Source organism: Mya arenaria, chromosome 7, assembly GCF_026914265.1.
Source record: "Mya arenaria isolate MELC-2E11 chromosome 7, ASM2691426v1".
In the NCBI taxonomy this organism is placed as follows: Eukaryota; Metazoa; Mollusca; class Bivalvia; order Myida; family Myidae; genus Mya; species Mya arenaria.
Window position 1 is genome coordinate 5,803,067 of NC_069128.1, and position 122,242 is coordinate 5,925,308.

Here is a 122,242-nt window from a genome sequence, read left to right on the forward strand (position 1 = left end):
CCATGGTCCCGATGTTCCCGAACATGTAACAATGGAACAATGACGAGAAACAGAACATGCCATACTCCAGCTTCTCTCACCGCTACTTGCCAAGAAAATATAACTGAGAGTCAGACATGCCTAACGTCATTGGAATGTCCAGGTAGCCTTTACTGTTTATATTGCATCTTGTCTGTAAATATTATCGGCAATGAAATAATTATTTAAATGAATATATATTTCATATGGAACTAAATAAAGTAAAAGGCTACAGATAGTAAAGTTAAAGCAAAAAGGTCTACAGGAATATGAAATGAAGTTTACGCACACAGACATTGGTTCTCTGATAAATATGATAAAGAGAAAAAACACCGATAAGAACCGACCCCGTAACACCGGATGAGATCGCAATTGTTACAGTTATGGTCCGTGTCGGTTCGACTGTGTAATAGGACGGGATAGTTACCGTAACAGTTAAGTAACGCCCCGGATCGTCTGTGTAACTGGTCGGGATCGTTTGCCCTGTGTCATCTGTATTACTGGACAAAGTCTTTACCGTTAAAGTTAAGGTCTGACCCGTGTCCTCTGTGTTACTGGACGACATCGTTACCGTTTAAGTTAAGGGCCGCCCGCGTCGAGCGTATAACTGGACGAGGTCGTTACAGTTAGAGTTAAGGTCCGTCCCTATTCATCTGTGTTACTGTACGAGTTCGTTACTGTTAGAGTTAAGGTCCGTCCCTGGTTCTCTGTGCTACTGGACAAGGTCGTTTCTGTTAATCTAAATTCCCGTTCTCTGCGTGTATGTTTGCTCTGTATCTTAAAAGTTACCCACCCCCCACCCCCGTGTACATTTAAACAGTTGTTGTATGTATTATGTAGACAGAAAAGAATGCATTGCTGCCATGACATTGTTTCTCGATTGAAAATGGTATTAGTTGGATTCTCTTGGGTATGCGTGATCAGGAATGTCACACAAAAATCTTGCCAATGTCTCCCGAATGAGATATGTATTTACCAAGACTATCAAATCATAAAAGCATTATTTTAGATGGAAATTGAAAGGAAGGGCTGAAATGAATATATAAATGCTGAAATGTTTATTTCATGTTCAGTTTTGACAATTAAGTATTTTTATTGCCTGAATCGGAATATGTCGGTAGTTTTAGATTTCTTCTCTGACGAACATTTTTACGCCATATCTAAATGGTAATTACTACAAACGAATGACTAGTGTAAAGATTAACTATTATTAAAAAAAATTCTGGGTTTAAAAAGATAAATAGTTAATACTAGATTCAATGTAAATTATGATGTGTATAAAGACACTTTAAAGAGTGGACTCCGGGAAAACTAATGGCTAGCAAATAAAGTTATAGAAGGTTATAATATAAATATCGACGAATGAAATTGTAGATTAAATACGATATAACCTTTTTTTAACACTTTCCCATTTAATACATATGCAAACACGAACGCACGCAAGAACGCACGCAGGCCCGCACACATGCACATACATACATTAAATTAAAAAGGACACAAGTCAACATCAAAATATAATTATACATTAGGTGACGCTATTTTATGATTGTCCTTTCAAACTAACATAACTTTAATGTTCTCTGTTGATGACTAATGGGTTCTATGAGCAACACCTAGCACCTGCCATGTCTTTTGCGGTAAAGCAGTATACAAAAGCTCCCGAGCATGCTCCACCATCCGTCCAAATAATGGCAGAAATATTTTCTTGTAAAATGCAATATTATGTTATAACCACCAGTGGATGGTCAATGGGCTTTGTGGTCGACATGGAGCAACTGTTCCGTGTTCTGTGGTGACGGCGTGGTGACCCGAAACCGGTCATGTTCCAATCCAAGTCCACTTAATGGAGGGAGAGTGTGCCTGGGACAAGACATTTTAACAAAACCATGCAACTGGCGGCCTTGTATCAAATGTAAGTATCATTGGTTAATACAAATGTAACTCGTGAGTTATTTCATTTTAGTTTCATTTCATTGTAATCTTCAACGATTTTGATACCAAAGCTTTTTGCAATTAATGAAATGTATATATTAATTTCAATGCAAAACATGTGCTTTGAAATATATATGCCAAGACTCGATCTTATGTTCTTATTTGCGGCATTATCGCAGTACATAATTTAATGAAGACACTTTTGGAATCATGTACTCACCAGATGACTGCAGCGATGTGTTAAAACTGGGCTTGTCACGTGGTTCGGGTGTGTACAGAATCACGCTCTGGAACACGGACACGGAAGTGGATGTTTACTGCGATATGGATACAGATGGTGGTGGGTGGACGGTTAGTATGATGGTGTTTATATAAATGCTGCGATAATCTGATAAATTGAATGACCAATACATAGTAATGATTATTGCTGTTTAATCTATTCAAAAGATACATGAAAAGCGTTTCTCTTGTTTATGGCATTTGGCAAACATTTGTACATACTTATGCCTTTTTAAGGTATTCGACTCAATCAAAGTAAATATTAAAGTTGTTTAAAAATTGCAACCCATACATAGTAAGAAACGATGTTGTGGAATATAACATAACTGTTAAGGAATACTGTTGTTAAAGGTATTTGAGGCATAAATAGAAAAAAAAGCTAATATTGTGTAATGCACTCGAACTTTGCAAAATCAAGCTGTTTGACACATAAACGGTATGAATGGTAATGTTTAAAGCCCATGCCTAGCAAAAAATAATCATACTCTTTCAGAAATTATATACATATATATTAACTAGTAATTACGTTGAATGTACACGGGGATTTTTCCCTGAAAATATGAAATATATTTGACACTTATATATGGAGAGATTAAGCTATATACTGTATTTCACCCATTATGAAGTGTAAATATTATTTAAAATGATTATTAGAATATATGTGTAGGAAATGTTCCCACAACGACCTGTCAATTTTGATTCAGCCTTACATAGGTGAACAGTGTTTTAAATGTCAACTAACCCCAGGAAATGAGTCATGTGGATCAATGTATTTCGTGACCACTTCAATACAGTCTTGCTGGATTTTATAGCCAATACAATGTCCGGAATTTCTCGTATATTTACCAAATGTAATTCAATAGATTTTAAACATTGACTATTTTCTATAGGTGTTTCAAAGACGCTTGGATGGGTCTGTTGACTTCAACAGGAGATTTGTGGAGTACGAGCAGGGTTTTGGCTCACTGGATGGTGAATTTTGGATGGGTAAGTTCTTACGATATCGGAACCTTCTCCATAGATAAAGGCAAATTTAGTGCTGGTCTTCGTTTTAAATAAACTACACTTCTGCATATCAAAAAAGGCGACAAATTCTTAAGCATCCCAACAGCTTGACGGAAGTTAAATGTGTTTACTTTCACACAAGTATTTTGAAATGTGCGTTTATATATCTAATTATATGTTATCTTGCGTGATAATGTGCAAATATACCTAAATCGAGAGTTCAGTTTTACGTTGTTTGTTTATTTGTATATAAGAGTATAGAAAATGTTGCTTCAAACAAGATTAAAGTTAGAGCGATAAGCCGAAGCTTGCCAGTTTACGATGAACTACCGAAAATGTTCATAATTCCCTGAGGGCCTGAGGGTTCGAGGGAGATCATCACATACTTGTGATCAGCAACCAATCACAAACATCTTAAAAACGTGTATGTGTTATTTCCGGCCATGATGTCATATTTTATTCAAATGGTTGTATAAAAATGTACTGTATATATAAATTACCTTACGGTTTATATTTCGATGGATCTGTACATTGCTTTCGGAACTTGAGTATAAGGCCTGCAGTCTAAAGAAATGTCTTTCCCATTTTCTGTCGTGAATTCCGTCGTCGGTCACGCTATCCTTTCAAAACCGTACAGCAAGTAGCACCGAATACGAAAGTTTTCGTCAGTAAGGCGACGTTTACATCGACATGTTTGCTTTAACTAAAACAAAACTAATGAAATAATTGAGACACTTGCTATATACGATTCGTTTAAACGTTAGCAACATGTTACATTTTTTCAGTGGACGTTTTCGTCTGCACTTTAAACTGGCCAACCTACATGTATCAGAGAACCCCCACAATTGCTTGGTCCCCCGGAGACTTGCCCTTTCCACTTGCATCGCCCCCTTCCTTGCTGCTTGACATAATACAAAAAAAATAATTTTTGCTGTATAAAAATAACCCCCTATACAACCTAGAATTACGAAAACACGTGTACAAGCGGCTTTAATGCTAGCCGCTTAGTTATGAAAACCAACTGACCATTACCATAGTTGACAATATTCGGATATGCTTCGACCATCACTATACATGGTGGTAATCGTTATTACGTTTTATTCCGATATGAAACAAATCAATATTTTGAAACATGAACTTTGAGGGTGAAAAACAGCTTATCCGTGATAACGCTCTAATTCTTTCTAACAACGAATTAATAAAAGCTAAAATGGCGGCAATTTTCTTTTAACTGCACTTTGCAAAGCACATGCGTTAATGTACTTGCCGGTTGTTGCAGAAATGCCGAGCAAGCACCGGCCAACCGTATAATAACGTTAGAAGTCGCATACCTCAGTATCATTAGTGTGTACATATATCAATATCATAAGTGTGTACATACCTCAATATCATAAGTGTGTACATACCTCAATATCATAAGTGTGTACATACATTAATATCATATGTGTGTACTAACCTCAATGTTTTCAGTGTAATTCATTTTAATATCAATGATGTTTAATTACTTCAAAAACATTAGTGTGCACGTACCTTAATATCACTAGTGTTAACCTACCTCAATGTCATTAGTACGTACATACCGCAATCGCAATTGTGCATACATACCTCAATATAATGAGTCTGTACATATCTCAATATCATAAGTGTGTTCATGCCTAAATATCTGAGTGTGAACATACTTCAATTTCATAAGTGTGTAAAATACCTCATAATATCAGTGTAACTTGCCTCAATTTCATTAATGTATTTTTACCTCTTTATCATTAGTATGTACATACCTTTACATAATTATATAATTAGTGTGTACAAACCTCAATATTATTTTTTTTATAACCTTAATATGTTTAGTGTGTACATGCCTTAATATCATTAGTGTAACCTAAATGTATCTATTTGTACAGGTCTTGGTCTTCTTCACTCCGTTACAAGCCGGGCTAACATGACCTTACGTATGGACGTGAGTTTACCAAAAGGAACTACTGGATTTGACGAGTACTCGGGGTTTTATATTTCTCCACCAGACCAATACAACTTCAATGTTGACAGGAGGATCAACTCAGCAGGAAGTATGTTGCTACGAGGACGTGGTAGACAGATCAAATACGTCTGGATACGATTTTAATAATGATATGCCCATTAATTCGTCTCATACATGCATCTAGTATCCCACCTCCATAATACTTAATATTTTTGAATACAGTTGAACGTTTATAGTGCAAACTTATAAACCTTTAAATATCTATTTGTAATAGGTTTAGTTATTTATATAATCATCATATTGTTAATTAACTTCAAACCCCTTTCTAGTTTTTATATGATACTGATATCAATTGGGGTAACCCGGTATATTTACAGTGTCCGGTTCCTATCTTCTCTCCGACATCGGTGATGATAGGGATTTCAACCATCAACCGTTTTCAACATACGATAGGGACGTGGACAAGTGGTTGTCTGGCAACTGTGCCCGAAACTATGGAGGAGGCTGGTGGTACAATTACTGCACGTACAGTAACCTGAATGCACAGTACAATAGTGGCGGGTTTTATTACTATTCCTTCCAAAGATACACAACGTTGAAGACGTCAGCTATGATGCTACGATTGAGTAATTAAGATTCAACCGCAGTATTTTAATACATTTAATAATTGTTTGTTAGTTCATTTAAATAGTGTTGCGGAATCATGAACTTGATGCTATGTTTTAAACACAATCAACTATTTTAAGCATTTAAGGTAAACATACCCGCCTTTTCCTAACGCTATGGAATGTGCAATTTGATTTCTAACTCAAACATGTTCGTGTTTTGTGAAGTTAGTGATTAGTTCAAATCATTTACATAACTCTTTCATAGACAGCAAAAGGCAACACGCGGGTAAATTATTTGAATTATTTTGCCCAATATCTCGAGGTGGAGAAAATTTGCATCGTTTTTTTATTATTTTGGTAGACTTGTTTTAGTTATCATTTAATACAATTCATCGGCAGAATATTCCTGACTTATCAGTTTAATATCAAATTGTCTAGGATATTGACGATCTCACTTTAGTAGTCATTTAATACGAAATAGTAAAGGAGTTTTATAATTATCGTATTATATGGCCACGAAGTAAGGTTCTAGTTACAGCATTAATATTTATTTGCCAATTTACAGCGCTATTGAGTACGTAACGTCACTCGGTTTCGATATTTATTACGCTATTTATGTATTGCCGGATTGATGTCATTATTTATGGTATGAACGCAGTTGGGTTGGTTTTATGTGTGGAGTACGATGATGACATCTATCACGCAATTCATTGCTTAAATAAAATACATTATTTCGTTATTTCTTTCAAGAACTGTTGAAAAAATGCTTCATTTTATTTAAGAAAACCTGACAGTATTTATTTTATCTTTTTTGTAAATAGACCGACTCGACCGTAAGCGGAAACAGATTACCATATAACGTCACAATAACGCGGAAAATATAGAGTACTTCAAAAATCCTTTCTTATACGCCAAAATTGAAACGCTTATGACATTATGTATTTATCATTTCATCAATTAACACTTTCTAACACAAGTTTTTCGTGGCCTTCTGGCACTTTACAAACAATAGCAAGATAAAGACGATGATTCGCAATCCGAATATATCCAACGTTTATCGCAAAATATTCGCAATTGGTGCAAGTCACTTCAATTGAGAAATGGAAGTAGAGGTGTAAATATGTAATAATGGTGACATCATTTATTATATGAATATAGTTACTGGATACAATCTTGTACCTAGTTATGAGAGGGTCCCTTTATCGAACCTGGAAGCATACACATTATTATTTTTATTATCAAATTGTTAATTATTGTTATTATTGTTATTATTATTATTGTTAATATTAATTGATATTTATTATTATTATTATTATTATTATTATTATTATTATTATTATTATTATTATTATTATTATTATTATTATTATTATATCATAATGTGAATAGTTATTTTCCTAATATTTGATCTGTTTGGATATACGTTATATTAAACTAAGATGAAATGTTTTCTGTCACATTGGGTGTTTTGTTTCTGAAAGTTATTGAAAAAACTGCTTTTCATTTCAAATAAAATCGACCTTAATATAGAATTCTAAGTCTTTATGTTCTCTATAAAGTTGAGGAATGCTCATACATCCATTAAAGTACCGAGTATCTTTCTTCATTTCTATGGATCAAAGCAACGAGGTTTTAAGTAACTCTGCATTTAATGTGAACTATGAATGATTTAATAGATCTAAGTGCCTCATTATATAATGCCACTTAAGTTGTTAAATGTCATTTTGAATGTTTAAAAGTTCTAACTGCCTCATTCTATAATGACACTGATGTTGTTAAATGTCATTTTGAATGTTTAAAAGTTCTAACTGCCTCATTATATAATGCCACTTAAGTTTTTAAATGTCATTTTGAATGTATAAAAGTTCTAACTACCTCATTAAATAATGTCACTTTAAATGCTTTAAGGCTTCATGTGCATCTTTTAATGTCACATTGAATGTTTTAAGTGCCTCATTGTTTAAGGTCACTTTGAATATTTAAAGGTTCAAAAAGTCTTCTTGTGCAATGTCACTCAAAACGTTTTAGGGTTCAAATGCCTCTTAGAATGTTGTCGCTTTTGCTGTTCATGCTTTGCTTTTGATATATATTAAATGTATGAAAACAAATGTTTGGTGGTTATCTGACATACCCTTTGCCGGATACTGACAGATTCAAGTTGATATGCGTTTGCCGGATCCTGACCATTTGCCGGATACTGACAGACTCAGGTTGATATGCGTTTGCCGGATTCTGACCCTTTGCCGGATCCTAACAGACTCAGGTTTATGTGCGTTTGCCGGATTCTGACCCTTTGCCGAATACTGACAGACTCAGGTTGATATGCGTTTGCCGGATTCTGACCCTTTGCCGGATCCTGAAAAATTTATGCAGATACCTTTCGCCGAGTTCTCGACTGCATGTGGTACAATATCAAAACAGCTCTCACAAGTTGCCTCCCTTTCTTTCACTGCCTTCTAAAAGTTTTCTTAAACTTAACTGTTTGTCCATGTTTAATTGTTGTGGATGTACTTCGCTAGATAGACTGGTGTAAACTATTTTGACACAGTAAACATTGGTATTTTTGGTTACAACAGTAACCACCTGTATTGTGCATAATCACAATTAAGACTCCTTTCTTTGGTTATCATAGTAAGCACTTGTACCGTTGGCTATAACAGTAAACATTCGTATAGTTAATTATCACAGTAAACACATTGGCTTTGGTAAAAACACATATGTTTGTAAATCACAGTAAACACTCATATCTTTAGTTATTACAGTAAACATGATTTTCTTTGGTTATCACAGAGCACAGTAAGCACTTTTATCTTCTGTATAATATGATCAGTTCAGAAGTGTTTAAAGTTACAAGTGCGGCGATTCCACCTATATTCGTTTGAAATATAACATAAGCAACAACATGCAAATAAGTTCGTTAAAGGACTTTTGTCTTCAGAATGAGTGCGATGAACATAGCATTTGTGTAAGCACAAACAACACGTACCAATGCAACTGTATTGACGACAGCCCTTTTGCTTACATTAAGTCATCAAGCGAGCAGTCTTAAGCAGGAACTGAACTCAAAACGGAAGGGCTGAACGGATTGAGAACAATATACAGCGGGCAGTCTTTGGCATGGACTAAAATCAACACACAAGGGCTCCTTAATCATAAAACGTACCGGGAAACATATATGATTCAAACGTCAAGTGTACAACCTATGATTAAAACCGAAAACCTTTTTTATAACTATGACCAATTCACGTTTGTTTGCAAACAAAACTCAAAACGTTGTAAAAATCTGATATAAACGTTAGTTATTTAACATTGTATTGTTCAAAATGACTTGTCAAACACGGTTTTCCCAGCTGTGTACTCGCCAAAAAATATACATACAGATTGTTCCGAAAAATGTGAAATAACCTGAGTAACATAAACAAATATTGCTGACCGTTTATCAGTGGTAACATATATTATTAAACTTAGACTGTACTGCTGCATGTTCAGAGGCTGTAACCAAGACATTCATATATACCCTATGACATTCAGCAGGGTTTATGTTTAAACTTTTGGCTACTGAGCTTGTTCATGTAGTTTTACACATACGTTTTCAAACTAATACTGTATCGCTGACTGTTCATACGCTGTTACCTTGACATTCGTCATACTATATCGCTGACTGTTCATAGGCGGTAACAAAGACAGTAAACCTAAAACTGTATAGCTGACCGTTCACAGGCGGTAACAAAGACAGTAAACCTAAAACTGTATAGCTGATCGTTCATAGGCGGTAACAAAAACAGTTTAACTATAACTATATGGCTGATCGTTCACAGGCGGTAACAAAGACATAATCCTAAATATGTATGAATATCGCTGACCGTTCATAGGCGGTAAAAAAGACAATAACCTAAAACTGTATAGCTGACCGTTCATAGGCGGTAACAAAGACAGTTTAACTAAAACTGTATGGCTGACTATTCATTTGCGGTATTCAAGCCCCATTACCTAAAACTGTACTGCAGACCGTTCATATGCTGTAGCCAAGACATTTAGCCTACAATTGCATCGCTGACCGTTCGAAGGCGGTAAAAAAGACATAAACCTAAACATGTATGAATATCGCTGACCGTTCGTAGGCGGTAACAAAGACATAAACCTAAACATGTATTAATATCGCTGACCGTTCGTAGGCGGTAACAAAGACATAAACCTAAACATGTATGAATATCGCTGACCGTTCGTAGGCGGAAACAAAGACATAAACCTAAACATGTATGGATATCGCTGACCGTTCATAGGCGGTAACAAGGACATAAACCTAAACATGTATGAATATCGCTGACCGTTCGTAGGCGGTAACAAAGATATAAACCTAAACATGTATGAATATCGCTGACCGTTCATAGGCGGTGACAAAGACAATAACCTATAACTGTACATCTGACCGTTCATAGGCGGTAACAAAGACAACAAACTAAAACTAATTAGCTGACCGTTCATAGGCGATAACAAAGACAATAACCTAAAACTAATTAGCTGACCGTTCATAGGCGGTAACAAAGACAATAACCTAAAACTGTACAGATGACCGTTCATAGGCGGTAACAAAGACAATAACCTAAAACTGAATAGCTGACCGTTCATAGGCGGTAACAAAGACAATAACCTTAAACTGAATAGCTAACCGTTCATAGGCGGTAACAAAGACAATAACCTTAAAACTGAATGGCTCACCGTTCATAGGCGGTAACAAAGACTATAACCTAAAACTGTATCGCTGACCGTTCATAGGCGGTTACAAAGAAAATAACCGAAAATTGTACAGCTGACCGTTCATAGGCGGTAACAAAGACAATTACCTAAAACTGTATAGCTGACCGTTCATAGGCGGTAACAAAGACAATAACCTTAAACTGAATAGCTGGCCGTTCATAGGCGGTAACAAAGACAATAACCTAAAACTGAATAGCTGACCGTTCATAGGCGGTTACAAAGACAGTAACATAAAACTGAATCGTTGACCGTTCATAGGCGGTGACAAAGACAATAACCTAAAACTGTATCGTTGACCATTCATATGCGGTAACAAACACAATAGCCTTAAACTGAATAGCTGGCCGTTCATAGGCGGTGACAAAGACAATAACCTTAAACTAAATAGCTGACCGTTCATAGGCGGTAACAAAGACAATAACCTAAACTGAATAGCTGACCGTTCGTAGGCGGTTACAAAGACAGTAACTTAAAACTAAATCGCTGAACGTGCATAGGCGGTGACAAAGGCAATAACCTAAAACATTATCGCTGACCATTCATAGGCGGTAACAAAGACAATAACCTAAAACTGAATAGCTGACCGTTCATAGGCGGTTACAAAGACATTAACTTAAAACTGAATCGCTGACCGTTCATAGGCGGTGACAAAGACAATACCCTATAACTGTACAGCTGACCGTTCATAGGGGGTAACAAAGACAATAACCTAAAACTAATAAGCTGACCGTTCATAGGCGGTAACAAAGACAATAACCTAAAACTGTATCGCTGACCATTCATATGCGGTAACAAAGACAATGACCTAAAACTGTATCGCTGACCATTCATATGCGGTAACAAAGACAACAACCTAAAACTGTATCGCTGACCATTCATATGCGGTAACAAAGACAATAACCTAAATCTAATAAGCTGACCGTTCATAGGCGATAACAAAGACAATAACCTAAAACTAATTAGCTGACCGTACATAGGCGATAACAAAGACAATAACCTTAAACTAATTAGCTGACCGTTCATAGGCGATAACAAAGACAATAACCTAAAACTAATTAGCTGACCGTTCATAGGCGATAACAAAGACAATAACCTAAAAATTATTAGCTGACCGTTCATAGACGGTAACAAAGACAATAACCTTAAACTGTACAGCTGACCGTTCATAGGCGGTAACAAAGACAATAACCTTAAACTGTACAGCTGACCGTTCATAGGCGGTAACAAAGACAATTACCTTAAACTGTATCGCTGACCGTTCATAGGCGGTAACAAAGAAAGTAACCTAAAACTTTATCGCTGACCATTCATATGCGGTAACAAAGACAATTACCTAAAACTGTATCGCTGACCGTTGATAGGCGGTAACAAAGACATTAAACTCAAACTGTATCGCTGACCATTCATATGCGGTAACAAAAACAGTAACCTAAAACTGTATCGCTGACCATTCATATGCGGTAACAAAGACAATAACCTAAAACTGTATCGCTGACCGTTCATATGCGGTAACAAAGACAATAACCTAAAACTGTATCGCTGACCGTTCATATGCGGTAACAAAGACAATAACCTAAAACTGTATCGCTGACCGTTCATATGCGGTAACAAAGACAATTACCTAAAACTGTATCGCTGACCGTTCATATGCGGTAACAAAGACAATTACCTAAAACTGTATCGCTGACCATTCATAGGCGGTAACAAAGACAATTACCTAAAACTGTATCGCTGACCGTTCATATGCGGTAAAAAAGACAATAACCTTAAACTGTACAGCTGACCGTTCATAGGCGGTAACAAAGACAATAACCTTAAACTGTATCGCTGACCGTTCATAGGCGGTGACAAAGACAGTAAACTAAAACTGTATCGCTGACCATTGATATGCGGTAACAAAGACAGTAACCTAAAACTTTATCGCTGACCATTCATATGCGGTAACAAAGACAATTACCTAAAACTGTATCGCTGACCGTTGATAGGCGGTAACAAATACATTAAAATCAAACTGTATCGCTGACCGTTCATATGCGGTAACAAAAACAGTAACCTAAAAATGTATCGCTGACCATTCATATGCGGTAACAAAGACAATAACCTAAAACTGTATCGCTGACCGTTCATATGCGGTAACAAAGACAATAACCTAAAACTGTATCGCTGACCGTTCATATGCGGTAACATAGACAATAACCTAAAACTGTATCGCTGACCGCTCATATGCGGTAACAAAGACAATTACCTAAAACTGTATCGCTGACCGTTCATATGCGGTAACAAAGACAATTACCTAAAACTGTATCGCTGACCATTCATAGGCGGTTACAAAGACAATTACCTAAAACTGTATCGCTGACCGTTCATATGCGGTAAAAAAGACAATTACTTAAAACTGTATCGCTGACCATTCATAGGCGGTAACAAAGACAATTACCTAAAACTGTATCGCTGACCGTTCATATGCGGTTACAAAGACGATAACCTTAAACTGTATCGCTGACCATTCATAGGCGGTAACAAAGACAATTACCTAAAACTGTATCGCTGACCGTTCATAGGCGGTAACAAAGACAATAACCTAAAAATGTATCGCTGACCGTTCATATGCAGTAACAAAGACAATTACCTAAAACTGTATCGCTGACTGTTCATATGCGGTAACAAAGACAATAACCTAAAACTGTATCGCTGACCGTTGATTAGCGGTGACAAAGACAATAACCTTATACTGAATAGCTAACCGTTCATAGGCGGTAACAAAGACAATTACCTAAAACTGAATGGCTGACGGTTCATAGGCGGTAACAAAGACAATAACCTAAAGCTGTATCGCTGACCGTTCATATGCGGTAACAAAGACAATAACCTAAAACTGTATCGCTGACCATTCATATGCGGTAACAAAGACAATAACCTAAAACTGTATCGCTGACTGTTCATATGCGGTAACAAAGACAATAACCTAAAACTGTATCGCTGACCATTCATATGCGGTAACCAAGACATTTTAACTGAAACTGTAACGCTGACCGTTCATAGGCGATGAGAAAGACAATAACCTAAAACTGTATCGCTGACCGTTGATAGTCGGTAACAAAGACATTAACCTTAAATTGAATTGCTGACCGTTCATAGGCGGTTACAAAGACAATAACCTTAAACTGTACAGCTAACCGTTCAAAAACGATCATTCAATCGTTTAACAGAACGATGATTTTTTCAAGAAATTTTGCTTTTTATTGCATGGTATGTAGGCTTGATGCTTTATCTTTAATGTATCATTACAGTTTCTTTAAAGCGTATACAAAGGCCCAATGTATTAACCTCAAATACTCTATGAACAAAACATAACAAAACTTTAAAGCAAACAAAATTAGCCTTAAAGAATATTTAATGCATGGCTGGCTGATGCAGAACTGTCAGAATACTGTCATTATGCCACATTTCCTAAATCATTAAAATATTATCGGCTCGTCGTATTTTTTTCCCAGCTATGTACTCGTCCAAATTTATCTCCGTATTGTACAGTCGGTAGAAGTAAAGTTTCAAAGTTAGAGGTTTGTCTCAAGAACGGATTAAAATAACAGTTAAATCAAAAAGAAATATGTCTTATACATTTCATAATGAAAACATTTATAGATTTGAATGCATTATTATATACTTTTTCACAAGGATTCACAAACGTAAATTGGTAGGATTGTGGATTAATAGCGTAAGAGCTTATCAGCTTTGATCGTACAGACAGTTTCAATGTGATAAAAACATAAGCGAAGAGAAAATATTTTTGTTAAAACACTTATCAATCCACGGAAATTGCCTTCCAAACTCATCATTTTGAGATAAGGCGTCACAGTCCACAGAATCTCCGGGCAATAAAAAACGTCAAACAATTGCGCCATTATCATTTGCTATTATCACTTTCTTACTGTGTTAATTACTGTGTTATCCTAGACGTTTCTTAAACTGACCGATATTGCAGTATGTCAGCTGAATGTACATGAATTAGGGTTATTTAGTACATTACATATATCAAAATGTTCTAGTGAAAGGTGTAGATGCTTGCATCTAAACAGTATAAACAAACCCAGTTCCAGCAGTTAAGGGACAAAAAGATAGCGATGGTCTTGATGATGTGTTGCAACGACTTCATATCAATATTCCATGGTATTCTTAGTCCTTCTGTTTACGAATTCAGCAAATGACACCCGGCACAACCATCGAACCACTTGTTAAATATGTACAATGTCTGATTGACCTTCATGCAACAGTAGAACAACATGAGGCACAATTGCCAGCTTTTATACGTGAAATGATAATCTGATGGGCCAAACCCATTTACTAATATATCAGTTGTAACGAATCCCTTCAAAACGAGCCATTCGGAGCTGCTTATATCAGATGTGAAGAATGACTTCTACCCATACTTTTTGGCATTCCTCCTGTTAACGAATTTAGAATATGACACCCGAAACAACCACCGAACCACTTGGTTAATATGTCCAATGTCTGATAGACCTTCATTCAACAGCATAATAAGATTAACGTTTACGTTTGTAAGCTTTTATAAGGCAATGGCTGTGTGAAATGACCTGATGGGCCAAAGGCATTTACAAGTATATCAGATGTCAAGAATGCCTTAAATATGAGCCCTGGGGAGCTGCTTATTAGAGGGTTCGGAAAATAAGGAAGCTGAAGCAAGGCGACACGCAACAGAAGGGTGCATGACAAACACTCAAACCTAGAACGTCAACACCAAGGTACTGTTTATATAAATTGGTAACAATGTTTAGAGTTTTGTTTTGTTTATAGTTACCTATAAGCTGTATATTAATACAGAATTTATCATAAACCAGTGGATGTTATGGTCACAAAAACGTTGTTGTTATTATAAGTATTTAATACATCTCACAAAAAAAGATTTCATTCTTACCCGTTAAAATAATTATACTCAAGTTCAACACATTAATTATTTAACTGGATATTTAAAGTATACTTCATGAAATGAAATGTTATTAGTGGCAAAGATAAAAGTAAATACAAGCATAGCTTGTAATTTGTTGCTAAAATTCTCTCTGGAACATGTGTTAGGAATTAGACGTCAGCGAGCAGCAAGTGTTAATGGCTCTGGCTTGCTGAAGATCATTATCACAGAGCTGTAAATAAACATTGACAAGGGTAGCCCTTATCAAAATAATACGTTTTGAGGGCAACGACCCTAGAATGATCAATCGTTTCGTGAGAACTGAGTCTTAAAAATTATAAAGAAACGATTTTTTTGTTAACAATTTAAACGATTAAAAAAATCAGTCTTTTTATTTGTAAAGCTGGATTTTACATTCTATAACAATTTACTGCATGTTGTATACTTCTGACATGTAATTATCCTTAACTGTAAGTTGTATAATTCAATTTGGCAGTTCAATATTTACACCTCAACTTCTATTTCACAAATTTCGAATATTTTCCGATGAACACAGTATCTTTGGATATGTTCATCAGGGACCACTAAATAAATTTCCTATATATTCCGTAGTCAATTAACCGATTTGCATGCAAGACAACACTTACTCTAAGTGTTTCACGACCCCAAACAAAATATATGGGGAGAAAGCCCCATCTATGTACTTAACATTAAACAACGATTGCAAATAGTTTAGTACCACCTTGGAAAAATTAAATTGGTTGAACGTATCCACTGTGTATTGGAAAAAAACGGTATATAAGGACAAACAATGCGGTAAAAATGTAGAAGTAGATCAAGTAAACAGAGCATGTTCAGCCTGTTTTCAAAGCACAGATCAAGCCCTATGAATATGGTAGGTACCCATTGGTCTGAGATGATATAACCATGCATTGCTTCATTGTCGTTTGTAAATTGAAAGAAAAAGGCATGTAACAATGAGTAGGCACTTCCGATGTGTAGGTGATCTTTGCCTTGATATAAATTGCGTATTCTTTATCTTATTAGTGTTTATATTGTGTCAGAAGTCCACGAAAAACTTTTATCCCCATTTTGGAAAGTCTTAAATTATGATTTGTTGAACTTATTGTTGTCATTAGCGTGTTTTGTTAAAAGGTGATTTAACCTATCAATTATGAAGTGAATTCTTCCCGCGTTACTATGATGTCATATAATAGACTGTTTCCGGTTACGGTCGGATTGTAATATTTACAGAATGGGTGAATTATTGATGTTAATATAAGAAATACGTTATGTAATTTATGTCATAAACGGGGATATGAACGCAGATGGGTTGGTTGAATTCGGACTCAACACACGTTAATCAGTCTAATTGCGTTCACAGCCCGATAATGCCATCAACCACGCAATTCGTTCCTAAAATAGCACTAACTGCAGTAGTTGGTCATAATTGATGTCTTTCTGTAGGGCATGCTGTAATTTGACCAATAAAATAATGAAAAAAACAGGAATCGAAGCATTATTAAAACAACACGTGATCAAGCCCAACAAATACAAATTACATAAAATTGAAAATAATTCAAGATTCAAGATTCAAATAATTATATAAGTAACTTAAACATATACATGCTTTACGTTACATGATATTAGAGGTTAAACAAAGCTTTGATGAACGAGATTTTTTTAAGAATAAAACGTGAAAAAAGAAGAAAAAAACCACATATCATTAAGTTTGTATCAGAACAAGATGATTATTTAATTTCTTCACACAGTAATTGTTGTATCATTAAGTTTGTACCAGAACAAGATGATTATTCAATTTCCTCACACAGTAATTGTTACATCATGTAATATAAAGTAAGAAATAGAAGTGAGAGGCCGGACTTTTTAAAGCGTAGTAAACCAATATATATATATAAGGTATACACAATATGCCGTGAATGATTTTGGGGTAACCTTAAAGAATAGTCAGTGCAATAAGATTTCCCCTTCGAGTCACTGTACCGTTATATTGGATAACAGTCGTATATAAATGACATGTTGTCTTGTTAAATAGTGGCCCCTGCATTTCAAAACTGTACTTTTTTACCTGTTAAAGTTCCTGAATCTGTAACCTATTTATAATTATCACGTCTGTTTGTCTCCTGCCATAATTTTGTTAGGGGAACATTAACAAATTTAGAATGCTTTTAAGGCCGTAGCAATTTATCCATTTTCGGTAGGCACTCGATGTACATTTATATGAAATGTGCATGCCAGGTGATGTTCTACATTTAAGTATACTAATAGTTATCTATGCATGTGTATTAACAACCCGCTCGCATTATTGGTTATCAGCTTAGTTGAGTAAGGTATTCTAAACATGCATCACGTGTTGTGGTAGTATATTATAAAGTCACGTATACTTAATATACAAATTTCCATACAAACTGAAAAAATGTGCCAAAAAGTGGGATTATCTTTTGTTAAAAATATTCAAACAGTTTTAACGGTTTCTTGTTTAAATCTGCATAAAATTAGTTCAAATGACGGAATTCAACCTCCAACATTAGCTGGGAAAAACATCAACATGCCAGATTCCCTCGTTATGGTTTTGATACCGGTTTCGGGCAATACAGTTGCATATATATATATATATATATATATATATATATATATATATATATATATATATATATATATATATATATATATATATATATATATATATATATATATATATATATATGTACTGTTATGGTTTTTGTACTGCGGATGGATGATAAAGTTGCATATATAATGTTACGGTTTGGGAACTGCGGGAGGACAATAAAGTTGCATATATCCTGTTACGGTTTGGGTACTGCGGGAGGACAATAAAGTTGCATATATTCTTTTACGGTTTGGGTACTGAGGGAGGACAATAAAGTTGCATATATTCTTTTACGGTTTGGGTACTGCGGGAGGACATTAAAGTTGCATATATCCTATTACGGTTTGGGTACTGCGAGGGGACCATAAAGTTGCATATATACTGTTACGGTTTGGGCACTGCGGGATGACAATAAAGTTGCATATATTCTTTTACGGTTTGGGTACTGCGGGAGGACATTAAAGTTGCATATATCCTATTACGGTTTGGGTACTGCGAGGGGACCATAAAGTTGCATATATACTGTTACGGTTTGGGTAGCGCGGGAGGACAATAAAGTTGCATGTATCCTGTTACGGTTTGGGTACTGCGGGAGGACCATAATGTTGCATATATCCTGTTACGGTTTGGGTACTGTGGTAGGACAATAAAGTTGCATATATCCTGTAACGGTTTGGGTACTGCGGGAGGACAATAATGTTGCATATATCCTGTTACGGTTTGGGTACTGTGGTAGGACAATAAAGTTGCATATATCCTGTAACGGTTTGGGTACTGCGGGAGGACAATAAAGTTGCATATATCCTGTTACGGTTTGGGTACTGAGGGAGGACAATAAAGTTGCATATATACTGTTACGGTTTGGGTACTGAGGTAGGACAATAATGTTGCATATATCCTGTAACGGTTTGGGTACTGCGGGAGGACAATAATGTTGCATATATCCTGTAACGGTTTGGGTACTGAGGGAGGACCATAATGTTGCATATATCCTGTTACGGTTTGGGTACTGTGGTAGGACAATAAAGTTGCATATATCCTGTAACGGTTTGGGTACTGCGGGAGGACAATAAAGTTGCATATATCCTGTTACGGTTTGGGTACTGAGGGAGGACAATAATGTTGCATATATCCTGTTACGGTTTGGGTACTGTGGTAGGACAATAAAGTTGCATATATCCTGTAACGGTTTGGGTACTGCAAGAGGACCATAAAGTTGCATGTATCCTGTTACGGTTTGGGTACTGAGGGAGGACAATAATGTTGCATATATCCTGTTACGGTTTGGGTACTGAGGTAGGACAATAAAGTTGCATATATCCTGTTACGGTTTGGGTACTGAGGGAGGACAATAATGTTGCATATATCCTGTTACGGTTTGGGTACTGTGGTAGGACAATAAAGTTGCATATATCCTGTAACGGTTTGGGTACTGCAAGAGGACCATAAAGTTGCATATATCCTGTTACGGTTTGGGTACTGAGGGAGGACAATAATGTTGCATATATCCTGTTACGGTTTGGGTACTGCGGGAAGACAATAATGTTGCATATATCCTGTTACGGTTTGGGTACTGCGGGAGGACCATAAAGTTGCATATATACTGTTACGGTTTGGGTTCTGCGGGAGGACCATAAAGTTGCATATATACTGTTACGGTTTGGGTACTGAGGGAGGACAATAATGTTGCATATATCCTGTTACGGTTTGGGTACTGAGGGAGGACAATAAAGTTGCATGTATACTGTTACGGTTTGGGTACTGCGGGAGGACAATAAAGTTGCATATATCCTGTAACGGTTTGGGTACTGCGGGAGGACAATAATGTTGCATATATCCTGTTACGGTTTGGGTTCTGCGGGAGGACCATAAAGTTGCATATATACTGTTACGGTTTGGGTACTGAGGGAGGACAATAAAGTTGCATATATCCTGTTACGGTTTGGGTACTGAGGGAGGACAATAAAGTTGCATATATCCTGTTACGGTTTGGGTACTGAGGGAGGACAATAAAGTTGCATATATCCTGTTACGGTTTGGGTTCTGCGGGAGGACAATAAAGTTGCATGTATCCTGTTACGGTTTGGGTACTGAGGGAAGACAATAAAGTTGCATATATCCTGTTACGGTTTGGGTACTGAGGTAGGACAATAAAGTTGCATATATCCTGTTACGGTTTGGGTTCTGAGGGAGGACAATAAAGTTGCATATATCCTGTTACGGTTTGGGTACTGCGGGAGGACAATAAAGTTGCATATATCCTGTTACGGTTTGGGTTCTGAGGGAGGACAATAAAGTTGCATATATCCTGTTACGGTTTGGGTACTGCGGGAGGACAATAAAGTTGCATATATCCTGTTACGGTTTGGGTACTGAGGGAAGACAATAAAGTTGCATATATCCTGTTACGGTTTGGGTTCTGCGGGAGGACAATAAAGTTGAATATATCCTGTTACGGTTTGGGTACTGAGGGAGGACCATAAAGTTGCATATATCCTGTTACGGTTTGGGTACTGAGGGAGGACAATAAAGTTGCATATATACTGTTACGGTTTGGGTACTGAGGGAAGACAATAAAGTTGCATGTATCCTGTTACGGTTTGGGTACTGAGGGAGGACAATAAAGTTGCATGTATCCTGTTACGGTTTGGGTACTGAGGGAGGACCATAAAGTTGCATATATCCTGTTACGGTTTGGGTTCTGCGGGAGGACAATAACGTTGCATATATCCTGTTACGGTTTGGGTACTGTGGTAGGACCATAAAGTTGCATATATCCTGTTACGGTTTGGGTACTGAGGGAGGACAATAAAGTTGCATGTATCCTGTTACGGTTTGGGTACTGAGGGAGGACAATAAAGTTGCATATATCCTGTTACGGTTTGGGTACTGAGGGAAGACAATAAAGTTGCATATATCCTGTTACGGTTTGGGTACTGAGGGAGGACAATAAAGTTGCATATATCCTGTTACGGTTTGGGTACTGAGGGAAGACAATAAAGTTGCATATATCCTGTTACGGTTTGGGTACTGAGGGAGGACAATAAAGTTGCATATATCCTGTTACGGTTTGGGTACTGAGGTAGGACAATAATGTTGCATATATCCTGTTACGGTTTGGGTACTGAGGTAGGACAATAAAGTTGCATATATCCTGTTACGGTTTGGGTACTGTGGGAGGACCATAAAGTTGAATATATTCTGTTACGTTTTGGGTACTGTGGGAGGACAATAATGTTGCATATATCCTGTTACGGTTTGGGTACTGTGGGAGGACAATAAAGTTGCATATATTCTGTTACGTTTTGGGTACTGTGGGAGGACAATAATGTTGCATATATCCTGTTACGGTTTGGGTACTGAGGGAAGACAATAAAGTTGCATATATCCTGTAACGGTTTGGGTACTGTGGGAGGACAATAATGTTGCATATATCCTGTTACGGTTTGGGTACTGAGGTAGGACAATAATGTTGCATATATCCTGTAACGGTTTGGGTACTGTGGGAGGACAATAATGTTGCATATATCCTGTTACGGTTTGGGTACTGAGGGAAGACAATAATGTTGCATATATCCTGTTACGGTTTGGGTACTGAGGTAGGACAATAATGTTGCATATATCCTGTAACGGTTTGGGTACTGAGGTAGGACAATAATGTTGCATATATCCTGTTACGGTTTGGGTACTGAGGTAGGACAATAATGTTGCATATATCCTGTTACGGTTTGGGTACTGAGGTAGGACAATAATGTTGCATATATCCTGTTACGGTTTGGGTACTGAGGTAGGACAATAATGTTGCATATATCATGTTACGGTTTGGGTTCTGAGGTAGGACAATAATGTTGCATATATCCTGTTACGGTTTGGGTACTGAGGGAAGACAATAATGTTGCATATATCCTGTTACGGTTTGGGTACTGAGGTAGGACAATAATGTTGCATATATCCTGTTACGGTTTGGGTACTGAGGTAGGACAATAATGTTGCATATATCCTGTTACGGTTTGGGTACTGAGGTAGGACAATAATGTTGCATATATCCTGTTACGGTTTGGGTACTGAGGGAAGACAATAATGTTGCATATATCCTGTTACGGTTTGGGTACTGAGGTAGGACAATAATGTTGCATATATCCTGTTACGGTTTGGGTACTGAGGGAAGACAATAATGTTGCATATATCCTGTTACGGTTTGGGTACTGAGGTAGGACAATAAAGTTGCATATATCCTGTTACGGTTTGGGTACTGCGAGGGGACCATAAAGTTGCATATATCCTGTTACGGTTTGGGTACTGCGAGGGGACCATAAAGTTGCATATATCCTGTTAAGGTTTGGGTTCTGAGGGAGGACAAAAATGTTGCATATATCCTGTTACGGTTTGGGTACTGCGAGGGGACCATAAAGTTGCATATATCCTGTTACGGTTTGGGTACTGAGGGAGGACATTAAAGTTGCATATATCCTGTTACGGTTTGGGTTCTGCGGGAGGACAATAAAGTTGCATATATCCTGTAACGGTTTGGGTTCTGCGGGAGGACAATAAAGTTGCATATATCCTGTTACGGTTTGGGTACTGAGGGAAGACAATAATGTTGCATATATCCTGTTACGGTTTGGGTACTGAGGGAGGACAATAATGTTGCATATATCCTGTAACGGTTTGGGTACTGAGGTAGGACAATAAAGTTGCATATATCCTGTTACGGTTTGGGTTCTGCGGGAGGACAATAAAGTTGCATATATCCTGTTACGGTTTGGGTTCTGCGGGAGGACAATAAAGTTGCATATATCCTGTTACGGTTTGGGTACTGCGAGGGGACCATAAAGTTGCATATATCCTGTTACGGTTTGGGTACTGAGGGAGGACATTAAAGTTGCATATATCCTGTTACGGTTTGGGTTCTGCGGGAGGACAATAAAGTTGCATATATCCTGTAACGGTTTGGGTTCTGCGGGAGGACAATAAAGTTGCATATATCCTGTTACGGTTTGGGTACTGAGGGAAGACAATAATGTTGCATATATCCTGTTACGGTTTGGGTACTGAGGGAGGACAATAATGTTGCATATATCCTGTAACGGTTTGGGTACTGAGGTAGGACAATAAAGTTGCATATATCCTGTTACGGTTTGGGTTCTGCGGGAGGACCATAAAGTTGCATATATCCTGTTACGGTTTGGGTTCTGCGGGAGGACAATAAAGTTGCATATATCCTGTAACGGTTTGGGTACTGCGGGAGGACCATAAAGTTGCATATATCCTGTTACGGTTTGGGTACTGAGGTAGGACAATAAAGTTGCATATATCCTGTTACGGTTTGGGTACTGCGGGAGGACAATAAAGTTGCATATATCCTGTTACGGTTTGGGTACTGAGGTAGGACAATAAAGTTGCATATATCCTGTAACGGTTTGGGTACTGAGGTAGGACAATAAAGTTGCATATATCCTGTTACGGTTTGGGTACTGCGGGAGGACAATAAAGTTGCATATATCCTGTTACGGTTTGGGTTCTGCGGGAGGACAATAAAGTTGCATATATCCTGTAACGGTTTGGGTACTGAGGTAGGACAATAAAGTTGCATATATCCTGTTACGGTTTGGGTTCTGAGGGAAGACAATAATGTTGCATATATCCTGTAACGGTTTGGGTACTGCGGGAGGACAATAAAGTTGCATATATCCTGTTACGGTTTGGGTTCTGAGGGAAGACAATAATGTTGCATATATCCTGTTACGGTTTGGGTTCTGCGGGAGGACAATAAAGTTGCATATATCCTGTTACGGTTTGGGTTCTGAGGTAGGACAATAATGTTGCATATATCCTGTTACGGTTTGGGTACTGAGGGAAGACAATAATGTTGCATATATCCTGTTACGGTTTGGGTACTGAGGTAGGACAATAATGTTGCATATATCCTGTTACGGTTTGGGTACTGAGGGAAGACAATAATGTTGCATATATCCTGTTACGGTTTGGGTACTGAGGGAGGACAATAATGTTGCATATATCCTGTAACGGTTTGGGTACTGAGGTAGGACAATAATGTTGCATATATCCTGTTACGGTTTGGGTACTGAGGTAGGACAATAAAGTTGCATATATCCTGTTACGGTTTGGGTACCGCGGGAGGACAATAAAGTTGCATATAAATTGTTACGGTTTGGGTAGCGCGGGAGGACAATAAAGTTGAATATATACTGTTACGGTTTGGGTACCGCGGGAGGACAATAAAGTTGCATATATCCTGTTACATTTAGGGTAGTGCGAGAGGACCATAAAGTTGCATATAGCCTGTTAAGGTTTGGGTATTGCGGGATGACAATAAAGTTGCATATATCCTGTAATGGTTTGGGTACTGCGGGAGGACCATAAAGTTGCATATATCCTGTTACGGCGTGGGTACCGCGGGAGGACAATAAAGTTGCATATAAATTGTTACGGTTTGGGTAGCGCGGGAGGACAATAAAGTTGAATATATATCCTGTTACGGTTTGGGTACTGAGGGAGGACAATAAAGTTGCATATATCCTGTTACGGTTTGGGTACTGCGAGAGGACAATAAAGTTGCATATAAATTGTTACGTTTTAGGTACTGCAGGAAGACAATAAAGTTGCATATATACTGTAACGGTTTGGGTTCTGCGGGAGGACAATAAAGTTGCATATATCCTGTAACGGTTTGGGTACTGCGGGAGGACAATAAAGTTGCATATATACTGTTACGGTTTGGGTTCTGCGGGAGGACAATAAAGTTGCATATATACTGTTACGGTTTGGGTACTGCGGGAGGACAATAAAGTTGCATATATACTGTTACGGTTTGGGTACTGCGGGAGGACCATAAAGTTGCATATATACTGTTACGGTTTGGGTACTGCGGGAGGACCATAAAGTTGCATATATCCTGTTACGGTTTGGGTACTGCGGGAGGACCACAAAGTTGCATATATACTGTTACGGTTTGGGTACTGCGGGAGGACCATAAAGTTGCATATATACTGTTACGGTTTGGGCACTGCGGGATGACAATAAAGTTGCATATATTATTTTACGGTTTGGGTACTGCGGGAGGACATTAAAGTTGCATATATCCTGTTACGGTTTGGGTACTGCGAGGGGACCATAAAGTTGCATGTATCCTGTTACGGTTTGGGTACTGAGGGGGGACAATAATGTTGCATATATCCTGTAACGGTTTGGGTACTGTGGTAGGACAATAAAGTTGCATATATCCTGTAACGGTTTGGGTACTGCGGGAAGACCATAAAGTTGCATATATCCTGTTACGGTTTGGGTACTGAGGGAGGACAATAATGTTGCATATATCCTGTTACGGTTTGGGTACTGTGGTAGGACAATAAAGTTGCATATATCCTGTAACGGTTTGGGTACTGCGGGAAGACCATAAAGTTGCATATATCCTGTTACGGTTTGGGTACCGCGGGAGGACAATAAAGTTGCATATAAATTGTTACGTTTGGGTAGCGCGGTTGGACAATAAAGTTGAATATATACTGTTACGGTTTGGGTACCGCGGGAGGACAATAAAGTTGCATATATCCTGTTACATTTAGGGTAGTGCGAGAGGACCATAAAGTTGCATATAGCCTGTTAAGGTTTGGGTATTGCGGGATGACAATAAAGTTGCATATATCCTGTAACGGTTTGGGTACTGCGGGAGGACCATAAAGTTGCATATATCCTGTTACGGCGTGGGTACCGCGGGAGGACAATAAAGTTGCATATAAATTGTTACGGTTTGGGTTCTGCGGGAGGACAATAAAGTTGAATATATATCCTGTTACGGTTTGGGTACTGAGGGAGGACAATAAAGTTGCATATATCCTGTTACGGTTTGGGTACTGCGGGAGGACCATAAAGTTGCATATATACTGTTACGGTTTGGATACTGCGGGAGGACAATAATGTTGCATATAAATTGTTACGTTTTAGGTACTGCAGGAAGACAATAAAGTTGCATATATCCTGTTACGGTTTGGGTACTGCGGGAGGACAATAAAGTTGCATATATACTGTTACAGTTTGTGTACTGCGGGAGGACCATAAAGTTGCATGTATCCTGTTACGGTTTGGGTACTGCGGGAGGACAATAAAGTTGCATATATCCTGTTACGGTTTGGGTACTGCGGGAGGACAATAAAGTTGCATATATCCTGTTACGGTTTGGGTTCTGCGGGAGGACAATAAAGTTGCATATATCCTGTTACGGTTTGGGTACTGCGGGAGGACAATAAAGTTGCATATATCCTGTTACGGTTTGGGTACTGCGGGAGGACAATAAAGTTGCATATATACTATTACGGTTTGGGTTCTGCGGGAGGACAATAAAGTTGCATATATCCTGTTACGGTTTGGGTACTGCGGGAGGACCATAAAGTTGCATATATCCTGTTACGGTTTGGGTACTGCGGGAGGACAATAAAGTTGCATATATCCTGTTACGGTTTGGGTACTGAGGGAGGACATTAAAGTTGCATATATCCTGTTACGGTTTGGGTACTGCGGGAGGACAATAAAGTTGCATATATCCTGTTACGGTTTGGGTACTGCGGGAGGACATTAAAGTTGCATATATCCTGTTACGGTTTGGGTACTGAGGGAGGACAATAAAGTTGCATATATCCTGTAACGGTTTGGGTACTGAGGGAGGACAATAACGTTGCATATATCCTGTTACGGTTTGGGTACTGAGGGAGGACAATAAAGTTGCATATATCCTGTAACGGTTTGGGTACTGCGGGAAGACCATAAAGTTGCATATATACTGTTACGGTTTGGGTACTGCGGGAGGACAATAAAGTTGTATATATCCTGTTACGGTTTGGGTACTGAGGGAGGACAATAAAGTTGCATATATCCTGTTACGGTTTGGGTACTGCGGGAGGACAATAAAGTTTCATATATACTGTTACGGTTTGGGTACTGAGGGAGGACAATAAAGTTGCATATATCCTGTTACGGTTTTGGTACTGCGGGAGGACAATAAAGTTGCATATATAATGTTACGGTTTGGGTACTGAGGGAGGACAATAAAGTTGCATATATACTATTACGGTTTGGGTTCTGCGGGAGGACAATAAAGTTGCATATATACTATTACGGTTTGGGTACTGAGGGAGGACAATAAAGTTGCATATATCCTGTTACGGTTTGGGTACTGAGGGAGGACCATAAAGTTGCATATATACTATTACGGTTTGGGTACTGAGGGAGGACAATAAAGTTGCATATATCCTGTTACGGTTTGGGTACTGCGGGAGGACATTAAAGTTGCATATATCCTGTTACGGTTTGGGTACTGCGAGGGGACCATAAAGTTGCATATATCCTGTTACGGTTTGGGTACTGTGGGAGGACAATAAAGTTGCATATATCCTGTTACGGTTTGGGTACTGCGAGGGGACCATAAAGTTGCATATATCCTGTAACGGTTTGGGTACTGAGGGAGGACAATAAAGTTGCATATATCCTGTTACGGTTTGGGTACTGCGGGAGGACCATAAAGTTGCATATATACTGTTACGGTTTGGGTACTGAGGGAGGACAATAAAGTTGCATATATCCTGTTACGGTTTGGGTAGTGCGGGAGGACCATAAAGTTGCATATATACTGTTACGGTTTGGGTACTGAGGGAGGACAATAAAGTTGCATATATACTATTACGGTTTGGGTTCTGCGGGAGGACAATAACGTTGCATATATACTATTACGGTTTGGGTTCTGCGGGAGGACAATAACGTTGCATATATACTATTACGGTTTGGGTTCTGCGGGAGGACAATAAAGTTGCATATATACTATTACGGTTTGGGTACTGAGGGAGGACAATAAAGTTGCATATATACTGTTACGGTTTGGGTACTGCAGGAGGACAATAAAGTTGCATATATCCTGTTACGGTTTGGGTAGTGCGGGAGGACCATAAAGTTGCATATATACTGTTACGGTTTGGGTACTGAGGGAGGACAATAACGTTGCATATATACTATTACGGTTTGGGTTCTGCGGGAGGACAATAATGTTGCATATATCCTGTTACGGTTTGGGTACTGAGGGAGGACAATAAAGTTGCATATATACTATTACGGTTTGGGTACTGAGGGAGGACAATAAAGTTGCATATATACTATTACGGTTTGGGTACTGCGGGAGGACAATAAAGTTGCATATATACTATTACGGTTTGGGTACTGAGGGAGGACAATAAAGTTGCATATATCCTGTTACGGTTTGGGTACTGCGGGAGGACAATAAAGTTGCATATATCCTGTTACGGTTTGGGTACTGCGGGAGGACAATAAAGTTGCATATATCCTGTTACGGTTTGGGTACTGCGGGAGGACAATAAAGTTGCATATATCCTGTTACGGTTTGGGTACTGAGGGAAGACAATAAAGTTGCATATATCCTGTTACGGTTTGGGTTCTGAGGGAGGACAATAAAGTTGCATATATCCTGTTACGGTTTGGGTACTGCGGGAGGACAATAAAGTTGCATATATCCTGTTACGGTTTGGGTACTGCGGGAGGACAATAAAGTTGCATATATACTGTTACGGTTTGGGTACTGCGGGAGGACAATAAAGTTGCATATATCCTGTTACGGTTTGGGTACTGCGGGAGGACATTAAAGTTGCATATATCCTGTTACGGTTTGGGTTCTGCGGGAGGACCATAAAGTTGCATATATCCTGTTACGGTTTGGGTTCTGAGGGAGGACAATAAAGTTGCATATATCCTGTTACGGTTTGGGAACTGCGGGAGGACAATAAAGTTGCATATATCCTGTTACGGTTTGGGAACTGCGGGAGGACAATAAAGTTGCATATATCCTGTTACGGTTTGGGTTCTGCGGGAGGACAATAAAGTTGCATATATCCTGTTACGGTTTGGGTACTGAGGGAGGACAATAAAGTTGCATATATCCTGTTACGGTTTGGGTACTGAGGTAGGACAATAAAGTTGCATATATACTGTTACGGTTTGGGTAGTGCGGGAGGACCATAAAGTTGCATATATACTGTTACGGTTTGGGTACTGCGGGAGGACCATAAAGTTGCATATATACTGTTACGGTTTGGGTACTGCGGGAGGACCATAAAGTTGCATATATCCTGTTACGGTTTGGGTACTGCGGGAGGACAATAAAGTTGCATATATACTATTACGGTTTGGGTACTGAGGGAGGACAATAAAGTTGCATATATCCTGTTACGGTTTGGGTTCTGCGGGAGGACAATAAAGTTGCATATATACTATTACGGTTTGGGTACTGAGGGAGGACAATAAAGTTGCATATATACTATTACGGTTTGGGTACTGAGGGAGGACAATAAAGTTGCATATATACTATTACGGTTTGGGTACTGAGGGAGGACAATAAAGTTGCATATATCCTGTTACGGTTTGGGTACTGCGGGAGGACCATAAAGTTGCATATATCCTGTTACGGTTTGGGTTCTGCGGGAGGACAATAAAGTTGCATATATACTATTACGGTTTGGGTACTGAGGGAGGATAATAAAGTTGCATATATCCTGTTACGGTTTGGGTACTGCGGGAGGACCATAAAGTTGCATATATCCTGTTACGGTTTGGGTTCTGCGGGAGGACAATAAAGTTGCATATATACTATTACGGTTTGGGTACTGAGGGAGGACAATAAAGTTGCATATATACTATTACGGTTTGGGTACTGAGGGAGGACAATAAAGTTGCATATATACTATTACGGTTTGGGTACTGAGGGAGGACAATAAAGTTGCATATATCCTGTTACGGTTTGGGTACTGCGGGAGGACCATAAAGTTGCATATATACTGTTACGGTTTGGGTACTGCTTGAGGACAATAAAGTTGCATATATCCTGTTACGGTTTGGGTACTGAGGGAGGACAATAAAGTTGCATATATCCTGTTACGGTTTGGGTACTGCGGGAGGACCATAAAGTTGCATATATCCTGTTACGGTTTGGGTTCTGCGGGAGGACAATAAAGTTGCATATATACTATTACGGTTTGGGTACTGCGGGAGGACAATAAAGTTGCATATATCCTGTTACGGTTTGGGTACTGCGAGGGGACCATAAAGTTGCATATATCCTGTAACGGTTTGGGTACTGAGGGAGGACAATAAAGTTGCATATATCCTGTTACGGTTTGGGTACTGCGGGAGGACCATAAAATTGCATATATACTGTTACGGTTTGGGTACTGCAGGAGGACAATAAAGTTGCATATATCCTGTTACGGTTTGGGTACTGAGGGAGGACAATAAAGTTGCATATATCCTGTTACGGTTTGGGTACTGCGGGAGGACAATAAAGTTGCATATATCCTGTTACGGTTTGGGTTCTGCGGGAGGACAATAAAGTTGCATATATACTATTACGGTTTGGGTACTGAGGGAGGACAATAAAGTTGCATATATACTATTACGGTTTGGGTACTGCGGGAGGACAATAAAGTTGCATATATACTGTTACGGTTTGGGTACTGAGGGAGGACAATAAAGTTGCATATATCCTGTTACGGTTTGGGTACTGCGGGAGGACAATAAAGTTGCATATATCCTATTACGGTTTGGGTACTGAGGGAGGACAATAAAGTTTCATATATACTGTTACGGTTTGGGTACTGCGGGAGGACAATAAAGTTGCATATATACTATTACGGTTTGGGTACTGAGGGAGGACAATAAAGTTGCATATATACTGTTACGGTTTGGGTACTGAGGGAGGACAATAAAGTTGCATATATCCTGTTACGGTTTGGGTACTGCGGGAGGACAATAAAGTTGCATATATCCTGTTACGGTTTGGGTTCTGCGGGAGGACAATAAAGTTGCATATATCCTGTTACGGTTTGGGTACTGAGGGAGGACAATAAAGTTGCATGTATCCTGTTACGGTTTGGGTAGTGCGGGAGGACCATAAAGCTGCATATATCCTGTTACGGTTTGGGTACTGAGGGAGGACAATAAAGTTGCAAATATCCTGTTACGGTTTGGGTACTGCGGGAGGACAATAAAGTTGCATATATCCTGTTACGGTTTGGGTTCTGCGGGAGGACAATAAAGTTGCATATATACTATTACGGTTTGGGTACTGAGGGAGGACAATAAAGTTGCATATATACTGTTACGGTTTGGGTACTGAGGGAGGACAATAAAGTTGCATATATACTATTACGGTTTGGGTACTGAGGGAGGACAATAAAGTTGCATATATACTATTACGGTTTGGGTACTGAGGGAGGACAATAAAGTTGCATATATCCTGTTACGGTTTGGGTACTGCGGGAGGACCATAAAGTTGCATATATACTATTACGGTTTGGGTTCTGCGGGAGGACAATAAAGTTGCATATATCCTGTTACGGTTTGGGTACTGCGGGAGGACAATAAAGTTGCATATATCCTGTTACGGTTTGGGTACTGAGGGAGGACAATAAAGTTGCATATATCCTGTTACGGTTTGGGTTCTGCGGGAGGACAATAAAGTTTCATATATACTGTTACGGTTTGGGTACTGAGGGAGGACAATAAAGTTGCATATATCCTGTTACGGTTTGGGTACTGAGGGAAGACAATAAAGTTGCATATATCCTGTTACGGTTTGGGTTCTGCGGGAGGACAATAAAGTTGAATATATCCTGTTACGGTTTTGGTACTGCGGGAGGACAATAAAGTTTCATATATCCTGTTACGGTTTTGGTACTGCGGGAGGACAATAAAGTTGCATATATCCTGTTACGGTTTGGGTACTGAGGGAGGACAATAAAGTTGCATATATCCTGTTACGGTTTGGGTTCTGCGGGAGGACCATAAAGTTGCATATATCCTGTTACGGTTTGGGTACTGAGGGAAGACAATAAAGTTGCATATATCCTGTTACGGTTTTGGTACTGCGGGAGGACAATAAAGTTTCATATATACTGTTACGGTTTGGGTTCTGCGGGAGGACCATAAAGTTGCATATATCCTGTTACGGTTTGGGTACTGAGGGAGGACAATAAAGTTGCATATATCCTGTTACGGTTTGGGTACTGAGGGAGGACCATAAAGTTGCATATATCCTGTTACGGTTTGGGTACTGTGGGAGGACCATAAAGTTGCATATATCCTGTTACGGTTTGGGTTCTGCGGGAGGACAATAAAGTTGCATATATACTATTACGGTTTGGGTACTGCGGGAGGACAATAAAGTTGCATATATCCTGTTACGGTTTGGGTACTGAGGGAGGACAATAAAGTTGCATATATCCTGTTACGGTTTGGGTACTGAGGGAAGACAATAAAGTTGCATATATCCTGTTACGGTTTGGGTACTGAGGGAGGACCATAAAGTTGCATATATCCTGTTACGGTTTGGGTTCTGCGGGAGGACAATAAAGTTGCATATATATTATTACGGTTTGGGTACTGAGGGAGGACAATAAAGTTGCATATATCCTGTTACGGTTTGGGTACTGAGGGAAGACAATAAAGTTGCATATATCCTGTTACGGTTTGGGTACTGAGGGAGGACCATAAAGTTGCATATATCCTGTTACGGTTTGGGTACTGAGGGAGGACAATAAAGTTGCATATATCCTGTTACGGTTTGGGTACTGAGGGAAGACAATAAAGTTGCATATATCCTGTTACGGTTTGGGTACTGAGGGAGGACCATAAAGTTGCATATATCCTGTAACGGTTTGGGTACTGAGGGAGGACAATAAAGTTGCATATATCCTGTTACGGTTTGGGTACTGCGGGAGGACATTAAAGTTGCATATATACTATTACGGTTTGGGTTCTGCGGGAGGACAATAAAGTTGCATATATACTATTACGGTTTGGGTACTGAGGGAGGACAATAAAGTTGCATATATACTGTTACGGTTTGGGTACTGAGGGAGGACCATAAAGTTGCATATATCCTGTTACGGTTTGGGTACTGAGGGAGGACAATAAAGTTGCATATATACTGTTACGGTTTGGGTACTGAGGGAGGACAATAACGTTGCATATATACTATTACGGTTTGGGTTCTGCGGGAGGACAATAAAGTTGCATATATACTATTACGGTTTGGGTACTGAGGGAGGACAATAAAGTTGCATATATCCTGTTACGGTTTGGGTACTGCGGGAGGACCATAAAGTTGCATATATACTGTTACGGTTTGGGTACTGCAGGAGGACAATAAAGTTGCATATATCCTGTTACGGTTTGGGTACTGAGGGAGGACAATAAAGTTGCATATATCCTGTTACGGTTTGGGTACTGCGGGAGGACCATAAAGTTGCATATATACTATTACGGTTTGGGTTCTGCGGGAGGACAATAAAGTTGCATATATCCTGTTACGGTTTGGGTACTGCGGGAGGACCATAAAGTTGCATATATACTATTACGGTTTGGGTTCCGCGGGAGGACAATAAAGTTGCATATATCCTGTTACGGTTTGGGTACTGAGGGAGGACAATAATGTTGCATATATACTGTTACGGTTTGGGTACTGCGGGAGGACAATAATGTTGCATATATACTGTTACGGTTTGGGTACTGCGGGAGGACATTAAAGTTGCATATATACTGTTACGGTTTGGGTACTGCAGGAGGACAATAAAGTTGCATATATCCTGTTACGGTTTGGGTACTGAGGGAGGACAATAAAGTTGCATATATCCTGTTACGGTTTGGGTACTGCGGGAGGACCATAAAGTTGCATATATACTATTACGGTTTGGGTTCTGCGGGAGGACAATAAAGTTGCATATATCCTGTTACGGTTTGGGTACTGCGGGAGGACCATAAAGTTGCATATATACTATTACGGTTTGGGTTCCGCGGGAGGACAATAAAGTTGCATATATCCTGTTACGGTTTGGGTACTGCGGGAGGACAATAAAGTTGCATATATCCTGTTACGGTTTGGGTACTGCGGGAGGACATTAAAGTTGCATATATACTATTACGGTTTGGGTTCTGCGGGAGGACAATAAAGTTGCATATATACTATTACGGTTTGGGTACTGAGGGAGGACAATAAAGTTGCATATATACTGTTACGGTTTGGGTACTGAGGGAGGACCATAAAGTTGCATATATCCTGTTACGGTTTGGGTACTGAGGGAGGACAATAAAGTTGCATATATACTGTTACGGTTTGGGTACTGAGGGAGGACAATAACGTTGCATATATACTATTACGGTTTGGGTTCTGCGGGAGGACAATAAAGTTGCATATATACTATTACGGTTTGGGTACTGAGGGAGGACAATAAAGTTGCATATATCCTGTTACGGTTTGGGTACTGCGGGAGGACCATAAAGTTGCATATATCCTGTTACGGTTTGGGTACTGCAGGAGGACAATAAAGTTGCATATATCCTGTTACGGTTTGGGTAGTGCGGGAGGACCATAAAGTGGCATATCTACTGTTACGGTTTGGGTACTGAGGGAGGACAATAACGTTGCATTTATCCTGTTACGGTTTGGGTAGCGCGGGAGGACAATAAAGTTGCATATATACTGTTACGTTTTAGGTACTGCAGGAAGACAATAAAGTTGCATATATACTGTTACGGTTTGGGTACTGCAGGAGGACAATAAAGTGGCATATCTACTGTTACGGTTTGGGAACTGCGGGAGGACAATAAAGTGGCATATCTACTGTTACGGTTTGGGAACTGCGGGAGGACAATAACGTTGCATTTATCCTGTTACGGTTTGGGTAGCGCGGGAGGACAATAAAGTTGCATATATACTGTTACGTTTTAGGTACTGCAGGAAGACAATAAAGTTGCATATATACTGTTACGGTTTGGGTACTGCAGGAGGACAATAAAGTGGCATATCTACTGTTACGGTTTGGGTACTGAGGGAGGACAATAACGTTGCATTTATCCTGTTACGGTTTGGGTAGCGCGGGAGGACAATAAAGTTGCATATATACTGTTACGGTTTGGGTAGTGCGGGAGGACAATAAAGTTCCATATATACTGTTACGGTTTGGGTACTGCGGTTGGACATTAAAGTTGCATATATACTGTTACGGTTTGGGTACTGCGGGAAGACAATAAAGTTGCATAAATACTGTAATGGCTTAGGGATCGTGGGAAGACAATACAGGTCTCATTAATCGACCTCACATAAGTTTTTAGCTCAAAGTCTTCAAGTATGCAAAATGCATTCCGGTATTTGCAAGATACCGTTTCAATAATGAAACACAGAACAAAGATTCAATAGCTGAATTTGTATCATTAGTCACACTGAGTGCCAGAGACTGTGATAAAATTGACAAAACGGATGAGATAATAAGAGACAAATTCGGAAGCAAAAGCGACAAAGTGAGAGAAAACTTAATGAAAACGGAAAGACTTAACATTAACATTAACAATAATGATTGACAAATGACACGATTAAAGCAAAATTCAAAAAAAATAAACCAAGGGAAACAACCAAGTGACGTTGATGTCGATAACATATGTCGTAGAGGACTGCCACAAAAAACGCAACTTTCGACACGCAACCCGCAGAAACTACAACAACAACAACAACAACGACGACGACGACACCATGAGTGTAAAAAACTAAATCACTTTGCCAAAATGTTCCGAAGTTAAAATGAGAATCTGGTGTATTATGGTCAAACCGACAAAGACAGTTCGGACGAGGATAACTAAGACGTGTATATGTATCCTGTAAGTAGTTTTTCTTTTCCCGACCAATCAATTGTAAATCTCTCATTTGGACCCACACCCCTGACAATAAAGGAAACAAAAAAAGAAGCTAAGATTGACATGGACGTCAGGGTAATATTATTACATCAAGGCAATTTCAATCATTAGGGGTAAAGTCACTATTCCAATCTGCTGAATCCTATTTTCCTACACAGGTTACAAGGCAGCATTCAAAACAAAAGTATGTCAGTTAATGCTGTGCGTAAAATACTTCCCCAGCTCAAAATAATGTTAGCACCGCATGTGATTTGTAATTAGTTTCAATGACTCACGCTATCTAAAATAGCATACCCCTTGACAAGGCCACATTTCAGGATTTTTAAGGATTTCAAAGATGTATTTCATGGTAAAAGTCTGTTCGAATGAACACCTTTTATTTTGTTCAACACTGCCAGATATATCATTTGCTTTGGACATCTTCTTAAAGCTGACCGGGCCTGGTCTGGTCTCCTGATTAAGCATTTTGTGTCGGACTAGGCCGTATATTATTCATTATCAGGAAAAGGTGTCAGTTGATTAAGTTTAGGGCGATTGAATCAAAACATCATTATAATACCAATCACTGTTTTGAGAACTCCCATAACATTAGTTCTCAATTTCTTCCTTGAAATACCATTGGATAAAACTTCAGGCATAACGTAAAAAGCTCAAAGACACCCTTTTGTCTACGCCGGCATATTTATTTTGTTTAAGTTTCCCACTTTAGCTGGAGTAAAACACGCATTAATGATTTAACGTTCGTTCAAGGGATGCAACATTCTTTCAAAAAAGGCAACAACAACAATCTCAAACGGTTTGACAACAGGGCTGCCTTTCGACGAACTTTGAAATATACATTTTGCCCTCAAATATTGTAAAAATGTTAACCTTTCAATGAATAAATTTAGATCAACTATAATTATGATTGCAAGAACACTTTTTACGATGTTTTGATACATGTATATTACATAAATTTCCATGAGAAAAAGTGTTTGTTTGTTTCTGTCAAATTTCAAAAATCGCCTTTTAAATTTTTTTCAAATAATAAACTTTCACCCGTGTTTCTTGCAAATATGACATTAAAAAATCATGGCTTTCATGTTTGTTATTGCATCATTTTCGCACATTTGTGGCCTTTCTCAACCTCTAAGGACTATCCACGATTCATCACGACGACATTTCCCTATGTAAGAAGATTTTCTTTCACCACACCTAAACCGCTGGGAAATCTCGCTGTCGGGGAACATATATTTGGAAACGAAATATGTAACCAAATATTTGAGTATATAGCGGCACTTCTAATGTCTCGTTATGGAGCTTGCTTCAAATATTGCGCCACAGTATGTAACCTGGTTTTTGGGTATACAGCGGAACTTATAATGTCTCGTTCTTGAACTTGCCTTAAATATTGCGTCACAGCATGTAACTGTTTTTTTTTTTTGGATATACAGCGGCAATTATACCGTTCGGCTGTGGAGTTTGCTTTTACTATGGCGCCACGGCATGAACCCGGGTATTCGCTATCAAAATCAACAGTCAAGTCAGTTTTTTTATCTATGATATGGTTAAAGAAATGCAGACTAGATTAAACAGGTATATTAAATTTTAAAATAAGATAAAGCAAAAACTTTGGCTCTTTATAGACTATGAAACAAAAGGAGTCATATATTTTCTGTTTAAAGCTGCACTGTCACAAACTTCTGACAAAAGAACAGTTTGCCGTTATTAATACTTACTTTCGGGGTTGTATGGCTAAACTCGCTACCATATTGCTTATTAAGAAAACCATTATATTTTTAGCAGAGCAGTTTTCAATTGAGATCTGTTCTAATGTGAGTCTTATATGACATGATTGAAGGTTGATTCTGAGATAAAAGAAATATACTGTCAAAATTTAGTGCATCAAAATAATACGTACTTAAATTTAACAACATAAAACTGTGTCCAAAGAATTAAAAGAAAATAACAAGGCTCAAACAAGATAAGATCGACGAAGACCCTTATTGTGATGATCAAGATTCTGAGCATAAAGTCTTTCAGAATTTACCGTTGAATAAATAATGATTTCCAATGCTGATAAGCTCTTGCTGAATTTCAGCTAGTCCCTGGTTTAACCGTAGAACTGAATAACAGTGTTACTCAACATCCTAAAATGTGTATTGTAGATAAACATTCTACAATCTGCTGCAGTGTGCAAGAAATGCGGCATTTACAATGTAAACAAACGTGGGCTGATGCTCGAAATAGCTGCTTATATAAAAGTGCTGGCACCCTAGCTATCAGAAACGCGGATGTTTGCTTGCTGAGCCGTTTTGAAAAGTGCGGAACTGGATAAACTAAAAGCATATTAATCATTTCCACTAATATAAGGTATGCTAATTTATTTATAAATGTATTTTTATAACATATGCATAAGTATGCATATATTTTGTTAAAAACGATGCGTTTATTATATATACATGGCAAATATACGGTGGCAAAGAGGTGACATGTTCGAATTAGATTTATCTCGCTGTCACAATATTCTGTCTCGTTTAGACAACTTTTTTTATCTCGTGGCCACAAAGTATCTATTTCGTAGCCACGAATTCCTTACTCTTCACCAAAGCTTTCTTTATTGTTTCCAGGTATATAACTCGTGAACATGAATAAGTTACGTCGTGACAACGACTGGTTGTCCGGTACGCACATTGGTTAGTGCACTCGCTTCTCACCTAGGCGACCCGGGTTCGATTGGTTTATCCAACAACATAATACCATACTCTCGTGCAACATCGAACCAACGAGAGTGGTTAATATAAGTTGCTATAGCTTGTTTCACAGTCGTTGAAAAACTAAATAAGTTTAAACTACTCGATTTAACAACCTATTTTGGTGTGGCCACGGTTTTCCTGGACTTACAGTCATCCCGAAATCGTCGCTACGACATGCTTAGTCGTGGGAACGAGTATGTCTTGACCACGAGATAAGACATGATACATGTCATCTCTATGTTACTGTTAATAAAACGAAACATTCATTTCGAGACGAAAGGAAACAAGTATAACACAAATGAAAGTGTTTTGCTATTGATTATTAAGGTCGTGAAATACTGTAAACACTTTTCAATGTAGAATGACAATGAATCATAACTTTGCACTAGCAGTTTTCAAATATATGCATTATGTGATGTTGCTTTGGCTGGTGGTATACTACCATTTGTTTGTTTGATTGTATTTATAATTATTTGAAACATTTGTTTTTACATAATAATATGTATCACAAATAACCTTAATGTAGCTCTAATAGTACACGGGGCTAGCGTTTCAAGATATTAGGACGGTGGTACAAATTCCAGCATGAAATACAACTATTAAATAAGTCAGTAATAGCAACAGTGAACCCAGGTAACAGAGCAGTCTGCTGAGTTTGTAATGTGTGTGAAGCCAATCGCTTATCCAAGTCAAGCCAGGTAACAGAAAATCTTTTTTTTTCTTTGGAACTGCAATTACATACAGTCCGTTTATTTCTTTAGAAGAATACACAATCGTACAGCTATACATATATACTGATCAATAGAACTGAGATGAATATACATATCTTCAATATATTGTTAAATAATGTGTTTATTGTTGTTAATAAACTCATTCAGAAACCAAACATTCACATTTCTTTTCTTTAAGAACATATGTAAAGCAAGCAAATCATAAAATAAAATACTCAAAATATCAATGTTTTTTGCTCTCCTATCACTGATTAAGTATGTTTCATAAATACAGTATCAAAATTTGGCTCAATACAATACAATATATGCATCAAGGACAGTCTCTCGATTTCCAAGTGAATTAATTCAGATTCGTTGTCACAAGATTATGTAACAGTTTAATTTTGAACTGTTTGACTTTATTGTCAACAATACATTTATAATTAATAAAATATTATGATTTCCATTCTACTTTTTCTTGAAGACGGCGGGTTTTTCAAAAGCTAATAAAAAGCTGGTAAATTTCTTTATTTGTCATTTCGGTTAGATGTTTATTATGAAACTTTATTTCTAGCTTGGTGTTAACTATAGAATTTGATGATTCATTTGATTAAACAATATTTTTTTTCCAGCTAGCTGGTATAGAATGTTTTCACATATAACATTCAGCGATTCAATTCGTTTTGTTTTTAAAATATTTCAAAATTTATTGTCCTGGTTTTAGACAATAACTTGAAATCTGGCATATCTAGACTACCTTCAAGCTTGTTACCAACAACTGTCTTACGTTTGATTTAATCTCTTTTTCCGTTCCGGAAAAGCTCGAGGATCTTTGAATTGAATTAATTATCTTGAAAATGAAATGTTATCGGAAGTTACACTATTTTGAGCTAAGTAAACAGGCTTGGGAAAAAGTAGGGTTTTATAACCGTTATTTTTCCAAAGTCTGTAAGTTTTTGTTCACTCCAAGTGTTAATTAGCTGCTTAAACTTTTCGATTTTTGTCGGTCCAACTAAGGTTTACACATTCATTTTAGTATTTCCAAAGTAGACCCCAAGATATTTAACATGTTTTGTAGTAAATTGTACACCTTGTATCAGAGTGACGGGTTGATTTTTCGATGTACCTATCCAGAAACCTAGCGTTTTCATCTTGTTAAGTTTAAGACCTGAATGTGCTACAAAGGTATCAATAATTCTAAAACAATAAACAGGTTTTTTCTAAATGGTTTTTAAGAAATAAAGTAGTATCGTCTGCAAGTTGGGTAACTTTAATGTTGTCTTCTTTTAGTTTTATACCATCATATGTTTCACATTGTTTCAGTTAAATTGATACAACTTCAACAAAAAAGAAGAGCAGAAAGAGAGCAGCCCTGTCGTAAATAAAATGAGTCTGATATCCATCCATTGTTTGCTATTTTGGACGTTATTTTGCCAAAAAGAGTCTTAACCCATCTAATAAACGAGTCCCCAAAGCCGAATTTATTCAATATGTCGACCATAAAAGACTATTCTACTGTGTCGAAGTCTAAAAATGGAATCGCCCCCCTTTTGTTATAAAGATCAGTATAAGATCAGTATAATCAATGAAATCATTTATAAGTCGTATATTGAAACCTATATTTCTGTTCTTGATATAACCTTGCTGATCAAAACTTATAATTTTTGGTAGGACTAATTACATACGTTTCGCTAAAATCTTTGCAACTCGCTCCTAGTCGATATTTAAAAGGAATAATGGAACCCAATTATCAAGGTTTTCGGGATCAGCCTTTTTATACAACAGCGAAAAAACTCCTTCTTTTTAAGTAAAAAATAATTCGCCGTTTTCATATCTTTCGTTAAAAGAATTAATAATAAGATTTCCAACTAAAGCCCAAAAGGACTGTATGACCATCAAGTCCAGGATTATTATTCAGTTTCATTTTATTGAGCGCTGCTGATGCTTCTTCGTGAATTATTTTGCCCTGCATTTATCAGATAAATTTGGTTCCAAAATGGTAGCTATGTTAACGTCGTTTATATTGATTATATTTCAAATTGTCTTTATATTTTGTGTTGTCAAATCCGTATAGAGATTAACTTCTGCATCTGATATTTGTTTTGTTTCACAGTGTAACAGATAATCTGCTTAGTAACGCTTATGGAACAAGTGCCTGTATTCAACAGTCAAACCAGGTAAAAGATAGTTTTACTTTGCTTATATAGTTTGTGAAACCATGGGCCATATTCAAAAGTCAACCCAGGTAACATAGATTTGTGCTTTGTTTGTAATAAATGTGAAACCAGGGGCCGTATTACAGCTAACAAAGGTAAAAGAGAAGTCTGCTAAGTTTGTAATGTTTGTGAAACCAAGGGCCGTGTTACAGCCAACCAAGGTAACAGAGAAGTTTGCTTAGTTGGAATGTTTGTGAAACCAGGGGCCGTATAACAGCCAACCAAGGTAACAGAGAAGTTTGCTTAGTTGGAATGTTTGTGAAACCAGGGGCCGTGTTACAGCCAACCAAGGTAACAGAGAATTCTGTTTAGTTGGAATGTTTGTGAAACCAAGGGCCGTGTTACAGCCAACCAAGGTAACAGAGAAGTTTGCTTAGTTGGAATGTTTGTGAAACCAAGGGCCGTGTTACAGCCAACCAAGGTAACAGAGAAGTTTGCTTAGTTGGAATGTTTGTGAAACCAAGGGCCGTGTTACAGCCAACCAAAGTAACAGAGAAGTTTGCTTAGTTGGAATGTTTGTGAAACCAGGGGCCGTATTACAGCCAACCAAGGTAACAGAGAAGTTTGCTTAGTTGGAATGTTTGTGAAACCAGGCGCCGTATTACAGCCAACCAAGGTAACAGAGAAGTTTGCTTAGTTGGAATGTTTGTGAAACCAGGCGCCGTATTACAGCCAACCAAAGTAACAGAGAATTCTGTTTAGTTGTAAAACCAGGGGGCGTATTACATTGAACGCAGGTAACAGCTAAATCTGCTTAGTTTGTAATGTTTGTTTAACTAAGGGCCGTATTACAGTCAACCAAGTTAACATAGAAGTCTGCTTAATCTGTAATGTTTATGAATCCATGTGCCTTTTAAGCAACAGCGAACCAAGGTAACAAAAACGTTTCATTATTTTGTATTGTTTGTGTAATTAAGGACCATATTCAACAGTCAACCATGTAATTAATGAGTTTCCTTAGTTCGTAAAGCTTGTGAAACCAGGGGTTATATATAGTATACGTTTTCCAAGCCTTATTCGTAGGGACGCCTAAGTTATTTTATCCAGTCTACTATACACGCTATTGTAAAGTCCATCCAAATCACTCACGGCCCACTTATACATACCATTGTCTTATACGAATATTTGTAAAGTGAAAGGATGTAGCTAGTATTTAAAAGAGTATTTTAAACATTGTCGCGTATAACGTGTCTTTACAAGTTTAAACATTACATTGGCAAGTACCTTTATCACTGACCCCAACACCAATTAAAAACTATTTTATGATGTAGGTGTAGTTTGTCTATGTTGTTTTGTATATTGTGTGCATCTTGTGTATGTGTTTGTCTAGCCATAACCTGATACCTTGAATAGGGCATTCGGAGACTTGTGGTCACTGCGCTTGTCCCTGTGGTGAACATAGTATTGTTTTATACACACATATAGAACAATAATGCAAATATGACAACATCTGTATTTATGGTACAAAAAACATTCGCATGTCATGCAGTGATCTATATTGTTATTTGTTATATGAAAGGATTTATGCACATATGGATTAAACACTTATTTGTAACGCTCAAACAACTTCAATATGGTCGATCTAACGTAAAAGGAGAGATGCTGGTTTTTTGAAATAAAACATGATTATAAAAGCAACATATTTTATAATCGTACACTTTAGTATAAAGCAGCAAAATTAATTGTGTACATTATAATGCAGTCGTTATGTATTTAGACCATGAAATAGTTGTTAAAATGTGGACTCATTCACATTAAACAACTTATACTGTTCTTGTTTAAACAATATGTTTTTTTTATATATTATGTAATGTTTACAGAATGATATGGTTACGTGCAAATATCGTTATGATTGCGTTGATGGTAACGACCTGTGTTAGTGAAGACAGATATTCACTGGCAATATTGGAAGGCCAAATGACTCTGATGAAAGCCTTTCAGTCCAACGTTGAGGTGGTAAGTTTATACTTTACAATACTATACTTCTGTTGTGGTCAATATGTAGTTTTTCTGGCTGTTTCCGAGATATTAACCCAAGACACTAGCTTCTCTGAAGATCGAGATAGCAGTAGATAGATAATGTTGAACTATGTTCTTCTATTGGGGTCAATATTTACTTTAGCTTTCCTGTTAGTGACTGTGGACGCTAGCTTATCAGTCGCACTAAATGGTAATACTTGACAATCGTACTAAATGGTAATACTTAACAGTCGTACTAAATGGTAATACTTAACAGTCATACTAAATGGTAATACTTGACAGTCGTACTAAATGGTAATACTTAAGTGTTGCTAATTTATATTCTTCTGCTGAGGTCAATATGTAGTTATACGGACAAGACAAGTGTTACAAACCGAGGACGACAGTTTTATAGACCTACAATATGTCGTTAGGTATAGAATATCATCATATATTTGTGTTGAGGTCATAACGTAGTTTCAGTGACCTGTCACGTGATATTGTCCGAGGGCGATAGCTTCTGCGAGCTACACTATGGTTAAAAATATATACGTTGAAATATAGAGTTTGTTTTTGTGACATATCATAAATATGTTGTTATATTACACAACTCCTCCCTCTTTTTAACTTCGGCTTTGATTCTATTGTGCGTTACAAAATCAGTTAATGCCGCAATAATCCATGCCCTGGTATGGACACTTTTTTGGCGGTTTTTTATCAGATAAACAATAACTCATGCAGAGGAATGATATACCTGTGCTAAGTATAGCTGATCTATACAAGCACCAGCACAGACGATAAAGTTGACTCACTATGGAATGCATTGTGCAACCTTTAAGTCAAATACATGAAAAATAAAAACTGCCACATACAATTGTTTACAATTTGCAATTCATGACCCCATAAACTCCTATCCGGGATTTTCAAATCTTTGACAGTTTGCAGATATTTTTCTCACTAAGAATTTAAATGAAATTTTCTCTGCCATTTCAATTGAAATGTTGCAAATAGTTTTTTAAAACGTTTTTTCGGCAAAATATTTCCGGTTAAATTGACTTTTGTGAGGCTTGTTGAAAATACCATAAACACCTGCCCAAGCGGTATCTAGGCACTTAAAAAGTCAAATGTAAGGATTTAGATGAGCAATCTTACAGTTCCATACCTTCATTTAACAGGGGTATTGTTCTTGTTTCAGAGATTGGACGCAATACAAGGAGATCTTGGTACATTAACTAAGAGAGTTTCCAATCTTGAATCTCTTGTTACCACGCTGGAAAACAAGGTTGAAGAGCTCATAGGCAGAACAACCGAAGTTTATGGCATCATTAATGAGCAGAGTTCTACAATAAAAGACGGTATTATGGTCACCATCAGGGGGCGTAAGTAACTCATAGCTAACGTAAGAATGATAAGTTTATCTGTGTTTAAAGCAATTACATATTCGGACAATGCCTACCTGTAATTATTGTTAACAAATATGTTGATAAGTACATTTTACAGGCTCATCAAAAATGCAATTACTGTGTTTGATAACCAGTGCAACGATCAATGTTTTGTGTCGTATAATTCACTCGAAATAAAAGTTTACATGCCATAGCTTTATTTTATATACCTATCGTAGAGTTTAATAAGATGATGCTAAGTTTCAGCTTCATCTGCAGCTTCTGTTAGAATTAAGTCGTGTTGGTGTTTCTACATTTCTAAAATTGTTCTAGCCATCACAAGACATTTGGCGATTTGTAAACGATTGTTTTAAACGAATGAGGTATGCACAAATGATCATGTCCAGGACCGCTAACAAGAAAAACATTACTGCCAAAAAACATACGACTACGATATGTCATATGACTGAAAACGACACGTCACATAACTGACAACGACACGTTTGATGACTGGCAAGCTGTTAGGAAATGGCGTCGAAACCGTTTTGATGCGGACCTTTAATTGCCTGGCAATTCAAATTATTAACTTTTTAAAAAATAATTTCTAAATACTGACGTTTAATATGGTTTTCACTTTTCTATATCTAGTTCACATATCCTGGAGTGACTGGTCTGCATGGTCCGACTGTTCTCAGTCATGTGACAGAGGCAGAATAAGTAGACACAGGTTATGTAATGTACCTCCGCCTTTAACTGATGGCATTTGTATTGGTGGCGATACAGAAACAGAGGAGTGCGTCATTCGCGAGTTTTGTCCATGTAAGTATGTTGCGATAACTTCATTAAATACATATTCTCTCAATAGTAACTACCAAAATTCGGTATAATTTAAAACACATAAAATGTATAGGTTATTAATTTTATTTGTGAGAGAAGCTACATCAGTGTATACCTATCCATACGAACATCTCCTATTGTTAAATAGGACAAGATCGTTAACGTCTCAGTTAAGCTCCGGCCCGTGTCCTCTGTCACTGGACGAGGTCGTTACCGTTACAGTTAATATACAGGCCGGGTCCTTTGTGTAACTGGACGGAATCGTAATCGTTACAGTTAAGATCAGGCCCGGGCCTCTGTATAACTTGACGAGATCATTACCGTTACAATAAGGACCCAGCCCGGGCCTCTGTGGTATACGACGAGATCGTTAATGTTACAGTTAAAAGCCCGCCCGGGTCCTTTGTGTTAATGGACTATTTCGTTACCGTTACAGTAAAGATCCGGTCCGTGTCCTCTATGTTACTGGACGATATCGTTACCGTCACAGTAAAGATTTCCCCTGGTCCTCTTTGTAACTGGTCGTTACGGTCACTGTTTAGATCCGCCTCGGGTCCTCTTTGTTTCTTGACGACATCGTTACGGTAACAATTAATGTCAGCCCGTGGTCGTCTTTGTAAATAGTCGAGGTCGCTACCGTTACACATATAAATACCTCATTCAATACTTTTCTGAGGAGTTTTGATTGGTAACATTTGCTAAGTTGTAGCTTTGAACTTAATCTTTGACGAAAACCACTACGCCATGACAACATGTTTATAAATACAAACAAATGACTATAATTGTGTAAACAAAGGCGGTAAAATAGACCAGTGGAATTTTAAATTGAATATGTTATATCCTGTTTAACACACAACCCAAAATATGCATACGTAGGCACGCACGTATGCACGAACCTACGAACGCACACACATACACATACACTAAGATACAATGATCACATGTCAACATCAAAATGTATTGATTCATTAGTTGACACTATTTCATAACTTAAGTGTTTCTGTTGATGGCTAATGGGTTTAATGAACGAAATAGAACAACTTTGAGGTGTCCTGCGATAACATTGTATACATCGTCCATACTCCACCATCCATAGAAATAATTGCATGAATACTTCTTTCTAAAATGCAACATTGTGTTTTTTCCTACAGTTGATGGTCAATGGGCTTTGTGGTCGACATGGAGCACCTGTTCTGGGTCCTGTGGTGACGGCGTGGAGACCAGAAACCGATCCTGCTCCGATCCAGCTCCTGCTTATGGTGGAAATGTGTGCCCGGGACATGACATTGAAACAAACCCATGCAACTTGCAGCAAAGTGTCAAATGTAAGAATCATTGGTTTATTCAAATGTAAGACACGTTTGTTGATTATCTGTATTTCTTTATAGTGTAAGCTTCAATGGTTCCTATACCAATAACTTTAGCAATGTAGACAAAATGTGTTAATGTTAAAATAAATGCCAAACATGTGCCTTGAATATAATACTATTCTAAGACTCGGACTTGGATTCTTATGTGTGGCATTATCACAGTTCACTATTTGATAAAGACATTTTTGGCATCATATACTCCTCAGATGACTGCAGTGATGTGTTAAAACTGGGCCTGTCACGCGGTTCGGGTGTGTACAGAATCACGCCCTGGAACACGCACAAGGAAGTGGATGTTTACTGCGATATGGACACCGATGGTGGTGGGTGGACGGTTAGTATGATGGTGTCTATATAAATATTGCGATAATCTCATAAGATATATGTCCCATACATTTTTTATAAATATTAAGGAATACTGTTGTTTAAGGTATTTAAGACATCAACAGAAAATGCTTATGTTGTTTAATGCACTCGACCATTGCATAATAGACTGATGTTTTTAAGATGTTTGAAATATAAAACGATAATGAATGATATTGTTTAAAGAACGTACCTAGCGAAAAATAATACTGTTTCAGGCCGGAAATTATAATATAAAAACCGACTGTAATTAAGGTGATTTTAAATATTGACTTCTTACTTCTATCTGTAGGTGTTTCAAAGACGATTCGATGGGTCTATTGAATTCAACAGGAGTTTTGTGGAGTACGAGCAGGGTTTTGGCTCACTGGATGGTGAATTTTGGATGGGTAAGTTTTTACGTTAAGTTTTAAAGGAACATTCTCCATACACAAGAGCGAATTAAGTGCCGGTCCTCGCTTTAAATTAAATAAACTACACATCTGCATATTAATCAAGGTAACATTTAATGATGTACTTTTTCTTAGTCATCTAGCAAATTGACGGAAGTTGAAAGGTGATTACCTTCATATATTTAATTTGAGATGAGAGTTGAAGTAACTAATTACATGTTATCTTGAGTGGAAATGTGCGAATATAACGATATCGTGAGTTCAGTTTTACGTTGCTTGTTTTGTCTGTGTAGTGTGGAGAAAATGTGGCATCTTGTAGAATTAGAGCTTAATGGTTTTGTGCGAATATACCAAGGTTGTGAGTTCATATTCAAACATGTGTATTGATAAATCACTCATAAAATTAGAAAAAAATTAATAATATTAATTACTTGTAGTGTTTTAACTTGTATTCTTTATAGCACTTATAAACTCAATCCCAGAGCAGTGTTTTATTGTATATGAAGATGAAGATTCCTCAGAGTAAATTTCGTATGTTAAACTGCTAACTTGATATTATTACGCGATCTACTTGCAACTTTGTTAAATAATAAGAATATTGATATTGTGAAACGTTCATTTACATCCGATTGTGTTTTCGAAGGGAAATGGAAGATCTCCGCCGATTGTATTCTGAGAATACTCAATTCAGGACTTCGGTCAACATCGAGTTCAATAATGGAACCTCATTTCATATTCATCTGTATTTCTCTTTTCAGTCGATCAAAATCTAAAGTAAATATGTGATGTAATATAAGACGTCGTTCACAGATAATAAATCAGTTATTCTGCATGAAAAGAAAAACATTCGCTGGTTGTGTTTTTTTTTTGGAATGTGTGTACTAAGTTATCCATATTATACACACAGGTTTCATGATTACAATTGCGGCACACTTTGTGAAGCCTTTGTAGATGAACTTGTTTGAAGGTCATCGGCAATAGCTGTGTGATTGAAGCCTTTGTAGATGAACTTGTTTGAAGGGCGTGGGCAATAGCTGTGTGATTGAAGCTTTGTAGATGAACTTGTTTAAAGGGCATGGGCAATAGCTGTGTGATTGAAGCCTTTGTAGATGAACTTGTTTAAAGGGCATGGGCAATAGCTGTGTGATTGAAGCCTTTGTAGATGAACGTGTTTGAAGGGCATGGGCAATAGCTGTGTGATTGAAGCCTTTGTAGATGAACTGGTTTAAAGGGCATGGGCAATAGCTGTGTGATTGAAGCCTTTGTAGATGAATGTGTTTAAGGGCATGGACAATAGCTGTGTGATTGAAGCCTTTGTAGATGAACTTGTTTGAAGGGCATGGGCAATAGCTGTGTGATTGAAACCTTTGTAGATGAACTTGTTTGAAGGGCATGGGCAATAGCTGTGTGATTGAAACCTTTGTAGATGAACGTGTTTAAAGGGCATGGGCAAAAGCTGTGTGATTGAAGCCTTTGTAGATGAACTGGTTTAAAGGACATGGGCAATAGCTGTGTGATTGAAGCCTTTGTAGATGAACTTGTTTGAAGGGCATGGGCAATAGCTGTGTGATTAAAGCCTTTGTAGATGAACTGGTTTGAAGGGCATGGGCAATAGCTGTGTGATTAAAGCCTTTGTAGATAAACTGGTTTGAAGGGCATGGGCAATAGCTGTGTGATTAAAGCCTTTGTAGATGAACTTGTTTGAAAGACATTGGCAATAGCTGTGTGATTAATAGACTGACTTATGTTTTATTTAAATATTTTCAGACAAACATAATTTATTTATTCATTAACCTTATAAAACATAAAATAATGGCTGGACAGGGAATGCCTATACCGGGCAAGCAAGTATATTTTTTTCTAACATTATACTCTCAATAGAATATTTAACATATTATTTTTTATATATAAATAATTATGCTTGTAATTTGCAGCGAATTTCTATACCACATAATATTGAATCGCTATAAGTGAATATTGCACGTAAAAAACGATTATGAAAGAGGTCAGTAAAATCGTTAATTGCAAAAAACGTTCAAATAGTACAACACAACATATTTGTATAAGCAATTGAATTCAAAAGATGAATATATCAGATCAAAAGTTCATTCAAATCGTCTACAAACACAACATGACGCTAGTTTTATACACGTTATTAACTAATGTACATTTATATTATTGAACTATAAATGTTTAGCACACCAAATCGCTTGAATGGTTGAAATGCCCAAACGAGAGATACAGTTCATTCCGAGCAAAACCGTCTCATTCAGACACACAGCTCATTCCGAGCAAAACCGTCTTATTCAGACACACAGTTCATTCCGAGCAAAACCGCCTCATTCAGAGTCATCGCTCATTCTGAGAAAAAGCCGTCATTCCGAGACAAAGCTCATTCCAAGGACAAACGTCTCATTTGGAGACGCAGCTCATTCCGAGCAAAACCGTCTCAGATATTTAGAGACATAGCTCATTCTGCGAAAACCCGTCTTATTAAGAGTCACAGCTCTTCTGATCAAAAATCTCATGCTTCAATATCATAAGTGTGTACATATTTCAATATCATAAGTGTGTACATACCTCATAAACTTAGTTTACATACAATATCATTAGTGTGCACATGCTTCAATATCATTAGTGTGTACATGCTTCAATATCAAAAGTGTGTACATATTTCAATATCATAAGTGTGTACATACCACATAAACTTAGTTTACATACCTCAAAATCATTAGTGTGTACATATTTCAATATCATTAGTGTGTACATGCTTCAATATCATAAGTGTGTACATATTTCAATATCATAAGTGTGTACATACCACATAAACTTAGTTTACATACCTCAAAATCATTAGTGTGTACATATTTCAATATCATTAGTGTGTACATGCTTCAATATCATAAGTGTGTACATATTTCAATATCATAAGTGTGTACATACCACATAAACTTAGTTTACATACCTCAAAATCATTAGTGTGTACATATTTCAATATCATTAGTGTGTACATGCTTCAATATCATAAGTGTGTACATACCTCACAAGCTTAGTTTACATACCTCAATATCATTATAGTGTACATGCTTCAATATCATAAGTGTGTACATACCTTATAAACATAGTTTTTTGCATACATCTATATCATTAGTGTGTACATGCTTCAATATCATAAGTGTGTACATATTTCAAAATCATATGCGTGTACATACCTCATAAACTTAGTTTTTTGCATACATCAATATCATTAGTGTGTACATGCTTCAATATCATAAGTATGTACATATCTCAATATCACTAGAGCGTACATACTTCATACACTCAATATCATTAAAGTGTACGTACCTCAATATCATTAAAGTGTACGTACCTCAATATCATTAGCGTGTATATACCTAAATATCATTAGTGTGTACACAACCTAATAGCATTGGCTTAACTTAAATGAATATTTTGTTCACAGGTCTGGGTCTTCTTTACTCCATAACAAGCCGAGCTAAGATGACCTTACGTATGGACATGAATTCATCAAAAGGAACAACTGGATTCGACGAGTACTCGGGTTTTTATATTTCTCCACCAGACCAATACAACTTCAACGTTGATAGGAGGATCAACTCAGCAGGAAGTACGTTAATTATTGAAGTTGATAGGAGGATGTGGTAGACAGCTAGATCAAATACGTCTGGATAGATCATTGTAATGATATGCCCATTATTTGATCTCATTAATACATCTGTTATCTCACTTCCATTATAATGTAGTGTTAATACAGTTGGATATTATAGCGCAAATTTGTAAACATTTAAATATCTACTTGTTTAGTTGTTTATATTATCACCATATTGTTAATCAACACTCAAACCTCTTTCTATTATTGATATGATACTGATATACATTGTCCGGTTCCTATCTCCTCTCTAACACCGGTGATTATGGTGATATCAACCACCAGCCATTTTCAACATACGAAAGGGACGTGGACTGTGCCCGAACCTGGGGAGGAGGCTGGTGGTACAAAAGATGCACGTACAGTAGCCTGAATGCACGGAACAATCGCAGGTTTTATTACTTTTCCTTCCAAGGGGGCAGAAGGTTGAAGACGTCAGCAATTATGCTACGATTGAGTAGTTAAGATTTAATCGTAGTATTTGATGCATTTCATTTTGGTTTGCGAATTCATTCAAAGAGTGTTTCTGAATTATGAACTTGATGCTATGTTTTAAACACAATCATCTAGTTTAAGCATTTAAGATAAACATACCTGCCTTTTCCTAACGCTATGGAATGTGCAAATTGATTTCTAACTCAAACATGTTCGTGTTTTGTGAAGATAGTGATTCAAACAATTTACAAGTCATTTAGAAACTCTCTCATAGACTGCAAAAGGCAACACGCGGGTAAATTATTTGAATTAGTGTGGCCAATACATCCAGGTGAAGAAATTTTGCATCGTTTTTTTATTATATTGGTAATCTTGTTTTAGTAATCATTTATCACAATTCATCGGCAGAATGTTTTTAGGATATAGACAATCTCGCTTTATTCAATACGAAATAGTAAATAATTTTATTAGATATCGTATTGTATGACCAGGAAGTGAGATTCTAGTTACAGCATTAATACTTATTTGCAAATTTACAGCGCCAAAACACAGCCATTTTTAACGATATAATTTTTTTACGTTTCGTCACTCGCTTTGGATATTTATTACACTATTTAATATCAAAAATATAATATGAGTCTTTTTAAGGAATGAATTGCCGGATTAATGTCATTATCGGGGTATAAACGCAGTTCGGCTGATTAAAGTATGTGAAGACCGAACATGACATATGTTCACCATTTCATCACTTATATTAACACCAATAGTTCATTATTTCTGTCAAGAACTGTAAAGTAATACTTCTTATTTAAAAAAGTGATTATTGCTCACCTATTATGTTAATTGACCGTCTCGACCGCAACCGAAAACAGTTTATCATATAACGTAACAATAGCTTTCAAAATATCTTTTTAACGTCAAAATTGAAACGCTAATGACAACAATGCATAAAACATTTAATAACAATAACAAGATAAACAATTTCTTACATGTTGATTTAAGTTCTTTTGTGGCCTGGTGGCCCATTAATAACAATAACAAGATAAACACTTCCTGACATGTTGTTTGAAGTTGTTTTGTGGCCTGGTGGCCCATTAATAACAATAACAAGATAAACACTTTCTTACATGTTGATTTAAGTTGTTTTGTGGCCTGGTGGCCCATTAATAACAATAACAAGATAAACACTTCCTGACATGTTGATTTAATTGTTTTGTGGTCTGGTGGTCCATTAATAACAATAACAAGATAAACACTTTCTTACATGTTGATTTAATTGTTTTGTGGTCTGGTGACCCATTAATAACAATAACAAGATAAAAACTTCCTGACATGTTGATTTAGGTTGTTTTGTGGCCAGGTGGCCCATTGATAACAATAACAAGATAAACACTTTCTTACATGTTGATTTAAGTTGTTTTGTGGCCTGGTGGCCCATTAATAACAATAACAAGATAAACACTTCCTGACATGTTGATTTAAGTTGTTTTGTGGCCTGGTGGCCCATTAATAACAATAACAAAATAAACACTTCCTGACATGTTGATTTAAGTTGTTTTGTGGCCTGGTGGCCCATTAATAACAATAACAAGATAAATACTTTCTTACATGTTGATTTAGGTTGTTTTGTGGCCTGGTGGCCTATTAATAACAATGACAAGATAAACACTTCCTGACAAGTTGATTTAAGTTGTTTTGTGGCATGGTGGCCCATTAATAACAATAACAAGATAAACATTTTTTAATATACATGTATATTGATATTCGATGATTCGCAATCCGAACATATTACAACATGTTACGTACATCGAAAAATATTTGCAATTGCCGAAAGGCAGTTAATTTAAACAATAGAATTAATGGTGTAGATAGTTAATGATGGTGACGTCACTTATAATATCAATATATTTACTGGATATAGTTTTGTTTCAAGTTATGAGAGAGTCCCTCTAACGGACGTGAAGTGTACATAGTATTGATTTCATGTTGTAATTTGAAAGGAAATGTTTGCTTAAGTTGGCGTGAAGTGTACATAATATTTTCATCATGTTGTAATTTCAATGGTAATGTTCCTTTAAGTAGCGTGAAATGTGCATATTAATATTATCGTGTTGAAATATGTATGAAAATGTTCCTTTACCTAGCATGAAGTTTGCATATTATTATTATTATTATTATTATTATTATTATTATTATTATTATTATTATTATTATTATTATTATTATTATTATTATTATTATTATTTCGTACTATGAATGGTTATGTTCCTAATACTTGATGTGTTTGAATTTATGTTATATTAAACTAAGATGAAATTATTTTCTATCACATTAATGCTTGTTTCGTTGGTGAAAGTTTGTGTTAATTAATTGCATTTCGTTTCAATTAAAATTGACCTTGAAATTGAATTATATGTCTTCATGTATTCCATAAATTTGAGGAATGCACATACATCAGAGCACCGATTATCTTTCCATGGATCAAAGCAACGAGGGTTTAAGTGCCTCTGCATTTAATGTCACTTTGAATGTTTAAAAGTTCTAAGTGCCTTTGACTGTTTTAAGGTTTAAAATGCAAAGTTGTGCAATGTCACTCAAAAAGGTTTAAAGGTTCAAATGTCTATTTGTTAAATGTCATTTTGAAATGTTTTAAACGTCGATTTAAATATGTGTTTTGTTAGACAATAAGTGCCTTATTAAATAAAGTCACTTTGATAGTTTTCAAGTTCAAAATGCATCTTTGTTTAATGATACTTTGAACGTTTAAGGGCCTAAGAGCCTCATTGTTTAAGGTCACTTGAAGTGTTTTAAGGTTCAAGATGCTTATTTGCGCAATGTTACTCAAAAATGTTTTAAGGTTGAAATACCTCTTTGTTTAATGTCACCTTGAATGTGTTCGATTTTACTACTCACGCTTTGCTTTTGATTTTCATTAAATATGAGAAAACACATATCTGCTTGTTATCTGACATACCCTTAGCTGGATCCCGACAGTTTCAGGTTGATACCCTTCCCTGGTCCTGACAGTCTCAGGTTGATACCCTTCACCTGATCCTGAAAGTCTCAGGTTGATACCCTAACCGGATCCTGACAGTCTCAGATTGATAACCTTAGCCGGGTCCAGAGAGTTTCAGTTTCATACCATTCTCTGGGTCATAACAGTCTCAGGGTCATACCTTAAGTCGGGTCATGATAGTCTCGGGTTGATAACCTTAGCCGTATCCTGACAGTCTCAACTTAGCCGGGTCCTGACTGTCTCTGGTTGATAACCTTAGCCGGGTCCTGACTGTCTATGGTTGATAACCTTAGCCGGGTCCTGACTGTCTCTGGTTGATAACCTTAGCCGGGTCCTGACTGTCTCAGGTTCATACCATTCTCTGAGTCATAACAGTCTCAGGGTTATACCTTTAGTCGGATCCTGATAGTCTCTGGTTGAGAACCTTAGCCGGATCATTACAGTCTTAAGTTGATAACCTTAGCCGGGTCCTGACTGTCTTAAGTTGATAATCTTAGCCGGATCCTGACAGTCTCAGGTTGATAACCTAAGCCGGGTCCTGACAGTCTCGGATAAATACGATTCTCCGGGTCCTAACAGTCTCAGGTTATACCCTTGGCCAATCCTAATAATATCACGTTGATACCCTTAGCCAAATCCTAACAGTCTCAGGTTGATACCCTTCAAATGATCCTGACAGTCTGAGGTTGATACCCTTCACCGGATCCTGAGTCTCGGGTTGATAACCTTAGCCGAATCCTGACATTCTCGGGTTGATACCCTTAGCCGGATCCTGACAGTCTCGCCTTGATACCCTTAGAAGGATCCTGACAGTCTCTGGTTGATGCCATTTGCCAGACCCTGACAGTCTGTAACAAGAATGTAAAACAAAATAGTTGTATTTACAGTCATATTCAGTTAATCGTGAAGATTGGAAGCATTTCGATCATTGTATTGATGTGACAAGAGCATTCGTCATTCAAATGTGATTATATATGTTTAGTGCTAGGTTAGAATTGAGAAACCTACATACCGGAAAAAGCCATTCATTTGGCTCAGTATTTTAGACAGACGACAAGTGCTTAGTAGAATAATTTGATGTACTTGTACACATCCATTACGAATATTTGTAAAGTGAAAGGATGTAGCTAGTATTTAAAAGAGTATTTTAAACATTGTCGCGTATAACGTGTCTTTACAAGTTTAAACATTACATTGGCAAGTACCTTTATCACTGACCCCAACACCAATTAAAAACTATTTTATGATGTAGGTGTAGTTTGTCTATGTTGTTTTGTATATTGTGTGCATCTTGTGTATGTGTTTGTCTAGCCATAACCTGATACCTTGAATAGGGCATTCGGAGACTTGTGGTCACTGCGCTTGTCCCTGTGGTGAACATAGTATTGTTTTATACACACATATAGAACAATAATGCAAATATGACAACATCTGTATTTATGGTACAAAAAACATTCGCATGTCATGCAGTGATCTATATTGTTATTTGTTATATGAAAGGATTTATGCACATATGGATTAAACACTTATTTGTAACGCTCAAACAACTTCAATATGGTCGATCTAACGTAAAAGGAGAGATGCTGGTTTTTTGAAATAAAACATGATTATAAAAGCAACATATTTTATAATCGTACACTTTAGTATAAAGCAGCAAAATTAATTGTGTACATTATAATGCAGTCGTTATGTATTTAGACCATGAAATAGTTGTTAAAATGTGGACTCATTCACATTAAACAACTTATACTGTTCTTGTTTAAACAATATGTTTTTTTTATATATTATGTAATGTTTACAGAATGATATGGTTACGTGCAAATATCGTTATGATTGCGTTGATGGTAACGACCTGTGTTAGTGAAGACAGATATTCACTGGCAATATTGGAAGGCCAAATGACTCTGATGAAAGCCTTTCAGTCCAACGTTGAGGTGGTAAGTTTATACTTTACAATACTATACTTCTGTTGTGGTCAATATGTAGTTTTTCTGGCTGTTTCCGAGATATTAACCCAAGACACTAGCTTCTCTGAAGATCGAGATAGCAGTAGATAGATAATGTTGAACTATGTTCTTCTATTGGGGTCAATATTTACTTTAGCTTTCCTGTTAGTGACTGTGGACGCTAGCTTATCAGTCGCACTAAATGGTAATACTTGACAATCGTACTAAATGGTAATACTTAACAGTCGTACTAAATGGTAATACTTAACAGTCATACTAAATGGTAATACTTGACAGTCGTACTAAATGGTAATACTTAAGTGTTGCTAATTTATATTCTTCTGCTGAGGTCAATATGTAGTTATACGGACAAGACAAGTGTTACAAACCGAGGACGACAGTTTTATAGACCTACAATATGTCGTTAGGTATAGAATATCATCATATATTTGTGTTGAGGTCATAACGTAGTTTCAGTGACCTGTCACGTGATATTGTCCGAGGGCGATAGCTTCTGCGAGCTACACTATGGTTAAAAATATATACGTTGAAATATAGAGTTTGTTTTTGTGACATATCATAAATATGTTGTTATATTACACAACTCCTCCCTCTTTTTAACTTCGGCTTTGATTCTATTGTGCGTTACAAAATCAGTTAATGCCGCAATAATCCATGCCCTGGTATGGACACTTTTTTGGCGGTTTTTTATCAGATAAACAATAACTCATGCAGAGGAATGATATACCTGTGCTAAGTATAGCTGATCTATACAAGCACCAGCACAGACGATAAAGTTGACTCACTATGGAATGCATTGTGCAACCTTTAAGTCAAATACATGAAAAATAAAAACTGCCACATACAATTGTTTACAATTTGCAATTCATGACCCCATAAACTCCTATCCGGGATTTTCAAATCTTTGACAGTTTGCAGATATTTTTCTCACTAAGAATTTAAATGAAATTTTCTCTGCCATTTCAATTGAAATGTTGCAAATAGTTTTTTAAAACGTTTTTTCGGCAAAATATTTCCGGTTAAATTGACTTTTGTGAGGCTTGTTGAAAATACCATAAACACCTGCCCAAGCGGTATCTAGGCACTTAAAAAGTCAAATGTAAGGATTTAGATGAGCAATCTTACAGTTCCATACCTTCATTTAACAGGGGTATTGTTCTTGTTTCAGAGATTGGACGCAATACAAGGAGATCTTGGTACATTAACTAAGAGAGTTTCCAATCTTGAATCTCTTGTTACCACGCTGGAAAACAAGGTTGAAGAGCTCATAGGCAGAACAACCGAAGTTTATGGCATCATTAATGAGCAGAGTTCTACAATAAAAGACGGTATTATGGTCACCATCAGGGGGCGTAAGTAACTCATAGCTAACGTAAGAATGATAAGTTTATCTGTGTTTAAAGCAATTACATATTCGGACAATGCCTACCTGTAATTATTGTTAACAAATATGTTGATAAGTACATTTTACAGGCTCATCAAAAATGCAATTACTGTGTTTGATAACCAGTGCAACGATCAATGTTTTGTGTCGTATAATTCACTCGAAATAAAAGTTTACATGCCATAGCTTTATTTTATATACCTATCGTAGAGTTTAATAAGATGATGCTAAGTTTCAGCTTCATCTGCAGCTTCTGTTAGAATTAAGTCGTGTTGGTGTTTCTACATTTCTAAAATTGTTCTAGCCATCACAAGACATTTGGCGATTTGTAAACGATTGTTTTAAACGAATGAGGTATGCACAAATGATCATGTCCAGGACCGCTAACAAGAAAAACATTACTGCCAAAAAACATACGACTACGATATGTCATATGACTGAAAACGACACGTCACATAACTGACAACGACACGTTTGATGACTGGCAAGCTGTTAGGAAATGGCGTCGAAACCGTTTTGATGCGGACCTTTAATTGCCTGGCAATTCAAATTATTAACTTTTTAAAAAATAATTTCTAAATACTGACGTTTAATATGGTTTTCACTTTTCTATATCTAGTTCACATATCCTGGAGTGACTGGTCTGCATGGTCCGACTGTTCTCAGTCATGTGACAGAGGCAGAATAAGTAGACACAGGTTATGTAATGTACCTCCGCCTTTAACTGATGGCATTTGTATTGGTGGCGATACAGAAACAGAGGAGTGCGTCATTCGCGAGTTTTGTCCATGTAAGTATGTTGCGATAACTTCATTAAATACATATTCTCTCAATAGTAACTACCAAAATTCGGTATAATTTAAAACACATAAAATGTATAGGTTATTAATTTTATTTGTGAGAGAAGCTACATCAGTGTATACCTATCCATACGAACATCTCCTATTGTTAAATAGGACAAGATCGTTAACGTCTCAGTTAAGCTCCGGCCCGTGTCCTCTGTCACTGGACGAGGTCGTTACCGTTACAGTTAATATACAGGCCGGGTCCTTTGTGTAACTGGACGGAATCGTAATCGTTACAGTTAAGATCAGGCCCGGGCCTCTGTATAACTTGACGAGATCATTACCGTTACAATAAGGACCCAGCCCGGGCCTCTGTGGTATACGACGAGATCGTTAATGTTACAGTTAAAAGCCCGCCCGGGTCCTTTGTGTTAATGGACTATTTCGTTACCGTTACAGTAAAGATCCGGTCCGTGTCCTCTATGTTACTGGACGATATCGTTACCGTCACAGTAAAGATTTCCCCTGGTCCTCTTTGTAACTGGTCGTTACGGTCACTGTTTAGATCCGCCTCGGGTCCTCTTTGTTTCTTGACGACATCGTTACGGTAACAATTAATGTCAGCCCGTGGTCGTCTTTGTAAATAGTCGAGGTCGCTACCGTTACACATATAAATACCTCATTCAATACTTTTCTGAGGAGTTTTGATTGGTAACATTTGCTAAGTTGTAGCTTTGAACTTAATCTTTGACGAAAACCACTACGCCATGACAACATGTTTATAAATACAAACAAATGACTATAATTGTGTAAACAAAGGCGGTAAAATAGACCAGTGGAATTTTAAATTGAATATGTTATATCCTGTTTAACACACAACCCAAAATATGCATACGTAGGCACGCACGTATGCACGAACCTACGAACGCACACACATACACATACACTAAGATACAATGATCACATGTCAACATCAAAATGTATTGATTCATTAGTTGACACTATTTCATAACTTAAGTGTTTCTGTTGATGGCTAATGGGTTTAATGAACGAAATAGAACAACTTTGAGGTGTCCTGCGATAACATTGTATACATCGTCCATACTCCACCATCCATAGAAATAATTGCATGAATACTTCTTTCTAAAATGCAACATTGTGTTTTTTCCTACAGTTGATGGTCAATGGGCTTTGTGGTCGACATGGAGCACCTGTTCTGGGTCCTGTGGTGACGGCGTGGAGACCAGAAACCGATCCTGCTCCGATCCAGCTCCTGCTTATGGTGGAAAGGTGTGCCCGGGACATGACATTGAAACAAACCCATGCAACTTGCAGCAAAGTGTCAAATGTAAGAATCATTGGTTTATTCAAATGTAAGACACGTTTGTTGATTATCTGTATTTCTTTATAGTGTAAGCTTCAATGGTTCCTATACCAATAACTTTAGCAATGTAGACAAAATGTGTTAATGTTAAAATAAATGCCAAACATGTGCCTTGAATATAATACTATTCTAAGACTCGGACTTGGATTCTTATGTGTGGCATTATCACAGTTCACTATTTGATAAAGACATTTTTGGCATCATATACTCCTCAGATGACTGCAGTGATGTGTTAAAACTGGGCCTGTCACGCGGTTCGGGTGTGTACAGAATCACGCCCTGGAACACGCACAAGGAAGTGGATGTTTACTGCGATATGGACACCGATGGTGGTGGGTGGACGGTTAGTATGATGGTGTCTATATAAATATTGCGATAATCTCATAAGATATATGTCCCATACATTTTTTATAAATATTAAGGAATACTGTTGTTTAAGGTATTTAAGACATCAACAGAAAATGCTTATGTTGTTTAATGCACTCGACCATTGCATAATAGACTGATGTTTTTAAGATGTTTGAAATATAAAACGATAATGAATGATATTGTTTAAAGAACGTACCTAGCGAAAAATAATACTGTTTCAGGCCGGAAATTATAATATAAAAACCGACTGTAATTAAGGTGATTTTAAATATTGACTTCTTACTTCTATCTGTAGGTGTTTCAAAGACGATTCGATGGGTCTATTGAATTCAACAGGAGTTTTGTGGAGTACGAGCAGGGTTTTGGCTCACTGGATGGTGAATTTTGGATGGGTAAGTTTTTACGTTAAGTTTTAAAGGAACATTCTCCATACACAAGAGCGAATTAAGTGCCGGTCCTCGCTTTAAATTAAATAAACTACACATCTGCATATTAATCAAGGTAACATTTAATGATGTACTTTTTCTTAGTCATCTAGCAAATTGACGGAAGTTGAAAGGTGATTACCTTCATATATTTAATTTGAGATGAGAGTTGAAGTAACTAATTACATGTTATCTTGAGTGGAAATGTGCGAATATAACGATATCGTGAGTTCAGTTTTACGTTGCTTGTTTTGTCTGTGTAGTGTGGAGAAAATGTGGCATCTTGTAGAATTAGAGCTTAATGGTTTTGTGCGAATATACCAAGGTTGTGAGTTCATATTCAAACATGTGTATTGATAAATCACTCATAAAATTAGAAAAAAATTAATAATATTAATTACTTGTAGTGTTTTAACTTGTATTCTTTATAGCACTTATAAACTCAATCCCAGAGCAGTGTTTTATTGTATATGAAGATGAAGATTCCTCAGAGTAAATTTCGTATGTTAAACTGCTAACTTGATATTATTACGCGATCTACTTGCAACTTTGTTAAATAATAAGAATATTGATATTGTGAAACGTTCATTTACATCCGATTGTGTTTTCGAAGGGAAATGGAAGATCTCCGCCGATTGTATTCTGAGAATACTCAATTCAGGACTTCGGTCAACATCGAGTTCAATAATGGAACCTCATTTCATATTCATCTGTATTTCTCTTTTCAGTCGATCAAAATCTAAAGTAAATATGTGATGTAATATAAGACGTCGTTCACAGATAATAAATCAGTTATTCTGCATGAAAAGAAAAACATTCGCTGGTTGTGTTTTTTTTTTGGAATGTGTGTACTAAGTTATCCATATTATACACACAGGTTTCATGATTACAATTGCGGCACACTTTGTGAAGCCTTTGTAGATGAACTTGTTTGAAGGTCATCGGCAATAGCTGTGTGATTGAAGCCTTTGTAGATGAACTTGTTTGAAGGGCGTGGGCAATAGCTGTGTGATTGAAGCTTTGTAGATGAACTTGTTTAAAGGGCATGGGCAATAGCTGTGTGATTGAAGCCTTTGTAGATGAACTTGTTTAAAGGGCATGGGCAATAGCTGTGTGATTGAAGCCTTTGTAGATGAACGTGTTTGAAGGGCATGGGCAATAGCTGTGTGATTGAAGCCTTTGTAGATGAACTGGTTTAAAGGGCATGGGCAATAGCTGTGTGATTGAAGCCTTTGTAGATGAATGTGTTTAAGGGCATGGACAATAGCTGTGTGATTGAAGCCTTTGTAGATGAACTTGTTTGAAGGGCATGGGCAATAGCTGTGTGATTGAAACCTTTGTAGATGAACTTGTTTGAAGGGCATGGGCAATAGCTGTGTGATTGAAACCTTTGTAGATGAACGTGTTTAAAGGGCATGGGCAAAAGCTGTGTGATTGAAGCCTTTGTAGATGAACTGGTTTAAAGGACATGGGCAATAGCTGTGTGATTGAAGCCTTTGTAGATGAACTTGTTTGAAGGGCATGGGCAATAGCTGTGTGATTAAAGCCTTTGTAGATGAACTGGTTTGAAGGGCATGGGCAATAGCTGTGTGATTAAAGCCTTTGTAGATAAACTGGTTTGAAGGGCATGGGCAATAGCTGTGTGATTAAAGCCTTTGTAGATGAACTTGTTTGAAAGACATTGGCAATAGCTGTGTGATTAATAGACTGACTTATGTTTTATTTAAATATTTTCAGACAAACATAATTTATTTATTCATTAACCTTATAAAACATAAAATAATGGCTGGACAGGGAATGCCTATACCGGGCAAGCAAGTATATTTTTTTCTAACATTATACTCTCAATAGAATATTTAACATATTATTTTTTATATATAAATAATTATGCTTGTAATTTGCAGCGAATTTCTATACCACATAATATTGAATCGCTATAAGTGAATATTGCACGTAAAAAACGATTATGAAAGAGGTCAGTAAAATCGTTAATTGCAAAAAACGTTCAAATAGTACAACACAACATATTTGTATAAGCAATTGAATTCAAAAGATGAATATATCAGATCAAAAGTTCATTCAAATCGTCTACAAACACAACATGACGCTAGTTTTATACACGTTATTAACTAATGTACATTTATATTATTGAACTATAAATGTTTAGCACACCAAATCGCTTGAATGGTTGAAATGCCCAAACGAGAGATACAGTTCATTCCGAGCAAAACCGTCTCATTCAGACACACAGCTCATTCCGAGCAAAACCGTCTTATTCAGACACACAGTTCATTCCGAGCAAAACCGCCTCATTCAGAGTCATCGCTCATTCTGAGAAAAAGCCGTCATTCCGAGACAAAGCTCATTCCAAGGACAAACGTCTCATTTGGAGACGCAGCTCATTCCGAGCAAAACCGTCTCAGATATTTAGAGACATAGCTCATTCTGCGAAAACCCGTCTTATTAAGAGTCACAGCTCTTCTGATCAAAAATCTCATGCTTCAATATCATAAGTGTGTACATATTTCAATATCATAAGTGTGTACATACCTCATAAACTTAGTTTACATACAATATCATTAGTGTGCACATGCTTCAATATCATTAGTGTGTACATGCTTCAATATCAAAAGTGTGTACATATTTCAATATCATAAGTGTGTACATACCACATAAACTTAGTTTACATACCTCAAAATCATTAGTGTGTACATATTTCAATATCATTAGTGTGTACATGCTTCAATATCATAAGTGTGTACATATTTCAATATCATAAGTGTGTACATACCACATAAACTTAGTTTACATACCTCAAAATCATTAGTGTGTACATATTTCAATATCATTAGTGTGTACATGCTTCAATATCATAAGTGTGTACATATTTCAATATCATAAGTGTGTACATACCACATAAACTTAGTTTACATACCTCAAAATCATTAGTGTGTACATATTTCAATATCATTAGTGTGTACATGCTTCAATATCATAAGTGTGTACATACCTCACAAGCTTAGTTTACATACCTCAATATCATTATAGTGTACATGCTTCAATATCATAAGTGTGTACATACCTTATAAACATAGTTTTTTGCATACATCTATATCATTAGTGTGTACATGCTTCAATATCATAAGTGTGTACATATTTCAAAATCATATGCGTGTACATACCTCATAAACTTAGTTTTTTGCATACATCAATATCATTAGTGTGTACATGCTTCAATATCATAAGTATGTACATATCTCAATATCACTAGAGCGTACATACTTCATACACTCAATATCATTAAAGTGTACGTACCTCAATATCATTAAAGTGTACGTACCTCAATATCATTAGCGTGTATATACCTAAATATCATTAGTGTGTACACAACCTAATAGCATTGGCTTAACTTAAATGAATATTTTGTTCACAGGTCTGGGTCTTCTTTACTCCATAACAAGCCGAGCTAAGATGACCTTACGTATGGACATGAATTCATCAAAAGGAACAACTGGATTCGACGAGTACTCGGGTTTTTATATTTCTCCACCAGACCAATACAACTTCAACGTTGATAGGAGGATCAACTCAGCAGGAAGTACGTTAATTATTGAAGTTGATAGGAGGATGTGGTAGACAGCTAGATCAAATACGTCTGGATAGATCATTGTAATGATATGCCCATTATTTGATCTCATTAATACATCTGTTATCTCACTTCCATTATAATGTAGTGTTAATACAGTTGGATATTATAGCGCAAATTTGTAAACATTTAAATATCTACTTGTTTAGTTGTTTATATTATCACCATATTGTTAATCAACACTCAAACCTCTTTCTATTATTGATATGATACTGATATACATTGTCCGGTTCCTATCTCCTCTCTAACACCGGTGATTATGGTGATATCAACCACCAGCCATTTTCAACATACGAAAGGGACGTGGACTGTGCCCGAACCTGGGGAGGAGGCTGGTGGTACAAAAGATGCACGTACAGTAGCCTGAATGCACGGAACAATCGCAGGTTTTATTACTTTTCCTTCCAAGGGGGCAGAAGGTTGAAGACGTCAGCAATTATGCTACGATTGAGTAGTTAAGATTTAATCGTAGTATTTGATGCATTTCATTTTGGTTTGCGAATTCATTCAAAGAGTGTTTCTGAATTATGAACTTGATGCTATGTTTTAAACACAATCATCTAGTTTAAGCATTTAAGATAAACATACCTGCCTTTTCCTAACGCTATGGAATGTGCAAATTGATTTCTAACTCAAACATGTTCGTGTTTTGTGAAGATAGTGATTCAAACAATTTACAAGTCATTTAGAAACTCTCTCATAGACTGCAAAAGGCAACACGCGGGTAAATTATTTGAATTAGTGTGGCCAATACATCCAGGTGAAGAAATTTTGCATCGTTTTTTTATTATATTGGTAATCTTGTTTTAGTAATCATTTATCACAATTCATCGGCAGAATGTTTTTAGGATATAGACAATCTCGCTTTATTCAATACGAAATAGTAAATAATTTTATTAGATATCGTATTGTATGACCAGGAAGTGAGATTCTAGTTACAGCATTAATACTTATTTGCAAATTTACAGCGCCAAAACACAGCCATTTTTAACGATATAATTTTTTTACGTTTCGTCACTCGCTTTGGATATTTATTACACTATTTAATATCAAAAATATAATATGAGTCTTTTTAAGGAATGAATTGCCGGATTAATGTCATTATCGGGGTATAAACGCAGTTCGGCTGATTAAAGTATGTGAAGACCGAACATGACATATGTTCACCATTTCATCACTTATATTAACACCAATAGTTCATTATTTCTGTCAAGAACTGTAAAGTAATACTTCTTATTTAAAAAAGTGATTATTGCTCACCTATTATGTTAATTGACCGTCTCGACCGCAACCGAAAACAGTTTATCATATAACGTAACAATAGCTTTCAAAATATCTTTTTAACGTCAAAATTGAAACGCTAATGACAACAATGCATAAAACATTTAATAACAATAACAAGATAAACAATTTCTTACATGTTGATTTAAGTTCTTTTGTGGCCTGGTGGCCCATTAATAACAATAACAAGATAAACACTTCCTGACATGTTGATTTGAGTTGTTTTGTGGCCTGGTGGCCTATTAATAACAATAACAAGATAAACACTTTCTTACATGTTGATTTAAGTTGTTTTGTGGCATGGTGGCCCATTAATAACAATAACAAGATAAACACTTCCTGACATGTTGATTTAATTGTTTTGTGGTCTGGTGGTCCATTAATAACAATAACAAGATAAACACTTTCTTACATGTTGATTTAATTGTTTTGTGGTCTGGTGACCCATTAATAACAATAACAAGATAAAAACTTCCTGACATGTTGATTTAGGTTGTTTTGTGGCCAGGTGGCCCATTGATAACAATAACAAGATAAACACTTTCTTACATGTTGATTTAAGTTGTTTTGTGGCCTGGTGGCCCATTAATAACAATAACAAGATAAACACTTCCTGACATGTTGATTTAAGTTGTTTTGTGGCCTGGTGGCCCATTAATAACAATAACAAAATAAACACTTCCTGACATGTTGATTTAAGTTGTTTTGTGGCCTGGTGGCCCATTAATAACAATAACAAGATAAATACTTTCTTACATGTTGATTTAGGTTGTTTTGTGGCCTGGTGGCCTATTAATAACAATGACAAGATAAACACTTCCTGACAAGTTGATTTAAGTTGTTTTGTGGCATGGTGGCCCATTAATAACAATAACAAGATAAACATTTTTTAATATACATGTATATTGATATTCGATGATTCGCAATCCGAACATATTACAACATGTTACGTACATCGAAAAATATTTGCAATTGCCGAAAGGCAGTTAATTTAAACAATAGAATTAATGGTGTAGATAGTTAATGATGGTGACGTCACTTATAATATCAATATATTTACTGGATATAGTTTTGTTTCAAGTTATGAGAGAGTCCCTCTAACGGACGTGAAGTGTACATAGTATTGATATCATGTTGTAATTTGAAAGTAAATGTTTTCTTAAGTTAGCGTGAAGTGTACATAATATTTTCATCATGTTGTAATTTCAATGGTAATGTTCCTTTAAGTAGCGTGAAATGTGCATATTAATATTATCGTGTTGAAATATGTATGAAAATGTTCCTTTACCTAGCATGAAGTTTGCATATTATTATTATTATTATTATTATTATTATTATTATTATTATTATTATTATTATTATTATTATTATTATTATTATTATTATTATTATTTCGTACTATGAATGGTTATGTTCCTAATACTTGATGTGTTTGAATTTATGTTATATTAAACTAAGATGAAATTATTTTCTATCACATTAATGCTTGTTTCGTTGGTGAAAGTTTGTGTTAATTAATTGCATTTCGTTTCAATTAAAATTGACCTTGAAATTGAATTATATGTCTTCATGTATTCCATAAATTTGAGGAATGCACATACATCAGAGCACCGATTATCTTTCCATGGATCAAAGCAACGAGGGTTTAAGTGCCTCTGCATTTAATGTCACTTTGAATGTTTAAAAGTTCTAAGTGCCTTTGACTGTTTTAAGGTTTAAAATGCAAAGTTGTGCAATGTCACTCAAAAAGGTTTAAAGGTTCAAATGTCTATTTGTTAAATGTCATTTTGAAATGTTTTAAACGTCGATTTAAATATGTGTTTTGTTAGACAATAAGTGCCTTATTAAATAAAGTCACTTTGATAGTTTTCAAGTTCAAAATGCATCTTTGTTTAATGATACTTTGAACGTTTAAGGGCCTAAGAGCCTCATTGTTTAAGGTCACTTGAAGTGTTTTAAGGTTCAAGATGCTTATTTGCGCAATGTTACTCAAAAATGTTTTAAGGTTGAAATACCTCTTTGTTTAATGTCACCTTGAATGTGTTCGATTTTACTACTCACGCTTTGCTTTTGATTTTCATTAAATATGAGAAAACACATATCTGCTTGTTATCTGACATACCCTTAGCTGGATCCCGACAGTTTCAGGTTGATACCCTTCCCTGGTCCTGACAGTCTCAGGTTGATACCCTTCACCTGATCCTGAAAGTCTCAGGTTGATACCCTAACCGGATCCTGACAGTCTCAGATTGATAACCTTAGCCGGGTCCAGAGAGTTTCAGTTTCATACCATTCTCTGGGTCATAACAGTCTCAGGGTCATACCTTAAGTCGGGTCATGATAGTCTCGGGTTGATAACCTTAGCCGTATCCTGACAGTCTCAACTTAGCCGGGTCCTGACTGTCTCTGGTTGATAACCTTAGCCGGGTCCTGACTGTCTATGGTTGATAACCTTAGCCGGGTCCTGACTGTCTCTGGTTGATAACCTTAGCCGGGTCCTGACTGTCTCAGGTTCATACCATTCTCTGAGTCATAACAGTCTCAGGGTTATACCTTTAGTCGGATCCTGATAGTCTCTGGTTGAGAACCTTAGCCGGATCATTACAGTCTTAAGTTGATAACCTTAGCCGGGTCCTGACTGTCTTAAGTTGATAATCTTAGCCGGATCCTGACAGTCTCAGGTTGATAACCTAAGCCGGGTCCTGACAGTCTCGGATAAATACGATTCTCCGGGTCCTAACAGTCTCAGGTTATACCCTTGGCCAATCCTAATAATATCACGTTGATACCCTTAGCCAAATCCTAACAGTCTCAGGTTGATACCCTTCAAATGATCCTGACAGTCTGAGGTTGATACCCTTCACCGGATCCTGAGTCTCGGGTTGATAACCTTAGCCGAATCCTGACATTCTCGGGTTGATACCCTTAGCCGGATCCTGACAGTCTCGCCTTGATACCCTTAGAAGGATCCTGACAGTCTCTGGTTGATGCCATTTGCCAGACCCTGACAGTCTGTAACAAGAATGTAAAACAAAATAGTTGTATTTACAGTCATATTCAGTTAATCGTGAAGATTGGAAGCATTTCGATCATTGTATTGATGTGACAAGAGCATTCGTCATTCAAATGTGATTATATATGTTTAGTGCTAGGTTAGAATTGAGAAACCTACATACCGGAAAAAGCCATTCATTTGGCTCAGTATTTTAGACAGACGACAAGTGCTTAGTAGAATAATTTGATGTACTTGTACACATCCATAACTTGCAATAAACTGATTGATCACAGTTATCATTTGAATTGTTGATAACGATAGTAATCACTCGTATCTTTGACTATCAGAGTAATCACTTGTGTCTTTGATTATCAGAGTAAACACTTGTGTCATTGATTATCAGAGCAAACACTCGAATCTTTCATTATCACAGTAAACACTCGTATCTTTGATTAACACAGTAAACACTCGTTTCTTTGATTATCAGAGTAAACACTCGTTTCTTTAAATATCAGAGTAAACACTCGTATCTTTAATTGTCAGAGTAAACACTCGTATTTTTGATGACCAGAGTAAACACTCGTTTCTGATATAATCAGAGTAAACACTCGTATCTTTGATTATCAGAGTATCAGAGGGTGACCACAATCAGACCCTGTGACCGTCAGACTGTGCGATCGTCAATCCGTGTGACCATCAAACCTTGTGCGCTTCAGACCGTATGACTGTCAAACCGTGTGGCCGTCAGGCCGTGTGACCATCAGACCTTGTGACCTTCAGACCGTGTGACCTTTTTACCGTAGTACTGTGTGATCGACAGGCAAGTTTGGGTTGTGAGTTTGAATCCGATGCAAGTTTTTGTAAAAATAAAAGGGTAACAATACCTTAACGGTGGTGTCAGCACTATATAAGCTTAGAGATCAAACAAGTCCTTTAAAAGGGAAATAAAACCGTAATGGTGGTGTCAGCACTGCGTAATCTTAGAGATCAAACAAATCATTTAAAAAGGGGAACAAGACCTTAATGGTGGTGTCAGCACTGCGCAATCTTAGAGATCAAACAAATTATTTAAAAAGGGGAACAAGTACTTAATGGTGGTGTCAGCGCTGTGCAATCTTAGAGATCAAACAAATCATTTAAAAAGGGGAACAAGTACTTAATGGTGGTCTTAGCGCTGCGCAATCTTAGAGATCAAACAAATCATTTAAAAAGGGGAGCAAGACATCAATGGTGGTGTCAGCACTGCGCAATCTTAGAGATCAAACAAATCATTTAAAAAGGGGAACAAGACCTTAATGGTGGTGTCCGCGCTGTGCAATCTTAAAGATCAAACAAATCATTTAAAAAGGGAAACAATACCTTAATGGTTGTGTCAGCACTATGCAATATTAGAGATCAGACAAATCCTTTAAAAGGGGTAACAAGACCTTAATGATGGTGTCAGCACTATGCAGCCAGTGCGCAATTAGACTGCCAATGACTGAATGAATCAGTAAAGCAGTTCATCGGTGGATGAAACATTTAGTCCGTGTGCGGTTTGTGAAGAACGAGAATTCGTGAACTGACTAAATTAGTTCATAAACAGATGTATTTAAATTAGTTAATGTTACAATTTACACTCATATTTTGCCAAAAAACATCCTCTGCGATAATCGACCTATATTGCTACAAATGAAAGTTTCAAAGACAGTAATACACAGCATAATATCGGCTGTTTGAAAAGCGTTTGCTTCAATGACGTCACTTGTTTAAACGTCGTGACTTGACCAATCACGAACGTCGTTTAGAAAGATCAGAAGTATACCAAAGAACTTGCGTTCTTCGGAATATGAATGCAAGTATAAGAATGCGTGTTCAACCACGGATGTGCAATAGTAGTGTACTTATTATTTAACCATTATGAAATCAAAACATCGCCTTTTACACAAGAGGCTGTTTGTTCAATCCCCACTACTCTTAAAATGGACTTTAGTTATGGTATCTACCCAGTTGTATACATCATTCACAACAATCACTAACAATGATAGAGTATAAACAAACTGAAACAGTGTAATTCAGACTACATTTTATTAAATGAAACTTGCAAATGTGTAAATGCGCAAAACATAAAGTTCTGTAAATGACATACACAAAGAAAACAATATCTTAACCTTAAAATTAAAACAAATCAACATATATCCAAAATCAGCCAATAGCTCTGTGTATATCTTGAAACGAACGCAGTTTGGTTTTAGCCTTACAAGTGATTTGAAACATTAAAAATATTTCGATGTCAGACTCTAGCATCTTTAAAAAGTGCTCTTAAGGTATGTGAGCCACACATGTGCACATTTTGTAAACTTGTTGGCGCCAGGCGGTATCATAACGGTATGTGACGTATTGATTTTTATTTTTTTGAGTTATCAGTTATTGTTGTCATATCAAAGACCTTATTCGTAAAAACAATCGAAATAACATTAAATATGCCATGGCCCTAATACACCATGATTGTCGACATTCTATTTAAGTCACAGGAAACAAAGATGTCATATTCATGATGACTTAAAATTTACAGTAAGACCCCAATGGGCAAAAATGGCGTCGAAAGAAAGAAAACTGAAGAGAGTACACAACTCTTAAATCTTATGTTTCACATCTTTTATCGACGGACTATTAATAATTATTTCCTATACATGTATTTAGGTACAAGTCACAGTTAATTATAGAACATAAGCCCCATATCTAGCAATTTTTCAATAATTGAATTAATAAATCTGGTTTTCTTACAAAAGTCCCTTTTTCACCATTCAAATGGGCCTTACCCATATCACAGAACACAGGAAAAACCCTGGACCCATTTGTGCTTCTTGAAATCATATTTGTCAAATACAATACAACCTTTTATAATGCTTAATTAAGTGCAAAAATTAATGCACATAAAAATAAATCACTCCTGTACATGTATTTCAAAAGAGCAACACACATATAAAACTGTTAAAAGAACTTAAATCTCAACATGATTACTATAGCAACATTACAATTTTTAAAAATACTTACCAGACTATAACAATTGTCAACACAATATGAACACACTTATTAAACAAAAGGTGCGAGCAAAAACGTTCTATCTGTTTCCTTATTTAATATCACTTAGAACATTTTCGCCCATCAAAGTTTTCATTTTATCTGCTTGACACAGGGATCGTTTCAACGAACTTGTTCATAACTTCAATAATCTTAAGTCCATATAAACCTCACATGTTGAAATATATTGTTGTTGTTTTTATTAACTCAATTTTGTGTTCATTTTTTAAACTGGTATAAGTTAAATTCACACAAATACGTATCTAAATAACGGAAATATGAAACTAAGATACTTAAATTAACAACTTAAATTGCCAAAGATCTTGAAACGACCCCCTGGTTGAGAAATCCACTAGGAACACATTCATTGTAATTCAAGGGTTCAGCGCCAGACGGAAGTAACTACATAAAAATGGAGTTGAGCCAGTGTTGTACTGAGCGCTTGAAATACATTTACATGTTACATTTGAAATATTCTACCATCTGGTGTTGGAACATCAGATTAACTGACTAGACTTATTTATAATCCGATAGTTACACTACTAGAGGGCTTAGTGACCGTCTGTTGTCACACCTTCTAATTCTATAACGAGTTACAACAGTCTTGTACCAGGCCAGGAATATATTTACTATTGTATGACCTAGCTATATGAGTGAATATATAATGGATGTATCCATTACCAGCGTTTTTACAACCTGCACATTCATTAAAATATATATGGAGTAATAAATTGCAGTATTTTATTAACAGTTGCTGTCAGTACCATGAACAAACATATATTATAAGTTGTCCAATTAGTATTTGCCGAGTTAAACAGTATATCCACATAAACAATATTAATACCGACTTTTAGTGTAGATAGTACACACTAACAGTCAACAATGGGATTGGGTTAAAAACCCCACCCTGATATTTCTAGTGTTATCAGATATAGTCAAATGTGTTGAGATAATGGTAAAATGAATCGAGGGGGGTAATATAGAGCCTCGCTTCAAAGTCATTATGATCAGCTGCGTAGTTTTAAAGTGTAATGTCTTATGAGGGGAGGAGCATAGGACGTTATATAAAGTTTCACTTACAATGTCTTTATGATCAATGTTATAGTGTTAGAGTTTAACGTCTAAATAAGTGCAGAAGCACAGGACGTTATATAAAGACTCGCTCGCAAAATGATTATGAGCAGTGTTTAAGTGTTATATTGTAATGTTTAAATAAAAGCAGGAGCATAGGAAGATATATAAAGCCTCGCTCACAATGTCATTATGATCAGTGTTATAGAGTTATGTTGTAACGTTTTATGAAAGGCAGGAGCATAGGACGTTTTATTAAGCCTCGCTTGCAAAGTCATTATGAGCAGTGTTAAAGTGTAAAATTGTAACATTTTATAAAGAACAGGGGCACATGACGATATATAAAGCCTCGCTCGCAATGTCATTATAATGAAAAGTTATGTCTTATAGTGTAACGTTTCTTGACATTTCTTTCAGAACAGAACAAAATTATTTGCTTTATTACAACATTTTTAATTGATATTTCTTTCACTATACACTACATACTTACCTCGTCATTATACTTTCCGTAATTAGAACCCGAAGTTCATCAATACACATCTTCTAACACAGTACGTCGGTATGTTTTATAAATGCACTTTTCTTTGTTCTATGAAAGGTTCGTATTTACTCGTATGGTATCAAGTTTAAAACAAAAGGCCTCGTAACAGTTTCTTTTGAAAACGACATAATTATATACACGGATGGGACAAGGGCAATTAAAATATGTGATGTTATGTTGGTTGTATGTATGTTGTGTTTTGCGTGTGGAATGTCAGTGTTTTTCGTGTGTGGTATATCAGTGTTTGTGTTTTGTTTTTGGATGCAAGTGCAGTTTGTGTGTGCTAAGTTTGTGTGTTTCTGTATGTTGCATGTCTGCGCTCGAGTGTAATGTCTATGCTGTATTTGGTATTTTAGGTATTTTGTATGTGGTACATCTGTGTTGTTTTGTATGTGAGTTGTTTGTTGCGATTTGTGTGTGGTATGTCTATAATAATTTGTACGTTGTACATCTGTGGGGCTTTTGTATATGGTTTGTCTGTCGTGTTATGTTTGTGGTATGACTGTGGTGTTATGTGTATAGTATGTATGTTGTATTGTGTGTGTATTAAATATGTACTTTATTGTACATGGTATGTCTGTGGTGGATTGTCTGAGCTGTTTTGTATATGATAAATATTTGGTATTTTCTATGTGGTATGTCTGTTGTATGGTGTGTTTGGTATTGCTATGCTTCTTTGTTTGCTGTATTTAAATGCAGTTGTGTGTGTGGTATAACTGTGGTATTTCGTGTGTGGTACGTCTGTTAGGTTATGTGTCAGGTTTATCTTTGGCGTTCAATGTGAGGTATATATTTGAGGCATATCTGTGGTGTTAGTGTGAGGTATATCTGTGGTGTTAGTGTGAGGTATATCGTTGGTGTTAGTGTGAGGTATATCTGTGGTGTTTGTGTGAGGTATATCGTTGGTGTTTGTGTGAGGTATATCGTTGGTGTTTGTGTGAAGTATATCGTTGGTGTTTGTGTGAGGTATATCATTGGTGTTTGTGTGAGGTATATCTGTGGTGTTAGTGTGAGGTATATCTGTGGTGTTTGTGTGAGGTATATCTGTGGTGTTTGTGTGAGGTATATCTGTGGTGTTTTGTTTGAGTATAACTATGAACAGTTAAACATACGCGAAACCCTTCTACAATTTTATGATAAGTGTATAAGTACTAAATGTTACACTCATGCACAAATTACTTCAATAATAAATGACTAATTTTGACTGTGGTTTTAAATGAGCCTACAGTTATTTATGCTTGTCATCTATACGATCTGGTTATTGTTCGTCAACTTATTTAGAATAACTAAATAATATAAATTAATTGATATGTATATACGTTTAGTATAAAATGTTAGTTCATAAACAGCGTTCTTAACATCATAAATATTAATTGATATATATATTCAATCTTAATAAAGAGTGCATTTGTGTTAGTTAGTTTAATCATACAATGTAAACCTGACTTTACTGATGTAATACTGTCATATTTCTACTTAAAAGTGGGAGAGCACTGTCCCTTCCCTAACGAATGCAATTTCAAGATTTAAGTGGGACTTGTGTCCCCTTCATCAACCTTTAATCGAAATCGAAACCCTCTAGGCGCATTTAAGGACGGGTTCTATTTACTGTCAAATTATTTGCAAAATGTCGATCAATAATAAATTTACAACCGTTACACATGCTGGACTTCAGTGGAAGTTGTCCTCGTTCACGTTGGGTCACATTGCTGTGTTATACATTTTCTATTTCACTTACAATAATTAATGAATATTTATACAGTACATTGCGTTTACGATGAGTATTTAAATTAAAAGTGTGTATTCTGAGAATTATTATTTAAGAAATATTACACACCACAGAGGGTCATAAGACATTATAAGGACCGGCAAGTCAGCCCCCGAAGGTGTATATAGACCGTGTCGGTACATGGATCTAGCTGCTATAAAAATCAATCAAATGTATCGCTTTAGATATTTTATTGTTTACAATCGGTAGAAAACAGGGTTCTTTGTCTTAGACGATAATATTTTTTTTTCTTCTAATTACAATAAGATACTGGTAAACATATATACATATATCAACAAATATGCAAACTGTTTTAATTGGTGTTATCTGATGATTTGTTTTTGTTAGCTGAAATCGCCATAACCTATCAGATGCTGATAAATATCATTTAACCTTAACTGTATCGCTGACCAATCATAGGCCTTGACCCCAACTTTTAACTTTAATCTGTATCGCTGACCAATCATAGGCCTTGACCCCAACATTTAACTTTAAACTCTATCGCTGACCGTTTATAGGCGGTGACAAAGACAGTTAAACTAAAACTGCACTGCTGACCGTTCATAGGCGGTGACAAAGACAGTTAAACTAAAACTGTATAGCTGACCGTTCATAGGCGGTAAAAAAGACAGTTAACCTTAAACTGTACAGCTGACCATTCATAGGCGGTAACAAAGACAGTTAGCCTTAAACTGTATAGCTGACCGTTCATAGGCGGTAACAAAGACAGTTAACGTTACACTGTATAGCTGACCGTTTATAGGCGGTTACAAAGACAGTTAACGTTACCCTGTATAGCTGACCGTTTATAGGCGGTAACAAAGACAGTTAACGTTACACTGTATAGCTGACCGTTTAAAGGCGGTTACAAGGATAGTTCACCTTAAACTGTATAGCTGACCGTTCATAGGCCGTAAGAAAAAAAGACATTGAACCTAAAACTGTATCGTTGACCGTTCAGAGGCGGTGACCCGAATATTTAACTTAAATATGTTTCGCTAACAGTTCATAGGCGGAGAACAAAACATATAACTTAAAACTGAATAGCTGACCGTTCACAGGTCGTAACAAAGACAGTTAACCTAAAACTGTACAGCTGATCGTCCATAGGCGGTGACAAAGACAGTTAACCTAAAACTGTATAGCTGACCGTTCATAGGCTGTAACAAAGACAGTTCACCTAAAACTGTACTGCTGACCGTTCATAGGCCGTAACAAAGACAGTTAACCTAAAACTGTACTGCTGACCGTTCATAGGCCGTAACAAAGACAGTTAACCTAAAACTGTATAGCTGACCGTTCATAGGTCGTAACAAAGACAGTTAACCTAAAACTGAATAGCTGACCGTTCAAAGGCTGTAACAAGACGGTTAAACTTAATTTTTATAGCTAACAGTTCAAAGGCGGTAACAAAGACAGTTAATCTAAAACGGTATAGCTGACCGTTCAAAGGCGGTAACAAGACGGTTAACCTTAAACTGTATAGCTAACAGTTCAAAGGCGGTAACAAAGACAGTTAATCTTAAAAGGTATAGCTGACCGTTCAAAGGCTGTAACAAGACGGTTAACCTTAAACTTTATAGTTAACAGTTCAAAGGCGGTAACAAAGACAGTTAATCTAAAACGGTATAGCTGACCGTTCAAAGGCGGTAACAATGACAGTTAATCTAAAACGGTATAGCTGACCGTTCAAAGGCGGTAACAAAGACAGTTTATCTAAAACTGTATTATTGACCGTTCATAGCCAATGACCAGAACGTTTTACTTTAAACTGTTTTACTGATCGTTAATAGGCGATGTAAACAACAAAAAACTTGAAACTGAATGGCTGACTGTTCAAAGACTATGATTCCAACGATTACTAAAAATATGATTGTTATTGTTTGTATAAGTAATTTTGCCTTTTTCTACAAGGTATGAAGGCTTAGAGCTTCATCTTAAATTGATCATAAATGATTCACAAATGCATATACAAAGGCTATATGTATTACCCACGTAGACTTTATATTTGAACAAAATAAAACAACAAAAAGCTGAATGCAGATGCGGATTTGTACTGTCAGAATGCCATTACCTAAATCATAAAATTATTAATGGCTCGTCGTATTTGTTTTTATAGTCTTAGTTATTCTTGGTGTACTCGTCCATATCGATATTGGTATTGTACAGTTAGTTATAAAATAAGAGGTTTGTCTCAAGGACAAATAAAAAAAAACAGTTATATTAAAATGAAACATGTCTATTAAATTGCGTAATTTATAGCATTTATAGCTTTGTATGCATTATTATACACATTTTATCTTAGAGAGTGATGTTTTTCCTTATTTCTTCTTGGTTTTTAAATTCGAAGCCATTATATGTTAGTTAATGGAATGAGTTCACAAGAATTTACAAATTTAAATTGGGATGATAGATTTGTGGGTTGATAGCGAATGAGCTTTACTGTTTTCATCGTACAGACATTTTGAATGTAAAAAAAACATCAGCAAAGACAATTTATTTCTGCTGAAGCACCTATCAATCCAGGGAAATTGTCTTCCAAACTCTTCATTTTGAGAAAATGCCTTATCAGTCCATAAAATCACCGGGAAATTAAAAAAGTCAAACAATTGTCATTATGATTTGCTATTACCACTTTGCATGCGATCCCGCTGTGTTATTTACTGGGTTATCCCAGACATTTCTTGTACTGACCGATATTGCAGTATGTCAGCTGAATGTACATGAATAAGGTTCATCTTTAGTACATTACATATATCAAAATGTTCTTATGAAAGGTGTAGATGCTTGCATGTAAACAGTAAATAAACAAACCCATTTCCAGCAGTTTTATCACCACATCGACTGCAAAAATTGAAGTATTATACAGCATGATTGGCAAATAACACAAGAAGCAAAAATTTCGCAAATAGACTGGCTGATGTAATACAAACAGTTGCTGAACGAAAATGAATATTCTATTAGCATGAATATTCTATATTTGGTGACAAAGGTGCTGTTGTTTTGCATTTGTATGTAATAGCCATATACTGGCCTTGTGTTTAAGACAATGTGTTTATTTTAAATATCATGGCATTTTATAGACGCTTGGTAATGGTCATATGAGACAGCACTGAAGTTTTGTCATTGAAATGTATTGTTATGATAACTTCTAAAGGGACTAAAAAGCGATGATCTTAATTTAAGGTTGGAATGACTTCTTATTAATATTTAATGGTATTTTTTCTGTTTACATATTCAGAAAATGATACCCGAAACAACCATCGAACCACTTGATAAAGTTGTTCAATGTCTGATGAAACTTCGTTCAAAAGAATAACAACATGAGGCACGTTCGCCAGCTTTAATAAGGAAATGATAATCGGATGGGCCAAACCCATTTACAAATATCAGTTGTAACGAATCCCTTTAATATAAGCCTATGTGGACTGCTTATATCAGATGGCATGAATCCCTTAATTATGAGACATGAGGAGCTGCTATAAAAGGGTTGGGAAAATGAGGAAGCGGAAGCAAGAAGACACTCAACAGAAGGATGCATGACGCAAACTCAAACCTTTAGCTACTTCAACACCAAAATACGTTTTATATCAATAAATAACACTATTTAGTCTTTTTTATGTTTATAGCAACCAATAAGCTGTATATAAGTACAGAAAGTATTATAATTTATGCAAAAAACTACAGAAACAAGCTCAGTAACAAAACGTTTAAACATAAACTCGGTTTATGGCACTGGGTTAACGCCAAAGACATTAAACATAAAAACAATCATAAAACATGGAAAAACAGCACACAACTCCACAAACAGCACAGTTCATACATACTATATATAAAAAACTATGTATGTTTATCAAGGAGTGTTAGGTACCGCCTTGGACCGGTCAGTAAAATATAAATTAACTGGGGGATTAAACCAGTTTAAGTGCACAAACCTCACTCTTATCCCAACAATCCTCAATATAGAAAAAACGTAAAAGTTAAAACTTAAACCAGTGCACCTGAATTATTTATGTTATGGTCAAAACGTTGCAGTTGTTTGTTTAATTGATCAATAATCATTTAATGGATATCACAAAAATGTAAATCTTACCTGTTCAAATAATTATACTGAAACTCCACACACTAATGATTCAACTTGAACTTAAAAGTGTACTTAATGAAATGAAATGTTCTAAGCGGCAAAGACAAACGTAAATACAAATATAGCTTGATATTTGTTGCTAAAATTGTTTCCTCAGGAAAATTTGTTAGGAATTTGATATCAGCGAGAAGCCAGTATTAATGGCTCTGCGGATGGCTGAAAATCATGATCACACAGCTGTAAATTAACACTGACAAGGGTAGCCCGTATCAAAAGGTTTTTTGAGGGCAACAACCCTGTGTAGTTTTGATATATTTACTTCAAATTGTATAGTTTTGACATTGTAATACAACCTATTTGCAAGGTGTATTGTTTTGACATTGTAATTATACTTAACTGTAAGCTGTATAATTCAAATGTTTCACTACAACTTCCATGTTTTTAAATTAATGGCCTTTCGGCACCTGCAAATATTTTGCGATGAACGCAACATCTTTGGATGTGTTCGGATCAAGAATCCTCGGGTATTAATTCAGAGACCACTTACTAAATTCCCTGTATATTCTATAGTCAATTCACTAATTTGCATGCAATATAGTACTGATTTCAAACAAAATATATGGGGAAAAGTTTCCATCTGTGTACTAAATATTAAGCAACGTTAAAAAGTTGCGTTTTTCCTAAGAAAAAAAAATTAGTTGTAACCACTGTGTATTGGAAACAAATGCCAATATCCGGTATATAATGACTTAACTATGCGGTGAAAATATCAGCAATAGTAAGTCAATCAAGTAGATCAAGCATATTCAGCCTGTGTTTCAATCACAAACTGTTCAGCTTCAAAACCTACAAATATGGTAGGTAGCCAATTGTCTTAAACGGTATAATCATGATTTGATTCACTGTCGTATGTCAATTGAAAGAAAAAGGCATGAAACAATGAGTAGGTACTTCCGAATTGGCGTACTTTGTCCTTAAAATAAATTGCAAATTGTTTATCTTGTAAGTGTCTATATTGTGACAGTAGGCCACGAAAAACCTTAAAATACGATTTGTTGTATGTATTTTTGGCATTAGTGTTTAACGTTAAAAAGTGATTCAACGTTTCAATTACGAAGTGATATTTTTACCGCGTTAATATGATGTCATATCATAAACTATTTCGGTTACGGTTATATCGTTATGTTAACAGAATGGGTGAGAAAGTACTACTGTAAGGTTTCCTTTAAAGAATATAATTTTGAATAAATGCTGTTAATATGATAATAAATTGCGTAGTTGGTGTCATTATGGGGGATTTGAACGAAGTTGGGATTGTAAATTCGGATTCCACACACTTTAACCAGGCAAACTGTGTTCACACCTTGATACTGATATCAATCACGCGATTCATTTCTAAAATAACACTCACTGCAGTAGTTCGTTATGAATAAGAAATGTTCGTATGGCATCTGATTGTCTCATTGAACAGGGAATACTTATCATTAGCAGTAACAATAGATAAATCACACAAATACAGTATAAGCAAATAGAAGTAATCAAGGGAAACAAACATCGTGATGTTGCTGTCGATAACATTCGTCGTATGGGACCGCCACAATAACTTCCGACAGCTCTCAACCCGTACAAACCACAACAACAACAACAACAACAACAACAACATCAAACACGACATCAGGAACGACGACGCTCATAACAACCACAAAAAAACAACGACACCATGAACGACGACGCTCAAAACAACAATAAGGGGATACTTACTACAAACAGCGTCAAAGATGCGGTAGCAAACCATACAAAACAAGACGGATTATCCAGCATCAGAAATAACGTGCCATAAGTGGCAAATACTAAATTGCAGTGCAAAAATGTGCCGTAGTTAAAGTGAGACTCTTGTGTATTTTGGTCAAAATGACAAGGACAGTTCGGACAATGATAACCAAGAAGTTTATGAGTACCCTGTAAGAAGTCTTTCTTCTTCCGATAAATCAGTTGTAAATCTCTCATTTGGATCCTAAAAATTAAAACGAAGATTTACACGGGAAGCCAAAGAATTATTATTTCATCAAAGCAATTTCAATCAATGGTCTAAAGTCACTATTGCAATCTCCTGAATCCAGACTATTTTCCTACACAGGTTTTCAGGCAGAATTCGGTTAACATTCAGTACAAAAGTAGGTCAGTTAATGTTTGCAATGTCAACACTGCAAAATATTAGCTTTAGGCATGTTCTAAAAGCTGGCCTGGCCTGGTCTGGTCTCATGACACAGTATTTTGTGTCGGACCAAGCCGGATATAATTCATAATAAGAATAATTGTCAGTTGGTTTAGTTTACAAATATCTGTTTTGTGAATTCCCATAGCACTTGTACTAAAGTTCTTCCTTGTTAAACCATTGTAATAAACTTCATGCATATTGTAAAAACTCAAGGAGGCACTTTTGTCTGCGCTGGCATTCTTGTTTTGTTTAAGTTTCCCACTTAAGCTGGAGTAAAACATGTATAAGTGGTTTAACGCGCGTTCAAAGGATGCAATATTGATGCTAAACAGGCAACACAAACGATATCAAACGGTTTGAATACAGGGCTGCTTTCGACGATTATGGGCAAATATTAGGCCCCATTCCAAACGCCATGGAATATACTTTTGCCCCTATATTGTGGTTATAATTCCACTCAATAATCCAAAACATTTAACTATTGCAGAAATAATTGCATGTGTACGGTGTTTTGAACATAAACTTCCACAAAGAAATAATGCTTCTTTCTGTCAACTTTCAGAATTCCCATTTTAGCAAAAATAACGTTTAATTCTCCAGATGGCGAAAGACACTCCAGGATAATAAACATAAACAAGGCGATTCTCGTGGTAAAGTGATTTACACAATGCAACTCAACTCACTCGGGCCCATATTAAGTGCAAATATATTAACTTTGGTTTGTTGTAGTGAAGAAAAACTTCCAACCGTTCCCGAAATGTTTTAAGCATAAAGGAGGAAGTGGTAAATAAGTCAACAGATACTTCTCTAGACTGATATAAATCTATTTCTGTAAGTATTTCAAACATGTAATGATGTGGTATGAATCGGGTCATTAAGATATTTGCTGTAAAGGTTTAACATTGTGTTTCAGTATATTCAGAACGTTTACCCTCAAACTATTTAATATATGGCCTTGCCTGACCAGGTTTTAAAACATGCCTTTGCTATCGTCATAATTATATGGAGTCTTATATGACAATAACAAGTGATTCGTGCTTGTTGGATCCATATTTTAGTCACCATCTCATTATCATCATAACACAACTTTTCGAAATAAAGATCTATCATTTTTACAGTATATTCAGAGCGTGTTCAATATAAAATATGGCCGGGCAAAGCCATGCCAGGTTTTAGAACATGCGGTGCACATTTTTGGGTCTAGTTCAATTGGCATTGGCACTGTGTGCTTGCAAGAGGGTCAGCAAATACCTATGCGCTAAATACATTAACGCAGAACCAAGTGCATTGGGATTAAATTTAAAAAAGAAATGCTTACTCTATTGCTTGGTAGTCTGATATTCAAACAGTACGTATATGGAAAGCAAATTGAAATTAAGAGTGATAACAAGCCTATAATCTTAGTATTGAGAACGCCGTTATGTGCCGCATCACAAATTACAAAGAAAAATAGTGCAATTACAGTCCTTTATTCTATGTTTTCCAGTGGTTTATATTTATCAGTTAAATAAGTCTGATATTTCACTGTTTTACCGGATTTGTATTTCTTGTTTCTTGTTCCATAAATCAAACTACAGTTGTAGTTACTCCCCTTGTAGTAACCATAATCCTCTGAACAAAGGATACTATTCCTAGGTCATAAAATGGTTATTTTCGAGGCACAGTAACCTGATCAAAGGTGTTCACATAAGCTATTTGAGCTGCGAGAAAGCTCATCGCCGCGCTCGCAACATTATGGTTTAGCCGGGCATGTCTTAACATATATCAAATAACGAACTAGCATGTCCGATTTGTGAGAGGCATATACCTTCAAACACAAAAGAACCACTTTTCGGGCATGGCATTCCAAAACAATCAAAGCGAAATATGTCATGCGATTTGTTTACTTATAACATCAATGCATACATGATACCAGTACATGCATAAGGTCGCCATTTTGAAATAGATAGGCTACAAGTATAATTGTCATTCGAATACATACCACAAATACATTTCAGTAGATTAGGGTTTTATGACACAAAAACAGCAGACATTCACATAGTTTCACATAGTTTATATGCAATGTGCTGTTTGTGTAGTTTTGTGCTGTTCTTCCATTTGTTTTTGTTTCTGAGTTTTTGTTTTTTGTGTTCTTTGTCTTTGGCTACTGTGCTTGTTTCTGTAATTTTTGAAATGAATATTCATGAACAGAATATGCACATTTTAGAAATGAATGTTATTATTGGCATGCAACTTCAAGCCCAATTCATTCGAGTGATATGATTTGAGTGAATGGTATGTGGAGAATTCTAGACGCATGTTGCAAAAGCAAAGGATACAAAAACTAGATTGTTATCCATCTCTTCTGGAGTATAGAAACACCCCGCTGCAATGTGGTTATTAGTTAACACAACTGATATTGGAAACTGCTACCTACCTTGTTTTGCACTCCCAAATATCTTAAATCTAGGCCAGTAAATGTGCAAGATGCCAGGGAGGAAATGAAATTGTTGATCATAATATAATTTCAACCGTTCAGCTTGCCACCTGCGTTTATGAAATCAGTTAAGGGAGAAGTGAAGGAACCTGTCCAGGTAATGAAGCAATACAGCAAAAGGTCGTATTCAGTGGAAAACATCCAAGAACATACAAAACACGCACGATCATTCAGAAAGCTCGTATTATGTCATAAAATATGCTTGGAAGGTGAGACAACTTTTAGTCTATACAAGTTCACAAAATGAGTATCATTACCAAATAAACTACTATGCTTTAAATCATGTGTTTCTTTTTTATTTGTATTTAGATTTATTCTTATTGAAATGTTTACATCACATTTTGTTTTAATAAAATGAATGTTATGTACTTCATTATACTTCCTGTTAGCTGTGCATGCGTATGAACAACCCGCTCATCTTATTGCTTATCAGCTAAGTTAAAAAAGTATTAAATACGTTTAGCATGTATTTTATTAGTATGTAATAAAGTCATGTAGATTAAATATACAAGTTTAAATACTAATATGGAAAAGTCGATCATTTCTCTTTGTTCGTCAGTTATCATGTATTAAAGAATGAACTTACAAACTGTCCTAAGTTTTTCTCTGTAGTGTATGTTTGGCCATTTTTGTTATGAATTAGTCATCAGTAAGAAATGGCGTTTCAATTAATATCAACATTATATATGTGATAACCATACATTACAATTCAATATTGCTCCCAATGGCACGATGACACGGATACCTTAAGCAAGATATATGTTTCTACCACAGCAGGGAAGATCCAATTATTTTGCCATGCTTAATTTACCCACAGGCATTGACTTTTGACTTCAAAATTTGGTTTGTTTAGTAGAAATCTTACAACATAGTGACCCAGAATACAGTTTTCCTTTAGTGTGCGTGTATGTAATAGTTTGCTATCCGGTAAAGATGAAACATTACCCGTATAGAAAAATTAAATTAAAATAATTTATATGTTAACTATACTAGTATATCATTATTAGTATAAGCTACTATCATGGCTGCTCGTGTAAGATAAATTAACCCCAGCCCTCGGTCGACCTCGTTTCCACAAAACACCATACGCTCGTGTTGGGATGAATCATACACACTCGGCCATGGAAGATACTTTTAATATACCTATGTATGAGAAACGATCAGTGAAATTTCCACATTGTTGACATGCGTGACTGTACTGACAAACGCATCGAACTAGATTAACCGATAAATAATGGGATTATCTCATTGGAACTGTCTGAAATCGACATAATGTAAGTCAATACTGGAATTGTAAACCACGCAATCGATTCATTTTGCTTTTATGGCGTACAATATCAAAAACGTTTCCATTAGTTGTAAACAAAGCTCTGTTGGTAGATCGAACAAAACAAATAAGAATAAAACACACAAAAAAATGATACAAAACAGACCTCCTGGTACTTGGGGTTCACCTATATGTCTATAAGTATATGTTTTGTTATAACGTTTCCGCAATTTAATGCATAGTTTGATAAGATTTACCTTCTAGAATTTTACTTTATTCTGGATAAGAGTGAGGTTGTGCACGCAAACTGGTTTAATCCAAAGTAAATGAACGTTTTACTGACCGTTCCAGGGCGGTACCTAACACTCTGTGAGAAACATATCCATTTGTATAGTATATATGCACAGTGTTGATTGTGGAGTTTTGTGCTGTTGTTCCATGTTTCTTGTTTGCGATTTTTTGTTCTTGTGATGGCCTTTTATGTCTTTGGTGTTTACTTTGTGCCATTAAACGGGGGTTAGGTTTAAACTTTTAGCTACTGAGCTTATTCTTGTACCTTTTCATGAATATATTCATAAAAGCTGACCTTCTAGGAAGAAAAGCATAAAACATGTATGTACAAATGAGAGCGTATTGTCAAGCGTTTAGTTTCTTTGAGATGTACGTATAAATAATAGTCAGAAAAGCAGTCCACGTATAGTCAAACCTATTCCCTTCCAGTTTTATTAGTTTCTAAGGTCTTGTTTACTTAAATGATGCACGTTTAAACATTTTTTTTTATTTTGACTTGATATATTATTTTGTTGGTTTCGAAGAAACGAAACCTTTCACCGTTATAACGCAAAATATAGTTTTTCTTTATTTTGTGTGCATGCTATCCGTTATCAAAAATAATTCCTCGCAATGAATAAATATGTGCGCGCGCCTAAGATTGTTTTTCGGTTTTGGCAAATCCGACGAAAAAATATCAAATTGTTTCAGCCTTAACTACTAAGAAAATGAAAACATTGTAGTATGGGATATTTATTCACGGTAAGTCTGGTTATATTTTGTTTTGACTACTACAGCAGATGAACTAATTGTTTATACTATAATACTGGCAACTAAGCCTACATGTAACACAGTATGCTTCTAGTGACAAACTGTACCTGTCTGCTCGAAATGCCGTATCAACCATAACAATGCAAAAGTGTACAAAATCTGAAATGACAGCAGAGGAACTACACTTATTTCGACGATTATTATGTCACCCATATTTCTGACGGCCGGATAGACATCACATGCACGGGACGTTGTTATTTCACGGTCGCCGGAATGTGGAATACCTTATATGTCGCTTATATGTCGCCCTCGACCGTGCTCAAAATACAATACAATGCAATACAATAACAATTACTTCGGTTTATAAATTGGAATACATGATGTTAACGTTTAGATATATTTTAGTGAAATAGACTCCTAATATACATGTGTATCTATCTGAAAGAGTTGTAGTGTAAAACATGGATGAGTGAACTGGTTTAAAAGACATTTTTGCATGCTCAAAATCTTCTTTCGACAAAAAACTAATGACTGTTGGATAACGGAAGGAGAGGAAACCATCCCCGAACAGAAGCACAACAGGGGGAGGGGGTTATATCTCAATTCACAAATGTGCCTTAAATTACGAATATTATCTGCTGATTTGAATTTTTGCCATTTGTTCATTTGATTTATCTCCAATAAATACAACTTCTAAATCAAATCAGTTAAAAGACTTTTTAATCATGTAAACATTTATTTAAAGATTGCTAAATATAATCCTGCACATTTATAGAAAAACTTCAATTTGGCCCATAAATGTCTTATTTGGAGGTCAATTTGGTGTTTGTTATTATAAGCAGGTAACATTTTCCGGGGTGCCTATTATTTTAAATCACCGTCTTGACTTGAAAAGAATGCCAACATATTCTTAATATAAAGTTTAGGACTTTAATGATCAGATTGAATATTCTAGCTACATTTATGATTAACTTAGAATAACAAAGACACCACAACTCTTTAATTTACTTCGTCTGTCCTTCCATTAGATGCTTTTCTCGGTAAACAATTGAATCGCTTCACACAATTGATGCGCACCATGGAATCTTGTGTCACGCATAAAATCTGTGTTCTTAACTACACGGTCAAGAGCACTTGACATTCAACGGAAATAAATGGATTTTGTAGCAATAAATCGTACCGGCCATACCTTGCTGTTTGATATTAGGCCACAGCGGCCTATGATATGTGTGCTCTGAATGCATATAACATTTCATTCAATATAACATTATTATCAATTAGCATTTGCCCAAAACGGGACGTATGTCAGATTTTCCTGCCTGTCCTTGTTGATTTTTAAGAAAATGATATCTTCCAAGATAAAGTTTTTAAGGTGGACACAGAGGACTTTCGCTATCAAAGTCAATGGTCAAGTCAGTCTATTTAAATCCGTAATAAGGTTAAATAAATGAAGACTAGAGTAAACAGGTTTATTCAATTTTAAAATAAGATAATGCAAAAACTTTGGCTCTTTACAGTCTCTGTTTAACGCTGAACTTTCACCGAACGAGCGTTTAAACATTTGTTTTGTAAAAGTTTGTCTTGGAATCAGCCACTTATTGCGTTAATGTCTGGACAAAAGTGATATGAAACAATTGACATCTGTTTTAATGTGAGTCTTACATGACTTGAGGTTGATTCCTAGATAAAAACAATATAATTTCAGAGCTAATAATATGCAGGTCTAAAAATATGTACTTTAATTTTAAAAACACAAAACTGTGTTCCTAGAAATAAAAGAAAATACCAAGCAAAGAAAAGAAAATATCGACGATGATCTTACTGTAATAATCAAGTTTCTGAGCCCAAAGCCTGTCAGAATTTACCGTTAAATGAATACAGATTTGCGATGCTGATAAGCTCTTGCTGAATTTCAGCTAGTCCCTGGTTTAAATGCGTAGAACTGAATAACTGTTACTCAACACCCTTGAACGTGTTTTGTAGATAAACATTCTACAAACTGCTGCAGTGTGCAAGAAATGCGGCATTTACAATATAAACAAACGTGGGCTGATGCTCGAAATAGCTGCTTATATAAGAGTGCTGGTGCATCCCAGCTATCAGAACGCGGATGTTTGCTTGCTTAACCATTCGAAAAGTGCAGAACAGGATAAAATAATTGCGTAGTTATCATTCTCATTGGATAAGGTATGTTACTTTAATTTTGTTGATAAACATTCTATGCTAGTACATATAAAATAGCTACGGTGGCAAAGATGTGACACGTGCGATTTAGTTTTATCGCGCAGTCAAGTCATTCTATCTCGTTTCCACAACTTTGTAATCTCGTGGCCACGACTTAATTATTTCGTTGCAACGACATCCTATCCCGTTCCCACAAGTAACTTTCTGGTTCCCAATACTAAGTTATATCGTGGCCATGACTGAGTGACGTCATGACAGCGACTTAATTACGCGATCAAACGACTAAGGCCACGAGTTTCCCTGGACTTAGTTATGTCCTGGTTATGACATGCTTAGCCTTGGGAACGACCAATTTCGCAACAAGATAGAAAATGTCACATGTCACCATATATAATTGTTAGATAAAGTAGCGCTACATTCATTTCGAGATTAAAGGAAACCAGTATAGCACAAATGAAAATGTGTTGCTTCCGAAAACCAAGAATATGAAACAAATAATAATATTCAATGTAGTACAATGTATTATTCATTTGCACTAGCAATTACAGAATGTGATGTTTGCATTGGGTTGTGGCCTATAAGACAATCATTTGTGATTTGTTTGTTTAAATACTTATTTGAAGCATGTGTTTTTACATCCAAAAATTGATAACGTTATCACGAATAACCTTATCGTAATTCTATTAGCACATTCACGGAGCCAGCATTACAAAATATAAAGTCGATAAAACAATTTCCCTCATGCAATACATTTATTCAATTAGACACCACTAACAACAGTTAACCGAGATAACAATGACGTCTGCATTGTTTGTAATGTTTGTGAAACAATGGGCCGTATTCAACAGTCAACTCAGGTGACAGAGAAGTGCGCTAAGTTTGTAATGTTTGTGAAACCCTAGGTCGTATTAAACAGTCATCTAAGGTAACAGAAGTCTGCTTGGTGTGTAATGTTTGTGAAACAAATATAATTATTATATATCCCACTCAAATTTAAGTTACATCTAAGTTGTTATTGATTTAGGCTCAGGGACCGTTTATGAGTGCCATACAAATACTTGTAAAGTGCAAGGTTACAGCTAGTATTTATGATTGTATAAATTTGGCGCATTACGTGCCTAAACCTGTTTTAACACTGGTGAGCTCCTGTATCGCTGACCCCAACTCTAGTTACGAACTGTATTATGATGCATGTGTAATTAGTCTGTGTTGTTTTGTATATTGTGTGCATCTCGTTTGAGTGTTTGTTTGGCATTAATATGGTGCCTTAAACAAGAGCCTTGTGGTCACTGAGATTGTCTCTTCTTCCAACGAAATTATAGTTGGTTATAATTTAATACTTTCTAAATTGGTAGCGTAACATTGTCATAAAGGGTTTTTTATAACTAAATATAAAAAGATTGAGTTCCCATTCAGCCAAGAATAACTGCCCCATTTATTATAAATGATCAATTTAAATGATCAAATTTCTAGCGAAATGTTGCATGTCACGCAAGGATGCTGAGCGTAATGACGTACCGGGGATATGTGACGATGCATTCAAATATGACAACGTAACGTAACCTGGTTCAAAAAGACATTTAAATATGTCTTATTGACATCACTCGTTTCATTTGTTGTAGGAAAGGATAAACACACATACGGATTGAACAAATATTTTCGAACCATCTTCAACGTACTCGTCTTATAAAGATGAAGTAATAAGAGAGATGCTCGTCTTTTGATAGTAAACAGGATACAAATAACATCATATTCAGAAATCGTCAAATTTAGTAATACAAAAAACAAAACTGATTGTATACATTATAATGCAGTCATAAATATGCATACTACAAGGATACCATTCAAAAAGGAAACTGTTCAGATTAAAAACTATTACTGTTTAAAACATATTTGTTTTTAAAAAATGTAATGTTTACAGAATGATTTGGTTACATCCATGCGTTGTTGTGGTGTCGTTGATGCTGGCAACCTGTGAGGCAGACAGGTTGGGTCGATTGGAGCGTCAAATGACACTGATGAAATCCTTTCAGTCCTACGTTGAAGTGGTACGTACATAGTTTACACCTATAGACTTCTGTTGAGGTCAATATGTATTTTTCCTGACCTATTCAGCTCGCTTTTCTGTACTACCAGATGGCGGTAGGTAATGTTTGTTCAGTTTAATACAAATGTACTACTGATGAGATCAATATTTACATAGTCTTTCAAGTGGTAAGACTGAGGACGCTAGCTTGGAAGTCGTTATGAATGGCGGTACTATAAAACTGTGAATATATATATATATACTTCAGCCGAGATCATAATGCAGTTTTACTGACATGTCACGTGATATTAACAGTTTCAAACAGTTATGGAATATTATCTTATACTTCTGTAATTCTGTAGTTTTACTGAGCTGTCATGTGATATTTACCGAGAACGATACTATGATAGTCCTACATTATGGCAAAGGTATAAAATATCATCCTTTACCTCTGTTGAGCTCGTTATGTAGTGTTACTGACATGTCACGTGACATTGACAGAGGACACTAGCTTCACTGTACTACATAATGGCGTAGGTATAAAGTATCATCCTATACTTCTGTTCATTTCATAATGTCGATTTACTGCCCTTTTACGTGATATTGACAGAGCACGCTAGTTTTGTAGTTCTAAATTATGGCGTACGATATGTAGTTTTACTGAGCTGTGACGTGATATTGACAGAGGACGCTACTTTGGAAGTCCTACATAATGGTAAAGGTATAAAGTATCATCCTTTACTTCTGTTGAGGTCACTATGTCGATTTATATACCTGTCACTCGATATTGTCCGAGGACGCTAGTTTCATTGTACTACGTAATGGTGTAAAGTATAAAGTATCATTCATTCTATACTTCTGTTAAGGTCAATATGAAACTTTACTGACCTGTCACGTGATGCTGACAGAGGACGCTTGCTTCTCTGTACTACGTAATGGCGGTAGGCAGTGATAATATATAACATTGTAAACTCCTCTCTGCGTACACATTCGACTTTGTTTCTCTTGCGGGTTAAAAAAACACGAAATGAATTGTATTTGTACATTTTAATGCCTTTATTTTACAGGGGTGTTGTTCTTGTTTCAGAGATTGGACACAATTGAAGGAGACTTTGGTGCATTAACCGAAAGAGTGTCAACTCTTGAATCAATAGTTAAAACCTCCGAAAACGATACTGGAGGGACTGACAATTCAAAGAATGGGCAAACGAAAGGAACAATAAATACACAATCTGATTTGAACGATATCAAAACTTCCCTCCAAATGTATAAGCATTCGTTTCAAAAACATAAAAAGGAAATACTCAATGTTAAATATGATGTCAAAGACTCATTTTCGGTATTTCTGTCGAATGCATCCAAAACTGTTGACACATTAGTCAAAACTGTCAGAGACCATTTAAGAAACAGCGCAGATAATATATCAGCTTCTTTGGAAAAGGTAAGCGATAAATTAGTTGAAAGTGGGCAGCTAGTGCGCTCTGATACATTTACATATTTGGGCATTGTCAGCTCTTAGGTAAGAAATATATGGTAAAGCACTTTACTGTTTATGTAGTTTCTCACATAAATATTAAGAGAGAAACATGACAACAATAAAACATGTTTGTTTTGCATCCACATGGCCTTGAATATATCGCAGATAAGACATATATTCTTGAACATTTTAAAACAAATCCACTTCAGAACGTCTATGCAACACGGGCACATGTCCAAAACGAAACGATTCAGCTAGAAAAGAAGGTTGAAGAGCTAATAGGCAGAGCAAATGAAGTTGTTGGCATCATTGATGAGCAGAGATCTACAATAGAAGACGGTATAATGGTCACCATCAGGGGGCGTAAGTAACTCGTAGCAAACGTGAGGATATCAAATCAGGCATGCTTAAAGCAATAACCTTTTCTGACAATGACTACATATACTAGTTGCTTTGAAATACAGTTAAACTGCGATTGTTCGAACAGGCGGTCGTTCGAGAACCGGCGGTCCCTCTGACAACGACAGGTCATTTAACTGACAACGATACATATTATTACTGACGACAACACGTTTTTTTAACGACAGGCCATATAATTAACAATGACACGTGATATAACTGAAAACGATACTTCATACAACAGACAACGACACGTGAATTAACCGTCAACAGCACGTAATAAACATGACAACAATTCGTCATATACCTGATAAAGATTCGTCATAAACCTGACAACAACACGTCATATACCTGACAACGATACGTGAAATAACCGACAACGACACGTCATATTACTGACAACGACACGTCACAATATTGACAACAACACGTTAAATACCTGACAATGGCACATCAAATAACTGACAACGACACGCCATATAACTGACAACGACATGCCATATAACTGACAACGACACGTCATTTAAATGACAACGACACGCCATATAAATGACAACGACACGCCATATAACTGACAACGACATGCCATATAACTGACAACGACACGTCATTTAAATGACAACGACACGTTATATTACAGACAACGACACGTCATATAACTGATAACGACATGTCATTTAACTAACAACGAAACGAAATATAACTAACAATGGCACAATATCTTACTGACAACGCGATTTTATATATTTGACATCGATACGCAATTGAATTGACAACGACACATTACATAACTGACAATGGCACAATATCTTACTGACAACGACACTTTATAAATTTGACATCGATATGCAATTGAACTGACAACGACACATTAATTATATCACAACGATACATGATATAACTGACAACGACATGTGATATACCTGACAACGACATATGATATACCTGACAACGACACGTGATATAACTGACAACGAAACGTGATATAATTGATAACGACATGCGATATGACAGATAACGACATGTGATATAACTGACAACGACAAGTGATATACCTGACAACGACATATGATATACCTGACAACGACACGTGATATTACTGACAATGACAAGTGATATAACTGACAACGACACGTGATATAAGTGAGAACGAAACGTCATATACATCACAATGACACGTGATATAAGTGATAACGAAACGTGATATACATCACAATGACACGAGATATAAGTGATAACGAAACGTCATATACATCACAATGACACGAGATATAAGTGATAACGAAACGTCATATACATCACAATGACACGAGATATAACTGATAACGAAACGTAATATACATCACATTGACACGAGGTATAACTGATAACGAAACGTCATATACATTACAATGACACGAGATATAACTGATAACGAAACGTGATATACATCACAATGACACGAGATATAACTGATAACGAAACGTGATATACATCACAATGACACGAGATATATCTGATAACGAAACGTCATATACATCACAATGACACGACATATATCTGATAACGAAACGTGATACACATCACAATGACACGAGATATAACTGATAACGAAACGTGATATACATCACAATGACACGAGATATAACTGATAACGAAACGTCATATACATCACATCACAATGGCATGTGATAAACCTGACAACGAGACGTGATATAAGTGATAACGAAACGTCATATGCATCACAATTACACGAGATATAAGTAACTAACGACACGCCACAGAACTGACAACGCTATGTCATATTACTGACAGTATATAACTGACAACGCTACGTCATATATCTGACACTATATAACTGACAACGCTACGTCATATTACTGACAGTATATAACTGACAACGCTACGTCATATTACTGACAGTATATAACTGACAACGCTACGTCATATTACTGACAGTATATAACTGACAACGCTACGTCATATTACTGACAGCATATAACTGACAACGCTACGTCATATTACTGACAGCATATAACTGACAACGCTACGTCATATTACTGACAGTATATAACTGACAACGCTACGTCATATTACTGACAGTATATAACTGACAACGCTACGTCATATTACTGACAGTATATAACTGACAACGCTACACGCTACGTCATATTACTGACAGTATATAACTGACAACGCTACGTCATATTACTGACAGTATATAACTGACAACGCTACGTCATATTACTGACAGTATATAACTGACAACGCAACGTCATATTACTGACAGTATATAACTGACAACGCTACGTCATATTACTGACAGTAAATAACTGACAACGCTACGTCATATTACTGACAGTATATAACTGACAACGCTACGTCATATTACTGACAGTATAGAACTGACAACGCTACGTCATATTACTGACAGTATATAACTGGCAACGACACATTATATAACTTATAACGACACAATATATTTCTGACAACGACACAATATGAAATTGACAACGACACGAGATGTTTTTGACAACGACCCGTCGTAGAAGATGACAAAATGTTTGTAAATGGTGTCGAAATCATATTGGCGCAGTTTTAAAAATAGCTGTTTAAGTCATCATGTCTGAGCTGTGTAATTGAGTTACAATAGCATCTGCAAAAACAACTTTTGATAACCATTTCAATTCACACGAGTTTATATATGAACATTTATCAATTTATAATTTATAATATATGTATGCTATTGTTATATTTCCCTTTATATATAAAAGATTCTGGAGTGACTGGTCGGGATGGCCTTTTTGACAGGGCGGAAGAAATAGTCACTGGACCTGCATTTAATATTGTATCATTTCTCTATCTAGTTCACATTTCCTGGAGTGACTGGTCTGCATGGTCCGACTGTTCTCAGTCATGTGACAGGGGCAGGAAAAGTAGACACAGGTCATGTAATGTACCTCCACTTTTTACTGATGGCATTTTTACTGGTGATGATACAGAAACAGAGGAATGCGTCATTCACGAGTTTTGTCCATGTGAGTACATTGCGTTGACTTCTTGAGATTTCTATTCTCTCAACAGTAACTACTATGATACAGCATATTACAAAACACTTGATATGTGTGTCTGTTATTTGTGAGAGTAAGAAAGAAGGTAAAAAGGCAATGTATAATATATCAATAGTAGTTTTAACATGTAACTAATATTTTTAATGGACACGAAATTTTAAGCCAGCTTTATAAGAAATATAATCGCAATAAACTACAAGTATTTATTCTAAACGTATTCAATTAAACTAATTTAAAAAAGTAAGAAGTTATAACGACTTGATATAACTTGATATATGTTTTTCGTTCTAAGATTTGAGTGAATGGTCACCATGGTCCCGATGTTCCCGAACATGTTACAATGGAACAACGACGAGAGACAGAACATGCCATGCTCCAGCTTCGATCACCGCTACATGCCAAGGAAATATAACTGAAAATCAGACATGCCTGACGTCAGTCGAATGTCCAGGTAGGCTTTACTGATTTTCATGATTTCATATGTTACTGAATATAGCAATAGGCTACAGATAGATATGCTAAAGCAATATGGTCTACAGGAATATGAAATGAAGTTTACGCATACAGACATTGGTTCTCTCATAAATAGAATAAAGAGGAAAAAACACCGATAAGAACCGACCCCGTAACACCAAATGAGATCGTAAATGTTACAGTTATGGTCCGCCTCGAGTCATCTGTGTTCCTTGATGAGATCGTTATTATAACAGTTAAGGTCCGCCCCGGGTCATCTGTGTTACTGGACGAGATCGTTACCGTTACAGTTAAGGTCCGCCTCGAGTCATTTGTGTTCCTGGACGAGATCGTTACCGTTACAGTTAAGGTCCGCCCCGTGACATCTGTGTTCCTGGACGAGATCGTTACCGTTACAGTTAAGGTCCGCCTCGAGTCATTTGTGTTCCTGGACGAGATCGTTACCGTTACAGTTAAGGTCCGCCCCGTGACATCTGTGTTCCTGGACGAGATCGTTACCGTTACAGTTAAGGTCCGCCCCGTGACATATGTGTTCCTGGACGAGATCGTTACCGTTACAGTTAAGGTCCGCCCCGTGACATCTGTGTTCCTGGACGAGATCGTTACCGTTACAGTTAAGGTCCGTCTCGAGTCTTCTGTGTTCCTGGACGAGATCGTTACCGTTACAGTTAAGGTCCGCCTCGAGTCATCTGTGTTACTGGACGAGATCGTTACCGTTGCAGTTAAGGTCCGCCTCGAGTCATCTGTGTTCCTGGACGAGATTGTTACCGTTACAGTTAAGGTCCGCCCCGGATTTAGGGTCTGCCTCTAGTTACCTGTGCTACTGGACGAGGTCGTTACTGCAAATTCAAAGCCCGTCCCCCGTGTTACTGAACGACATACCATGACTTAAATATCCAATATCTCATGTGTGCAAATTGTTTTCTCATGTTCGAGGATGTTCTCTGTATTTTGAGAGTTACCATACATCAACATACAGCTGAAAACATAATCAATTCCACAGGTGCAGTCGGTTTAAGTACTTTCATACTTTGTATTACATATTTCAGTTTTATAGTTCTGTCTAGTAGGACAAACTATAACATAGTGTCATACCATTTCATTTGTCAGTGAGATTTAAAATATACAATTCTTTGCCATAAAAGATCGAAAAGAAATAAAATGTGTCCCAATATTAAGAAACAGTGGATATGTTACAATTTTGAGTAAATAAGCAATATTATGCTAGTCGGTTGATACGATGAGTGTGCGGTCGAATACGTTGTATATTTAAGCAAGCAAAAATGTGAAACCATCAAACTGACTAACTAAGTATTCCATTTCTTCATGCGTATTTCTTAAACAAAATTAATACATTTCTTTAAATAGCATTTGAAATCGATAAACCAAGGTCCTATATTTTGGCTTAGTATTTTGGAAGTAGATGCGCACTAAGTAACTATGTTATAAAAAAAAGGAAACAACATATGTATAACGAACATTCTGTCGTGGTTTATACATAATTATTAAGTATTTGTATTACCTGATTCGTAATCTGTCCTTTGAATTCCAAATTACTTTAGATGTATTCTCTGACGAACACCATTACGCCATGCATATATGGTAATGAATGCAAGGGAATGACTAGTTTAAAAATAGTATAATGAAATTACTCTGTGTTTGAAATGAAAAAAGTCAATAAAATCAATGTAATGTATGATGTGTTTATACAGATAACTCAGACACAGAAGGGTCAATGTTTAAATATCGACGGAAGAAATTGTAGATTGAATACGAAACAACCATTTTTGAATACTATCCCAAATATACATACGCATGCACGAACACACGCACTTACATATACAAATACCTACATTCAAATAAAAAGGACACATGTCAACATCAAAATATAATGATACACTAGGTGACGCTATTGAATGATAGTGTTTCAAGACCTATAACTTAGATTCTTTCTGTTGATGATGATGGGTTCTACTAAAACATAGAGGACCTGCCGAGCATGATCCACCAGCCATCCAAACAATGGCAGGAACATTTCCTTGTAAAATGTAACATTATGCTATACCCTACAGTGGATGGCCAATGGGATATATGGTCCACATGGAGCACCTGTTCTTTGTCCTGTGGTGACGGCGTGGAGACCAGAAACCGATCTTGCTCCGATCCAAGTCCATCTCATGGCGGGAAACCGTGCCCGGGACCTGACTTTGAAACACAACCATGCAACTTGCAGCAGTGTATCGTTCGTAAGACTTTTTTGATAAAATCATTGTATTTCATCACAATGTAAGCTTCAACGATTTCAAAGTTCTTCAAGCAATGTAGTCGAAATTTGTGTTTGTGTTTAAATAATGCAAAACATGTGCTTTTAATTATACGTGCCAAGACTCGGACTTGTATTCTTATGTGTGGCATTATCGCAGTACACATTTTAATAAAGACACTTTTGGCATCTTAAACTAACCAGATGACTGCAGCGATGTGTTAAAACGAGGCTTGTCACGTGGTTCGGGTGTGTACAAAATCACGCCCTGGAATACGCACAAGGAAGTGGAAGTTTACTGCGATATGGACACCGATGGTGGTGGCTGGACGGTCAGTATGTTGGTGTTTATATTAATGTTGCGATAATCTGATAAGTTATATGACCCGTACATAGTAAGGATTATTGCTGTTTATGTATTAAACAAATACATAAAAATTGCTCTTGTATATGGCACTTGACCAACGCATGTACATACTTATGCCTTGTTTAAGTATTAAACCCAAGCATATTAAATATTAATGTTGTTTAAGATTTTCGACACATAAATAGTAATTTACGATGTTGTTTAAGGTTTTCAACCCATAACTATTAATGAGTACTGATGTTAAAGGTATTAGAGACATAAACAGAAAAGGCTTATGTTATTTATTGCCCTCTACCCTTTAATAATAGACTGATGTTTTAAAGATGTTTAAAATATAAACGATAATGAATGATATTGTTTAAAGCCCATACCTAATAATTATACTGTTTCAGGCCGGAAATTCTAATATATAAATCAACTGTAATTAAGGTGATTTTAAACATTGCCTTCTAACTTCTATCTGTAGGTGTTTCAAAGACGATTTGATATGTCTGTTGACTTCAACAGGGGCTTTGTGGAGTACGAGCAGGGTTTTGGCTCACTGGATGGTGAATTGTGGATTGGTAAGTAAGATCTTGTCGATAACGGAACCTTCTCCATACACAAAGGCGAATTTAGTGCTGGTGCTTGCTTTAAATAAGCTACACATCTGCATAACAAACAAGACAACATAAATGTATTCACTCTTTCTTAGGCATCTAGCAGTTTGACGGAAGTTAAAAGGTGATTACTTTCAAACATTTAATTTGAGATGAGAGTTGAAGTAACTAAATACATGTTATCTTGAGTGGAAATGTGCGAATATACCGATATAGTAAGTTCAGTTTTACGTTGCTTGTTTTGTCTATTCAAGTGTGGAGGAAATGTGGCAACTTGTAGATTTAGAGCTTAATGGTTTTGTGCGAATATACCAAAGTTGTGAGTTCATATTCAAACATGTGTATTGATAAACCACAGAGTGTGGTATGTACTGTTTTTACGTTGCTGGAGGTGTACATTCGACAGAAAAGAAAATAAGTGACTCACTTTGGATTAGGTATAAGTGTTTGACCGCAGCTTGAAAGTATACGTTGAACTACCGAAAATGTCCTTATTTGCCCAAGGACTGGAGGGCTCAAAGGCGATCATCACAAATTTGTGGACAGCAATCATTTACTAATACTTAACAGGAATGTGTATTTTTTTCTTGCTGTGAGATTTTCTGTCATTCAAATTGCTATATAAAAATGTACTATATAGATAGCTTTAAATTTGGTCAATATTTATGTGGGGTTGTATATTACCTTCAGAACTTCTGAATCTATAGGAATGGAACGACTCAATGCAACATTTTTTTGAGTACAGAATGTTAAACCGGTCCTTAAACTTCAGTGCCCAGTCCAGATGACAATCGTAACACCTCGGCAATCTCCATCATACGACGAAGTGCATTAGTTAAAGTAGTTTGTAAAATGATATTATTATTTTTGTAGTGTTTTAACGTGTATTCTTAACTAGGTTAAAATTGATTTCGAGATCAGTGGGGTATTGCATAAACAATTAAGATTCCTAAGAGTAAAATCTTTATGTTAAAGAGCTAAATTGAAATTACAACGCGATCTACTTGCAGCGTGAATAAAAGTAAATAATTTTAACATTGTAAAACGTTCATATACATCCGAGGTTGTTTTGGAAGGGAAATTGTCGTGGTGCTCCAAATACTCAATTCAGGATTTCGGTCAACATTGAGTTAAATGATAAACAAGAATTGCAGGTCACTATAATGGCAGGATAATGAAATATATACTGTCGCTCCTGGCTGTTGCCAACGCCTGCAGAATAAACAATGTGTAACCTAGATCAAACAAAAACGCTGTTTGCTTGTTGAGGTCAGAATAAGGGACATGACTAAACGTTTCTAAAAGTAATGCGTGTGTTTTTGCTTGATATTGACGTAGTGTCCCTGGCAATTTGAATAACATGTTTCATTTGAATGCGTGAAAAATTCTTAGTTTAATGGCAATGTTAAAGTTCTGTAAATCGCTGATGCCCACCCAACCAGTGCTATAATATTAATTTTCGTTGTTTTGCTTTAAAAACAATAAAGTTTAGTCTGAGAAGTCTGAATGAGAGCAGTTCGTGAAGAGGGCGACAGTGTTTGTGCTGATGCCTCTGAACCAGTGCTCGTGGAATCCAGTGCCTTACTCATGAAGCGGGACCTAGTATACTAGGTTGATGACAAGGAACGCACACACACCAGCCGCCTCTGGCTTTTGCTTAGGCAGGCAGCAGAATTGATTAGTATTCAGAAACATACTGTAGCTCTCGAGGAAAGGCAACACATGGGTTTTCATGATACGTCAAAGTCTTCACAGAGTCTATGCCGTTTACAAAATAGTTCAAATAATGTAATAGTATATGTCAGACGATACAACACGGTAAAGTGTAAATATAATTGTGTCAAACTAAGCATTACGCAATAAAGCGTGAGGAACGTGTTCGATGACATTTCACGTTCGTGCACGTTGACATTTCTACATTACCACATGTTTTGACGTTTTATTTAAAATTCCCGCAATTAAAAGCATATTAGGATAATTAAATTTTATTTTTATAAAGAATTCTTATCAAAACGAAGAATGTTTACTGTATTTCGGACGTTTTCATAACAAATCGGTCAAAAGTGTGTACGTTTGCATGCTGTGTTAGTAAAGTTTTGTTTGAATGTTCTCAAAATGTAAAATGTTCTCGAAATGTAAAATGAACTGAAATACAATACGAACATGTTATGAAAGCATATGCAATGGTGCAGTCGGTAGACTAGGTTTTTCATGTAGGATTGATGCAAATAACTTTCCTGATTTGTGCTATTTGCCCTAATTCCGGTCTGTAGGTTTCTATTTGTATGTCACGTAACAAAATTGTTTCCCAATACTGTGTAAATCTGCATTTTACATATATTTCTGTTTTCAGTCGATCAAAATCAGAAGTAAATATGTGATGTAATATATGACGTCGTTCACAGATTATAAATCAGTTATTCAGCAAAAAAAGGAAAACATTCGCTATTTGTGGTCTTATGGAATGTGTGGACTAAGTTATCCATATTATACACACAGGTTTCATGATCACATTTGCGGCACACTTCGTGAAGCCTTTGTAGATTAACTTGTTTGAAGGTAATTGGTTATAGTTGTGTAATTAATAGAATGAGTTATGTTTTATTTAAATATGTTCAGACAAATATGAATTATTGTTGCATTAACCTCATAAAACATAGAACAATGACAGGACAGGATATACCTTTATCGGGAGAGCAAGTATTTATTTATTCAAACAACATACACTCAATAAAATATTTAATATATTATATCTATGTATATAATTTTGCTTGTAATTGGCAGCGTTTATCTATACCACATAATATTAGATCATTATAAGTGAATATTGCATGTATCAAACGACTATTGAAATGGCAAGTAAAAACAGTAAATGAAAATTTAAAGATGCACTTTCAAATTGTAAAGCACAACATATTTGTATAAGATATTTCATTTCAAAGATGAATAAATAAGGTATGTAATATTTCATTCAAACCGTTTACAAATACAACATGACGCTTTAAAGCAATACTACTTAACATCATACGCTAGGCCAAAGTAAAAACTAGAGAACAGAAAATCAGCCCAGTTAATTGTAGAACGCTCTATAGAACTATAACGATCGCATCCAAGCATCGAGTATGATCAAAGAATGCACTTGTGCCCTGTATTTCCATGTATATTATTGAATTATGAATGTTTAGCACAGCAAATCGCTTGAATGGTTGAAATACCCAAACGAAGTCTGAAATAGTTGCAATGTGATGTCCCTTCTGTTTTGCAATGTCTGTCATTTTCAGCGTTATTTCTGACATCGGCCACGTCATTCATTCCAAACCAAACAGCAAGTGGCACGGAACACGATATTTTCTGTCTGTTAGGCGATGATATGTTTGCTTCAACTGAAACCAAACTAACAAAATCATTGAGACACTTGCTATATACAATTCGTTTGAAATTTAGCGACATGTTACATTATTTCAGTGGTCGAATGCACTTTGAAGTGGTTCTTACAAGTATAATAGAGAACACCCACATTGATGCATAATTTTGCCTTCCTCATTTGTTTTAACGAGAGTCATGCAATAATGTGCATATTCTATAACATCAAAGCGTCTTATATAAATCCATAATGGGTGTGATGGTATTTCAAAACAGTTTTCTTCAGTATAATTACCCGATATACAACCTCGAATGACGTAAACAAGCTGCTTTTATACGAGCTCCTTAGTGATGTAAACCCACTGACAATTACCATGTATGGCAATAATTGGATATACTAGACGCTTGGTTATGAACCGAAATAAATACATTTACGTTTTCTTTGAATAAATTCAACTAAACATAAGTTAAGTATTTATTAACCTCATAAACTATAAAACCACGAGTGTATAGGAGTGGTATTTACAGGGCAAGAATATTTATCAATTGACAAAAGGGTAAAATCAGTGAATATAATATTTCAACTGCACACAATTAATAGAAACTGGCTTCTTGCATTTAACACCTTAACAGGTATAAATGTTTTTAGAATCAGATCTCAAACGACCATTAAATCCATAATAACAGACACAGAAACAATAATCTCATCTAAATTATCACTCATTCAGAATAAAACCGTCTCATTCAGAGATCCCACCCCGCTCATTCCGAGCATAACTGTCTTATTTTCAATCCCCGATCATTCCAAGAAGAACCCGTTTCATTTGGAGACACAGCTCATTCCGAAAAAACCATCTAATTTGGAGACACAGCACATTGAGCTCATTCCGAGCAAAACCGTCTCATTCAGAGACACAGCTCATTTCGAGCAAAAAGGTCTCATTCAGAGACACAGCTCATTTCGAGCAAAACCGTCTAATTCAGAGTCTTCGCTCATTCTGAAAAAAACACTCTTTCAGAGAAAAAGCTCATTCCGAGGAAAAACATTGCATTTACAGGCGCCGCTCATTCCGAGCCAGACCGTCTCAGATATTTAAAGACACAGCTCATTTTGAGAAAAACCGTCTCATTCAGAGAAACATCTCATTTCGAATAAAAATATCTCATTCTGAAATTCAGCTCATTCTTAGAAAAACCGTCTCATTCAGAGACCAAGCTCATTCCGAACGAAAATGTCTCATTCAGAGATACAGCTTATTCTGAGAAAAACCGTCTCATTCAGAGACACAGCTCATTCCGAGGTTAACCGCCTATTCACAGATACAGCTCATTCCGAGCTAAACCGTCTCATTCAGAGCCAGAGCTCATTCTGAGCAAAACCATCTCATTCAGAGACACAGCTCATTCTGAGCAAAACCGTCTCATTCAGAGCCAGAGCTCATTCTGAGCAAAACCATCTCATTCAGAGACACAGCTCATTCCGAGCAAAACCGTCTCATTCACAGATACAGCTCATTCCGAGCAAAACCGTCTCATTCAGAGCCAGAGCTCATACCGAGCAAAACCGTCTCATTCAGAGATCCAGCTTATTCTGAGAAAAACAGCCTCATTCAGAGACACAGCTCATTCCGATGTTAACTGCCCATTCACAGATACAGCTCATGCCGAGCGAAACCGTCTCATTCAGAGCCAGAGCTCATTCTGAGGAAAACCGTCTCATTCAGAGACGCAGCACATTCCGAGCAAAACCGTCTCATTCACAGATACAGCTCATTCCGAGCAAAACCGTCTCATTCACAGATACAGCTCATTCCGAGCAAAACCGTCTCATTCAGAGCCAGAGCTCATTCCGAGCAACACCGTCTCATTCAGAGCAAGAGCTCATTCTGAGCAAAACCGTCTCATTCAGAGCCAGAGCTCATTCCGAGCAAAACCGTCTCATTCAGAGCAAGAGCTCATTCTGAGCAAAACCGTCTCATTCAGAGCCAGAGCTCATTCTGAACAAAACCGTCTCATTCAGAGCCAGAGCTCATTCCGAGCAAAACCCTCTCATTCAGATACACAGCTCATTCTGAGCAAAACCGTCTCATTCAGAGCCAGAGCTCATTCCGAGCAAATTTGTCTCATTCAGAGACAGAGCTCATTCCGAGCAAATTTGTCTCATTCAGAGACACAGCTCATTTCGACAAATAGCATTAGCAACCAATCTGAAAGGCAATACCTTACTTAAAAACCTTCTAGAACTGAAAATACACTGTTCGTTACCATTAAGTGTCAATATGTTCTGTTCTACATTCCATAATGTCACAAACGTAACATTTCCTTACAGTATAACTAGCCTATCTAGTGGATGGGGTCGGGAACGGGGGGAGGGGGGTGGGGTCGCGTAATTACGTTTGAGAAAACATGTAATCCATGTTATGGCTCTTATTCCTTGCGACAACGAATCAATAAAAACGAAAATGACGTGCAAAACACGTGCGTTTATTTACTTGCCGGTTGTGGCGAGCACGCACCGGCCAAACTGTATAATAGCTGTAGAAGTCGCATAGTGGTCTCCACAACCTGCAATTTATGACACTAAATATAGTAACGCTCGTATGATTGTTCTATAACGCCAGGACATGGGTGTATACCGCAATATCATTAGAGTGTACATAACTCTTTATTATAAGTGTGTGCATACCTCAATATCATAAGAGTTAATTTACCTCAGTATCATTAGAGTGTAATTACCTAAATATCATAAGTATTTTCATACCTCAATACCGTTAGTCGGTGCATGACTCAATAACATTAGTGTGTACATCCCTCATTATCATTAGCGTGGTATACCTTTATTACCATTAATGTGTAAATACCTCAATATCATTAGTGTTAATTTACCTCAATATCATAATTGTGTACATATCTTAATAAAATTATTGCGTACATACCTCAATATCATTAGTGTGTAACTACCTCGATATCATTAGTTTGTACATACCTCAATATCATTAGTGTTAATTTACCTTAATATCATAATTGTGTACATATCTTAATATAATTATTGCGTACATACTTCAATATCATTAGTGTGTAACTACCTCAATATCATTAGTTTGTATATACCTCAATAGCATTAGTGTGTACATACCCCATTATAATTAGTGTGTTCATACCTCAATATTATTAGCGTTTACATACATAAATATCATACGCGATTATATACCTCATAAATTAATTTTGTGCATACCTCAATATCATAAGTGTTACATACCTCAACATCATTAGTGCATACATTCCTCAATATCATAAATGTTTACATACCTCATAAACTTAGCGTGTGCATAGCTCATTAACTTATTGTGTACATACCTCAATATCATTAGTTTGTAAATACCTCAATAGCATTAGTGTTAATTGACCACAATATCATAAGTGTGTACACACCACAATATATTTTTTGTGTACATAACTCAATTTCGTAAGTGTGTACATACCTCATAAACTTAATGTGTACATACCAAAATATCATTAGTGTTTCTATTCGTCAATATCATTAGCGTGTATATACCTTATTATACTTAGTGTGTAAATATCTCAATATCATTTGTGTGTACATACCTCAATATCATTAGTGTGCACATACCTCAATATCATAATGTTTACATACCTCATAAACTTAGCGTGTGCATACCTCATTAACTTATTGTGTACATACCTCAATATCATTAGTTTGTAAATACCTCAATATCATTAGTGCTAATTGACCACAATATCATTAGTGTATACATTCCACAAAATAATTAGTGTGTACATGACTCAATTTCATAAGTGTGTACATACCTCATAAACATAGCGTGTAAATACCTCATAAACTTTGTGTGTACATACCTCAATATCATAAGCGTGTTCATACCTCATTAACTTTGTGTGTACATACCCCAATATTATTAGCGTGTACATACCTCCTAAACTTTGTGTGTACATACCTCAATATCATAAGCGTGTACATAATTCATAAACTTATTGTGTACATACCTCAATATCATTAGTGTGTACATACCTCAATATCATTAGTTTTTATATACCTCAATACCATTAGCGTGTATATACCTCAATTACTTAGTGTGCACATACCTCAATATCATTAATGTGTACAAAACTTAATATAATTACTGTAACTTAAATATATATTTTTCACAGGTCTGGATCTTCTTCACTCCATTACAAGCCGGGCTAACATGACCTTACGCATTGACTTGAGTTTACCAGACGGAACTACTGGATTCGACGAGTACTCGGGGTTTTATATTTCTCCACCAGACCAATACATCTTCAACGTTGATAGGAGGATCAACTCAGCAGGAAGTACGTTAATCATTAAAGTTGCTAGGGGGACGCGGTAGACAGTTAAATCAAATACTTCTGGAAACGATTATAATAATGATGTGTCCTTTATTTGGTTTCATACACGCATCTATTATCTCACCATCATAATGATGTAATATTTTTGAATACAGTTGAACGTTTATAGCGCAATTTTATAGACTTCTAAAGATCTACTTGAAATATAATACATTTAGTTGTTTATATAATCACCATATTTTTAATTAACACTCAAACCTCTTTCTATTATTTATATGATACTGATATCAGTTGGGGTAACCCGGTATACTTACAGTGTCCGGTTCCTATCTTCTCTCCGACATCGGTGATGATCAGAATATCAACCACCAGCCGTTTTCAACATACGATAGAGACGTGGACAAGTGGTCGTCTTATAACTGTGCCCGATACCATGGAGGAGGCTGGTGGTACAATAACTGCGCGCGCAGTGACCTGAATGGACAGTACAATATTGGCAGGTATAGCAGCGGCTTTTATTACTATTCCTTCCAACGGTACACAACGTTGAAGACGTCAACTATGATGCTACGATTGAGTAATTAAGATTTAACCGCAGCATTTAATGCATTTAATTATGGTTAGTTCATTTAAACAGTGTTGTGGAATTATGAACTTGATGCTATGTTTAAACACAATCAACTATTTTAAGCATTTAAGGTAAACATTCCGGCCTTTTCCTAAAGCTATGAAATGTGCAATTTGATTTCTAACTCAAACATGTTCGTGTTTTGTGAAGTTAGTGATAGTTCAAATCATTTACATAACTCTTTCATAGACAGCAAAAGGCAACACGCGGATAAATTATTTGAATTATTTTGCCCAATATCTCGAGGTGGAGAAAATTTGCATCGTTTTTATTATTATTTTGGTAGACTTGTTTTAGTTATCATTTATCACAGTTCATCGGCAGAATGTTTTTAGGATATAGACAATCTCGCTTTATTCAATACGAAATAGTAAAGTAATTTTATAAAATATCGTATTGTATGACCAGGAAGTGAGATTCAAGTTACAGAATTAATACTTATTTGCCAGTTTACAACGCCAAAAACACAGCCATTTTTAACGATATAAATTTATTACGTTTCGTCATTCGCTTTGGATATTTATTACACTATTTGAAATCAAAAGTATAATATGAGTCTTTTTAAGGAATGAATTGCGCGATTAATGTCATTATCGGGGTATAAACGCAGTTCGGCTGATTAAAGTATGTGGAGACCGAACATGACATCTTTTCACGCAATTCATCACTTATATTAACACCAATAGTTCATTATTTCTGTCAAGAACTGTTAAGAAATACTTCTTATTTAAAGTAATTATTGCTCACCTATTAAGTTAATTGACCGACTCGACCGCAACCGAACACAGTTTATCATATTAGGTCACAATAGCTTCCAAAATATATTTTTAACGTCAAAATTAAAACGCTAATGACAACAATGCATAAAACATTTAATAAATTACAAATGTAACACTTTCTTACATGTTGATTTAAATTATTTTGTGGCCTGGTGGCCCATTAATAACAATAACAAGATAAACACTTCCTGACATGTTGATTTAAATTGTTTTGTGGCCTGATGGCTCATTAATAACAATAACAAGATAAACACTTTTAAATATACATATATATTGAAACTCGATGATTCGCAAGCGGTTGCATACATCGAAAAAATGTCCTTGCCGAAAGGCAGTTTATTTAAAGAATGGAAGTTAGAGTGAAGATATTCCATAATGATGACGTCACTTATTATTTAAGAAATTTTGGACACCACCGAGGGCCATATGGCATTATAAGGACCGGCCAGTCAGCCCCCGAAGGTGAATATGGAACGAGGCGTTAGCCGATGTCCATTCACTTTCGGGGGCTGACTACCCGGTCCTTAAAATGCCATTTGGCCCGATGTGGGGTGTTATATTTCTTATATTAACACTTTTTTACAATTTATTAATTTAAAGCGCCTTTGATGAGTTCTATTGAACAAATATAATAAAGTTTACTTGTGAAAACAAATGTCATTGTGAAAATTGCAAGCAGCACTCACCAGTTTTATGACGTCAGCGGTCCATATTATATGACGTCAGTGGTCCATATTATATTTTTGGCGAGGTCCGGACCGACCAAAACATGATATGGACCGCTGACGTCATACAAACTAGATTTTTATTAAAATACATTGATATACGGATCGATCAACTTTATATACACAAAGAAGGGACTTATTAATGTAAGGTATAATATATTCACTGGATACAATTTTGTTTCAAGGTATCCCTCTACCTGTTTCTATTTCAATTGGAAGGGATAAACACGATTCTCAAGGGCCAGACCTTCATATCTACCTGTTTCTATTTCAATTGGAAGGGATAAACACGATTCTCAAGGGCCAGACCTTCATATCTACCTGTCTCTATTTCAATTGGAAGGGATAAACACGATTCTCAAGTGCAAGACATTCATATCTACCTATCTCTCTTTCAATTGGAAGGGATAAACACGATTCTCAAGGGCCAGACCTTCATATCTACCTGTCTCTATTTCAATTGGAAGGGACAAACACGATTCTCAAGGGCCAGACCTTCATATCTACCTATCTCTATTTCAATTGGAAGGGATAAACACGATTCTCAAGTGCCAAACCTTCATATCTACCTATCTCTATTTCAATTGGAAGGGATAAACACGATTCTCAAGGGCCATACCTTCATATCTACCTGTCTCTATTTCAACTGGAAGGGACAAACACGATTCTCAAGGGCCAGACCTTCATATCTACCTGTCTCTATTTCAATTGGAAGGGATAAACACGATTCTCAAGTGCCAAACTTTCATATCTACCTATCTCTATTTCAATTGGAAGGGATAAACACGATTCTCAAGGGCCAGACCTTCATATCTACCTATCTCTATTTCAATTGGAAGGGATAAACACGATTTTCAAGGGCCAGACCTTCATATCTACCTGTCTCTATTTCAATTGGAAGGGACAAACACGATTCTCAAGTGCCAGACCTTCATATCTACCTGTTTCTATTTCAATTGGAAGGGATAAACACGATTCTCAAGGGCCAGACCTTCATATCTACCTGTTTCTATTTCAATTGGAAGGGATAAACACGATTCTCAAGGGCCAGACCTTCATATCTACCTGTTTCTATTTCAATTGGAAGGGACAAACACGATTCTCAAGTGCCAGACCTTCATATCTACCTGTTTCTATTTCAATTGGAAGGGACAAACACGATTCTCAAGTGCCAGACCTTCATATCTACCTGTTTCTATTTCAATTGGAAGGGACAAAGACGATTCTCAAGGGCCAGACCTTCATATCTACCTGTTTCTATTTCAATTGGAAGGGATAAACACGATTCTCAAGTGCCAAACCTTCATATCTACCTGTCTCTATTTCAATTGGAAGGGATAAACACGATTCTCAAGGGCCAGACCTTCATATCTACCTGTTTCTATTTCAATTGGAAGGGATAAACACGATTCTCAAGGGCCAGACCTTCATATCTACCTGTCTCTATTTCAATTGGAAGGGATAAACACGATTCTCAAGTGCCAGACCTTCATATCTACCTGTTTCTATTTCAATTGGAAGGGATAAACACGATTCTCAAGTGCCAATCTTTCATATCTACCTGTCTCTTTATCATGTTGTAATTTGTATGGTAATGTTTCTTTAACTAGCGTGAAGTGTACATATTATTATTATTATCATGTTGTAATTTGTATGGTAATGTTCCTTTAACTAGCGTGAATTGCACAACATGTTATTATCATGTTGTTATTTGAATGGTAATGTTACTTTTTACTAGCGTGAAGTGTACACATTATTATTATCATGTTGTAATAGGAATGGTAATGTTCCTTTATCTAGCATGAAGTGTATATATTATTATTATTATCATGTTGTAATTTGTGTGGTAATGTTCCTTTAACTAGCGTGAAGTGTACATATTAGCAAACTGTGAAGTTTTGTTTTGATGTTTGAAAAATGAAAATGGAAATGGAATGGACTTGGGGAAATAGGCTGATAGAAAAGGCCCCCCCCCCCTTGTTGAAAATCCCCCCCCCCTTATTTTCACCCCCGTTTTCTGTATTCCATTATTTGTGGTGGCTACAAAGAACTCATGCACACATACAAACACACAAACATACACTATGACAGCCGATACAGCCGATACAGATCCAAACATGTCAAACATGTCAAACATGTCAAACACGTCAAACTATTCGTATGATAAGAGATTCGGAAAACGTTTTCGATGTTGTGAGTGGTGTGGTGGATACAGTAACATTGACTATCTCCTACTCGTTATGAAAAACTGTGTGTTCGAACATTCCGCGTGTCCAAGCTGTTTCGATAAATACAACGGCGTTTGTCCTGCTTGTTGGTTGAGCCATCCAGTAGCGTTAAAACACATTAAAGAAAGGAAACGATACTACAAGAAATTGGGTATCTCAGAAGGAAAAGATTATCTGACTAGAATCAAGCAAAGCGCAAGAAAACAGTTTAAGCGCTACTGGATGTTGAGATATGCATTATTTTAGGGCCACGGTTTTGAATATATCTTGCTGAAATCAACAAATGTCAAACAAAACGCATAATGACAAGCAATTGTATTGAGAACTGCCAGTGTGACGACTGTAAGTTTTTCAGATTGAATTATTATGACTGTATCCTTTTCAGATTGAATTATTATGACTGTATCGATAACTGCCAGTGCGACGACTGTAAATTGTACAGACAGAAGATGGATTTGAATGATTCCAATGCCATGAACTGTGAGATGGATGAGATGGCTAACACCGTAAAAACACAGAAATCAGACAACAGCAATACCTTACCGCAACAAACCGAATCGATGAGTGTTGATATGTTGGATAAGGAAATGTTCATGAATTATTATGAAATGTTCAAACCGCAGATGGATTTAAACGATTCCAGTTCCAATGCGGGAATGAAAAGAAAAGTGGAAAATGGTGAGATGGATAACATTGTAAAAAGACAGAAAATAGAATACAGCAATACCTCCCCCCAGCAAACCGAATCGATGAGAGTTGGTATGTTTGACAAGGACAATGACTGTATGGATCTTGTTTGATATTTATGCAAAAAGCTACAATGTGCTTCTATTTGAAATAAATGAACATAAAACCAATATGAAAGTTTTGACGATGAATAATATCGATGAATTATTTTTTTGCTATTATAAGGTCTCCAAATTGTGCACTGGTTACAAACAATCTACAATCTACAACATGTCAAGCAAATCATCTCCTCAGCACTACTCAACTGAAGACGAAAAACTACAAGCAATGGCAGAAGACTATTTGCGAGATGCGGCAGAGTCTTGTATGGATGTGAGCATGGATGAGAAAGAATTCAGCGCAGTAAAAGTAAAAGCAGACGTTCTTACTCCACCTGCTAGCCCGATAAGGAAGAGGTTCAATGCATGGGAAGGAAAAGATGAAGCTACAGCTGTTGTCCTTTCAGATGATGACGATATCGAGGATGGGAATTTTAGCGATGATCTTGAAAATTCTTCGCCGGCTTCCCCTTTGGATCATGATAAAGTTGCGAAAATACTTGAACAAATATACACTATTCAGGAGTCAAAATATGAGGCAGACCAGATCAGGAGGTGCGTTGAAATGTACAGAGAGATCAAGTATTGTGAGACGGAAGAAGCGAGGACAGCACTGAGACACAGTTCAAACGATTATGCTGAACCTGAGATTCTAAACGATTTTCTGTTGAAGCACATAGGCTATATGTGGGAAACGATAAAACCGTATTTATGAACAATGAACCTGGGGACTCTGAGTATCAGGACTTTGGAGACATTTAGTGTGATATGATGTTTCAAGTTTTTGTAGATAACGATTCAATTGTAAAATAAACATGAAAAAATGAAATATTCTTTGTCTTGTGTTTTCGTAAATGTGTAAAACGCAGCAAATATAGACAATAGTTTATTGTGTCACCAACGGTTAAGACTTGCCATGTTACTGTTGTCAAAACATTTGAATTACATAAACTGAATGAAATTGACTTGACACTATATTAGTGAAATATTTTTGAACCTTTTAAATAAAGTATGGCTCACAACAACGGTAAAAAAAACTCAAAATGTATTTCGTATGATAAGAGACTCGGAAAACGTTTCAGAGCTTGTCATTGGTGCGGTGGCTACAGTAACATTGACTATCGCTTGCTCGTTATGAAACAATGTGCATTCGAACATTCCGCGTGTCCAAGCTGTTTTGATAAATACAACGGCTTTTGTCCCGCTTGTTGGATAAACCACCCGGCACGAAAAATGAATAGAAGAAACATTAAACGTTACTACAAAAGATTGGGTAACTCAGAAGGAAAAGATTATCTGGCCAGAATCAAGCAAAGCGCAAGAGAACAGTTTAAGCAAAACGTACTGAGATTTGCGTTTCTAAGACTTAGGATAACAAAAAATTAACATAAAAAACGAATGCTTTGAAATTGCTTTTTATTGAATTTTGTAATATTCACTTGTAAGTGGCAGAAGTAAAGTAATTCATGAAAAATCTTGAGTGTTTTCGTTGAATAGTTCCATACAGGCAGCTTCGTCTAAGGATTGCAGGTTGTCTGTTTGAGATTTCAAGCGCAAAACTTCGTCTTCCAATGCCGTGTTATTTTGCTTAAGCTGATTGTTTTCCGCAGTCAGCTGTGACAGATTCAATGTCAAGCGTGTAACTTCGTCCTGCAATAGTTGACTATCGTCCGTATTCGAGTTGTGCACATGAGTTTGCTTATACCGATCGTTCTCTCTGATCAACCTAAACACCTTTTGCTGTAGTGCGCCACATTTCTTGCGATACTCGGTCGTTTCTAGTTTGTTTTGCAGAAAAGTTTTTTCGATATTGTCAAGTATTGAGACGATTTCTTTGAACGTAGACTCGTGCTTGTTATCACCCATACATAGTCTCGCTACGAAGCCGGTTATTTGTAAATTAAGGTTGCTTATGTCCGTCATGTTTGTATTGTGAGCTAGTTCACTGTAAGTGTTATATATCGTGGAAAGAAAACACACAAAAAGTGAATTACTTTGTTATGATATAATGACTGTTGTTAAGATTAGTGTCATACACACTCTCAAACAATTATGTCGAGCCAATCAGCCACTCATTCTGATGATGATTATTTCGAGCGTGTTGTAATCGAATACTGTAACGGTGATTGTTCTGATGATGATTCTGCTGGTGATTCTTTCAAGGAAATTGAAGCCGAATATGAAGATACATATACGTATTATGACATATTGAATCGTGTACAGGATGCTTTAGCAGGCATGGACAAAGGTAAACTTATGGAAAAGTATGAAGGTGGATATATATTCAGCAATGGTAGAAGTGTAGATATCAAATACATGGACAAAGGACAGTCGTACGTAGTATCTGATTTGTTTAGAAGTCGCAAGGAACACATTACCTACGAGATAATTGAACTCAAATATGGGAGTTTTGACAACACGAAATATGAAAGTAAAGAGTTTGATCCACCAGTAGTGATAGTTTTCAGTAATGATGTTCCATGTTTGAAGAAATTTCCAACGTATCGATGGTGCGTGTGGAATATTATAGACAATAGACTGAAAAGTTATGATCGAGAAATGTGTCAATGCAAATGTTGTAGAAATTCTTCCACATCAACACCGAAAAAAGAAAAGATAAAACACTAAAGAAATTTTAAAGATAAATGTCTTTACGAGATGTTTATTTCCTGAAAATTAAAATAACAATTACTAATATAACTACTCTGTCCCCATCTCCGTCTTTAGTCTCCACTCAATAGATAGTTGGAGACAACGCATTATTTTTTTCATATTATAAGGCTTGAAATTTGTTACTTGTCATACACATTCTCAAACAATTATGTCCAGTCAAGCATCGACACAGCAAACAACGCCTTGTGAGAACACCAGTGAAAACGAGCAAAAAAGCGAATCTTGTTCTCAGCAACCCATGAATGATATCAATGAATATGAAAAAATGATGGAGATGGCAGAAGATTATTTGCGAGATGCTGAAGAACAAAAATCGAGCGAAATCGAATCCATGCAAGTTGACAACCCAGACGGGGCAGCTTGTTATATGAGAAATTGCTGCGTTTGTGACGGATACTGTTATGATAGTGATAATTTTGAAGACATTGAGAACGTAGACGAGGAAGTAAAAATTGACGAAATTGAACCAAGCATTCAAGTAAATCAATTTCAGTTCACCGAACGACACAAGGAAAAACTAATAAAAGCTATTGATATTTTCTCTGAAGGAAGATTAACGAGAAAACGGAACACTCGCCACCTGAAACATTTGCAAACAACTCCTATTCAGACAAGTGGAACAAGAGATGTTTACAACTGGGTATCAGGATTGAAATTTTGCGCTATCTCGGAACACAAAAACCCAGTCGGCTACCCGTGTACCTATTACATCAGAATCAAACAGAACGAGTCAAATAAATCCGTTCGATGTTTTTTGTATTGCCATTGCTTTAGCACGCGATGCCAGAATCTTGTTGTTTCAAAATGTATATGGAATTTTAACATCGAAATACAATGATAATAAGCAGATCATGTGTTGTTTCATTTAATTTCAAAAATATTGCATATGTTCACGAAACATTTTTTGATTACAGTAAATAGCTTTCAGTATATGGTCATACTTAGCCATGCTTGAAAAGACATTTGATATAGCCGCCCTTAAGACACGATTAGGTAAATGCATGGTACATGGCTTAAAATAATGCTATGAGTGGAACGAATATAGTTCATATATAAAACTTATATTTTCTTCTCATGTCATACTTGTCAAAACCTACTGATCTAGTATATACAAATTATGGGTTTCAAGAAAACAATAAAAACGTGTTTAAAGAAGTTGCTAAGAAGGTCTGGTGCAAAACAGAAAAATATGGACAGTGTGCAATTGAATGCGAACATCAATATGGCAACTGAAATCCACACGTGCCCGAAACTATATCCATGTTTGATTTGTTTCAACAAGGGGGATGCTGAGAAAACAGAACAGAGAGCCCCAAGCCATCAGTGCCCTGAACTGTACCCCTGTTTGGTGTGTTTGGTGCAAGAAGACTCGTCGAGTGTTGACAAAACTTACAAAGTTGTTGAAAAGCTCAGTAGCAGAGACTTAGAGAGAAATGAGAATCACGAAGCACTTCGCCAGTTCTTCGCCAGGCGTGGGAGGCAATTTGTGCCAAAACAGTTTTAACAATAAATTGAGTGATGAACAGACAATGAATAGTAACAAAATAAAATGTATGAACTGTTCGTGTTTTATTGTGTTTATCTATAGTAATCTAGTTGGGATCACTTAAGCTTCAAGAACAACTATGCTTGCACATAGTTATCAAACGAGTAATGGTCATATGGTCATATATATATGTGCAAATCGCTATGCATAACTCCTCAAAGATACACAGAATGTATCGTAAAATGCTACAAAGTACGATACTTAAGCAAAATAAAACATGAAATAAAGTAAAACAATCACAGAATAATGTTACGATTTTCGGTACAAGCTATACTGAGCTGATTATTATAAGGGAAAGTGTTGTCTGTCGTATTCACTTGGATACGGTTGAACCATGTAAACAATACTCTTTGTGTGTAAAATTTGGGATATTTTCTGTGTTTGAAGGTACGACCTTGGTAGTTATAGTTTCTATAATGTGTTCGCGATTGAATCAAGCCGGGTTTATGCATATACAAGAGATATAAATGATTTTACGAGGTTTTAAACATTTCCAATTTCAGAAAATATTTCTACTTTCGATTTCGTTTTTCTGAAAATGAACAAACTTTTTTTTCCCTATTGTTTAATTTCATAAAACGATACATAATACATGATTAAGATAATTTTAAAATATTTTTAATGATTGTATTTTCTTTATTTTCGTAAAAGTTTAAAAAATAAATAAATAATGCAATTCATGGAATGATATGACGTGATATGTATGACGTCATATTGCAGAGTTCTCGCTGTGCGCTGGTCGGCCATCTTGAAAAATAAATTGTGAAGGTCGTATTTCCAGCTTTCCTGCGGTAAGTATGACATGCATGCTTAAAAGTTTTATGAGAAATTGTGTCTAAATATATGATGTATCATATTACCAGCAAGTTTTGTCGATGTATCTATTGAATTCCATAAAAACTTCTGTCAAAAGAAATTGCTCCCAGCTCGTTTTAGAATGTTTCGAACATTCTCGAAGCCGATTTTAGAAACTTTAATTCTCGGCTAGATATGTTGAAAAACATAGTAAGCAGTGTTAATTCATATCTCTTGTCTTGTTTATGTCATATTTTGAATGATTTTAACTTTGTTTAGGGACCAAACTGGCAGAAATACGAAATGGCAAATCATGCAAGATTGATAAATATTTTCTTCTATTTGTTTGTTTGAAAAATATGTTGAAAATTATTTTTTTTAAACCAGAGACGGCAGTTCAGATGCAGTCGTCCTGTGTGTCAGAAAGCTGGTGATCAAAATGGTTGAAGGCAGTACCCAAGAAAGTACATTTACAAGTAAGTAAAATCGCTGAAAATTAATTCCATGAATTGAACTGTCATATCATAATCTCAGTGCTTAGTCTGTTTGGAAATATGCTTGGAATAATTTTTATAGACTGATAATTTATCTAATAACAGACACTGTGTTTGATTTATTACATTGAACTGCTATTAGATAAATTTTCAGTTTGTGTTTGATATCTACCAATGCCATAAATGCATAATTTTGTTCCTGTTGTGAATGATAAGAAATGTTGGGAACATAATACCTTCTGCATGTGAACAGTTTTTCTGTTTCTGTTTGTATGTAGGAAGTATTTTGTTTTCAGGATTATTTCAACATTGTTGATGTGGATGAAATGTGCACTTAGCCATGCTTTTAATGGAATGAAAAAAGTAAAAAACTAACAAGCAATATGTACAGTTTTGTTGATAAAATGTTTTGTTTCAGAGTTGTGAGGAGTAACCTAGCCTATATAACCTGAAGCTCACCCAATATGCAGTGTGTTCTGCTCTGTCAATAACAAGTAAGTAATTTCACCAAATTTCATCAGAAACAAATCTCAAATTTACAATGAACAGTAAAGTTAACTCATCTTGGTACTTTAAATACTGAAACACTGAACCAACATGATTTGATTTTGCTCTTTTAACTTATTTCACATTATGGTAGCAAAATTACAGCTATGTGTCAGATTCGTGACATTTAGCATTTGTCATACATTTCACTCATTCAGTTGTCAAACCAAATGCTAAGTGTCAAATCGATTCATGATATTTAGCATGTGTCATACATTTCACTCTATTATTTGTCAAACCGAAAGATGAATGTCAAATTATTTACACATGCTTAGCAGTTTATCATACATTTCACTTTATTATTTGTCAAACCAAAAGATGAATGTCAAATTATTTGAAGATGCTAAGCATCTTATCATACATTTTACTCTTTTTATGACAAATCGACTCACAAATTTAAGCAAACCAGGTGACGATGTACAAATAATTTAGGGTGACGAGCTTTTTGGTTACCTCGCCCAGCCCAACTGAAAGACTTAAAGTATATCTATAAGTCTTTTAGTTTGGTCGGGCGAGCGAGCCAAAATCTCGTCATCCCAAAATATTTGTACATCGTCACTTTGTGTGCTTAATTTTGAGATTCAAATAAATCGTTCTAAATTCAATGTAAAAAAAAGTTTCATAAGGGGGGTACTCAGCGTGAAAAAACTACATCGCTTAAACGCAAATGCGCTTTGGTAGGTATATAGCTAAAAAACGAATGCGCTATGGTGAAAATCCAAAGTCAAAAATTTTGAAAAAAATGAAAAGTTGTCAAAAAAATCATAATTTTAAGCACGTTGTTAGTGTACTGCTCTGTCATTTGTAAATCAAAACTGAGAGAATGGTTAATATGTTTTGAGACTAAGCATTTACAACTCACTGCAAATATTCTTTGGTGGTCGAAGACTTAATAGAAGTTAATTAGCCAGTGTTCATATTTAGTAAATGAAAATTAGTGAGTTAAAGCTTATATTGTTAAGTTTTATTGTATATCATCTGGCAGGGAAAACAAGATCATTTAAGATTCATGTTTTTGGTGGCAAACAAATTGAACAAGTATTGTTCTTATTTTACTCATTGATGTTTTCATTTTTCAACAGAAATGTTTTGTTTTTTCAGCTCTGTATGGCTGGTCTGACCTCAGTGGAGGTTGTTCGTTTAAATGGTTTCGGGACATTGAAGTAAAACAACACGAGGTAAAATACAAAGTGCTTATTTATTTTTTAACTTGTTTATCCAGTAGTATATGATAAACAGTTTTTGAACTTGTTCATCCAGTATTATATGGTACATACAACAATAATGTAGAATATTAAATCACTGAGTTGCGGCTTCTCTGAACAAACATCTGTTCACTTTATGTCCACAGTTTTTTGAGAAACAAACAGGGCATCTGTTTTCCCAGTTTGTAGATTTTCTCGTTTTGCAGAATGTCCCACCAAGAGTGAAGGGCTGCCTGTTTGCTTCAGATTCCCAGTCCTCCTCGCTGATGATTTCTGAAGTCCTTACGCAGTCACCCCAGTCTTCAACCTCAGTTTGTACAGGTGATAATGTTTTTGAACCATAGTTCATTGTCATGTCATTGGAGTTGTTCAGCTGCTCCAGTTCTGACTGTAACTCTGTTTTGAGTACAGCAAGTCTAGCCTCAAGAATGGCAATTCTCTTAATTTTGCGATTAAGTCTCTCCATTGTACAGATCATAAATTGCTGTAGTTTTCAAGTTTTGTAATGATATTAAGTATGCGTTACATATTAAATATGCACAAAAATAATGCATTCGATCTGCATTTCACAAGTGTAAAACATCACAAATGAATGGTATTTCAATCTACTTTTTTGTCAAACCATATGACATTATTTGTTCATGACATTTAGAAATAGTCATACAATGCAAATTCTTCTAGTACACAATCGCAAATAAATAATTCTTTCAGTTGTCAAACCAAATGCTAAGTGTCAAATCGATTCATGACACTGAGCATTTATCAAACATTTCACTCTATTATTTGTCAAACCAAAAGATGAACGTCAAATTATTTACAGATGCTAAGCAGTTTATCATACATTTCACTTTATTATTTGTCAAACCAAAAGATGAATGTCAAATTATTTGAAGATGCTAAGCATCTTATCATACATTTTACTCTTTTTATGACAAATCGACTCACAAATTTAAGCAAACCAGGTGACGATGTACAAATAATTTAGGGTGACGAGCATTTTGGTTACCTCGCCCAGCCCAACTGAAAGACTTAAAGTATATCTATAAGTCTTTTAGTTTGGTCGGGCGAGCGAGCCAAAATCTCGTCATCCCAAAATATTTGTACATCGTCACTTTGTGTGCTTAATTTTGAGATTCAAATAAATCGTTCTAAATTCAATGTAAAAAAAAGTTTCATAAGGGGGGTACTCAGCGTGAAAAAACTACATCGCTTAAACGCAAATGCGCTTTGGTAAGTATATAGCTAAAAAACGAATGCGCTATGGTGAAAATCCAAAGTCAAAAATTTTGAAAAAAATGAAAAGTTGTCAAAAAAATCATAATTTTAAGCACGTTGTTAGTGTACTGCTCTGTCATTTGTAAATCAAAACTGAGAGAATGGTTAATATGTTTTGAAATTAAGCATTTATCATTTCTGTAAAAATCCAATGTTATAAATGAAACCAAAATTTACCAGAGTAAACATTAATGTGCTATTGTATGTAAGAATGTTTCGTCTTTTACACGTTTCATTTCTTTTTTTCAGATGAGATGCCATACACAGGGGATCCGACAGAAGACAGCAGACAGAATTCGTCGATCTATTTGAAATGTCATTGTTTATTTGAAAAAAGATACCTATCCACACTTGTTCGTTTTAAAATATTGTTTGTATTATATGTGCTTTGTACCGTTGCTTTTTGTTTATCAGTAATTCTCCAACACTTGTATTTCGTGTTTTACATGAACATTGAAAATTTATCATACAGTAAATCATTTCGAAAATGAAATTTAAATGGAGAAATACTGATTTATCTGTTTGCTTTTAATGTTTGTGCTGTCTTGCTTACCCCAGTAACGCGGGTCTTGTTTGCTATTGTGAGTACTGTTGTTATTTTTTTTGGCCATCCAAAGTATTGTTCACGAAAGATAACACATTTTTTTCATAAAATTGGTTACATTTTGGTCTGTCGATTTTTTTCAATGAAACCACAGTCAAACGGTTTTTCACTATATTTTTTTATGAGAAACAGCCAGACTTGGTCACGGCTGAAACCGAGGAACATTTGTGATTGAACAAAATTTTAGCAGTAATACTGCTTGTAATTCATAAATTTATTAAGCTTTGGTCTTGTCATATTGATTACGATATTGGTTGGAACATAACTTGGTAAAATGGTAAACATTTTGATAGTGTGTACAAGAGCAAAATTTGCACTGCATTTTAAAATGTGTCATTTTTGTGAAATGCTGTTGACAAAATGATTTGTTTGCTCGTGCCAGCATGGGTCGACGAGATTCGTTTCTCGCTGTCCTTTATGCGGCGGTTTAAGATGCAAGCCTGTTGTTTTGTCAATGTCTATAAAGTTCAGCTTGAATGAAAATTGAAATCAATATTGCAAGATCAAGCACTTTTTAAAAAAAATGTTAGAATGTAGATGCGTTGTGAAATACAAGTGAAATGTACTAGGCTCATTGCATTCTTAGTTTGGTTTCGAAGTGCAAAACTTCATTCATCACAAATATTCCTCTTGAACGACCGAACATTGATATGTGGCAATGTT

At 36.2% G+C, this 122,242-nt stretch overlaps 4 protein-coding genes across 8 annotated transcripts in view; all 4 read left to right on the top strand.

Moving 5' to 3' along the window:
- Window positions 1-7,919, top strand: part of LOC128240523 (fibrinogen C domain-containing protein 1-A-like) — a 10,188-nt gene extending 2,269 nt beyond the window's left edge. The window contains exons 4-9 of the mRNA XM_052957182.1: window positions 1-142; window positions 1,757-1,930; window positions 2,174-2,301; window positions 3,120-3,216; window positions 5,136-5,300; window positions 5,590-7,919. The exon at window positions 1-142 is cut by the window's left edge and continues 17 nt beyond it. Of these exons, the coding sequence (XP_052813142.1) occupies window positions 1-142; window positions 1,757-1,930; window positions 2,174-2,301; window positions 3,120-3,216; window positions 5,136-5,300; window positions 5,590-5,846 (963 nt within the window). The 3' untranslated portion in view covers window positions 5,847-7,919. The remainder of the gene's footprint in view (window positions 143-1,756; window positions 1,931-2,173; window positions 2,302-3,119; window positions 3,217-5,135; window positions 5,301-5,589) is intronic.
- Window positions 7,920-38,130: 30,211 nt separating this feature from the next.
- Window positions 38,131-53,005, top strand: LOC128240524 (semaphorin-5A-like). 2 transcript variants are annotated; one of them, XM_052957183.1, is made up of 9 exons: window positions 38,131-38,246; window positions 41,453-41,516; window positions 43,376-43,511; window positions 44,710-44,893; window positions 45,545-45,715; window positions 46,885-47,058; window positions 47,310-47,437; window positions 47,759-47,855; window positions 51,322-53,005. In XM_052957183.1, exons 2-9 carry the CDS (start codon window positions 41,482-41,484, stop codon window positions 51,522-51,524), a joined length of 1,128 nt encoding a protein of 375 aa, XP_052813143.1. In that variant the 5' UTR covers window positions 38,131-38,246; window positions 41,453-41,481; the 3' UTR covers window positions 51,525-53,005. The 2 variants fall into 2 exon arrangements, with proteins under 2 accessions (XP_052813143.1, XP_052813144.1); XM_052957184.1 differs by lacking the exon at window positions 41,453-41,516 and having other exon boundaries at window positions 38,133-38,246.
- A 3,847-nt stretch (window positions 53,006-56,852) lies between these two features.
- On the top strand, window positions 56,853-66,896 carry LOC128240526 (semaphorin-5A-like). The gene is made up of 7 exons (XM_052957185.1): window positions 56,853-56,916; window positions 58,115-58,298; window positions 58,950-59,120; window positions 60,290-60,463; window positions 60,715-60,842; window positions 61,164-61,260; window positions 64,727-66,896. The coding sequence occupies exons 1-7, from the start codon at window positions 56,878-56,880 to the stop codon at window positions 64,927-64,929; spliced, it is 996 nt and encodes a 331-aa protein (XP_052813145.1). The 5' UTR covers window positions 56,853-56,877; the 3' UTR covers window positions 64,930-66,896.
- A 21,897-nt stretch (window positions 66,897-88,793) lies between these two features.
- On the top strand, window positions 88,794-121,325 carry LOC128240515 (fibrinogen alpha chain-like). 4 transcript variants are annotated; one of them, XM_052957170.1, is made up of 18 exons: window positions 88,794-88,931; window positions 90,850-90,976; window positions 92,042-92,395; window positions 92,641-92,794; window positions 95,677-95,847; window positions 96,173-96,331; window positions 98,427-98,600; window positions 98,822-98,949; window positions 99,451-99,547; window positions 107,135-107,299; window positions 107,613-107,796; window positions 112,012-117,047; window positions 117,381-117,451; window positions 117,843-117,931; window positions 118,368-118,443; window positions 119,597-119,673; window positions 119,907-120,021; window positions 121,225-121,325. In XM_052957170.1, the coding sequence occupies exons 2-12, from the start codon at window positions 90,851-90,853 to the stop codon at window positions 112,454-112,456; spliced, it is 2,157 nt and encodes a 718-aa protein (XP_052813130.1). In that variant the 5' UTR covers window positions 88,794-88,931; window position 90,850; the 3' UTR covers window positions 112,457-117,047; window positions 117,381-117,451; window positions 117,843-117,931; window positions 118,368-118,443; window positions 119,597-119,673; window positions 119,907-120,021; window positions 121,225-121,325. The 4 variants fall into 4 exon arrangements, with proteins under 4 accessions (XP_052813130.1, XP_052813132.1, XP_052813131.1 ...); XM_052957172.1 differs by having other exon boundaries at window positions 112,042-117,047; XM_052957171.1 differs by lacking the exons at window positions 119,597-119,673; window positions 119,907-120,021.
- The last annotated feature ends 917 nt before the right edge of the window (window positions 121,326-122,242 follow it).

Bases quoted from the DNA above. Each gene is read 5' to 3' on its own strand.
- LOC128240524 (XM_052957183.1), top strand. From the start codon at position 41,482: ATGGAACAAGTGCCTGTATTCAACAGTCAAACCAG. The intron at 43,512-44,709 runs GTAAGTTTATAC...TTCTTGTTTCAG, and splicing joins TTCAGTCCAACGTTGAGGTG to AGATTGGACGCAATACAAGG. The intron at 47,856-51,321 runs GTAAGTTTTTAC...TTTTGTTCACAG, and splicing joins GGATGGTGAATTTTGGATGG to GTCTGGGTCTTCTTTACTCC.
- LOC128240526 (XM_052957185.1), top strand. From the start codon at position 56,878: ATGACTCTGATGAAAGCCTTTCAGTCCAACGTTGAGGTG. The intron at 58,299-58,949 runs GTAAGTAACTCA...TTCTATATCTAG, and splicing joins TATGGTCACCATCAGGGGGC to TTCACATATCCTGGAGTGAC. The intron at 59,121-60,289 runs GTAAGTATGTTG...TTTTTCCTACAG, and splicing joins CATTCGCGAGTTTTGTCCAT to TTGATGGTCAATGGGCTTTG.
- LOC128240515 (XM_052957170.1), top strand. From the start codon at position 90,851: ATGATTTGGTTACATCCATGCGTTGTTGTGGTGTCGTTGATGCTGGCA. The intron at 98,601-98,821 runs GTAAGACTTTTT...TAAACTAACCAG, and splicing joins CTTGCAGCAGTGTATCGTTC to ATGACTGCAGCGATGTGTTA. The intron at 107,300-107,612 runs GTACGTTAATCA...GTATACTTACAG, and splicing joins GAGGATCAACTCAGCAGGAA to TGTCCGGTTCCTATCTTCTC.